Here is a 144179-nt window from a genome sequence, read left to right on the forward strand (position 1 = left end):
GGGAAGACCCTTACAAAAAGTATGTGTTCATTTTGGGCAAATAAAACAAGTTTTTGAGCAAAAAATGTTAACCTTGATCAGAATAATGAGCGGCGACAATTTAGCCATGTCTGCCCGTCCTTCCGTTTGTCCGAGCAAAAATGTATAAAATTCAATTAAATGTGGTACACAAATTACTCTTTGTCCAAAAGTAGTTTTGTGGAATGGAAGAAATCAGTCAATAACCACGCCCCTTCCCATATAACGGTAGTTTTTAAAGAACAAGATTTTTGATGCCAAATTACTCAAATTTCGTACCAATGAAGAACTTCTGGAAGGAAACACGATTAAAGAAAATGTTTCAAGAATGGGCCATGTCACGCCCACTTTTAGTTAAATCCATGTATTTCGATAACGACTTATTAAAATCCGCTTAAACTTTTTACATGTATTGCTCTACATTTAATTTAGATCCTCCGAAGTATCATTAATCTCGACCCAAAAATTAAGACGTAGCTCAAATTGAATTTTATTAAAATGTGCGTCGGTCCGGGTCTAAGTTAGCGCTTTCTTACTTGTTCGTTATAACTTCAACATTTGATGGCCGATTTTTGTAAAAGATCCATTACTCTAAACGGCTCGACTACTGCTACTTTTTCTTACTCGTACGTTTTATTTTCCCGTTTAATTTTCCTTAAATGAATAATTTTCCCAGAAAATTAAAGCTTTCAAAATGGTTAATTTTATAAACAAAAATGGTACAGCTGCACTTAAATTTTTGTTTTATTTAGTTCTAATTTTTAGTACAGTAGTTTTCCGAAGTAGCACATTGGGTGTCATGCTAAGCGTACGATACATAATATCGGGTGTTTTTCTATATGCATGAGACCTATCGATATCGATAACTGTGGTGTGATAACTGAGAAAAACAAACTGTGTTGATATTGCTATTTAGTCAAAGTACGTTCACATAAGCAGTAATTAGCAATAAATCCCCAAATTTAATCTACCCGTTCACATATGGCAGATTGCCTCCAAAATCTACAATCAGCTGTTAATACTGTTTTGAAAGGTTTTTTTTGATAGAAATTGCTTTCGTGGAGTATTTTGGAGTTTTTGGTTTGCTTAATTTAATTGCGCAATTGGCTGCCAGTTGAAGAAAATCCGTAAACGACGTTTACTGAGGTTTCAAAATATTATCGCAGCAATTCGTAGGTGAAATTCGATATTACAATTTATAATAAGTAATAAGAGGACAAAGCGTTTATGGACACACGCTTTATGAATGCATAATTAATAGGTAGGTAGGTAGGTAGGATGGCAAAAGTACCCCAGGTACACTACAAGTACCACTTACGTACCGTTTTGATACCCTAATGTGGACCACTACCTGTGAAAGGATTTAGGGAGGAGAGAAAACCGTCTACAGCCCTCCAGTGCTGTTGATGTAGCGGGGAGAGAAAAGGGATCTAGGCTGGAGAATTTCATCAAGTCATCCCCAAAGAGCGCGCTAAGGAATCTCAAGCGGAGTCTTTCTCTGCAGGATCCCCACAGCTTCTGCAATGGGGGTTGTACGGAATTCCAAGCTTCTCCGCATGAGTGCCGATCACCCAGTGGCCAGTGATCACCGCAATGAGTTTGGAAATTGAATGGCGGGGGGCTCCCATTACCTTAAGGGGGTAGTATGGTATTTTTTTTTTTTTCATTTTTTTTTTTTTTTTTTTTAAATTATTCTATAACATCTTAAGATTATTGTGTGAAAGTTTGAAGTGCATTAGAGTAAAATTGACAAAGACACAAAGGATTAAGTATCTACCTCTCCAACCGGATTTCACGCTGCCGAAAATCTTTAAACGCGTTTTTCTCACACTTGCCTTTTTTACGGTCGGTGTCCACTGTAGATTCATATCTACTGCACCGATTCTTTTCAAATTTGGTTTTTTTGTTTCTTTACTTTATTCACGAGGTAATGACGTCGAGTTTTTTTTTTTTTTTTAATTTTGTCATATTTTAAAACAACAAAGTTTTCAAGTTTTTTTTTTTTTTTTTAATTTTGTCATATTTTAAAACAACAAAGTTTTCAAGTTTTTTTTATGAAAAATCGGTGTTTTGACTTCAAAGCGCTTTAAAAAATTTAAAAAAAAAAAAAAAAAAAAAATTCGACGTTGTTATCTGCGAAACTTTATTAGCTGATGAAATCAATTTGGTTTTTTGATTTTAGTTGATCCAGTAATGAGTTCTGAGGGACACCGCAATAAAACTTTTTTATGAGACGTCCGCGAAGATTCGCTGCCACCAACTCATTTCTTCATAAAAATCAATGAAAATTTCACACAATATTCTTTAAATATGACTTTATAATGAAGTAATTTTAAAATTTTGAATAAATCAACTGTGTCGACAAAAAAAATTTCGAAAAATATGCTTGTTTTACACCGAATTAACCATACTAACCCCTTAAGCGTTCTGTTTATATCGTATTGAGGCTACAGTGCTTTTGAAATGGCACACGATGAGACAGACCTCCATCTGTCTTGCGCTTTCTTTAGAAAGAAGTTGTGTAGTTTCCCTTTAACGACGGCCAAGGGGATACCGATGTCTGAGAAGGGGGCAGCTGGAACCGGTTCTGCCGCCCCCTTCCTGGCAAGCTCATCGGCAAACTCATTTCCCTCTATGTTCCTCTGCCCAGGAACCCAGATGAGGGAAATGTTTCCTGCACGTTCGAGACCTTTGAGTTCCTCCTTACAGGAGTTCACGAGAAGAGAGCTGCAATACGGCGACGACAGTGCCTTGATTGCAGCTTGGCTATCGGAAAAAATATTAATGTCTCCCTCCCAACAGCGATCCCGAAGCATTTTGCATGCCTGCAGGATCGCGAAGACCTCTGCTTGAAAGACGCTGCTTGTCTCCGGCAGTTTAAAGGAGACCGAAATGCTGGCTGATTTAGAGTAGACCTCCGCTCCCTCTCCAGACTCCAGTTTGGATCCGTCATTGAAAACAGATGCATTTATATCCGCACCAACTCTCCACTCTTTCCAGTCTTGCCTGTTCGGAAAGATAGCCCTAGCACAACCCTCAAAGCACAGTTTGCGGAGGGAGAGGTCGGTGCGAATATCAGACAAGGAAGGGGAGATCTGCTTCAAGATGCTACTATGTCCTACAGGAAGTTGTCTCCAAAGGCCAATCTCCTTCAGCCTAATAGCACTTTGATGCACCAGAAATGCCCACACATGCAGTTCTCTGCACTCTCTCTAATTTAGTGGTGTTGTAGCCCTTCTGAAGAGCTACCCACCAGGCAGAACTAGTAAGTTGTACATCCAAAGTACGGCACATGGCTCGAGACCCCATTTTTTGCCGAACATAGATTTACAGGCGTAGAAGGCTATATTGGCCTTCTTAACTCGAATTTTATGTGCAGCTTCCAGTGGAGCTTGGGGTCAAGTAGTACACCAAGATACTTGACTTCCGATGAAAGAGTAAGACACTGGTTGTTAAGTCTAGGAAGCTTAATAGGTGGAGGCTTGTATTTTCTGGTGAATAGCATCAACTCCGTTTCGTCAGAGTTGACTCTGATACCGCTACTGGCGGCCCATCTGCTGAGTGTAGCCAGTGCACCTTACAAAATTTCTAATAATAATTAACACAAATTTTATTAGAATTATGTCTACAAACCTGCTTTCTTCGCCGGCGTTCATTTCATTTAGTTTTTACTTTGACGATTTTCTTTACATTCGTAAAATTAACAAAGAGTTGTATGTAAAAAAGTACGGTAATAATCTAGGATTATTTTAAAATTGCAGATTTCGGGAGAGCAACTTGGTATGAGTAATCTCGCTTTTTAATTACGTATTGGGAGTTTAGCACGAAAAAGTAGACAATCTACTTATATGTGAAGGCTTGGCCAGTCATCATGACTTGTATAACGGCAGAACAAGGCTTCCAAATTGTTGAAAGTTACTTTGAAAAAAAAGAAAACCAAAATAATAATAATAATAAATCTACTCGTAAAGTGCGTAGAGCACTGGCTTCATCGTCGGCCCTTATTTCTTTCGAAATGAGGAAGAACTGCCGTTACGGTGAATGGCAAGCGCTATCGAGCCATGCTGACAGAATTTTTGTTTTCAAAGCCACCAGTGACGGCATACGAGCAGATTTATTAGAAAAAGTACACAAAAATTGAACTGATCGGTTGAACCCTCATATTATATCATATTCCAAAAATAAATGCCATAAAACTATCTACCAGATTAGCTATGAAAGCCTACCATGGGGATTGTTTCGCATTCGGCTTTATCGTACTTTTTCGATTCACTCGACATGACTTTTTCAAAATTTCACAGTGGGCTGCTATTTCCACAAAAATTTGGTCGAATTTTGAAAGCCCTATGACGATTTTTGCTTGTTTCATGATACAAATTCTGAGATGTTTTTGTATTTGATAGTTTATTGAAATTCATTCGGTATTTGGTGAAAAACAAAGTAAAAGTTGCAAGAATTGTATAATTAATAAAAGTTAATTTAAATAAAAATACAAATGCCATTTAGAATTAATTGTTAAATTTTTGCAATATTGTTTTGCCGGATTTGAAAAGTTGCACAGCAAATCTTTGAATCAATAGTCTCTTATAGATCCGACTCTCACCAAAACAATCCACAGAAGAAGTCCGCGGAACTGCTTCATTTCAAAATTTGCTATTGGTACCCATTTTTTATTTTAGATATTCTTGTACACATTTATTTCTTTCTGGTCAATTAAATTATAAAATTCGTTGTCAGCGAATAGAAGAATTGCGTCCATGCAAGAAATATCCATTGGAGTACTTTGCTGCAAGCCTGATCTTCTGGTGAATGTGAAAGACTTTTTGAAAAGTGGAAGAAAATTCAATCCAAACGTCACTCGCTTCTGACAACTCACCTGCATCTGATAAGGTTGTTGTTGCTGGTGCGTCTTTATCTATATTATAATAGTATTCAGTATCGTCAAGAGCCATTATTAATATTAGTAGAGTCAGTATCCGAATCATCAAAAAGTCATCGTTCGAAAAATCATCATCATTCCGATCCAAAAATTGGAATATTTCGCTTTCTTAAAGCTTTTGCTTCGCCATTTTTAACTAAATAAATTCAAATAAAAATAGAAAAAAAAAACAAATTAAAAAAAGCAAAGTGAAAATAAAATCAAAGTAAAACAAATAAACGCAAAGTAAACAAATACTTAAACAAAATAGCAAAAAAAAAAAATTGTACGACGGCGAGTTTTACGATTCTAGTTATTTCCGTCGTACAGTGCCATATCGCACACAACATGCGGTATATAAAAATACAGCCAATCTGTTTTTATACGGTAGACAGGTAATGTGAAAAACAATCGTGTATAGTAAATTTGGGGATAGATTCCACAACTTTAAGAAATCAGGTAAGAAAAAAAATTATAAATATTTATTTTCCCATAAAACCGTGCAAAAGGAGTAATAATGAAATCCATATTTCATAAGTACAAAAGACAAAAACAATTCATTTTTTATTACAAAAAAAAAAATTTTTAAATTGAAATTAGTGAAGAGTAGAAATTCAAATCATAAGTATAAAATATGCAAAAATTCAAATTGAAATGAGGAAAATTATCAGTTCTGCAAATATTCATCGTTACTTGAAAACAAGCGTGCACGTTTATTACGGAGTGGACCAACAATGCTATCACTAGCAGATACTATGTCAGGTATGTCCAGCTCATCTGTCGAGTTTTATTCGAATTATGAACAGCTCCTGTTTTTTGCTTTTGCAACAAGGTGGCGCAAAATTAATCACCCTATCGGACATGTCTGACACTTGTGAATTAGACAGCTGCAGTATACAGACAAGCAATGGAGCGCGTAAATGTCAAATAAAGATTTCCATCCCTCAAACTTATTATTTTATTATTCAGTAAAAAAATAATTTAAGAACCAAGTTGGATGATTAATTTTGTGCCACCCTGTACAATACTTTTTATCCAGCTAGACGCGACTTAAAAATTACGTTGAAATTTTAAAGAGCAGTTGGACTTGGTTAGTTCTAAAATGTACTTATTGTTCTTATAATATACGAAAAAAGTTTACTTATAAGACAACCTTTTAGGAATTATCTTTTATTTAGAAAAACATTTTTTGGTTTGAGACTCGTGCAAGAACGAAAATTTTTGTTAAGTTTTCAGCTCACTAGAGTTGTTTCGAAATCGTGTAAAAACAGGTCATGCAAGAAGAGAGTTGCGTGTATTTACAAACGCCAAACAATTCGGGAATGACTCGGAAATCAACTTTCCGACATTTTTACCCCGCAGTATAACAAAAAAAGGCCTTGGGCTCTATTTTTTTGGCGCACCGTGTGTTAGCGAACCCAAATTTTTTCTACAGAGTGCCTTATACGAGTATATTCGTTATATAAATCGCTATGATGAATACGGGTAACGAGACCTTTGACTCCTTAGCTAAGATGGGCTGTGAGGCCAACTTCTTTGGTCCAGAGCCCGTTTGGCCACTCCCTTCTGCGGCCATCCCAGCCACGGTTAACAAATGGGTAACTACCACCCACAAGCGAGCTTGGCAGGCTGAGAGAGGCTGCTGATGGACTAAACTGATGTTACCTGTCATGTCCGATCGAGTGTCGCAAACGATTCTGTCATTAAGCAGAGAGGAGTGCAGACGGCTGGTTGGACTGATGACTGGCCACATTCTATGGGCGAAGCTCATGGAAAAGGTAAGCATCTCAGACAGTGTACTCTGACCAGCTTGTGAAGACGAGGATGAGACGGCGGACCACTTCATGTGCGTCTGCCCCGCCTTCGCTCGAATCAGGTTTGAGGTCTGTGGCACTGATGTGTTAAGGGGCGACCATCTTGGCTCCTTGGCACTACAAGATCTACTCAGATTTCTTCGAAGATCGAGTAGATTTAAAGAAAATTAAATGAATTCCCATCCAAGTGTAGTACAATGGACTTAGTTAATGTCTGACTGCTGCACTTGTTAGTTGTCCCGACAAAAAAAAAACAAAAGCCTCTACTCGGCTTAACGAGCAACGTACAAACTATCTGTTTTTCAAAGATTAAAAATAATTCTAAACCAAAATAAACAAAATAAATTTAACACCAGCTATAGAATACAGTTATGCCCACAACTAATTTTATTTGCTTTTTATTTCCGACTTCTTAGCGATTAAGTTCCGCGGCTAAAACGATCTGTTCCAGCATCAGGTTAAAGAAGTCACACGATATCAAGCCACCCTGTATGAAACCTCGTTTGGTATCAAATAGTTTGAAATAGTCTCTCCCAATTCTGACGGCGCCGCTGGTATTGCTCAACGTCATCTTGCACAGCCATCATAGTTTAGCAGACACCCCAAATTGAGACATCGCGGCATATAGGCAATTCCTTTTCGTGCTGTCGAGAGCTGCTTTCAAATTGACAAAAAAAATGGTGTGTGTCGATTTACCCTTCATGGGTGTTTTCCAAGGCCTTGGCGAATTGTAAATATCTGACCAATTATGCAGTTAAGGTTCAAATTTGTACAAGAGAATAATACGTGACGACCGCTGTAACCGAGTGGGTTGGTGTGTGACGGCCATTCGGCAGTGCGAAGGCTCGAATCTCCGCGCATGAAACACCAAATGGTATATTATAAAAAGTTGTTACTAATAGCGGTCCCCCTTCGGCAGGCAATGGCAAATCTCCGAGTCTGTGTCAGTCATAAAAAAGATCCTCATAAAAATCATTTGCGAAACAATATCAAGACGCACACCACAAATAGGAGAAGAAGCTGGGCCAAATGCCCACAAAGGGTGTAAGCTTCAACTATTGGGTATGGGAATAAGTTTTCGCCCTCGTAAAAGAGGTACCAATGCTGATACTATTTTTGCGTTCGCTCTAGTAACATACTGGTGATTTGAGGGTGTATAGATCCTTCTTATCTCACCTTAAAAATATTTACGTTCGTTCCGAAAAAACAGCATTTGTGGTAACTCATGCTTCATTATTACCTTTTAAAGAAAAGTGCGGCTGAAACGTGGCGTATATTGATCAATATTTACGGTAAACACGATCCTTGTTAAGAGTGTATCTGGTGTCGACGCTTCCAAAGTGGTAATTTCGACGTGAGTGATAAGATCGGGAAGGGGCAGGGAAAAAATTCGAAGATACTCAACTACAACAATTATTGGATGAAAATGCATGTCGAAGCCTTAATGATATGTCTAAAGATGTCGGTAAACGTTTGCTCGCGATGGGAATGGCCCAGAAAGCAGGTAATTGGGTGTCACATCAATTGAAGGAGAGGGATATCGGGAAACGTTTGGTGACGTGTGAGATGCTTCTTGAACGGCAGAAAAGAAAAGGTTTTCTGCATCGCATCGTCACTGGCAATGACAAATGAATCTGTTATGATAACCCTAAGTGAGGAAAATGTTAGAGCCTGCCAGGTGAACCATGTCCATCGACAGCGAAAAAAAAAAATGCATGCTTCTAATGTTATGTTGTGCATCTGGTGGGATCGGAAGAGTGCCATCTATTATGAACTCCTTAAGCCATCTGCACCCATCATTGGCGATCGTTACTGAATACAGATAATGCGTTTGAATCGACCTCTCATAGAAAAGCGGCCGGAATGGGACGGTAGACATGACAAACTGATTTTGCTGCATCACAACACCAGGCCGCTCGTTGTTAAATCGGTCCAGAAATATTTAGAGCGATTGAATTGTGAAATCTTGCCCCAGCCGCCATATTCCCCAGACATTGCACCATAGGATTGCCATCTATTGTATTTACATTGTAACAACATTAAGTCCATACTACGCGCCCATAATTACATATTGTATTTACTTATCATAATTATTTATCAAATTCAAATTTTCATAATACGCACCGCCGAATAAACAGGTGCAATGAAAACAAATACTAACAGCCTCATGGCCAATGAAAAAATAAATTAAAAGCTTCACGTAATTTTGAGTTCACACAGCTGTCGACAGGCCCATCCCAAAAAAGAAGAAAATGATTACATGTCGCAAAATTATGAGGTGTTAAAAGTGGAGAAATGGCTCTCCTCAGTAGTTTACTCAGCAAACTTGAGCGTTGGGTGCGGAAAGTGAAAGCCTTTCACCGGTAGAACGCTGCAAGGCGAACACAGCGCGTGCGCCCAACAATTAGCGGCAATCAACTTTATGGTTTTAATTAAATAACCAACGGCGATAACGTTACCTCAACATGTTACTTCAAGTTGCAATAAAACGAAAAGCCAAAGAAACGCAGGACATCCCACAAACACATGTGCATCTACATATATTTGTACATAAATTAGAGAATGCATGACTTCTTTATTAGCTGAGTGGTGCGCCTGCGCAACTTGGCTGCTTGTGCTTGCAGGGCGCTTCTGACCGCCTTTCTCGTCTCATTCAATGCGCTTCTGCAACATTTCGTTGCTCTTTCGATTTCGGCTTATCATTGGAGGCGCGACGATGTGCGCAAATAATTTGACAATTTAATGTCAGAAGTGGCATGCCGCAGTGGCGCATTAGCCGCTCGTCTGCACGCTGTCCACACATTCGTCAATTCATCAGCGACGGCGATGGTAGCTCGCATGGAGCGGTGTGGCGTTTTAGTGTGTGTTGTTTTTGTTGCAACATGTCATACACACTATAATTATAATTCCATTATGTGGTGTGTCATTGCGCGGGGGTTGTTGCCACACACAGGTGCTGAGTGCGGTGTGAGAGAGCAGCGCTACCGGCACAGTTCGCAAGAGTAAAAAGCAAGGAAATTAAGTGTGATTTGAAAGGTGCAATGCACCAAAGCCGTTGCTTGTGCCTACATTACTCACTGCCTGCCTGAGTGCTGCTAAGAGAACGGCTCAGCGAACATAGCCGGGAATCAGGATACTCCACCAAGTTAAGGCTCGGAATTGCACGTGCCACAAGTGCAACAATGGCAAACAAATCGACGTACGCGCAAGTAAAATTTCTTAAAGAAAAAACGTAAAATGTGTCTTAGCGGAAATTACATCAAAGACACAAAAACTCTGGTAATTACCACAGCTATTGAAATGGTACTGCTGCATTAGCCGGCTGTATTGTTGCCACTTCAAAACCTTCGTCCTGGCAGCACTTGAGTGATTGGCACTTGTCGTTGCACAGTAGAAAAAGTCTGTAGCGTGTAGAGTGTATTGTTGCGCAGCGAATGCAACTGCGAATGTATTGGAGGAAAGTGGAAGTAAATGAGAGTGGGCACGCGCATCTTCCGAAGCGTGTTGGCACAGACAGGATAATGCGCGTCAATTTCGCTAATATGCAACGGTTGCCGGGTGTGCACTGCAGGTGCGTCGAGGCAACATTTATTTGTATATTCCGCTAATGCGGAAGTATGCGCATTTTGTCCGGTTGCTATTGTGCCAGTTCTTAATGACACTGTTGCATTTGATGAAATCATTAAATTGATTGACGTCAAAAAAAAAAAAAAACAACACCCACAGTTGAGGGATAGGCTTTTATAGGTGTATAAATTCTGTTATATAAAAAATAATGGCATAGAAATAATGCGCTTCAAGATTTTAAATCAGAAATTGGAAAAAATATACTTCACATATGCATTCATTGAGTGCTTCAAGTTCATCTTTGACATTCTAAAAAAATAGCTCATATTCTGAGGTACAAGTCGTGCACGATTCGCAGTGCGTTGGCCAGTAGCGAATAGATGAAGCAACTGGCATAAATAAACAAACGTTTGCGCACAGGAAAAGAGCTGATAAAACTGGGATATGGATGGAAGTTCCTAATGAGTATTAGTACTGAAACTTGCCTAATATTAGAAAAGAGAGTTGCTAGCATTACAGATTGTGTGCTAAATGAGTGTCGCCTTTTATGTTTGGCGCCCAAAAGCACAGTAAAATAACAATAAAAATGGCACTATTGCTTTTCAAAATATTGTCCTTGGAAGTTAATAAACTTCTGCACTCTTCTGCTTCTTCAGGCGTTGAAAAAAGTTGATCTCGCATTTTATTTTTGATGTTCGGGAAAAAAAGAAATTGCTAGGTGTCAAAGCAAGACCCATTAATTCGATCTTTTGAGTGCTCAGATAAGCTATTGTGTTGGTGAAGAATGACTCGTCTTCGGTGGTTGGCTTTTCTTAATTCTGTGGAAACTTCAGGCTAGCAAATGATTGCCGACCACGCAAAATTACCTGTTTTAAGTTTCTCTAATGATGCAGTTGCGACATGATTTTCCGAAAGATTTTCCGAAAAATCAGGCGACCGTATGCGTTGAGGTGTTTCTTCAGCTACAAACTCTGTTGGATTAAACTTGGCTTAGAGCACACATATTGCCAATTGCTACTTTTTTTCCGACTCATATGCGTAGGTTTGTCACCTTCTACGATGTCATAGACGTGATTTGAAACACCACGGCTGAGTTTCTACATTTCTTTATACCAATTGGCACGAGGCCGATTGTCAAATTATGCGATATCCACTTATACCCAAGGATGCCTTTCTCATGTCTCATGACGGTCGTTTGTTTCTGACGGACGATTGTTTCGGGCACAAAAGCTGTTTTTGGACGTCCTTCACGAAATTCATTCTGCAGGAATTGGCGGCTACGTTGCCGTGTGACTTCTTTTTGTTCTCCAAGTTGAAGTTACCACTTCGTGGAAGGAGATTTCAGTCGATAGAGGAGATCAGAGAGAATGCGACGAAGGAGCTGAAGGCCATCCCTTCGTCGGCCTATCAAAGGAGTATGTAGGACTGGGTTAAACGTTGGCACATGTGAGTTGCTTCATAATTTGAAGGAGATAAAATAGTTTTGCCTGAAATTTAACTCTGTTTTGTTTTATTTAAACATTCCCGGTACTTTCTGATCATACTGAATATAAATGTATGCTAAAAAATACCAAACTTTTCGATAAAAATATTGAATTACGGCTCATCACGCGTAGTGTTGCGAATACCATAAATGTAAGAGGCAACCCTCGTACCAGGTTTTTTAGGCATAACCATACCCGCTAGTGGTAAATCTTGTTCGATAACATTGTTGCTGCTTTCACATGTAAATATTTAGTCAAGCGAGCAGAGCCCAATAATAGCGAGCTGAAAAGTGGCGAATCTAAGACGGCTAGCCTGCTATGGTGCAATAATCCACGCCGCACAGTTTACGATTTGATGGACCCAAGGAGATGAAAGTAGTTAAAGAGATAGCAACACAGAATATATTAGGGCGGGTCGATTTAAAAATCGCTCATTGCTCTGTGAAAATCGTATTCTAAGGATCAAAATAAGAAACTTTGCCGAAGGAACCATACCCCTAAAACGAATTCTGATGTCCCCCAATTTGAGTCGAACGAAAAATCCCACTTTGACCCATTTAGCGTACTCCAATCGAGTCCAAATGTATGACCGACCCCCACTAACTTTGGACGGCCGATCCACCCATGCCAGTGGCACACCCCCTGGAGCTCCCCTGGGGGGTTCCCCATACAATCATTTCAAAATATCACCATTTTTGGCCTTTACATGAGAAAAGTAACTAAAAAGTTCGATCCAAATTGGTGGACATCAGAATTCGTTTTAGAGGTATGGTTCCTTTGGCAAAGTTTCTTATTTTGATCCCTAGAATATGATTTTCACAGAGCAAAGGACAGTTTTTTTGCCTCCCCACAAATCGACCCGGCCTAGAAAATATATAGCAGCAACAAAAATTGGTACACATAGCACGTAGCAAAACATTTGCATAGGCGAGGAAAACTTAGTAGCAACGAGTCGAATGTGCCGTTTCGGATACAGTTAGTAAATGCACATGCAGTTCTTTCATGAGCATTATACCGGGTTGGTCATCATACACAAAAAGTTAGAAAAGTTTACTCATCTATTTAAGGCTTATGTTGCCATGATTTCGGCGTCATACAACAATTTTTTTTGGCTGTTTTAAAAACCGTCATTTTTTATTTTTTATTATAATTTGGTTATTTGTTATACGCGTTTCAATTTGTCATTGCTCTATATTGCCGACTAAGCCAACTAAGCTGGTTTTTAAATAAAAAAAGGTGTGTATGGTGCAAAGCAGATTTTTTGACACCTGCCATTTAAAAAAAAATATATTTTTTTGGATAAATTTTTGGTTTTTATTCAAAATTGAATTCTAAATAGTTAAAATATTTACATACATACGAGTATTTATGCAGTATATATTTTCAAAATATTCATTCGAAATAGTCATTGTTACATTCTGAATAGAAATTGTTCTATCGCAACATTATCTGATTGAAACTCAACTCTTTGAACAATAAAAATCGCCTTTCCAGCTAACTTTTCCGCTTGCCATACCAAATTACCAAATGCCCATCATTAATGAAACTATAAAGATTTATTTATCAAATGAGTTCGTTGCTTAAGTCTTTCATTGTGCGGGTAGCACCGACGTTTTATGTGATGCTCAATATGTACATTAATTAAATTAAGTGGAAATCACTTCATTGCACCCTTCAATTTTTTTTAAATAAAAAAATGCATCCTCCACTTGGGACACTTTGCACTTGCGTAATAGCGTTGAAATGTTTCTGGCTTCCGCGCAAGGGTACTCATGGTGCGATGTGGTATGACGTTGTGCGGCCATTGAAGTTGCTGCACATCAGGAGGCGCTTTTAATCACCAAAAAGGCGACTTTAAACCAATAAAATCGGCATTTAATGTGACGCACTGGGGGAAATGTTCTGCTTTAAGAACTACCATGAGCATTTAATACCAACACATTTGAGTACAACCAGTGCGTGTGTGTGTGTGTGTCATGCCATTGTATTCGAGTGCTCTTGTTGTTGCATGCCAAGAGCTTCTTGTTCTTATTTTTGCTTATGTGCAGCATGGTAGAATATCCATTCTCGCCTGCATTACCGTATTGTGAGTTCGGCTACTCAAAACAGCTATTCAATCAATCTGTGGCCAAGCCATCAAGTCATCAAAAGACCAAAGCGACAAAAGCAGTAAAAGCAACAGCGGTAGGAGGCTGTGATTTTGATGTACTTTACCTAACCAGCCGTGGCATGAGCAACACTGCAGGAAGCTTGTTAGGCGCCATTACCGTTGAACTTTAACTGCAACACCAACCGCAGAGGAACATGACCAGCTTGTATTTTAGCCATTAGTGGCCATGCAAATTTATGTTACGGTGAATGAGGTTCACGTCAGCAAATAACGCATCCACTAAGCAGGCGTTTGAGGCGACTGTTGCATGCACCAACAACACCAGCCTGCTCTTTGCTGCTGCTGGCTGATGGATGCTCATGCACGCAACCAAATTGATTTCTCATAGTTAATTGCGCTTTTGTGTTATGACATTCTTATCTTATTGCACCATAAACTGCCGCAACAGACAATAAACGGCAAAAACAAGAAAATCCTAGCAAAAAAGTACCACGCACCGTGTGCCAGATAAGTATATATGTGTGAATAAATGTATAAGTTGAAAACTAATTCCGTATACTGTCATTATTTGTGTCCTCCATGAAAATTCCATTGTTTACCAAAAATTCAAACAAGAGTACAAAAAATAACGCATAATCCTGGTCAAGTTAAAGCAGAGTGTTTAAGCTACCTCCGTTTAAATTCATTTCCACCTGTAAGTATGCAGCAAGTTGCGCTCTGTGTTGTCTAGCAGGTCGATGCAGCTCGCAAAGGGTTTCTGAAATCATACCCTTAAAGCGTACTCTGCGTGCATACTACAAGCATGATGATTGTACATAATGCATCGCATTCCCAAGCTCTTCTCATAAGAGCGACTCCATCATTCACCGAACCATAAGACTCAATAATTTTATCCAAATGTGGTAAACCGTACCACACAGATAGACGCTAACGAACTTAATGAGCTAATCAAGTCGATAAATTAACCCGTAAAAGAGCTCACTTGGTAGCTCCCTCCATCCTTGGTTCTCCCGTTTTTTCTAACGCTAAGCACAGACGCAAGATTAAATTTAAAGATAAGATAAAGCATACTTTATTCAAAGTTGTATCCGCTTTATCTTTATCACAGTCGGGTTGGTGTTGGCGTTGGATTTTTCGCTTAAAGCCAGTTCTAAAGTTAAAAAAACTGTCACTAAAACTGCGGCTATATATATATATAATTGGCGCGTACACCTCTTTGGGTGTTTGGCCGAGCTCCTCCCCCTATTTGTGGCGTGCGTGTTGATGTTGTTCCACAAATGGAGGGACCTATAGTTTCAAGCCGACTCCGATCGACAGATATTTTTATGAGGAGCTTTTTCATGGCAGAAATACACTCGGAGGTTTGCGTTTGCTTGCCGAGGAGCGACCGCTATTAAAAAAAACGTTTTCTTGTTGCAATTTCACCGAGATTCGAACTTACGTTCTCTCTGAATTCCGAATGGCAGTCACGCACCAACCCATAGTGCTACGGCGGCCGCCTGGCAAATTAAACAAAATTTCATTGTTTGTGTTTGTTCGAAGCGTCTAAGTTATTATTTTGCTTTAAAACAGAGTAAATATGTAGTTGCATATATTTATTTTGAAGAAATTGAGAGTTACCGCGATGTTACAAAGTGGAACAAAATCAATCGTGCAATTTCGTTTTTAAAAAATTAAATAAAAAACAATTACTTTGAGTGATGGAAATCTTTATTTGGACATTTGCGTGCCTCAATGCGTTTTTTTTATTTTTATTCTTTGGTGGGTTTAGGTAGGGTTCAAAATTCCGTCGCACTTACAGCGACCGTCGTCTACTGCGTCGTGTGATGTGGCCACTAAAACGATCTCTCCTCTCTTTCTGGGGAGACACCCATCCCGGAACTGCTTTCTATAATACTTCGGGAGGGCCCAGAGCGGCATCCATGAAGGACCAATTCTATTCGCCCGCGTCTGGGTCCACCATAACAACATATTTGTAGCCAGCTTTCATGCTATAGGCTCGTCTTCTTGTGTCTCTATCTGTGCGGCTTCACTTTGTTACACTCGAGTTGTCGAGGTCAATCTTTTTTTTCGTAGTACGTTCTCGATGTATTTCATTACCGCGTTCTAGCTGTCCCCATGTTCGAGCATTTTGCTGTTTATGTTGCTCGGTGCGATGTCGCCAATCTGCTCCCTCAGAGCTTTTCTTCTGCAAGCCATCTGTCAGAACTATAAAACGTGTGTTCAGCGTCATCGCTCAAGGCTTCGCAGTATATGTATGCACTTGGAATCGGTTACTTTGCCCATACGTTATATGTAACTCCGGAAGTATCCGGGGCCCCAGACAAACTGAGTTAAGAAATAGTTCACTTCTCCGACGTTGCTTTGGACCCATTTGCCAATTGATGGAATAAGTTTCGCCTTCTATCTGCCACTCGGTTCAGTGTCCCATCGACTTTGCCACCGCAGCATGGTTTGGCGTCTCCGTTCCGGAAAGCTAGTGATGACGTGTTTCTTCTTGGAGTCCCACGCATCCATTCGTTCCCGGACCATGAGGTCGATGAGTATCTGACCACTGATCACGAAAATTGCAGCGCCTGAGACAGTTCTGTAGACTGAGGCAACTCTGAGTGCCGCTGTTCGTTGCACAGCCTCCAGTGCTTTGAGCTTGGCTTTGTAATTTAGCACAATTCCCCATACTACGCTGCCGTACAGGAAAATTGAGCTTGTGGCTGCCATAATTAGCTTTCTTTTGCTCTGTTTTGGCCCACCGATGGCGAGTTCCCAGCCGTAGTCCTCAAGCCATATTTGCGTCCTTAGCATGACTTGGTTCAGCTTCCTTCTAGCGTCCTCAGTGTCCCTAGCTGGTATAACCGCCACTATATCGTCCGCGTATCCCACTAAATATGAATCTTCTGGTATTTCTATGCTCAATATCTCATCGTAGCTCAGATTCCTGAGATCGGTGCTTGTCTGTTTGTATATAACAGCTCGTACTTCACACTCACATAGGGTGACTAGTTTTGTGCCAATTTGTATAAATGGTTCCCGATTATTAAGAATACCGTAGATATACATATAAGACAATATTTCATCTGATTGACTTAGAGGACTTAGAAGCTAGATAAAATCGCTGAAAAAACATACCAGTCTTATTAGAAATCTGAAAATTACATGTACACCAATTATTATTTTTCAATTTGCAACAACAAAAAGATTCATCTTTATCGTAACAAATCATCGCACGAAAATTTGTACGCTTTGTTTCCACCTTTTAGGCGAGATGAATTTTTCAACCCATTGATAAAAGAACAAATAAGCCTCGTAAGTGAAAACGTTATATCGTCCCCTTAGTATTAAAATAGTCTATAAATTTTTTGGTGTTTTGAGAAAATGAATTTTAAACTTTTTGTCGAAAGTAGCTCTCACTCAAATCTCGTTATGTCTGTAAATATTTATTATTTTTTGACTGACGTTTTGACCCACTTTATGGAACTAGAATTTGACAAAATTTTGACCACATATAAAATCGACGATGGAGAATCCAAAAATTCAATAAAAAAATAATAGCCTATGAGCACATAGGCTATTGTTATACTAAGGGTACGATATGTAAGTTGATGCTAAAAGAACCAAAATATATAATAAAAAATAAATAAAAAATATCGAATTACATCACACGTAGTGCTGCAAGACGCAACATATAAAAATCAACCCTCGTAATAGATTTTTCATAAAGTGATGCAAGTTCGCGTAAAGTAGACTCTTCGTAGATCAAGGCACTAAACTTACTACTATAGGTATACTTAAAAATAAAGCCGAGGCTTCATTGAGATTAATGTAAATGGAATTGGAAAGGTGGGCTTATGCTGGAGCTGCGTTCAAAGTGTCGATATCAATACTATTTTACTTTGAAGATAATGAAAGTTTAAAAAATGAATGACATCGAAAAAAAATGCTACTGCAGTGTTCAAGTATAATTTATCATTTAGCATAACCTAATAACGCAGAAAGGCAGAAATTCGGTGAATTTAATAATCTGTATGTTGTCAAATTTTGTGGAATAATTCCGAACTAATTTTGATCACTTCGATTTATTAAAAATTAAAAGAAAAGTAAACAAAAAAATTACTAGTGTCACAGTGGACCCATTCTGATTAAGGATAACCATAAGGTAAGTTGTGAGTTATTTATTTAAAAATAATTCACATAGATTTGGGGATTTCAAAATTTACAAAATTCAATAGTTCTATAATGATAAAGAAAAGGGGAGGTTCTACTGAAAATTCATTCAGTTTTTTATACTTTTTCATGATTCCATAATACAGCGAGTTACAACTCTATTCATAGAGTAATTTTTAGTATTATTCCAAAGTTGCTTATGCTATATTGTACCATAGATGGCAGTGCGATTTTCTTCATATAGCGCACGCAAAAATTACAAAAATATCTACTGCCATTTTTGGTCACTTTAAATTTGCAATGTATTATGCTAAAATTAAATGGGCTATTAAACTGCACACCTTAAAATTTTCTGAAAATTCTGATTAAAAAACGCTTAGCTTAAGTTTTCCTTAAAAGGCTTTTTTTATTCTGCACAAAGTTTGAAGCTTGGAAAAAAGTTTCATTTTTAAATACTTCATGTCCATATTGGGCAGAGCGACTACATTGGAGATATTAGGTCCACAATTTTCTTCGCTCTTATCGTCAGTCTTCGTTCACAGCTCTGCTTCAATATAATTACGCATGTGGTATGTGAACGTATCACATAATGCGATACCCATTAATAATTTTCTCTGCTATTATTGCAGCTCCAACTTAAACGCAGTTAACTGGGATACATAAACACTAGTTGCATTTTGTTCAAATATTTGCGCAAAAGAAAGTAGAGAATACTATCCAGAGTATTTCCTTTACAGAGCGCTCCTATCTAAATGAAATCCTTAGTCGGTCGAAGTAGCTTTACTCGTAGGTTACTCTTTCTTCGACATTAAAAGATATACGACTTTCATCTTGTGTGCCATTTCTTTCATATTTTGCTTATTTAGGACTACAATCGATGCAAAATTCAACAATAGGTTCAGGATATACATATATGAGCCGTTTTCTTGGAAAGTGGTGTAAGTGTATTTTATTTTATATGGAGATATTGAAGGTTTTGCGTTTGAATAATTTGAAAAATATGGATATATGTTATTACGTTAGTTTTGTATTTTTTCAACATTAAATTGATTTAAATAATGTAATCGTTTTTTTTTCAATGCAATTAACAAAAATTTATACTTTTAATGACAAAGTTCTGTGGTCTTCCCGGTGAGAGCAATAAATTTAGTAATTTAAAATCATCATTTCAACTAAATTTAGAAAATTGTATATGGTTTGCTTTTTATAACCTCTATCCAATATATTTTAACCTATTTACTTCTGCACCACTGATATTTTTTCGCTTTCTTAGAATCGCATTTTCTAAAGGTTTTGCAGAAACGAAATCAGCTTGTTTAATTTCATGAAAAATAAAATCTTTATATTTTCGGCAATGTTTTGTGAGAGTATACTAGTTTTTAAGTGCATACAATAAATTTCTTATAATATCATACTACCAAAATTGGCATCATTTGGTAGATAAGAGTGCCCAGAATATAAAAATTTATGGTCGATAATTTCTACGCCGTTTTTGGGTGACTGAACTACTTTCATCAACATTAAAGCCAATTTCAAATTCCTACATTTTCTGAATGCTTCAAGCAACAAGACGCAATTTCTTGGGCACCCCTGTATGACTCTATGTTCGATAATAAACGGGGCCTTTTTATAAATAGCTTCTTTTGAGGAGTAGTTCTTGTTACTCATATAGGATTGAAGTCCCGTTGCAGCAGCTGAGAACGCACATTCACTCTCTGCTAAAGGTTGGCGACGGAAAGTCTATGCGGAACCCATTTTCCCAGCTTTGAAACCTTTCGCAACTGAACCAGGTACCTGTGAACTGTTCCATTCGATGAATTTAAACTCTGAGCTATCATATCGACTGTGAAATTTGGCTCAGCTTCCACGAGTTCGAGCAAGGTTTTTTTGAAAACCACTTTTGCGCAGTCTTTAAACTCACGGTATCCTCTACGTGATCAGTGTTTATTTTTGCAGCAGCAGTTGTTGCATTTTTACTACTTTTATAAAAAAAAATAAAAAATACAAAATATGCCTCTTATACGCGTTCGAAGATTCCATTTTATTTTTTAACAAAACGTGCTTCTATCCGCGATTAAAATCACTTGTTGAATGCACAATATATCAAACAAAATATAAATATTATAAATATAAATATTCTGCCAATAATTTTTTGGATGCAAAAATTCGTCAAAAGTTAAATTATGGGTAAATTACGCACGAACTTATGGACGGACCTGATAATTATATGTGTAACTGCATTAACTACGAAAATTTGTAATGAAAAAAAACAAAGAAAATTTTAACAGATTCCTTTTGGAAAAGTGTATAAACAGAAATTTCATAGTACGAGTAAATTGTATGCATTTTTATCATTAACTATTTTGGTTTTGCAAATGGACTTACACCACTTTCAAAGAAAACGGCTCATATGTTTCCACTCTGTTTCGATAATAGTCAGCGCTGTAAATCAGTTCTTTACCGACAGGCGGTGCCGCTAGCAAGTGAAAATGCTGATAAGCTATTTTTTTGCATTACAATAGAAAATTATTCAGCTATAAGTATTAAATAACTAGCAAACCCGGCCCCCTTCGCTGGGCACACTAAAATAGAATAGATATGGTTTAGAACAGAAAATATATGGTTTTCATATTATTTATTTCTTTATTCAAGCGCTTTGGCATAAACAATATTTTTTGTTTTTCTATTTGTTTTTGAGTAAATATAAAATATAAATTGAAAATCAGGAAAAAAGAAGATTGTTTTTAAATTTCAAATCAACGCAAATGAATAACTAAGAAACAATCGTCTTTTTTCCTGATCATCCATGAATTTTTCGTTTCAATTTATATGTTTTATTAAGCATTGGAGCACGAACATATAATTTCATTCGGATTTTACATTAAATTCTCAAATTTCGAAAGAAATTATTCACTGTTCCAAAATCCACTCCAAAAAAATGCACAAACAATTTTTACATGTTGCACTTACGTTTTTTCCTTATGGCACCCAAATCAGAAAGAAATATTGACACATTGTAACTCACACTGTCAATTTGACAGTTCAGTTCCGCCCCAAGCGTTAAAAAAGTAAGCGACATTATGGCTGGTTCAAAAGAACGCTGTACCCATTGCCAGTGCTCCGAATTACAACCAAACTTTACGAAACCCATTTTCAATACTTACTTAACAATGTGCGTAAGTTTGGTTCAATTCGGTGCAAAGACAAGGCGGGTCCACGTTTTGGCATATATTTTGAGACCCTAGTCGTCAATAGGTATGAAAATTACCCCGTATTAAAGCACTTTCATTTGATACCCATATTGTACATACACAACCAAAGGTTACCCGGGTCCACGTTTTGACCTATATCTCGAGACCCCAGTCACGGAGCGGCATGAAAAATACTCTGTACCAAAGCATTCACCAACAGCTTTCATTTGATACCCATATTGTACATACACGTCCGAAGGTTACCCGGGTCCACGTTTTGACCTATATCTCGAGACCCTATCTGCCAATAGGTATCCAAACTATACGGAAACCATCTGCAATACCTCCTTAACAATGTGTGTAAGTTTGGTTTAATTCGGTGCAAAGACACGGCGGGTCCACGTTTTGGCATATATTTCCAGACCCTAGTCATCAATAGGTATGAAAATTACCCCGTATTAAAGCATTCACCAACAGCTTCAATTTGATATCCATATTGTACAAACACATTCTAGGGTCCACGTTTTGGTCTCTATCTCGAGACCCTAGTCACGGAGCGGATGGAAATACTCTGAACTAAAGCATTCACCAACAGCTTCCATTTGATACCCATATTGTACATACACATCCGAAGGTTACCCGGGTCCACGTTTTGACCTATATCTCGAGCCCTATCCACCAATAGGTATCCAAACTATACAGAAACCATCTTCAATACCTTCTTAACAATGTGTGTAAGTTTGGTTTAATTCGGTGCAAAGACACGGCCGGTTAGCGAACACACACAAAAAGTTGACTTTATTTTATATTACAATACAATATAAGATTTTTTTCAGTTTGTGTCCGAAAAATCCAATTATCTTACGGAACCCTATTTTTTTCCAAAATAAAATATAATCCATGTTACTTGTGGATAATGTAGCTTTCGAATGGTGAAAGAATTTTTAAAATCGGTCCAGTAGTTTTTGAGCCTATTCATTACAACCAAACAAACAAACAAACAAAGTTTTCCTCTTTATAATATTAGTATAGATTCCTTCTTGCCTTTCTTTGTAATTTTTACATATACTCGTATAAGTATGTGTTTTGAGTTAAAACTAATGCGATTGAGACTAATGGACCATTTTCGCATGTTTATTAGTATATATATCAAATCTTTTAAAAACCATGATAGTTTCTTCCTCGGCTGAAATTGACCGATAATTTCTACACACTACGAATACATTTTGATTGCGTTGCATTTTTTTACACATTTTTATTAAATTTTCTTTTCGTTGCAACACACTGTGAGACGATCAACCCACCACAGCATGTAACATCGCAGCAGTAACCACTCGCTAGTCATAAAGTTCAATGGCTATCCAAATCGGCATCCCTCATCGCGACATTAACGTCAACAGCACACTTTGCATGAAATGAATAAGTTTATTTTAAGTGCAATTAAAATCAAAACCACAACATAACCGGCTTTAACTGTCCACCATTACGCCAAGCACATACAAATGTGCATATGGGTGCACTTATATCGCGGAAATATTATAGTACATACCACAAGCAGGTATAGGAATAAGGCACCTCGCACCACCTCCAGCCGTCGCTAAGCTTCATGCAATCATTAGCACAATGCGTTTTAGTTGGCTTTAAGCTTAGCTTCAGTTCTAGTACGCTTAATACTACATATATTTGTTAGCTATAATGCTGCACGCGACTGAGTTGTGTCTGAAAAGCGCACATTACCATTGAAGTTGGCGTCGAAATACCCATGTTTTTCATCCGACCGGTGTTCTACTGCGCTTTTGTGCTCGCAGATATAATATCTGTAATTTGCATTTTCTTGCCGAAACGTTAAATTTGCAGGCACTTACGCGTGCCATTACCTTTCTCTCTATGGCTAACTTAGGAAATTATTATTTCATTTTACTTTTTGCTGCTAAAATGGCTATATAAGTAAATCAAGTTGCGCTATTCTACTGCCCACTCGATGGGTTATGAAGGAGTTATTCCGAATCTCATGGCTACAGTTAGAATTGCAATAGTATCTGTAATGCAAATGAGCACTCAGCAGCTTTTTTCCTAAATTTTTGTTAATTCTATTTCATTTGTTTTTAAATCTTTCAATACAGTTATTCTCACCAACTACACATAATTCTAAAACTAAATAAAAGTGAAAGTTAAATTAAAGTTTATTAAGGGTCTTTCAAAAGTGACGCCTAGATATCAGTAGAGAATAATTCTAAATCGGTAGGTTTTTTTTAATGTACAAGACTGATGTACATCAAGTATGATAGACAGATATAGAATTTTACATATATAGAATTTATAAAATTTTGAAATTGCTTTCGAATCATTGAAAAATGTAACGAAAATAGTCGATCTTTAAAACAGAAAATCGTAAAATTCGTGATTTTTTGGTGTAGATTATCATTAGAATGAGTTGGCAATTCAGAGTTGGTGAACAACTTTCAAGAAACTCGATCTGTTTAGGATAGAAAAAGGACTAGCACACGTTCCTTTGAGAATGTTGTTGCTATAGCGCAAAGTGTTGCTGAACAACTTTCGACATCGATGCCTCGACCTAGATGCTCTCAACAAGTAGGTATTCATGAATTGACTGTTTGAGAGATTTTACCTGTAAACGTGCTCATGGTGGACATTCAAATTATGTTATTTTTTACATGTAACTCTTAAGAGCCATATTTTGAATAAAAATAGTGAAACCTGAAAGAGTCTAAATTTTTATATGTTTTATTTTGAAACAACATCATTATAATTGCAATAATGTTTTCCTTTAAATAAATTTTAATATTTATAATGATGAAAATAATATATATTCCCTCAAAAGCAAGAAAAAAATAAATATTTATGAAAAAACTAATAAAGGAGTTACCGTGTACCGAATATGGTCCGCGGGCTAGAAACTACAACTTTTCATAAAACGCATGACAGAAAACGTGTTAATGTCGATGGTAAAAGAATTTATGTAATTATTGTAATTGATTTTCCACCTCGCACGAAATCAACACCAAATACCTTAAAAACCGTATTTGGTTCTGGAGGAGCCTATGCTAAAAAATTCAGACTGCCGAGATATCGAGTGCAATTTTAGCTAAAAAGTAAACAAAATTAATCGACCTATTTATTTTATTGACAACAAATAAACACGATAAGGATATTTTCCGGTTTCAAGGGTATCCAAAATAAGTCGGAGACAACGGAAATGATATGAATGATGGTAATGGCATACTAAATTTTAAAGACTGGAAAGCGAAACGAAGCAAAAGATTTTGTACTCTCTCTAAGCGGTAAAAAGACGCTAAATAAAAGCAGCTTACTCATACCCTTGCCCTGACTAACGCATGAAATAGAACCTTATGTGTAATAGTAATGGGAGCTGCCGAACAGCTTCGGTGAATAAATACTAACATTGGGTATGAATGAGAAAGAATATAATTAACATGGCTATTGAATGTTAACTTGGAATCAAATACAACGCAAAAGTAATGCATTTCATTACGGACTGTGATGCTGAGCAAGCGAACCATGGCAACGATGTATGAAAAGTGTTTGTGTGTTTCACGAAAGTTATTATTATTATGAACGGATTTAACACTCAGGATGATCTATAATGCCCCTTTCATGGATTCAGGGTACTTCTCTGAGAAAAACTCTCTCAATATATTTTAGTATTTGTCTTATTTTTTTTACTTTTATTACCTCCTCTGGTCAAATATGTTTACCCAAGTACGAGTACAATTCCACTTGGAAAATAATGGCAAAACTATCCATCGGCACGACCAACCATGTTTTAGGACCATAAATCCCAGCGGCTATGCCTTACAATGTCTTCGAACCTTCTGTATACCGGTACAGGGTACACTCTTGGAGTTTGCTTTCAAAGATGGGTATACTTCATTTTGCCTTAACCCTAGATCACTAAACTTTAATAAGTGGTACTCTTAGTGACACCTCACAAACTACAAATTAAAAATAAGCAAAATTTTATGTTTTTGTATTTATTTCAAGCAAATGAATGTAAATTAAGATAAATATTATATTATTTCTATATAATTATTTACGGATGTTCTGTTAGTGAGGTGGTGTGACGGGATTATGTCGAATTAGACGAATGTTTAGTTATCTAGGTTTGATTCCCAGTTAAATCTGAATTTCTTAACAATTCTATGTTCTTGTATGAGATAAGTTTACCTTTTCAAAACCTAAACACTGGCTTGAGGCTCTCGTTGCTCGTATATGCGAAAGGCTCCTACTCAATAATCCCCGTAATGTAGATAATTTTCTATCTAAAAAAACATAATGAAAATTTGATAGTAGTATCCTACAGATGATAAGTGCGCTCCATTTCAATCATTAACACTGTAATCTCGAATCATTTCCTTTATTTGGCTTGACTAAAAACTGTTCAAAAATTAATTTATGTGTCATGTACAGTTACAATATCAGCTAACTTTAATTTACATAATTTACTATCACGTGAGGTGAGAAAATTCAGTTAAGTAATTTCTCAGAAACGCTTCCGCTCACTCTTCCGTTGGCTAAAAAATAGTGTAAACGAAACTTCACTTGCGGTAATGTGCGTTGAAAACTAATATAAAGCATCTTTCCAACAAAAGGGGCACGAATATTTAATGATCAGCAACAAGATCATTAACATTTCAATCGAGTGGGACACATTTCTACTGAACAGTTTTTTACATTATTTTGTGGCAAGTGTTAGAGTCGCCGCCACGTTTGATTTTAATTATGAGACAGCCACCTAAATAAAGTTAAACCAAAAAAACACACACTCATTCGCGTTATCTGGCAGATGATTGTCGATTTCGTGGGATCTGAATATCTAAGTGGAAGCGATTTAAAATTTTAGCGTTTCCTTTAAAAATCAATAATAAAATTTAATTATGTAAATAAATATCTATCAGTGGAACTTAATGCAAGTACCCGCTGTGTAAATATGGCTACTGTCCAAAGAGTCAATAGGCAATGCGGGGATGATCACGGCAGGAAGGTTGGTTTATTGATTGGATGGTTGAAAGCTAGCGTAGAGCAATCAACTTTTATTTCAATAACGTTTTCATCATCTTTCGCTCGAGTTCATCAGTACAGGAACGCAGCATAATACAGCCAACACACAGCAAAGCTGCTAATGCTTCGATAGCTGTAAAGCGGTCAGCTAAATGGAGACAAAAATCACATTTAATGACCGAAAAAAAGAAGAGCAATGAGGTATAAAATGAATACGAACCGCAAGTGCGGCCTGCTGTGCGCAGAGATCAGGTGGAGCGGAAGGTGATTACGCAGAAGTAGAAGAAGACAGTTTTATTAGTCAACCACTTGCTTAGCTGACTGAATTTGGCTGAGAGGAGGCTAACAAGTAATGACCTGAAAAGCGATTTAAATTAGAACATAACTGCCTTCCAATTAACCTTTCCAAATTGCCACCGCTAGAGTGACATGAATGCCATGAGAGAGGAAAAACAAAGAATTAAATAGTCCAATAGCAAAGGGCTTCTATTGTCACAGTCTCAGTCTTAGCCTTCTGTAAGAATTTGAAATGTGTTGATGGTTTAGTTTTCCGTTTTAATTGCATTGAGAAATCAATCTTGGCGACTGGTTGACTGGTCAAGTAGAGCTAAATTGAGCAAGCGTTGACAAGAGTGGCACACAAACAAATATTAAGGAAATAAGAAAGAGGTACAAGTGCACACACACTTATGCACATATTTACTTATATATGTAGGTATATACAAGTGTACGCGCATTTCTTATGCGCACCCCCTTGTGCTGTTTACGCCGCTGCCCATTGAGGATGGGCAAATCAACGTCAGCGACGGCGCACACGCTTTGGCTGTTTAAGGCAATCCGTTGTGTCTAAATTGACCATAAAAAATTGCTTAATTTACCAACTTGAACAAAACAACCACGAAATGAAAGAGATATGCCGCGTTGCTGAGACAAAAACAACGACTGGCAATAACATTAAAAATAAAAGATAAGAAGAAAAACGGAAAACGAAAAAAAAACGACGTATGGTGGCTTCGAGCAGAGGTAATAATGACTAGAAACAGGTAGAACGAATTGAGTTGTTTAACACGGAGCATCTTCCGGGGTGGAAGACTAAACTTGGACTGACGGTCAAGAGATTACGCCAACGCGGTGAAATTTTTTGAAATTAAAATTTTTTGAAATCAAAATTTCACTTAGCTAAGTTGTGTTAAGGTTCACGCCAAAGTAAGACTGAATGAATATCACGATTCAACCTTTTAATTTGCAAAACTTTTCTGCACTTTGACACTTACACCAACTTTCCAACTAAGTAAAATATGAAAATTTATAGCACAAAAGTGCAGTGACCACAAGCACACAAAAAGTGTAGGCGAAACTGAAAATATTCGAAAAACTGAAACCTTCTACAATTATCATGAATGCCAAAAAGACTTCAACTTTCAACCAAGAAATTTTCGCTTCGTAAAAATCATCCTTTTTTCAATTTCATCCTTTTCTCAATTCCATCCTTTATCGTGTTCATCAGCTCAATGCGTTGTCAATTGTCTTTACACTCATACTGGCATTTTCCATTTTCTAATTCTTATTTTTGTTCCATTTTTTCCTACCACATACTCTTTCCGCCGTGTGACATCGGTACGCAATGTCAAAACATTGGCTTTGCTAATCGCGTAAAACATAACACCATTACCGCCATAAAATAAATTTTCTGCCATGATATCTGTCCACAGCCAAGAATGGACATCTGTATGGAAGCAAAAAAGGTACCTGCAGGCGAAAGTGAGGAATTAAAGACAATGGAGTACACTGAGAGTAGAAGGTGATCGAAGGCAATGAAAAAATACATAAACTTAAGTAAATAAAAATTGTAAGCTTAATTTTGTTTTCTATGCAAATTAGAGAAAATGAGAAAGATAACGATATCCAAGCAATAGGAGAAGACTCTATTATTTTTCTAAAATCAGACAACTAATTACTGATATCGGATATAAATAAAGTTTAGCTATACTAATGCACCATACTAAAAAACTAACAGTATACAAGTACAGTAGGTTCTGTTTTTATGCGGCTTTTTTTTATGCGGTTTTGAAATAGTGCGGTTTTTTTTTAATTAAAAAATGCATGTCGACCTATCGGGAATTGTACATACAAACAAGATTCTAAATCAGCTAAGCAAAAACTCATCACAGATTACATCAGAAATGCTAACCCTACAAGTATGGAACCACCTGCATAACCATCTAGATCAGACATGTACATTTCCTCAAGTGACGAAAGTGATTTAACGCCAAATCCTAAACGAATGCGCAACATGTGGGTATTGTCTGATTCTATTTCTGACGTAAATTTATTTTTCGATTCTGACGTTTCTTAAATAAAGATATCATTTTCAAAAATACAATATTTTGTTTATGCGATTTTATTTAATTATTTCAGATTCATGCGGTCTATGGAACGTATCTATAGTTATAATACGGCACTAGTGCCCTTTTTTATGCGATTTTATTACATTATTTCAGATTTATGCGGTCCTTAGCTCTTTTGAAACGTATCTATAGTTTTTTTTATGCTGTTTCTTGCGGAACGTATCTACCGTATAAAAACAGAATCTACTGTATATTGTAAACTCATTCCTAATCGTCAGACCATTCATTTACTAATCCCCAGACCATTTGAAACAATTTGCCTATCATAAATGTATGAGTTTAGATTAGACAACTGAGAGTTATTATGTTTTGAAGCTAACTTGCATCTCATGAGTTGAAATTAACTACAAAAGACTAATTTTATTGTTCATTACCTTCATCCTTGTTGCCCCCACGAAATCATAAGAGTTCACTTAGATCTTCCACTGTACTATTAGTGAAATGAATCTACGAGATTTAAAGATCGAGAGAACGCAAAGATAACTTAAAACACATTTTCTTGACTTGTAATAGTCGCGATTTGAATCCGTTCATTCTAGGATATAGAAAATATTCTAGTTTCAACACCAATGAGATTACAAAAGCACTCATTTAAACTGGTTTTTGCTATATAAGGTGTAGTAAAAATGGCAGTATCAGCCCATAAACACTACTAACATTTGAAAAAAAAAAACAGTAAAATATGTAGTCACAAACTTATCTCACCCAATCACAAATAATGGATATTTTGGATACTTTTGGACACGAAATTCGATACGATCTGATAGATACCAATATTTTTTACTCGAAATATGTGCAATAAAATTTAAAAATAGAATTTTTTGATTATACAGAAAGCGAATAGAAAAAATCGTCCCAATGCTAGACTGAACGCCTAACCTTCGTATTGGCGTCTTTTCAGATTTACTCAAGGAAGTGCTGCCGTGCGTAATATTTAGAATTTCATCTAATCAATCTTTTGTCTACCGGCCTAAATGAGGCTTTATTGTATTCCCATATCCATATCTGATGCTTTTATTCTCTGTAACTGTGTCACTTTGTTCATTTCTATGCCTTCTGTAATATGCTAACAATACTTCTTTACTTATTTTTAATAATTATTATTGCAAATAGAAATTTTCTATGAGGAACTACAATCGGAACGGTAGGCAATGCTGTGTTTTGCTTGCTAAAATTTTGTTCTTGTAAATTTTTAATTATACTCGCATGTTAGTTGGTATATTTATTTTTATGATATATACAAATTACTTCCATTATTTGCAATTATTCATTGAGAAAAAGAAAAAAAGAGCTTTGCTCAATGGTACTTTGCTCGTGTACTCGATGTTCCTGGAGCGATATTTTATCAATCACATGAATACATTCTGTTCGATATCGTGTCCTTAGCTGTAGGTGTGGAGTGTGGTTTCATGTGACAAAAAAGGTTACGGTTCGGAAGGATGTGCAGTTCTCTGCTGCAATAAAATGTTGTGCACTAAAGTTGTTATAAACTACGCTTGAAAGGTCTATACTTAATTATGCATGTTTTATTTAGTGACCATACATAGTATTGCCTAGTATATACCCCGTTGTAAAATGAACTAAAATTTATTTATCAAATTCGCCCTTCTCTCACCGAACTGTAGTGAACCCATACCACCTGACAAATCTCGTCTTCAACTTTTGGACTTAAAGCCCTTTGCTTTTCGTGGACTTAAATCCCTTTGCTTTGCTTTTTAACTATACTTTATGCATACTTGTCCAGTAGTAATAAAAATATAATTTTCTTAGCGATGTTTCATTTAAATTTAAATGAAGTACCAGAACATTGTTGATTTTAAGTTCTGGTTCGAGCGCATTGGTCCCTTACCGAAATGAACTGGCTCAGGGCATTTCATTGGAAATACAGCTCCATCCTTACTGAAGGTGGAGATGTTTTTCTCTTAAGAAAAAAAATACAAGCAATAGTAGAACGTTTCCCTTCATGTTCCTCTTGAAATTTGGGACTCCGTCACAGCGTAGAGGTGGCGTTTATCGCTACAGATCTGTTGTAAAGCATAGAAGTATTAATAATAGTAGGAGCAGATAGAGATTTTCTTATTTGAGAATAAAATTCAATCGCTGCATGAATGTCTATCATGACTTGAGGCAAATTTAGGTTTGCTTCGTAGATTACGAATCTGTGTTTCGTTTTTCTGGATCAGGCGAGTTTTATACATATTTCGATTCGTCTCTCTAGCATTTGCCTTTCAAGGCATTGTTCATTTTAACACACAAAACCGGCAAAAGGTGGTATTTAACCCTTTCGAACCTCCTGGTACACCATATGTACCAATAAATGTTTATAAAGGTCTAAATCCCAAAAATCGATGCCAAACTCAATATAAAATGTACCAAAGCAGGTTTTTTATCTTATCTAACGGTACATGGAAACATTAATTCATTTTCTCTCTCGTAGCGTGTACAGTTTTGAGTGAAATAGCGAAGATTTCTGACACGTGTTTGATTTTGTGCTAAAAATATTGTAAAAGAAGGTGTGAGGTGCCAAAAAAAATTAATAAAATTGGATATAATCATTCCCTCTTCAAATGTAAGTATAATTAATGAAAATAATATTTTAATTTGTATATTCTTGAGGGGTTTTAAGACCGTGGCACTTATACGTACCAGCAGTGCTTATTTGCAGGCCGTCTTTGCGTTAAGTGGCAAGATACAAAGGAAGTTATAGTGCTAAGCAACTGTCATACGTCAACAATGACAAAAGTTAATAAAACGTTGAAAGATGGAAAAAAATATCAGTATCATGCCCTGAATCTATAAAGTTTTACCGAGAAGCAATGGGAGGAGTAGATCGCGCCGACCAAATGGCAGGAATTTACAAATACGATAGGAAGTCTACAAAATGGTGAAAAAAGGTTTTCTACCGTCTACTAATGTTTTCCGCAGTAGATTCCTGGATAATTTACCTTAAAGGTAGAAACCTTAAAAGAGAAAAACTTCCTTCCATCGAATTTCTAATAACATTAACTGAGTCATTAATAGCAGAAGGTAAGAAAACTGCAGCCGTCCGCAGATCCCTATCATCAGGTCGTTTATCTAAATGTCAGAGACAGCTAGGAAACGTATCTTTGCATTTGCCAGTGCTAATTCAAACTCGCAGTCGTTTTTGTATAACTTGAGTTTTTCACCATTAAATGATATAAATATTTAATTCTATACTTAGTTTTACTACTTGCCGATAGAGGACTGATGGTACACATGTAATATCTCTCAAAGGTACTGATGGTACAATGTTGTACCACCCCGCCCTGCCCCTCCCATGACGAAATTGGGAAATCTTTAAATGCACACTTTTCAGTTATCAGTAATCCAATAAGTTGGATCTAGTCAAATTATTTTCGGTTCGAAAGGGTTAAGGTCATTTCGCTGGAAAGATGATTGGCTCTATGCTTGTAATAAAATTTAGCTCTGTGGATTGCATGTAACCAAAACACAAAAAAGGAGATATAATGATTCTCCGACGCAGCCAACGCTAACATTGTACTAATTAAAGAAAATTTAATACAAAATTTGGTATATGCAAGTAATTCAAAAAGTGGCGAAACAAGAAAAAAATAATTGTAATCGATTGGAAATGGATAGTCTTCCATGCTAGTGTTGAGTTTCGGAAAAAATCCTAATTTCAAAAAAGACTTCATTCGAAAACAAACTTTAAATATACATATTTTGAGAAAATTACCTAATCCGGAAAAACAAAACAAACAGATCCGTATTAAGTGTTTGTTTTTATTCGTCGTTTTAGCTCTGATTTCATAGATTAGAGTTCATAAGCTATTATTTACGTTACGCGTACGCTTCGAGCTGGAATATGCTTGTTTTATCTGGACACCTTATCATGAATGCCGTATTCTTAGACTCGAGCGAGTTCAAAAAATATTTGCACATATTCTCTTTGTTCGTGGAGTCTTGCCATTCCAATTCAGTCATACAGAGCTAGATTTGTGCTAATCAATTTAAAATTTTTCTAAAGCAGAAAACTATTCTTTCGCTCATCTTGCTTTGGCATTATAAAGGGTGTAATTGATTCACCATACCTATTCGGAGATCATATTTCCATATCCTCAACAGTTTCCTACGTAATAGCAATATTTCTTGCACAGAATGTGTCCGAACTTTCTTTGCTTTTAATGATCTTATTTCTAGAGCCTTGAATGAATTCAAGTAGAAAATTATGTAGCCATCGACTTTTCTTTACCTAAGTCTAGATTCAAGTTATTGTTAAATAAAGTGTAATAAAGGGTTTTCCAATAACAGGTGTTATCTATCGCTATCGAGAGATGATTAACGATTTTTTATGGCCAGAGTTGGATGCTATTGATCTGGACAACGTTAATTTTCAAGAAGACGGCGCTACGTGCTACACAGGTAACGAAACCATTGATCTTTTACGGGAAAAGTTTCCGGACCGTGTTATCTCTCGAAGAGGTGATCACAATTGGCCACCGAGATCTTGTGATTTAACACCTTGTGACTTTTTTCTTTGGGGCCAATTAAAGAGAAAGTCTACGACAACAGCCCAGGGTCGATCCAAGACCTCAAAGATGGAATTCGTGAGGCTATCGAATACATATAGCAACCACTTTGCAATTCGGTTATGGAAAATTTCATGAAAATAATATTATCCTGTAAGCGTGGTGGTCATTTGCCTGATGTTATTTTTCACTATTAACGGCATAAAAAATATTATAGCATTTTTCTTTGAATTTCAAAATAACACTTCTTATTGGAATACCCTTTACATATCTCCAAGTAGTCTTTAAGTAGCTTTGTTAATATAGACTACTATCCTATGAATAAATTATTAATATATCTACAATCCAAAATGTAGTTTACGTGTCTAGACATTTTTATATATCGTTCTAGCGTTACTGCACTATAACGATTTGCCGTTTGTAAAATTAGCATGAAAATATTACCTTATCCCCTTCCTTCTAGTACCGATTGCTTTTTAGAATGGATTTTTTTTGTATTTATTTAAATACTAGGTAGGTTAGCGGCTGTCATAGCCGAATGGCTGCTCCTCCGAATGGAAAAGCTCCTCACAAAAATCATCTGCCGTTCGGAGCCAGCTTCAAACTGTGGGTCCCCCTCACTTTGTGGGAGATCATCAAGACACACAGCACAAATAGGAGGAGTTCAGACAGACTACAAATAAAGGGTGGAAACGCCAAATATATGTAAATATATTTATAGGTGAGTTAAAAAGTTGTTGATATTTTCGGTCAAATTTAGTGAGCCATATCTCTCAAACAGGGCCGTAGCATATCCAGGCTCCGGGGGGAAAATTGCAAATGCGGGCCTTTTCCAATTATGTCTAATTCATATAATTTGAAGTACTCTCGAGTCCGGGCCCCTCTGAAAACTTTTTTTATAAAACGAAGAAGAGATAAAATTAAATAATATTGAAATAATTTTCAAAGCACTAGCAGCACAAGTAAATATTAGAAAAAAATATATATACATACATATATAAATAAACAAGTGATAATTGTTTTTTTGCCATGGAACAAATGTAGGGATAGCTCGAGTTATGGATCGAAGAAGCAGCAATATTGATTTGATTTATTTACTTTTCTTAATTGTTTGGTTATCTTTTGAATTACTGCATCTTCCGTAATAATTTTCAGATCACGATGATGTTCAGTATGTACCGTAAAATCAGCGTATGTACACTTGACGACAAAACCACATTATATATAAAAAAATACGTGCATTGTTATATGGAGGAAACGCGCAACACTGTCAAGAAAAGAAGTATAAATAATCAAGAAGATTTTTCAAAAAATTTAATAAGCTATAAAACGGCAGACCAAAAACCTTTCTAGATATCATAAATAAAAAAAGTGGAATTATAGTGAAAAATGTGTGGAATCGCGGTAGTTTTCGTATAAAGTTTGAAGCGTAAACTTAATTGTAGGAGTAAACATTTAAGTCAATAGATGACTAGGACTCAACATGGCTCAACTCCGTTTTTTTAATTTGATATGGCTGCGTGGATAAATGTTATGAGCAGATAAAGGGTGATTTTCAATCAGAACATTTTGAAATTTGCTGTGGACTGTACCAAATTACTGAAAATAGTTCTTTAATCTTCGGGAAAGCTCACTATATGTAATTTACTCGCGCTATTTGGAAATTGTGTAATTTATAATGTTTGTTCTTTGCTTTATAGGGAACTAAATATTTATAGTTCTCAGTGATGTATATAGAGTCTTCAAAACGCATCTCTCAAAAAGAGTTATTCGAAGCACTAAAAGCACGAACTAAATTTATTTTTTTGAAATAGTTACTTTAACGGAAATTTTTTGCACTGTAATCGTACCTCTGATAAGCGCTTAATAAAAGCAAGATGACAAAAAATAAGTACACTTGTGCATACTGATTTGATTTATTTTAGACAACAGGCAATGCAAGCAAATATCAGCTATAATATTGTACATACACATGCCCAGATAAACATATTTATAAGCATCTATAAAACATAAAAGTCGGTCTGATGTATGTATACATGAACATACTCGTATATTGTAAAGGAAGACATAGTAAAAACACCGATCAAAGTTATACAGCGGGACGAAACAATGTTCATCGAAATTGAGAGAAAAAACGGAGATACAATGCGCAATACTACGACAAATATCATCATGAGCTCCATGGAAAAGAAGAGCACTCCGACCGTCTACCGAAAAACACAGCCATCCAGATAAATGTTTGTTCTTATAGCCAGTCTCAAGCGATGCCATTCAACGGCTTTCCGTCCTGCAGGCTGCTGGGCAGAAAAACACGCGGATCGCAACTAAAGTTCCAAATCTAATGTGCAGCAAATGAAGCTGCGTTCCTTGCAAAATACGCGTACAGAAGAAAGTTTTTCTGTCACAGCCACTGCCATGTTGTTGGCACTGTTAAATGCATAAAAAGTATGTTGTTGCAATGCTCATTGATATTTCGATCGCGACCGTATAAAAATATTCTGTTGCTGATATATGTTTGCACGGCGGTTGCGTTTGCTGTAGCGGCGGCAATCTGCGCTTTGGTGAGGCACAGCATGATACGGCACGGTTGCGCTCAGGGCCGCACCGCAACACAACTCGGCGCAAAGGCGCAGTGGAAAAACAGCAATGCAGCGTAGCATATAATATTTAGCGTGTGTGTGTGTGAGCGTGTGTTTGTGCAACAGCCTGGCGTGTTGGGCTAAAAGTGTCGCTTGGCAGCAGAGACGTCGTTATGATCAACGCTATCGCGCGATTGTGAAGATTCACACTGGCGTGGCAGGCAACAGTGACACTAGAGAATCAAGCGGCAGCAGCATGAGCAACAACAAAAACCTCAATATCAATTCGGTATTTGCTTTTAGTGAGTTTTTGCGGGCTTGCGCGTAAAATATCCGCGACACCGTGTTGCGCGATCGCATCACTCTGCAAATCAGTGGCACTGGATCGGAAGAGATCGTTGTAGAACGTCGCTTTTGCTTCGGCCACATCGCTGCATGTACACGCGTATGTCGTTGCGATTGCTCCCTGTCAGTCATGGAATTTTGTTTTCGCAACGCATCACAACGCATCGGATTGCGAATTGCAACGGATGCGTTGCATTCCCTACGCGATCCAAGTACTTGGATCACGACCATTCAACACTCATTCGGTCAGTTGAGAGATGTGCCAATGTTGGACATTGATGATGGTAAACTTTGATGCGGTTGTTCAGTTGGCAGTAGCGGGCGCTGTCAATCCTTCTACAGGCCAGACATACGCTGACATTTAGCAGGGGAAAGGAGGTACAATTGAGTTGCTGCCGAAGTTTATGAACTGCACACAGGATGCGCATGCGTCACAGATACGAAGAGGGCTAAGTAAAACCAAGGGTGTGCAGGTTATAACCCAGTAAAGAAATATGATGCGGAGATGCATAGAATAAGCCCCGCTAATAAAGAATATCCGAATGATACTAATCATATCTTGGTTCCCACGATAGTCGGTTCTATATTACCGAAATGACCAGGAGGTATATCCAGGCTAGGATTGTCTCTCCAGCCGAGTTCCCCGTGCATGTACATATGAGGAATGCTACAACAACAACAACTAATTATGTCTTTACTTAGCCCCTTAAACAAATATTCTCTTCAAAACCGTAGATGATAAACGAAGTTTCGGATAGAACGATATTGTAATTCCTACAAAAGAGATATGTATAGTTCAAGGTAAGCGCAGAAGCTGGTGATATCGACATCATCTTCCTCGACAATGACACTTTATGTTCTTCATGCATTCATGTATTGAATAAACTCGCGCAGCGCACGGATTCTGAGGTGAGTGCGGACCAGAGAAGTACTTTCAGTAGTCAAGAAAAAGTCAGTGCCTCCCGCCACCTCAGGGTCTGCCGAGGTGGCAGGGAGTATTAGGGTCGTTTATTAGGGAATCAGCATTAACATTAACATTAATATTTGCCTTGGAATTCAGGAAAGAAACACTCTTGCCATCAAGTGATACTGTGGACAGTCATAGGCAGTAACGAGTAAGGATCTCACTCGAAGCACAAAAACCTTCCTCCACTGCGGGTTACTCGGTATCTGCGGGTTGGAGTGTTAGAAGGAGGCGATTTAACTCGTGAAATAAAATTTAATTAAATTGAATTTTTTGCTTAATTTTAATAGCCATTCTTGGAAATATAGTTTGTTTTCCTACAAAATTCAAGTATACAAGTTTGTGCTTGGTGCAAAATTAAAAAAAAATCAACGAATTTTCATTCAAAAACTTTTATCAGACTTTATATAGAAAGTTCAAGTCAGCAGTTTTATAGTTCATTAAATTCTGGTATAAAAAAGCCATGCTTCAAGTGGCTTAAAAAATTATTGTATTTAATTTAAAATATTTGTTTTTCGCTTGGGTGCTTCCTTCCATGTAAAGAAAATGTCGAGTATTCAACTGCAAATATGCGGTTCTGTAATTAAACCCAATCTTAGATGATCCTAATGCGTTCTCCAATTTACTTCATTAGAATTCTATAGATGCTTTCCATTTCAATTCAACCGGGCTATTCGGGACATGCTCTTCGATTTCGATGTAACTGAAATATGTTACTCTCTGGGCGAAATAATGAGACACGTATTTTTTTGTTCGCCCTAAAAAATTTTTTTTCAAAAGTTATCGCCAATTTTGTTTTTCTGCTCAAAATAGATTTTTCTTAATTGTATAAGAAAAAATTTTTTTAAATGCCCATAGCTTAGTCAAAAATGAATCGATTTTAATAATTCTGGGTTCAAAATGATCGCCATTACTTACACGAGCGACTTCATGTAGAAACAATTGCAAAAAAGGAGATAAAAATTTTTTATTTAGCAAAAAAGAAGAAAAATTCAAATTTTTTCGAAATTCTATATTTCAAAAAGGGCATTTTTTTTTATAACTTTTTCCAAATCAAGAGGACACCTCAAACTTCAATTGAGCTGAATGCCCAGTAGCCAAAATGAGTTGTTTTTGAGTAATGAATTTTTGAGTAAAAAAACTGTTTCGCACTTTTTGTTTTTTGCTAAATAAAAAATTTTCAACTACTTTTTTGCAATTGTTTCTACATGAAGTTGCTCGAGTAAGTAATGACAATCATTTTGAACCCAGAATTATAAAAATCGGTTCATTTTTGACTAAGCTATGGGCATTTAAAAAAAAAACTTTGCTTATATAATGAAAAAAAATCGATTTTGAGTCGAAAAACAAAATTGCCAATAAATCTTGAAAAAAAAATTTTTTCGGGCGAACAAAAAATACGTATCTCATTATTTTGACTAGAGAGCAACATATTTGACTTACATCGAAATCGAAGAACATGACCCGAATAGCCCGGTTGAATTGAAATGGAAAGCATCTATAATTAAAACGTCGCCACAGTAAGCACTTAACTTAGTCTTCATAATGCTACCTGGGTTATTTCTACGCGCTTATTTCGCATATTTTTTTGCTCTCTACTCACCGTTGTCTTGCACGTGATACAATTATAACAAGTTTTTGTTAATTTCGAATTATTTAAAAAGGAGCTGCTAACCGCTGGTGAAGGCAGTGATCGCTGAGGGTTTTTGCTTGCCACAACTCAACATAAAAATGCAACATCCATGCAACGCTCTGTTTCTGTAGTTGTAGCTGCGAAATATACGAGTTTCGAATATTTAACACGATCGCGTAGAATTTCTTAAAGTAACAATCGCAGCAAATGATTTTTTGTCAATGCAAAAGCAAAAAAAAAAAAACACCGGAGAGAAAAACACACAAGCCAACAAAAATTCGTCCACACATACTTTTCGTTCATTGCGCTAATTTTTGGTCTGCCGTTGATCAGCAATGCGTTGCATGCCTCTATTTTTATTTATCTTTACCACATTTTTTAATTCATTTCGAAAACCAAGTCAAGTTTTGTCAAAAGAAATATTCGACACACACAAAACCAAATCGAATGCTGCTCAATATCTTGCGCTTAGTACGTCAATAAGTCGCTTTGGCTCAATGAGCTATCGAATCGCTTGGCGGCAATCATTGATCAGTCATTGATCGCCGTAGGCCGGTTTGATTTTCTGCTGTTGTACGTTTTTGGCAAACAAATATTTATTCATGTTTACACTTTGGTTGATTGCAATTAAATCGCCACTGGTTGCTACTGCATACTAACACCACAGCCGTTACAACTGCCACCACTTGCACCGCAAATGCCAATTATCACCATAACTCCCTGGTGACGCATTTGTGTGTGCGCTCGCGTTGCCGTTGCTTATCAGTTCCTTTCCTGAAATGGCTGGCAACAATCTGTGGCAGCTACACACTCATGTGATGCGTAGTAAACTAGCGACACTTTGAACCGTAGGTGGCCTACGTGGCCTATAAGGGGAGGTATTCATCAGTAAACAAAGCTATCCGTAGTTATGTATGCAATAGCGTGGGAAATTGGCTTGCTTTGCTTTACTTACAGTTACTCGTATATTATATTTTTAAATATTGGTTCACCACAAGGCTCAAAAAAAAGCAATCGGCTTATAAATACAAAACGCGAACTACATTTTGTGCCAAATTTGTTTCTTAAAGTTTTCAAAGAAATATAGTTCATTATACATAGAAGTAAAACCAAGTTCCAAAAATTGTACGAAATTAAAAAAAAATATATAAAAGAAATATAAACAAATTTCCATTAAAACATTCAACTTTTTAAACCGAATCTCTATAAAAAATGTGAATATTCAGCTTTACAGCCTTTAAATGTTGTTATAATAAAGTGCAAATTTAAAGCCGTTCAAAACCCACTTTGTTTTTGACATATACAAAAGTGGCTCCCGATCATGTGTATGGAAGAAAATAGTCAACATCATGCTTCAAATGCTATGTTGTGCATCTGGTGAGATCAGAAGGGTGTCATCTATTATGAACTCATTAAGCCATCTGAAGCCATCTCTGGCGATCGTTACCGACTGCAGCTAATGCGTTTGAATCGAGCTCTGAAAGAAAAGCGGCCGGAATGGGACGGTAGACATGACAAACTGATTTTGCTGCATGACAACGCCAGGCCGCACGTTGCTAAATCGGTCCAGAAATATTTAGAGGGACTGAATTGTGAAATCTTGCCCCAGCCGCCGTATTGCCCAGACATTGCACCTTCGGATTACCATCTGTTCCGATCAATGCAGTCAGACCTTATTGGAGAGCGGTTAGCTTCTTACAAACTGGCTCAATGAATGGATCAACTCAAAAGAACTCGAATTTTTTATCAGAGAAATCCGTATGCTGCCTGAAATATGGAGTAATGTTGTAGATTCAAATTGCACATACTTCACATAATATCATGTCTTTAATAATTGTTTAACTAATTCGTAACTTTGGCTAAGAAAGGACGGAAAGCAATAGTATATAAAAAGGCTTCTGAGAAGTGTTGTTCGGTTAAAAATGTCTGTCAGTATCTGTAATTATTTGATTATACTTGACCGAACCATTATTAATTTGTACGATTTCTTCTCAAATACACTCCGTTGCAAAGTTATATTTACTCCACTATTTAGAAAAATATAATTCATATTACAAAAAAACTATATAAAACAAAGTGACTTTGTGAACAATTTTTCAAAGTCTCATCAAAACTTTCACTTTTTAACAAGCATTTTTAAAATGTTCAGAATATGCAGTTTTATACTCCAAGTTTAGTTAAACAAAGTGCCTGTTTCAAGTTACTATTTGTGAAGAAATTGAAGAGACATTTTTTCTAATATTAATAATGAAAAAATTAGTATAAAAACGAAAAAATTAAGAAAACGATTTTTTCTAATAGCGATCGCCCTCAGCAGGCAATGGCAAACCTCCGAATGTATTTCTGCCATGAAAAAGCTCCTCATAAAAGAAATATCAGCCGTTCGGAGTCGGCTTAAAACTGTAGGTCCCACCATTTGTGGAACAAAATCAAGACGCTCGTCGCAAATAGGAGGAGGACTTCGGCAAAACGCCAAACAAAGGCGTACGTACCAATTCCAATATATGTATAATCATATATATATATAATATATATTGTATAATACTCAAAATTTAATAATTCTATAATATAATATAAAAATAAAAATCTTTCAGCATTTACGCCGAATAAGCGGTACCGTCCATCATTACAGCGCTTACCTGCAACACTCAACGATTGTTAAAAAAAAAAAACTTAAAAGCAAAGTTTTGACTATTTATGTATTGGTTTTTCAAAAACTTCAAAAACTTTTATAAAACTTCAAAAACTTTTCAAATAAAACTTCAAACATTTTAACCAGAACTTAAACAAAATGGTTACGCAATTTTACATTATATAATATAAGTAGACCGCTAAATTTTTGGGTAATAAATTGCAAGTTTGAAGTTGCTCAAGATTTTTGCTATATTTTTGTAACATTTTTCTTAGCGGTGTTGCACATTTTATCACCTCAAAACAGTGCTTTCATTTTATTTCCCTTCATATGACAATGAAGCATAGCCAAGAATCTTGAAGATTTAGAAGTTATGAGGTCCAAATATCAGAAAGAAAATTAATAATTTAATTTGTTGTTTTATTGTTAAACCGGCCTCGAGCTCACAAAATACTGCCCTCGAGCTCACTAAGTACCTGTACCTAAACTAAATATTTGTATATCATTAAATCATACTAAAATTTAAGGGGGTGCATACCCAAAAGTTTTATTAAGATCCCTAATAAGGAGGGTGAAATTTTTGTGGAAATTGGTTGAGTGTTAAAAGTTTTGTACAAAATTTGGAACTTGTATTTGAAACGAAAAAAAAACTTGTTTAAGAAAATAATTAAAACTAATTAAAAAAAGAACAAATATAGTCCAAATATTTCACTTTAGCCACACCAGATGGCGAGTCAGTTAGATACGCATTTTAAAGCCACATTTTAAATGGAAAATATTGAATTTGATGGCAGGATTGAAAAATATTACAAAACTAAAAAGTTAATATTTTTTAGTGGAAAAAAAAATTTGGCCGGTCTCTAGAAAATGTGATTTCTACAAAAAAGAAAAAACTTATAAGCCGTCCCATGCTTACTATAACTCACCAAAATATCATCGCAATTGCATGAGTTTTATATCTGTAAAAACATACAAACTGCAAACAAGTAATCTCATTTACATATACGAGGGTTGCCATTTATCTTTGTGGCCTAACAATGGAAAAAGATTATTGGTAGTGGTAAACGGCTTTACTGCATTTCAAAATATTCTCTATTCGCTTTTGCATCCGTTTGAACCATTTCTCGAAGCGACCACAAGAAAATTTATTGCATCAGTTTTTCGCAGTGCTAAAGGATGTTGCTTGCTTGCCATATATTAATCTCAATTCATCGATGTATTCTTGTCTTGTTAATTGGTGTCGAAAAATGAGAAAAATTTTCGTACGATAAATATCCTGGATTTAATTTTTTATTTTTTTGCCGATATTAATTTTCAAAGCTACTGAAAACAACAATAATATTGCCCACACATCAAAATCTTCTGAATGCATTTATGATAAAATATGACAAGCTTTCTAATGGAAACCATAGATTGTGCTTGGTAATAATAGGATTGTCAGCGATTAGAAATGTGTTAGGTTGGAGAATAAGTTCGTAGCATTTTTACCAAAGACTTATTTAAATAAAAAAACAATAATTATATCAATAAGTTAATCACGCGGTTTGTGACCGCGTGTTGCTCGATGACGTGTGAGATACTGAGAAGCAATTTGAAGGCAACTTTCTTTGCTTTTTTCATTGGGCTCGCGAGGAACCAAGGCTCTCAATTTTTCGGTAAATCCCATTGAATTAAGGTGATTAAGAATCGAATACAATAAGCCTACATATTTTTATAGCCAATTATTTCTTTATAGATTTGACGAAAGCATTTGACAAAATACGGGTACCAGATGTCCTTAACCAATTAAGAAAATGAAACATTGATAAGAGAATAATACAACTTGTTAATGATATCAACAAAAATAATAGTGCCTTCATAAGTACAAAAAAAAAGTCAGCAAAAATAACAATATCTACAGGCATCAGGCGGTGTGCCAGTTTAAGCCCAGTTCTATTTAATATCGTTATGGATGAGATCATCTCCACTCTAAAATCAGCGCCGGTAAATGGATATAAAATGGGCGCAAATGAAATCAAGATTGTCTGTTATGCAGATGCTGCTGTGATTTTAGCAGATACGAAAGATAATGCGAAAAGACAATTCTATATTTTCGAGCAATCGGCAGCTAAGTTTAAAATGCAAGTCTCCAACACCAAGCCAAAAGCCATCGTGTCGAAACAACCGTTGAGATGTAAACTAGTCATGTACGAGCGAAGCATATAGCAAGTCATGACTTGCCAGTACTTGGGATCGACAATAACATCGCATAGGGATTTGGTGGAGGAGGTCAAAGCGCAAGCAACAAAAGCAGCACGAATTTGCTTGTACTTGAGAGATGTAGTGCGGAGAAATAAGAATATGAGTGTTAGCAGCAAAACACGTATATACAAAACATGTGTCAGCCCTATCATTACATATACAGTCGAGACCCGTGTAGATACGGCCACAACACAGCGTATCCTTATCATTACCTTTGTGGCTGTGCAAGGCTTGATTATATCAAAAACTAAAAGATCCGTTCATTATGTGATGCTCAAGACATCTGCATGTGGAACCGCAGACGTCGGAAAGAGTGGCAAAAACATGTAAAGAGAATGGGACCCTACTTTGTAGCCAGGATCAAACAGAGGAGAACAACCTAAGGAAAACAAACTAATAGCCAATATACCACCTGAAAGACCACCGAAATGATGGCACGAGTACTGAATCGCAAAATGATTGAATTCTGTATATGTATTGTATTAAATTGTTTACTTTAAAATTGTGCGCATAATTAAAAGAATTGCATATTGTAATGTATAAATTTCTAACATTAAAAGAAATTTAGTTGTAAATAACAAAATACAATTAAAAAAAAGTGGAAGAAATACGAGAATCGTTCGTTTCATTTCGCAGTTCATTTTTTTCGCCAATTCACGACTGGCGAAAGTTCTCCTTCAGAAGTGATTTGAGGGTTTCTTAACCGAATTCAGAAGGCCTTCCGCTACGGGACGTGTCATTGACGTCAAAGTCGCCATTTTTGAACTTTACAAATCATTTTCGTACTATATACTCGCCTATGACACCTTCTCCATACAAGTGGCAATGCCCCGGGCTGCTTCGACAGCTTTTTCACCTCGATGAAAAATAAAGAAGAGGAGGTGTCGAAAATGCCTATTTTTGTCTCCTGGGTATTCCATTTCTAAGCGTCAAAACTAATAACAAATTACAATTAACATAGTTTTGTAGAGCAGAAAGAGTTCTATCGAATGAATACTTACCCTTTGCCAAACAGCACACAAATCATTGTAAAATGAAAGAAAATATAAAAACGCTATAAACTTATACCACAACCCAATAAATAGCAATCCTTGTACGAAGTTTGCAATTTGATGTACCGATTTTTTTTCTCTGACAACTAAAATAACATCCATGATGTATCAGAGATTTTATGACTCGACATTTACAAAATGAGTAGGCTTTTCTTTAACCAAATTTTGCTAAATATTAATGTCGAATATTTTAAAAAAAAAAAACATTAAAAAGACGGTGTAGAAATTAAGTGTTATTTGATTTATTTTCAAATGCATCAAATATGTAGTTACTTGTTAAATTGACGAAAATGATAAAAAGTAATCAATAATCTCCTCATGCCGCTTCCATCGATTGAGTTTCTCGTACATCGATTCCACACCTCTGCCTATTCTCCCTTCACACTGTCAAAGTTAGAGTTGTCAAAGTGCAAATTGACTGCAACGCTTCAATATTTTTTCTCATCATCACCACCAACTTTTGTCGCTTACATTTACTCGTGCCTTACCAAGTCCATTTACACGAGTAAGTGCATTTGGCCAGTAAATCTAACTCCACTTCGGAAGCTGATGAACTGCATGCACTGCGTATGGCATAACCAAAGCCAAATGTGAAAAGCGACCACTGGCGTTCGTTATTTCCTTCGCAGATTCACCTGCCAACCATGAGCACCTCCAGTAGCAACTTCGAAGCCCGCCATGGTTGGCCGCCTGGGAAAATTAAGTTTTTGTTAGCTAGCAACCATAAGCAGATATGTATGTCTATATGTATGCATTTTTGTAGGTACGCACACCTATATATGCTTATATGCATGTAAGCATATTGACGTACAGAGCGACTATGTCGCAGGCGTCTGGAATGCAACAAGATTTCACGAGTATTTCGCACCTTCGTTGACAGCTCGCATGAAAATCAACGATACGAGAAAATGACGAGCGATGCATGGCATGTGTGCGGTGGCGATGTGCAATGCATCGATGCGCAAGGCAAGAGGAAGAATTGCAAAATTCAGTGAAGTCCGAAGCGTTCGAATGCGTCGATGTGACGAGACACATTTACGCCTGCGCGGAGTAGTGTCTTTATCGATTATGAATTCCACACACGCGTTCGTGGTCGTCTGCAAAACTTGGCCATAATACCAACAACAAATACAAATACATGCTTCAATTACTTTCTGCTGCTGGCCGGGTGTCAATGTTGTTCTCCAGCTTACCGGCTAACCAATATCGTTGTTGTTGTTGCTTCGGCTGCTGGTTCGGCGTGTAAATTATGTGAGTTGTGGTTGTTATTTGTTATTTGTTGTAGTTGGTTTTATTAATATTACTAAGTTTTTGTGAACACTGCATTGTTGTTGTTTATATGGTTTGTTATTGTAATTCAATACGAGAACCAACAGCAGTCTGGCTAGTGATTTTTTTTTTAACCACCATAGCTGTTGTTACAAGTGAGGTAGCTCTGGTTGTTATTATTGTTGTTGTCGTCATTGCAGTTGTCGTCGTTGGCACTTTCCGTTGACACTTCATTGGCGCGCGAGTTAATTAAACGGCACTGCTGATTGGAACGTTTTCATGGCGTGCACACGCTGACTGCCGCAGCGGCGTACATTCGCGCCCCATCCGCTGCCCTCTCATTCGTTCATCACTTTCTTTTACTGCTTGGTGTGCGCATCGCTACTTGGTTGGTTGGTCGCTTATTTATTCAGTGTGGCAGCTACTGGTGTGAGACCACCAGCCGTGCGCTAGCTTCGCTTACACAGCAACAGCAACAACAACAACAGCAGCAATGAGAGAGCGGCAAAAAATGGTTGCTTAATGCAATGTATGTGCTTGTACGTGTGTATATTTAGCTTCTGGTGCGTTTCGTTGTTTGGCTGTGAAATAAGTTGTGCAGCAAAGTGTTGAATGTAATGCATTTTTTCATTTGCCTCACTTTTTTGCCGAGTTTACACCAGATTTGCACAATTCTCAGGCATTTTAATGATTCGTGTCACTTCCATGGAAAGCAAATAAATTCTACCACGCACACATACATACTTGAGTACTTACTTTTACATATTTACATTGTCTGTTATGGGTGTGGCAGTAGTGTACGACGCTGTGCATTTTTTCCTAGATAAAATTAAAATTCATATTTATTAATTTTTCTATCTGCAAAGAATTCAGTGGTTAATATTAGGGGTATAAATCCCGGGATCCCATAATCCCGTATTACCTGGGTATCTCGAGGGATTGTTTGACAAGAATCCCGAGAAAATTCATTAATATTTTTAAGTAAACTGTATGGAAGATTTGGATTTCCTAAACCCGAAATTTCGGGATTTAATGTATCATATATAAATCCCATATAATATGAAAGTAATTGATGAAAAACGATTTGGAATAAAACCTTATAGAACTGGTATTATTGATATTAATCCAAACTAAAGAATTTTTCATTTCTAATGGGCAAAAAATTGCATAACAACGACGGAAGAAGCCTGGCTGACATGTTGTTCATATACTCGTATCTACAAAGACTTGTAGACTCTTTGTCGCCATTACAAAAGAGTTTGATATGGTTGATAGAGAAACACTTTTAAATAAACAGCATCGAGCTAGGTACTCTGGTTTTATACATAAATGGCTTATATCCTATCTAACTAAGAAACCGCAAAAAGTAAAAGTGGTACAGCAGCTAACAGTTTATTTATCTACGCGTACCTCAAGGCTCACTTCTTGTTGCAATATTATTCCTAGTATACATAAACTCAATTTTTCTTCTTCCATTAAAAGGCAGACTTTTTTTTTTTTGAAGATTTAACATTGTCATTTATGAATGAAAAATAATATCGTTTAAATGACCAAGACTGGCTTTACAGTATGCCACTCGATCAACCAATTTTTAAGCACATTTTCGATTGTTTGGGCTACAGTTTCATGAATGACAACTTCAATTTCGTGTTTTAAAGCATCAATCGTCTCTGGATGGTTCGCATAGCATTTGCCCTTAACGGCTCCCCACAAAAAATAGTCCAACGGGCTATCCGAGGCGGCCAATTGTCATCCTCTTCAATTTTTGGAAACAACTCGTTGAGCATGTCACGGTAACGCTCGCCATTTACTGTAACTGCGGCTCCTCGCTCATTTTCGAAAAAAATGGCCCGATGATGCCGCCAGACCAAAAACCGCACCAAACAGTGACTCGTTGTGGATGATGCATTTGCTTCTCTACAGTAACGTGTGGATTTTCTGAACCCCAAATCCGACAATTTTGCTTATTGACGTGGCCACCGATGTGAAAATCAGAAAAGAAGAAGAAGACTCACCATTTTGGAAGTAGGTTTTCAATATTTCCCAATTTTGTTCAAGCGTAGAGCGTCCCATTTCGTAAATGTCAAACCTTTAAGTAAATTATGAACACATTTGACATGTCATTTGTGTTACCATTCTCAAAAAAATAGGTGGTTCAAAAAGCAAACGCTATATGGCCCACCCTGTAGTACCATACACTCTAAGTTCTCTTTTTATGCGCATTATTTTTATACGTTTTTGAAATTGTGCGGCTTGTATTTCATCCAAAAATTTCCTGGACAAAGATATATACCTATAGACTTGTTTAGGAAGCCCGCATTTGGACAGTACCAAAAAATTGTGGACTGTTCAAAGCGCACAGCATTTGTTCCACTGATATATAACGTTTATTGATGTAAAGGACAGCTAGATCTACCTCAACTCTTCACATCCAGATGTCAGTGATTAGATTTTGAAATTCGGGGATTCCCTTTGTACGTGATACCATCGACAAGTTGCTATTACATCATTCAAATATTCGTATTGATCCTGTAACCTGTAATTGTTTTGAAATAAATTTTATTTTGGCAGTGTTTTGTTTATTGTTATAATAAGTAGCGGCTTAAATTTTCCTGATTTCAAATTGCTGTAATAAGCACTACATTATGATTTCTGGATTCAAACGTTTAAAGTAAGTGTCGTAAAGTTTCACTTTTCATTAGAAGTGGTTTTTGCCTTCTCAATATCGTAAGTCTAATTTTTTCTAATTTCTTTTCTAAGATTTTATTTGACCTAATGGAGAAAAAAAAACATCACAATCAATTTCGTTGGAAACGAAAATTGCAATTTTAGATTGCTTAGCAAACGGAAAATAATCTACGGCAATTGGAAAACAAGGCATGTAGTATTAGAAAGAACAGAAATAGCCCTCACAATTTGGATTGAGGTACTAATTCAAAGAAGAATTCCTGTAAGTGATCGACTCATAAAAACGATGAAACTGTAAGAGTTATCACCTTCCACTTCCCAAGTTGGTGAATTTTCAGCTAGCAAAGGACGGCTAACCGGGGTTTTAAAAAGAACGGCACTTTATGATAACAATATTATAGGGGAGACTGCCGCAGCAGATGAAGGAGCAGCAAAAAAAATCCAGAGGAGCTTTCGAAAATTATTGAAGATAGCGGCTATTGCGCCGATCAAATATTCAATGCTAATGTGGTAGAACTATATTGGAAAAAAATGCCTAGCCGTACTTACATCGAAAAGGATGAGAGAACTGCAAGTGTACATAAAGCAAGTAAAGATCGAGTAACATTATTACTTTCCAACAATGCATTAGGAGATCGGATGTTGAAACCACCCATACCAAATCTGTATCTTAAACCACCTGCTCTAAAAGGCAAAGATTTGCAACAACCAACCGCCAGTGCATTGGATGGCTAACCTGAAAGCCGGATGGCAACGCCTATTTTCATAGAATGGTTGGCCTATATGAAAGAAAAATTTCTCAAAAATCTCTCAAATATTAAAACTGTATTCATTATTGACAATGCACCAGGCCATCCATAGTTAGAATATCCAAATGTTCAGGTAAAATTTCTTCCGTCCAATATAAAAAGCCTTATTCAGTCATTAGATTAAGGCATAATTGGAACTTTTAAAAAATATGATATTAAGCGAACTTACCATTTCATCTTGAGTAAAGTAGAGGAACTCATTTTCTTATTTCTTGCGATGAAATAAGGCCAACTACTTTAACCCTTGCGCTGCCACCCAAAAAAATGTACATACTTTGCCACCCTTATACCCGGGTACCCCGACGACAAGTTTTTGGGTATAAGTCCTTTATATCCCGAAATGGTTGTATACGTTCGACAAATATTGATTTATTTATGTTGTAAGAACATATTTCTAACTGAATACATCAATAATATTATATACAGCAACTTTCGTACTCCTATATCAAGTATAAAACACAGGCAGCTGCACCCTAAATTTCTCGTTTTTGTGAAGGACAGGTGGATTGAACTTGAAAGGTAAGCGAAAAGGTCGGTCTTTCTAATCTTTTATATCTGAGGTATATTCGAGGACACTTTTGAAACCAATCTGGTTAAACATTTTGAAAAGTAGTTTAGTTCCGTTTTCATCGTCGAAGAAGCAAGACGTAGCGGTGCACAGTTATTACTAAGATAGTTTGGATACTTTAGCGTACGTGTGCACCCGTGTGTTAATATTTTATGTGATTGTGTAACTTTATATTGTGTGACGTATTTTCTGAAATTTGTGTATACTTTTTCAAGTTTTTTATCTAAAATAACAAATAAAATTGCAATAAGAGATTGGATTTTTTGAGGTAATGTAAAGAATATATGTATGTAAAGAGGATATCAAAAATATTTATAATACATTTATTTTTTCTTTAGATTGAGTGAAGGTGAACAAGATGCGTATTTGAAACAGCTACCAGGCGAGGACGATGGCGATAGTTCGGATCTTTCGACAATGTGAAGATGACGAGTGGCTTCCAAGCGACCATAGAACGCATAATTCTCCTTATACTGAAGCGTCAGATAATGAAGAAAGTGGAACAACAGCAACAAGAAGAAGAAGGCGCAGAATCTTTTTGCGCCAGCTTTCAGAAGAGTTAGCTATGCCGGTGATTCAAGAGTGAGCTTCCAACCAGCAGGTTATACGAAATCACGCAACGAGGTTTGCAGTCGAAAGTTACTTCGAAAAACCAGAGGTGGTGGTAGTATCTGCTGACAACCAACGTCGAGATGTCACTGGCAGAAACGTTGTACTTGGCTCATGCTACATTTGCAACCAGCAGCTCATTCGTAAGCGAAGAAATTTAAGGAAGTGTTGTGCCGAGTGCGAGCAGCCCGTTTGTGATGAGCACTCAGTAAAGATCAATAAATGTTTACATTGCGATCAGTAATTTTGAATTACGCTTAAGATCAATCATTAACATTTAATTATTTAAATGCATTTCTCTATTTGTTACTTTTATTCTTTAAAAAAAAATAATAAATAAATAATTGGCGCGTACACTTCTGTTAGGTGTTTGGCCGAGCTCCTCCTCCTATTTGTGGTGTGCGTCTTGATGTTGTTCCACAAATGGAGGGACCTACAGTTTCAAGCCGACTCCGAACGGCAGATATTTTTATGAGGAGCTTTTTCATGGCAGAAATACACTGAAAGGTTTGCCATTGCCTGCCGAGGGGCGAACGCTATTAGAAAAATGTTTTTTTTATTAATTTTGCTTTCACCGAGATTCGAACCAACGACCTCTCTGTGAATTCCGAATGGTAATCACGCACCAACCCATTCGGCTACGGCGGCCGCCGTACTAATTATTATTACTTTTATTAATTTTTCATGTATTATTGACTGTGCAAATAGTGCAATCTTAAAGTTTTATTACTGATTAGATTGTCAGAAGAGAAAGCGTTACCCAGAACAAGAACGAAGTTTGTGAAAATCCATCGCCTTTACCGCAAATATCCATTATTGAGACAGTCTCTTCTGATGACGAAGGTGATTTGGAACCACTTCCCAAACAGTGCAAGCCATCATCAGATGGCTATGAAGACTAAAAATTTAAAACTAATTACTTTTCAATAAAATAAAATGAATTAAGTTTGAATCTAAGTTTATTTTAAGCCTTTATACATATGCATTTCTTTCGGACATTCGAAGTAATTTATTGAGCAGCCTGCAAACTTCAACCTCAATTTCTGCAAACTTTTTTATGCGCTTTTAAGTTAATTTTAACTTGTGGTCTTGTTTCGTTTGTTTTTTCACGGCTATTAAAATATTTTTTAATGCGAATTTTTCATATGCGCTTTTTTGTAGAATGTATCCACCGCATAAAACGAGACCTTATAGTACTTCGAACTAATATGTAACGCTAAACATGATGCACACTTGCTGAGAACTTGGTTTGCTTTACACAAACTGCTTGTTGGTAGTAAAAACAAACTTGTGTATTTTACCTATGTTGGCAATGAGTCTCCAAGTATTCATATTATATTTCATTCCTCAGTTTTATTCCCCAACTTTTTGTCCATTCTAATCGTGTTGTTCACCGGGAATCACTGCTTTCTAAGTTGACAGACTCAGCTGTTATAAATCTGTCAGATTACCAGCATAAAGGCGTTTGCCGATTTTCCTCTCGCTAATTCATTGTCGATCTTATTGCCACCGATTCCGCAATGGTCAGGTATGCAGGCCAGCATAATTGTGCTGTTTCCTACCAGAAGCTGAAGGGTATCGGTATTGTAGCACTTCTTCATAAGCTTTGTCTTTTGGAGAAGGCTTTCATGGCTGCTTTGATAGCTAAACAGGAAACTTTCAATGCTCTTTTCGAATGCATCGACACTTTTTCTGGCACAAATAAAGTTTGGTACGATATTCAAAGCACTCCCTTATCCATTTTTTATTTTATGTAACAGGTTGTGATTGAAGATACACAATTTTCGATTTAGATGTCTAACTTTTAACTTCGTGCCGAAGCAGATTTACCTAGTCATAGAGTCAGAAATCCTTTCCAATTCAGAGTTCTTCTCCTAAATTCTTTTTCCATGAAATAAAAAAAACCCCTCCAAATAATCTTAATTACAGCTCATTCGAGTGTGGGAAAAGAAATTAGTTAAATTAAAATATTTTGTACATTATTTAAATTAAATATTTAATAATGGTTCACATATCTACAAATTAAATCGAATGTTAAAAACTTTTCCTAATCCGTTTTTTTAATTTCTCTGCACCAATGTTATAAATATTTTTTTCATATTTACTTTAATAGAAATTCTACTCTATCCTTAAAATGGCCCAACACAAATCTTCCATTATTTGACTGTTGCAAGTCTTCCTTTAAATATCAGCTCCATCTGGCCGCATGCTCTTCGTCTTTCGCAGCTACTTAGAAACTATGTGGCGAGATCCGACGAAAAAGGGAGATGGTATAACAGTGGAATTTTGCACTTGGCTGGAAACCTCTTGACAGACGATGCGGAATGAGTCGACACACCCACGATCGGTAGTGAACTCACGACTTGTCCTTGCCGTAATATTGCCGAATAGTTTGATCTTGAGGAATCCAGTGAAAGAGCGTAATACGGGCAGTGAGTGTAGGACAGTGAGCGCAGCCCTTTGCGCATCTTCGAAGAAATAAGGGTGAATGATACCGCCCAGCCAAAAATTCACACTAAGCAGTAGCTTTTCAGAATGTCGAGGCAATTTTTAAATCCACGGATTTTCATCTCTCCAAAATGTAGATTTTTTTCTTTGTTTACGGGACCTCGAACGACGGTTAAGCCACAAATGCGACGCAGCTCACAGAGCGTTGGGCGAACAAAGTAATCTAATTACGTTTCAGAATTTCAATGGCTGGTTGAATTAATAATATTTGAATAAATAATAATAAATTAAAAATAAAATTAATAATACTAAAATAAGACTATATAAGTAACTAAATATGAGACTATATAAGTATACTCATAAACTACACACTATTGAAGTTCGACCATACCTATTGAAAACCCCATTATCGCAAACGTATACTTACAGACCTTGCAACTAAGCCCTTTGTGAAGAAAAAAATCTAAATAATTTTCAATAAATTTATTTCACATTAATTTAAATTAATTTTATTAGGGAATGCATTCACAAAATTAAGCACAAATGAAGCGCGTAACTACATAATTATTGTTTAAACTATGGAATGCCCATTAATTTCAATACTATCTTAAAGATATACAATTGCCTTCACTTACACTTTTAATCCAATTAATTACAGTGCGACTTTCATATAAATAAATCAATAATCCATTTTAATAAATACTTTTCTCATTGTTCGTATTACATTTTCCAACTTAGTTCACCACTTCCACATTGTCGTTGCAATCGTCGGTGACCAGCGTTTCTGTCTGCTGGCTACGCGTCTCATCACAGCTATCATCGCAGCAGCTACTCCGACTACTGCCACTCGAACTGATGCTACTGCCACTTGATTCGTCCTCTTTGCGCGGACTTTTAGCATGTAAACGCAATCGCTTCTCGGGCTTTTTTAAAAGCTCCTCAATGGAGTAGGGATTGCGTTTGCGACAGTTGGTGACTTTATTGTGAGTCGACTCTCTGCCGCTCAACGAACCCGTGGTAGGTGCGGCATTTAGCGAAGTCGCCGGCGAAGATTTGCCCGAATCACAATCGCTAAGCGCGTCGCCGGCGCTGTGTGCGACCAAATCAATAGTGCCTTCAGTACTCAGCATGCTGCCAATGCCACTGCTGCTACTACCACTACCGCCGGCATGGAAATACGCTGGACACTGAGCTTGCGCATAGGGTAAGAACTGGTTGGCGGTTTGCGCAGAATGCTGCGTCGAATAATACAGGAGCGAGGGATGCCAGAGCCAATGTTTGTGCAATGCCGTGTAGCTGAGATCCTGTGCGCTTAGATGGCCCGACACCGCTGAGGAAACGGTAGCCGAGAGTTGCGCCAGTGCTGAGTTGTTACCACCAGTGGCGGTCAGGGCTGCCATATGCGCCACGGTGGGATGTTTCGGTGCGGGTTTGATGGGCATATCGCCGACGGTGCACGCAGAAGTGGCGGATGTCGACAAGAGACGCAGTTCATGCGATGCTGCAGTGGCATTCACCTTGGCGTTCTCATTGGCTGCAACAGCCGCAGCGGCGGCGGCAGCGGCAGCTGCTGCAGAGTTGTAGCGGAATTGTGCGGACAAGCTGAGGGCATGCGGTGCAGCAACATGTGGATGTGTGACGGCGAGATGTGTGGAAGCATGGGCATGGTGTGCTGACGTCAGCGGCGGCAGAGATGTGCGGTGCATGAGTGTTGTTGTGGCAATGCCGGCACCCTCAGGGCCTGGTTGACAGCCGGCGGTGGTGTTACTGCTGCCAGCAGTAGCGGCGGCGGCGGCGCTGTTCGCATAAATGTGCGCCTGCGTGGCGTACGCGGCAGTTGACATTTGCTGTGCGGCTGCAGCGGCGGCAGCAGCATTTTGCTGACTCGACGTCATCTCATCAGTCCACAGACCACTGTTGCGCAGAATGCGGTTGATGGAGCTGATCGAGGGCACCGAAGATGGGTCGCAGATGCGTTGCTGTTGGAGCTGTTCCCGAATTTCCCAAGCAAACATGCCGCTGTTCTCCTCTTTCAGGCGAATGATCTTCTTGACAACGGTGGGTGTGGCCACTTGCTGAAAATAGATTAAGAACAAAGAGATGATATGTAGAAGTTGTGTGTGAAGATTGCAAGAAGTAGGATGAGGTTATGCGAAGGGGAGCCGCCTGTGTTTTGTTATACAAAAAATGTGCAATTAAATACCGTGAAATTTAATTGTGTCTACGGCACTTGTAAATTGTTAAATGCATGTGCAACACGCAGTGCGCTGCATGCAACTCACGCTAAATTATGTAGAATTGCTTTTGAAATCCACCGCCGACATAGGATTTCCGTATCGAGCGCGCAACAAAAGTCAAGCGCCGGGTCAGGCCCGCCTCAAACGAGTTTATGAAGAATAGCAACGGAAGTGGCGCAAATATTTGCAAATCAACGTTATTTCGCACACTAAACACATCACACATACGCATGGTAGAGCTTATTATAGAATATGAAATACTGCAAAATTGCACTGGAGTTTTATTTTAGTTTGCTACCCCAACAGTCAGCACCCTGGCTACTTGTCCATTACGTGTCACAAGGCAATTCATTAAAAATTCATCAACGCGCTTACCTCAGTGTAACTCCACGCCAGTACAAAACCACAACCGCCCCTGAACGCCTCCTGACACTTGCACTATCGCCATTACTGGCTATATCTCACCAGGCTGACTGTTATAGTTCCCCATTGAAATTATAGCCAACACTGTCCGCATTGTTGGCGATGCTTATCTGCACCTGAACACGCTAGCCGAGTACCCTTTTTTTGGTGGTAGTTATGCACGTGTGCTTACTTGTATTATGACCCAATACGATGCAACAACAATGCATTCATCATCAACATTCAATTGAGGTGTTAAACGCGCATTTTGTTCAATTATTATTTCGAGGGCGGAGTGGAATAGCGGCGCAAAGCAAATAAGAAATCGGCGGGTAAATATTGAATGTGCTACTGTGGCGGTGATTTCTCTACAAATTTGACTACTCAACTGCGTATGCACAAATATACATAGGTATATGTGAGTAAAGGTGTAATTAATGGGGCTACGAAACCAAAGTTTACCAAAGCGTTTTCTTTATTGAATTCTAATAGCTTTTGTGTGAATCCCAGTTGTACACTGTAATACTCATGGCTATGTGTAAATTCCTTTCGTTGCGCTTTTAATTAGGGTAGCACACACATTTTATGATTGATCAGATTCCCTTAATTCATGATTTACCAAACATGCAGGTCGGCAATAAAAATATGCGGGCGCCGTAGACGAATGGGTTGGTGCGTGACTACCATTCAGAAGTCCGTCTAATCTCCATGCATGAAACACCAAAATGATAGAAAATATTTGTCTAACAGCGGTCGCCCCTCGACAGGCAATGACAAACCTCCGAGTGTATTTCTGCCATAAAAATGCTCCTCATAAAGAATATCTGTCATTCGGAGGCGGCGTAAAACTGTAAGTTCCTCCATTCGTCCATTTGTGGAACAAAATCAAGACGCACACCAGTCAATATAGTATATGAATGCATGAGGAATACAACTTAACTGGGCGAACATGGAAGGTAACTGTCAAGGAAAGGTTTCTTATCTGATGAATTTTACGCGTATGCTTTTTTCCATTGCAGGTTGTGTAAAAAGAGCATGAAAAAGCAGGGTATATGGGTATAACGCATCATTTGGGGTCTCTTGTCAGACTTCTTTCTTTATAGACCCCTATGTCTTATTAATCTTATTATTAATGTTATTAAGAGGGGATTTAGCACTGCGACCTAGGAGATCTATGGTACCCTCTTCATACATTCAGTCCAATTTCCCTTTAATTCTTTTTCTGTTAAAATATGTTTATCCAGGTGTTAGTCCCGCTTATGAACCAGTGCTGATCATTGATAAATTACCGCAATTGGATCTTCACTGTCTTTACCTTACTTCCCGAACAAGAGAGGAGAAATCACCATTTTCTAAGCCACAAAATGGCTCTGGTCCTATAATTGGAGAAGTCGCCTCATTTCTGGCTTATTTTTAAGCCATTTCATAGTAAAATTTCCCATAATAATTTTTTTTTACTTCAAAGATGTTTTCATATCTCGAAACATAAATACTCAAATTATTAGGGTGGCAAAATGTCCAAATATTTATATTTTGAATTTTAGCGCAACCCTGTTCGATGCGTATTGCGGCAAAAATTTTAAGTATAACACATTTTACTGAAACTACATATAACACGGCCTCATTTATAACTCTTACAATTCTGGAACGATTTACGTGCAGTTTTAACTGTATGTTACCAGCTACATTTTGTATGGAAGTAAAGATACGTACATTCAGTTTTAAGTATTTGGTTATTCTTTTTTTAATTTTTGGATGATTATATTTTCTGTAAATTTAAATTTAGCTTTCAAAGCGCCGTTTTATATACAAAACTTCTTCATACTTGTATATAATTAAAAAAAAAAAATTTCTTCCTCGTGAATTTAAAATTGCTGGTGCATTTGGTCCAGAAGCGCGTACTTAAAAAAGGCTTCGTCGATGGTAAACTGTTTTCGCAGCCGCTATTTTTGTATTGTAATTGGAATAAAAAAAATACATATTCAATTTATGGGCCGTCTAATAACCGACCCTTCATAGAATTTTGATTCATTTCTCTCACGATTTCAACCAATTCGTTATAAGGTGGCTGACTGGTGGATATTCAGCATAATTTGTAAAGAGCTAATTGGACTAACATGAGGGCTATAACTAAATTTCAAATGCTAAATTTCGAACATTTTTAGTTAACACTATGGATCTCGTCTCTCACATCCTCAGGCGATATAACTGGAATATTCTTAATTATTTTATGTTACAATGTTAAAAACGATTTTTATTACCGCCTACTCAGTTATCTAAAAAATTTCGCTTGCATTTACTATACGGACATTTGGCGATATACAAGTTTATGACAAAATCCGCGAATTACCTCATCAACACTACGTAATCAGTTAATAATCCACTGCATAATTAAGCGAGGGTAAATCTTTGACAAAGTCACTCACAACTGCATACATACATTGTTGCCATTATAGGTCGCGGTTGCACCGTTCTCATTGTATGTTATGTAGTAGTTCACTGCGGCTTTTGGCGTTGCCAAGTACATATAATTATTAGTTTATCAGAGCGTTGTCAGATTACAGGTAGCAAAACACTAGCTAAGTGCGACTGACACGATCATAAATGGTGCGCTTCGTGGAGATTACGCCTGTCATAATTTACACACTCGCCGAGCACAAGTGTGTGTGCGTGTGCAGTGGTGCAGTGGTGTATTATTTGTTTATTGTTGTTTGAACCGCGTAAGCGTACTTGAAGCGGGCGTGTGAACTGAAACGCTCAAGCGCAGCTGGTGAACAGGATTCGCCAGCTAATTGCAGAACGTTATCGCGTTTAATAAACGAGATTGATTTGTAACAGTTATGGAGTACATGAAAAACAAAACAAAACAAAAAAAAAACAGTTTATGATGGTAGTAGTGGTTATACGCTTCGCTGGCGGTGGTCGAGGATGGAGGCGACACTATTTTGGTAGGATGGGTGTAGGTGTGCCTATGACGTGCGCAACTAACACTTGAGCGCTCACGGCGTAGAATCTCCGCGCTTTATGGCAGCTACTAAATGTTCGACATTCTAAATACATGCGTTTGAATATCGATATATGTGTGTGGGTGTGTGTGGTATGCCATGTCAATGCGTTCAAATGTAAATAAATATAAAATACTTTGCACATTAACTTGTCCGTGGAGTGATTTGTAAGTGTTGACATCGCAGTCAGGTAACAACATTTATCAGCACTCGACAGGCAGCCATTAAAATTTCGAATCAATATTTGCGTCGGGCTAATGAAAATGCAGGTGGGTCAAATATACATGAATGTATGTTTCAATGAATGCGTGAGTGTGTGCTTGTGCGTGATGATATGCAATGAATGAATTTTCCATGAAATTTTTCAACAATTTGGTGCTTACCTTGGTTTTGCTGCCACCAATCGATCCCGGTCGTATAGAACCAGTCTCATAGAAGCGCGTCAATATTTTCGAAACACAACCTGTTCACCGAGGTTAAGTAATGAAAAGAAAGTAAGAATAAGTATTTTTTAAAATATTCGGTATTCTTTTTTTAAATATTATAATTTTAATTGAAATCGCTTAGCTAATAACACTAGGAAGTATTAATTTTTAACCTGAACTTGATTATTCCTTTCTTGTTTAGTTCGATCCCAACACCATTAAAATCATTAAAAAAATTGTATTTCATTGTGCTAAATGCCCAATTTCTCAGTTAAGCGATCTACAATTTGGCTTTGGCTTCTAACACAAGTAAATCGGGACTGGTTAAGGGGGTAGTATGGTATTTTTTTTTTTTTTCATTTTTTTTTTTTTTTTTTTTTTTAAATTATTCTATAACATCTTAAGATTATTGTGTGAAAGTTTGAAGTGCATTAGAGTAAAATTGACAAAGACACAAAGGATTAAGTATCTACCTCTCCAACCGGATTTCACGCTGCCGAAAATCTTTAAACGCGTTTTTCTCACACTTGCCTTTTTTACGGTCGGTGTCCACTGTAGATTCATATCTACTGCACCGATTCTTTTCAAATTTGGTTTTTTTGTTTCTTTACTTTATTCACGAGGTAATGACGTCGAGTTTTTTTTTTTTTTAAATTTTGTCATATTTTAAAACAACAAAGTTTTCAAGTTTTTCTTATGAAAAATCGGTGTTTTGACTTCAAAGCGCTTTAAAAAAAAAACAAAAAAAAAAAAAAAAAAAAAAAATCGACGTTGTTACCTGCGAAACTTTATTAGCTGATGAAATCAATTTGGTTTTTTGATTTTAGTTGATCCAGTAATGAGTTCTGAGGGACACCGCAATAAAACTTTTTTATGAGACGTCCGCGAAGATTCGCTGCCACCAACTCATTTCTTCATAAAAATCAATGAACATTTCACACAATATTCTTTAAATATGACTTTATAATGAAGTAATTTTAAAATTTTGAATAAATCAACTGTGTCAACAAAAAAAATTTCGAAAAATATGCTTTTTTTACACCGAATTAACCATACTACCCCCTTAAGCAATCCAGAATTGCATTGCATGGTGTTTGCAACCAGTTCTCGATAGACCTAATTTGGTTCTTAATCCGCCAAGGAAGTGAAAAAACAAAGCTGTCAATGAGATAGAAGAGAGGGTGCCCTCATTACCCCACACGAGGAAAACAACACATTCTCATTAAGTGTGATAAGCAATAGTATTTACCTCTAGCATCTTCAACTGTAAAGTCATTAATTTTTCAACAACCTTTGAATTGTAGACTCAGTTATATGATGATTTCCACACAAAATATCACGAGTTTTTAGATACATTGTTCTTAAAGATCGACCATTTTCATAATAAATTCCAATAATGTCAACGCTATCGTGTGATATTCTACATCTGTCAACTTGACAGGGGTTATATAAAAAAAGCACCGTCTACGAATTATTGACTACTGACACCTTAAGCGTCCTTTTGAAAGACTTTTTACAAGCAATCACTGAGCTAACACAATCCACACCACCTAAGGTCGCGTAGCTGGGCTCGAATAGAATGACTATTGAAAAGTTGGAGGGATAAAAAAGAAGATGTGACAGTCCTGCATGTGTTATTTATTTATTTACTCTTGGTAAATCTGGAAAGAAGAAGAAGAATCTACATGATTTCTTACTGACTATACAACATAAATACTTAGCCAATAAGAGTTCATATTTTTTTATAATAATTCATTCAGTGCCAATTCGAAAATTTGCTTAGAAAATGAAAAGCAAAAGCAAAAGAATTGGAAATTTTATTAAATTCTTGAGTCTTCTATCTTTCGGAGTATAGATCGTTCCAACCCACACCAGAAAGAATAAATCATTGCTCAGCAGGTTTTTTTGTGAAATGTAAAAATAAATGCGCTCTAAAAAAGGAGGTCAGTGAATTAAACCACTTATGATATCAAAGACAAAGCAGTGTGAATGAATGTTCCTTCTATTGCATGAGGATTTCAAATTGAGTACATCTTGCATCTAACGAAGGAATCGGATTAACAAAATTAAGCGAAACAAAGAAAATGCTCTTGAATTTGTTCAAGTCGATTAATGTGGCGAAAGGTGATGCCATATAGATTGTACAAGTGAGGTAAATATTATAGTAACTTTAGCGAATACGGATCCGCAAAGTCTGAACCAAAGCACCAGATGAAGGCAAGTACAGACTATGATTTGGAAATTATTTACTATCAATGACTCAGAAATAAGAAGTTTTAAAAAAAAGTTACACCCAAAACAGACTTAGACCCTGCTGCAACTTTATTGAAATCTGATTAGAGTCAGAAAGTCTTGAAATTGATTTAAAAAGCTTCAAAACGCCCGCATATAAAAGAAGTTTCAAAAAATGTTAAGCATTCAGATACATCATCATTATAGATGATGATGAGCAATGGACCGAGAATATTGCCTGAGGGATACCAGAAGAGTCATCGAAAGCATCGGGTGTTTTTTTGAAAGGCTGAAAACTTAACATATATTGTTGGACTGAATTTTTTTTATAAGGTGGTCGATAATTTCATTTCATTATTATTTTGAATATGATATCAGGCACATATTCGCTGCGTCTACGAGTTATCTACTGTGGGCAAAAAGTAAGGTGAATTTATTTGTCAAACGTCGCGGGATTAAAATTTCGCTCTAGTTATTTTTTTCATGAGTTGGCAGCACTGTTAATAACATCTGGGCCAACTTTCATGTGAATGCCATTATCAGTAATATATTTACGCTTGTGTTTACCAAACGACCAAGAGTGCATTTTTCGATTTTTACAATGTCTGATTTGATTGAGCAGAGAAGTGCCATCAAATTTTGTTTGCGGAATGAAATTTCGGCTTCGGAAACGTTTAGCATGTTGCAGAAGGCATTTGGTGATTCGACAATGTCGCAGCAAAATGTTTATAAGTGGTACAAAGAGTTCAAAGAGGGTCGAGAACGTGTTGATGACTTGGAGCGCTCCGGACGACCATCGACGTCAACAGATGACCAACACGTCAATAAAGTGAAGGAGTTAGTGCTCAAAAATCGTCGGTTGACTGTTAAAGACCTTTCTGATATGATCGGAATGTAAGAAGGATCTGTGAAAACCATTTTGAAAGACCATTTGGGCCTACGAAAAGTCAAATCTCGTTTGGTACCGAAAACTCTCAATTTCTTGGAAAAAAGTCGTCGCGTTGATGTGTGTGAAACAATGCTTTCAGACTATCAGGACAAGCTCAAATGCATCACTATGGGAGATGAGACTTGGATTTATGCTTAAGACCCTGAAACAACCGACCAATCAAGCGAATATCGTGCTAAAGGCGAGGCCAGACCGAAAAGAGCACGTCAAAGTCGTTCAAAAATAAAGGTCTTGTTGACAGTTTTTTTCGATTTTCGTGGTGTCGTGCACTATGAATTCCTTCCACCTGGCCAAACTGTTAATAAGGAATATTATTTGAGCGTTATGCGTCGTTTACGTGAAGCAATTCGTCTAAAAAGACCAGAATTATAGGCCAACAACTCTTGGTTTTTGCATCACGATAATGCACCGTCTCACACTGCACTCGTTTTTCGTGACCATTTCGCCAAAAATTCCACGCATATCGTTCCGCAACCACCAACTTTTTGCCCACAGTACTAGGACCACTTATTTTTTTCAAAATAAATTTCCACAATTTGGAAGCGTTGTTCTGGCGTTTAACGATTCATGATGACTTGCCAAACCTTAGTGAACAGAAATGTCAGCACAGTTAGCCATTCTCAACCGTCCACCTATAGTTACTGATATCATAGTTCTCATGCAGCTAAAAAAACGCCCGATATATATTGCTACACCCTTTCCATTGCTACATTAATATATGTTAATATCCTTATACACTTAAATATAATTAGACCAGAATTTAAACAATCCCATCTACTTACCATGCGAGACCAGTAATTGCCGCGATATGTCGCACGGACGAACACCGCAAAGTGCCAACTCGACAATGCGGCGGCGCACACAGTCAGGCAATGGCCGGCCATTGACAAAAACGCCACCCAGTTGGTTAACGCCAGCCTGACCTGTGAAGATAAAATAAAATAACAAAGAGATGAAAGTTAGAAAATACCAACAAATCTACACACAGTATACACATTTACATATACCTACATATACTTGTGCATACTAGTTTTAAAATATTACTTAAAATCTATCCATCGAAAAACGAAAAACTAATTTTGTTAAAAAAACTTTGAAAGTGTTGAATTGCCCATTTAATTTTTTTATTCTGAATATTGCGACGCACAGCATTTTGACTAAATGAAGAACGGTGGGGAAAAGTCACAATCAATCAAAACCCGCTTTGCTTTTCCTGTAGTAGCGAATACATTGAAATGAAGTTTGGATATTTCAAACAGTTTTGGCGTATGAATATCTTCATTGGCTATGGTTGGATAAAAAACCTAATATTACTTTTTGGTGTCCGCTTTCTACTAACATATATACTCCGATAGAACGAAGCGTAGGAGTTGGACAAATACTTTGTTGTATAGGGTGGTTTTTTTAGAGGTAAGGTTTTCAAGTTGGCACTACTTTTTTCGTAGATGGTCTTTTTGACAGCTGTCACTTGATTTATGCTCAGTTTGGTTTGCCATTTCATAATGAATAGACTTACACCTGAACAACGTTTGCAAATCGTGCAAATTTATTACGAAAATAATGGTTCGGTTCGCGCGACGCATCGAAGAAAATTTTGTTCAGCGATGAAGCTCACTTTTGGTTGAATGGGTATCATTTTTAAAACATAATGGCAAACCCTTATCTTTATAATAAAGCTAAATTCTTGGCCATAACATTAACTTATATACGTTTTATTTCATCTTGAAAACCTAACCTCTAAAAAAAACACCCTATATTTATAGAATATCAAATAATACTTCAAAGAAAACAGTCGTTTACGAGTGGCCTGAACGATTCAGAAGAGATCGTGAGTCCACCAAACATCACCAAAAACCATTGAAAACATCAGTAAAGTGAAAGAAAAGTTAATCAATAACCGCAAATTAACCATCAGAGAGCTGGCAGAGGACTTGAGTTTGCTTGTGGATCTATTCAGAACGTTGTAGTTAATGATTTGGGCTTGCGGCGTGTTGGTGCAAAGTTTATTCCAGAGGATCTGAAACCAAAAAAGGAACGCGTTGATATCCCGGAAGACATGATTTCCAAGGCTGAATCCTACCCAACATTCATCAAACGCATCCTTACTGCAGACAAAACGTGGGTGTACGAGTGCGACACGTAATCCAGACATGCGCGAGTGAGTGAAGAACCAAGACCCAAAAACCACGTCGTTTTCAATCAAAAACTTTGAAAACGATGCTCACGGTTTTTATGCATTACAACGGCATTGTACAACTCGAATTTTCGCTAGAACATCAGACAGTTAATACGGATTATTATATTGGCTCTAAGACACTTTTACGTGAAGCAATTCGCGAAAAAAGAGAGAATTTGTGGGAAACCGTCGCACAGGGCCATCGCGATCTGAGAATTTTTGAATAAGAACCAAACGAATAATATTCAACAGCCTTTGAATTCACCTGATTTGGCTCCCTGCTTGATCGAGTCAAAAACAGACCACTATAGGAACGCGTTTTAACAGCCGAAAGGAAGTAATGAAAGAATAGAAGACGGCTCGGATATAGTTCCAGAAATGTTTGCAATGCTGTATCAAACGTTGACATGAGTGCCTTGCAGTTGATAAGGAATACATTGAAGGCGATAATATCACATTTGCGGAATCAACTTGTATTTTCAATTTTCTGAATATATTCCGGAAACTTTTTGATATAGGCGGTATATGTGAATTGCATCTAGTTTCTGACAAACCGATACTCACGTTTCTTTCAACAAATAATATAATATACAGCATGTACATTTCCAACTAAATTTTTTGATGAAACCAAGAAAAAATGCTACATAAATTATAAATACCTTCACGTAAAAATCCATCACACTCAAAGAATTAATTAGAGTTAAAAAAATATTACTTGGTATTGAATCCTCACTGCCAACCGCAGCTAAACTGACTATCGAAATAGCGAAATAGATTATTTGGAAATGTATCGTTCGTCCAGAGAGGGTGGCTAGTAAATGATGTGCAAACGACTTTTACTCTCTCTCCCCAAGGTAAACAGGTTAATCCTATCCACTGTTAACATAACTTTTTACACCTACCCTCTCATAGTCGAGCCGAAACACTGTGCGACGTACCGAAAATTGTAATTGATTATGGGTAATTTTTCACAAATTCACGTACCTGTGCGATTGCTTTGCGGTAGCGAACGAACGTCAGAGATAAGCTAATTTTTTTCATGCCAGATTAAGGAAGTGATTGCGCAAGCGATAAGCAATAAAAAAATTGTATACGAACGATAGTAAATTTGTAGGTATATAAAAAAAAATGAGAAAAATAAATTACAGATTGTTTACGTAGATAAAACACGCACTGGCAATAATGCCCCGAGAGCAGCTAATAACGCATTATGTTGATAACCTCTTAAATACCAACTAATTTTTAAATAATTACCCACTGATTTGGAAACTGATAAATCAATTAACGATATTGTCGCCGTGACAATAATAATATTTTTGGTTCTCTTGCTGTTTACAACAATGCTTTTGATGTGTTGGAGTATTGTAATTTTGTTGTAACAAAAACCAGTACAAAAGGTGCTGTGATCCGTAGGACGATAATCGTTCTAACCGTAATTTAAATGAATATCAAATATGGCAATAGTCTTAAATGTGTTGCGATAAAAATCTGACATTTCGACTCTGACACAGTAGCGGTAGCACGAGCTCACAATGCTGGGGCAGTTATAGTAAAACTTGGAGCAATGGCATGTCGCTTGAAAAAACTGGGAAAGCGCGTTAATTGCGAACGATTCATGACTCGTGTCATATGTCACGTCATACTTATCAGCGAATTATCAAAATTTCATTGCCAGCAGAAACTTTCAACTTTAAATTGTACTGGCTTATATTTTTTATGTTTATTACCAAGTTATTTTATAAATACTACTAGGAATCAAGAAATTTTATTTCGAATTCATACTATTTTTTGCTTATGCAATTTGAGTTTTAAACTAAAAAGTCAATGAAAAAAATTTCATTGATAAGATTTTTTCCTTGAAACTTTTGACTTTTTTGGATAAGAAAACTAAATAATACAAATACAATACTTACATTTTAGGGTGTCCTTAACTGTTTAATCTACAGGAATAATAATATCCTTTAATCCCTTCTTGAAACACTTCTCTCCCCAGGGCTTTTTCAAAGGGCGATTCGTAGAAGCTTGACAGATTTTGTTTTAAGTTTTTCTTAAAAAACTATTTTTTTTTGTTTTGCAATTGAAGTAGGCCAAAAACGCACGTTTTTCTTTTTCTTCACATAAAGTAAGTATTATGTGGAGTTTTTAAGCATGAAGCACGAAACAAATTTTTTTTTTGGAAATGTTCAAATTTATTTTCTTATGAATTTCATGAAATTATGCGGTATCTGACATGGACACCGTTTTTGGACATATGCCACATAACACTATTTCAGTATCAACTGTGTATGAAGCATTAATTTTTTTTTCACAATAATCGATTTTAGACACCTTTCATGAAATTCACCGAGTCGCGCAATACGAGTACGATAGAATTTGGAAAACGAACGAAACGCGATTGTTCAAAATTATTCTGTATCCCCAATAGTCGAAGCAAGGGGTCGCCACAGTGCTGTTAATTAAGTCCTCATCTAAAGTGGTAGAAAATTACAATATTGTATGAGAATGTTCATGCACTTGCAAGCATTTTTTACCTAAGCACCTGTAACATTCTCACAGACTTAAAACTGAGAAATCTGTGCGTCTCCCTAATACCAGCAGTGTCTTCCAGGCGGAAGTACTGGCAATTGAGGAGGCCTGTAGGCTACTAATCACAGATTTCTCTTTGAAGGGCAATATCTACTACTGCAACCTCTAAAGTGGTGGAACAAAGTAGGAATAGCCTCACCATCTTGAGTGAAAACCATAAAGTTACCTTAATCTGGGTCCCGGCACATCGGAACATTGAAGGTAACGAAAAAGCAGATGAACTGGCAAGATCTCCCATCTGCCATGAATAACGCTCTCACAGAATCGATATTCACCCCATTAGGTGCAGTCAATGGTACAATTTCCCAAAAATACCTCCGAATCGCGGATTGTAGGTGGAAAGACCAGACGAAATGCAAAATTAGCAGAACGTTATGGCCCACCTACAACCGCAAGCAATCGTCGGTATTAATAAGCATGAAACGACGGGACCCCTGGATACTAACGGCAGTCATAACTGGCTTTTGCTCTATCGGCGAACAAGCAGCCAAAATGGGTATCCTTCACAATACATACTGTCACAGTTGTAAACAACCATTTCCTCTGTGAATACCCTGCCCTATACAAGGACAGAATGTTAACCCTGAGCCAACCGCTGTTCGAGAATCTCGAACAACTGTCTGGTTTAGACGCCAACAACCTAATAAGGTTCTTAAACCGCACAGACTGGATATAGTCATGCCGTAAATAACTGGTAAATAAGTTGGTAACGAGGATGTGGCAATAAAATGATGCGGAAGCGCTAGTTGGATTCTGGAAGAATCACCACTTTAACCAACCATCCCAACCTGTAGTACCTCAATATAAATAGCATTCGTATGATAAAACGTTCTAAATAAAATTAACATCAAAATTATATTTACATACATACTTGAATAACTCGAAACTCTAACAAAGATGTTATATGCCATGGCAAGAGCAATGGGACTGCGCATCTAGCGGTCGTTGGACAATCGTCTGATTCCTTCGATAAAGACGTGGGTAGGCAGAACACATGGGGAAGTGAATTTCTAACTGACCAAAGTACTGACAGAATTTATGCATGAGGACGATTCTTAATGCACCTTCTGTGCCGACGATTTTGCAGAAGACACCGAACATTATTTCTTTCGCTGTCCGAAGTTTGAAAAGGACGACTCAAACTTTGAGATGAAAAAACCACAAAAGGAAGAAAACCTGCTAGAATCAATAGAAAAATTGGCCGTTGCTTACTGCACCACAAAGTGTGGCGCGTGGAACAGCTCCGCAAGTTTTCGTTGAAATGCAATACGTCGCGCCCCCTCCGCGAATTAATACGGTACAGTACGGCACGGTAGTTTCCCGGAAGGAGGGAAACGGGGCAAGGGTGGGCTTTTAGTGTGGAAAGGGAAGTCCCACACTATACAGCTTTCAATACTTTGTACCACTATTTTGTAGGTGTACAAAGAAGCTTTAAACTCAGTTATTTCCTTGAAGCGTAATAACTTCTACTGTACTTGCACAAAACTTCTACTCAATCGTTCAAAGGTGCGTGCCTGTGTAGTTTTTCAATATATTTTTACGATCACTCACCTGAAATGACCCCAGTTGTGAGTTCGTTAAATTTTACGTCTGCTGTATCGGCTGGCAAGCCTAAGGCAGCGTATTACATACAGTAGCATTGCAAAATGCGTTCAACCCCCCAATGCGTCAAGTTGTAAAAGTTCAACTATTTATTTACGGATGTCTGTAACACTCTAGAGGTTAATTCCAAGCGACAGCGATCAGGCGCAACGAACGAGTAGCTGGTGAAACGAAAGACGCGAAACACGAAGGGGGTTACTTGAAGTGAGCAGAAGAGGAGTGCTCGCTTGGTGTGAAGTCACTTAAATACTTCCTGTCGCAATTTGGCGTTGTACGGTACTATTTACTCTTTTTAGTTTTAACTTTTTTTCTGCTCCGCTACTTGTGTATTCATCATTACGAATTGTTTTTATGCATCATTTTGTTGTTTCATACAGTTTGTTCGCGGGAGCTATTTTTTAAGATCTTCCCTCGTTCTCTGTTGTACGTACCAGTATTATAATATTGTTTTTGTGTATTTCGTTAAGTGCGAAGATACTCACAAACTATCGTTAAACAAAAAATGCAACAACAATAAGCGCAATGCATCAACACTAACACTACCACATCGTGCACAGTTCAAGTTTTCAGTTCGTGCAATTTTTATTACAGTAGCAATATATGGCTGACGGCCGACTGGACATTGATCATTGGGCACAGGGGTACCCGGCATATTCACTTTTGTTGGCGTTTATGTGAGCGGTCAGTTTTATTACTCGCACAGCTCACAACCAACTAACCGATCTATGATCCGTGTAGCTCTCTGCTGCTGTATATTGACTAACTACAAGCTGCTCGCAATAACAACAAAAAATGCGGCAAACAAAAATTACAAAATACAATAAAAAAATTATTGGAATTTGGGAGAAACAAAACTACTCGTATACCTCAGTTGGCGTAGTAATGACAAGAAGAATGCGCTTCGCATCAATAAAACTAATAACCGTGAAAGCAAATTTCAAGGGGGTTCATGTTTTTGCGTCTTCCGTTTGATCTTAAAGGGCACAAACAATAAATTCGAATTTTATTTTGCAAACGTAAGGGAAACATAAAGTTAACACCTTGCCGTAAGCTGGTGAGGGTGAAGCTGATTGGTATGCAGTAACCGGTGGAGGCGTGAGCAAATTGAGGAAGAAAATGTTTGCAAACTATTTAAACTCTTGGATATTAATAAGAAATCATTTGAGAGAATATAAATGCAGATGTTTTAGAGAAGTCAGGCATTGTTAAATCTACTGTTATGAAAAAGCGTCTCATAAAAACTCATTTTCAACTTTATTCTCGCATTTAAGTGTCTGAAAAAGCAATTTTAGAAGTTATCTAGCAGATCATTTTATTGGCTTTCGAATATTTTTGTCAGTATTGGACTCATGCCGAAAAGAATATAGTATTTTTAGGCACACATTCATAGTGAAGTGAGCAAGATGAAAATAAAAACGGCTGCCACTCTTAGAGAGTTCAAGTAGGATACCGGCTTTAAGGTCTCTTTCATTACACCGCGTTACACACATTCTGTCCTATGAACCAAATATACTTTTTCGGAAAGGGGATACAAAATAAAAATAACATGTATCGTCGATTTTCATGTACACGTCACAATTTTGTTTTTTTTTGTATTTTATAACCAACTAATAACACGATCTCAGGATTAGCTTAACGGATTTGAATGAAATTGGGCACACAGATAGTGTATCACATTTCTAGACTTTTCACCTAGGTGTTGCCACTGACAATGTTTCACAGGGTTGCCACCTGTTCGAAAAAAAAAATTGCATGAGATATGCCGATGTGGGTATCAAAAGAAAGGTATTTCACTCCGCATACAATAGAGATATAACTTTTTTATTACAATAATTTTATTATATTAAAATTAAAAATTGTTACATTAAAATTTATAATGCTTTTAAAGAAACTTAGGCCTTTTATTTTTGCGTTTGTAAGCATTTGTGTCAGTATCGCGACAAATAGACCAACAGTATTCGCCAAGCATATGCGTAATGTCTTGTCCTTTAAAGCGCTTTTCAATAGCCGCAATGTCCTGATGGAACCTTTCGCCATGTTCATCGCTACAAGCTCCTAAATCACCAGGGAAACAATCTAAATGATTGTGAAGGAAATGGATCTTTAGCGACATTAATATGCCCATTTCGCCATATGCCGAAATCATTTCTGCAACAATATTTTTATAATTGTCAGCTCGTTTGTTGCCAAGAAACTGCTCAATAACGGCAACTGTGCCTTTCTATGCACGTTGTTCGATAGCATTCAATTTTGATGAAAATTCTTAACTTGCAACTATTTTTTTTATCTGCGGACCACTGAAAACACCTTAAATTATACACATCATTATACAAAATAAATTATCAAATTATACAAAATAAAGTTACTAAAAGTCTTCGTAAAAACATACCTGCATGAATCTTTGCGTCGCTCAGTTATGCCGAAAATTTAGAAAAACATTTTTTTTTAGAAAAGAAAAATTCAAGAAAATCTGAGAATTGATAAACTTTTTTTTTAATTTTATATCTATCTATTCTATCTATATATATAAAAATGAAATGATGTTCGTTTGTACGCATTTTTTTGGGCCGATACGAGGCCAATTTTATTCGTTCTTTTTTCATATTATAGGGATCCACTAGGGGAAGGTTTTTAGCAAAAAAAAATTTCTTTTAAATATTTTCTTCATATAAAAAAAAGAAAAAATCAAAATATTGTACAAAACAAAACTTGCTCGATTCTTAGATTAAAGTAAGTTTCGAATCGACATTCATTTTATGTGCACAACTTTTTTTGAATTTTTCGTTATTGTATACAGAAATTTCAAATGATTCGAATGAAAGTTTTTTTTTTTTTTTTTATTTCTTCCATAAAATATTACACCTGTCGTTAGACAATAAGTAATTTGATTTACAAAAAGATGGAATGAGAGTGATATTGAAGGGACAATGCCCCCAAGCTCATTTAGAAGAAATATATACATATTATTTAAAAACAAGTGGTTAACAAACAATGACATATACGATTAGTTGACAATTGATTACAAGGATTTTGCAAGATCTGTTGGTGTTTGATGGTTAAGCCGACTTTGGGTAGATTTTTCTTTAATTGGTAGTCTTCTCATCATAGGATTTGTATGCGTTAATAGTCTATTTATGTGTCTTCTGCTAGCGCTTGTATTGTTTCATCAATAGTATCGATGTCAAGGTCGCGATGAATATCTGCGTTAGGTATGTACCAAGGTGCATTAGTTAAGGTCCTAAGTATTTATGAAAATAATGTTTCAATTCAATTGAGCAATGCTTTCCTTGACCAATTCTATATGGAAATGAATGCGTTTGCAAACGATGGTTTCGGCTATGAACAAATGTTGGAATCGAATGAAAAAGGAAAGAAACGCGAAATGATAAAAAAAATTCTTGGAAAATTTAAAATGAATGGTGCTTCATTGGAAAAATTCAAAGGTAATAAGAACATGCACAAGATAAAGTTAGAATTCGAATTTTTAGATTTATTTTGTTTATTTCTCATTTTTTCAGAAGTACACCACACAACAACTCATTCCAACTCTGATTTTGAAATCCTGTTGGAATTGGTGATCGATAATTTTGTCACTATAATGGTCAAAGGAAATTTGCGTGTATCAGACCCTGCATATTATTTACCATATCAACTTTTTATGGAACATATGGACCAAATGAACACAAAAAAATAATTTAGTTTTGTTTTGATTTTTTGCAACATTTTGGTTTTCAGTTAATACAATAAAAACAATACTGTTTTTTCGTGAACACAAAATTCTAAATTTATTACGTTGTTTGTTTAGAATTTTTTGGTTTTGAGGAAATTTGTTTATTGTTGCTATTTGTGAAAGCGTAGATATTTGTAAGTATTTGACTATAATCCTAAGAGTTAATGGAATACCACTATGACACATAGAAAACATTTTTTCAAAGGGGTGTTTTCCGAAAATTATAAAAAAATTGTTTTCAAAAATTTTGAAGAAATAAAGTAAAATAAAAAAAATTCGAAAGCATGAAATTTTTTCAAAACCAAATTTTCCTCAAAAAGATAAAAGAAATTTCTTCGAGGAGGTGTTTTTCTAAAATTACAAAAAAAAATTTCAAACATTTTAAACAAATAAAATAAAATAAAACTTTTTCAAGGGTATGAAATTTTTTCAAAACAAAATTTTCTGAAAACCAAACAAAATTTAAAAAAAAGTGGTGTTTTCAAAGCATTTCATATTCCACTATTAATAGAGAATACATTTTTTCGAGGGGGTGTTTTTCAAAGCGGAAAAAAATCTTTTTTAACAAATCAATTTAAACTTTTACAAAAGTATGAAATTTTTTCAAGAACAAAATTTTCTCAAAAACGTTAAATTAAAAAAAAAATAGTTTTTTCAAAATATTTAATTTTCAGCAATTAACTGAGAAGAAATTTGTTAGAGCGAAGTGTTTTTCAAAACTTCAAAAAACACTTTTTAACCAAAAAAATAAACCTTTTTTCAAAAACAACAGGAATGATAACATTGCCTAACAATTTCTGCACTTTTGCACAGTCTAAAGAGGCATTGATACAGAGTGTATTTCCAAACATAGTTCAACATTACAAAAACCATGATTGACACAGCGAAAGAGCAATTTTAGCTGGGAAAAATAAGGACGTCAATGATATAAATTCAGCTATTGTATTTTAGATCAAATACCTGGTGACATAGTTGCGTATAAGTCAATGGACACTATTACTGATCAAGATGAGGTCGTAAATTATCCAACTGAATTCTTAAACTCACTCGATTTGCCAGGCTTACCACCTCATAATTTAGATTAAAAATTGGAGCACCGATTATTATGCTGCGCAATAGTAATGTGCCCCGACTTTGCAACGGTACCAGACTCGCTGTGAAGAAGCTAATGGGTAACGTTATCGAAGCAACAATTTTGAAAGGGAAGTTCAAAGGAGAAGACATTTTGATACCCTGAATTCCACTGATTCCAGCGGATTTACCATTCGATTTCAAACGTTTGCAGTTCCCTATTCGCCTTGCCTTCGCTATGAGAATTAATAAGGCGCAAGGACAGTCTCTACAAATGTGCGGTATTAATTTAGAATACCCAATTTTTTCTCATGGACAATTGTATGTAGCTTGCTCACGAGCTGGCAAACCATCGTCATTATTCACGCGAAAGATGAAAAAACCAAAAACGTTGTCTACCAAAAAGTGTTACAATAAAGTTCGAATGAAATTGTATCAAAGAATTTGCTTTGTTTCGTATTAATTTTATTCCCTTTCAGCAAATCATTGAATTTATCGTCTAGCGAAGCGGGCGAGGGTACGCTAGTATTGTAATAAAAACATTTCCACGAGTCTGCCTGCAGAAGTTCAGCGCGATTGGATCACGGAAAAAGGGTTAAAAGTTGATCCAAAGTTTTTCACACAGGCGGACTACGAGCTCTTTATTTTATACATAAAAAAAAAATTCTGACGTGTATATGAAAATCGCCGATACACGTGATTTTAATTTTTCTCCCCTTTCTGAAAAAGTATATTTGGTTCATAGGACAGAAAAAAAGTTCGTTTTTGTAACGCAGTGTTATGGAATCAATCACAGAATATGACTGAAAAGTCTTCTTAGTCGTTAAAATGGTACCCCCTGTATACCCAAACATATATAAGTATATTTACAGTTGGTTACTGTATGACTACATGGCTTTCTTTGATACCCAAAAACTGGAGTACTGCATAATTTTATATACATAGTTTTTTTCCGATTTTATGAGAAGCGATAGCTAATATATCATTTTTTTTTTTAAACCCTTTGTAATTTTTACCTTTTGTAATTTTTCCACGAAAGTTTTCATGTTGGCTAATTTTTGTAATATTTTTGCCGTAGGCGTCATAAAGTTCGAAAATCTAAAAAATATGTGTTGAGAAAAAAGAATGGTGTCGAATCGAAATGCAGGTATAAAAGTGATTAACCTTTTACACAAAAAAGTATTTTCTCCAGACATCAAGAATCTGGTTAATTGAGATTTTTTACTTGCGATACAGATACACATTGTGACCCTGTTGTTGTTGCTGCTGGCATTATTGCTATTATTCTTATCATTATATTTGTTGTTGCTGTTATTGTTGTTATAAAATCATAAAAAAATAATTATTTTAAAGAATACTGCTGAAGTGACAGTCTTTGGCCGGATATAAGTAAATCCGGTTCGTCAACCCTCGAACTATTTTAATGTCAATTAAATGAAGTCAAATTTACTGAACTATATTACTACTTTGTTAAGCAAAACTGATTAGCATAAACTCCTCTATTCTATATAATATATATGTATATATATATATATATTTATATATATAATTGGCGCTTACTCCCTTTTTGCATGTTTGGTCGAGCTCTTCCTTCAATTTGTGGCGTGCGTCGAGATGTTGTTCCTCAAATGGACAAATGGAGGGACCTAGGGCTTTTAAGTAATCTCCGAAAGGCAGATACACTCGTTGGCTTATTATTGCTTGCCGAGGGGCGGCCACTGTTAGAAAAAACTTTGTTGGTCATTGTGGTATTTTATGCGTGAGGATTCAAACCTACGTACTTTCGAATGGTAGTCTGGCAGCAATGCATTCGGTCGCCATTTGCTATATTTAAAAAGTCTAAATTTATTGGCCTATGTCACTAATAATTTAACAATTTCTTCACAGTCAAAAGGTAAAAAAATAAGACATAGTCATGAAAACACCCTGCGATATGTCGTTGATGAAAAAAAATCAGAAGTTTACTCCTTTCTACTTACTTTGCAAGCAAATGAACTCACAAAGTACCCATGTTGCCAAAGATTTTGTAAAAAATTAATCAAATATTTTAAGTCACCAGTAATACGTTTTGAAACAAAATTCTAACAAAAATTTCGTAAGAGAGGATATTGAATCTGTAACCTCTCCTCAGACGTTTCAGAATGTGTGAGAAGTTTTGGAGTGGATGCCACGTATGGAAATGTTGACATGCGACGGCTTCTCTTTCTTTTGCCAGTAGTTGTAATAACTACACTCAGCCTATGGGCTGATCACTGCAGTACTAATATACATAAATACGTAACCAGTTTTTAAACGAGCAGAGTCACGCGTGCAGCTTGCTGGTATTTTATTTCGGCTAATAGTCAGGCTGCATTAATACTAGTTATAATTAAACAGAAGATTGAAAAGTTTACGTAACATACAATAAAATTAAATTAGTCACGCTACTTGGAAAAATTAAAACAGAGAGCTTTCATCATTCCTTTTAGCTATCATAAAGCGATAATACTAATGTTTTAAAACACGTTGCTCGAGGAAATATTGCAAATAAATAAATAAACTGTAAACTAGCAGGCAAAAGCTGGACTAAAATTATATACAAATTTGGCCGTGAATAAATAAAAAGTGATTGATCTGAAGGAAATGTGTATTATTGTGTAGATTGTTAGTTACTTATGCGTGTATTAATTAAACCCCAAGGATAAGATGGGTATCTTGCAACCGGGGAAAAGGCGCATTTGTTAGTTTAATGTTGAGAAATTTGATTTTATAATTTCAAAAGCTTTGGAATAAGGATAAAGCAGCAAAGCGAATTGGTCTGGTGGTGAACGAGGACAAAATTAAGTGATTCCTGTCATCACATCAAACAAACAGTCGGCGTACTCGGGTATCGATACCCACGTCACTGCTGAGAGCCTTGATTTCGAGGTTGTAAAAGACTTAATTTAATTAAGAGCTAGCATTAACACCGATAATAATGTCAGCCTTGCAAACCAACGAAGAATCTCTCTTGCAAGTTGCAGCGACCTGCGCATTTAGGTTATCACTCATCTTTGTGCCTCTCAAATCGGTTATTGGGCATTAAATCAAAAGTGTTCACTGTTCATATACTGCAATCATGCTTTGCATTTCGCTGTCCCCTATAAAAGTCCTCCCAGCTGCAAAGCTCAATAAATTTTGAGACACTGATATCCAAATTTATAAGTTGGTGTTACTTATCGACGCATTGAATGCAGGTAACTAAATTATATCGAGAATGTAAACAGGTTTACTAATAAAGTAAGTAAATAAATTCCCGATGCAGTTCTAAAACTAGCATCATTTGAAGGCAAGAAATATAATATGATACCTATGTGTGTTAATTTATTTTATTTTAAAACTTTTATGTTTCAAACACAACCGATCAATCAATCCATCAAGCCATCAACTAAATTCTTCGACTCAACACAAAATAACTTTGTATATTACTTTCTCCCTTCTTCCTGAAAGTGATAACTAACAAATTAGAACCATGTCAAGTAATATACTTGGATGCCTAACTACGCTGGTGGCCCCAAAGCGCGATGCCTTAAATAAAGCAAAGTCTCCCTCCCTCTAAACACTTTGTATACCAGAAAAATATATCAAAGAAAGCAAAGAAAAAGAGTTAAAATGTTTAATTTTTAATTTAGTCGATTTTAATTATCATTAAATCAACCAGAAAACGGCGCAAGTTTCAAATTTCAATTCTAATTTTGTGCGCCTCACAAATTCAAATCACAGATCAACGCAACAACGAGAGCACCTGTTCAAATGCAACAACAACAAATGGTAGCATAAAACACAACAAGTTTTGTATTTCATGCTTATTTGTGTTTCTCTTTGGAAGCTGCTGGCAATTATCGAATTGATGGTTGTTTCATACTCCACTATGATGCGTAGCAAATGAAAGACTTAAGACACAAACTTGTTGAATTATTTGTTGAAATGCGATTTTGCATGGTGGATTTTGCTTACAAAATATCTGAATAATTTAACTTTTATTAATTGAAATTTAAATGATTTTGTTAACATTTAATTGGAAAGCTGAAAGCGGCCACTTATTATTTTTTTTAAATCAGGTAATTTAACAGGGTTTTAGGTACGGACCAAACGATTTGGGGTTTAAATGCACACACACACTTAATTTTTATTAAAGATCTGACCTTGTCGAGTTTTGCCATCGTGAGGACCGTGAACGAGCTACGATGGGAAATTAGTAAAAATCACTACCGAAGTCCGGAGTTGATGCTCGCGACTTTGAATGATAATACCACTCTGGAATTTTTCAGAAACCGCTTTTGAGGATTTAGCCGCAGCAATAGTTTATATATATATATATAAATATATACATATATAATTGGCGCGTACACCTTTTTTGGGTGTTTCGCCGGGCTCCTCCTGCTATTTGTGGCGTGCGTCTTGATGTTGTTCCACAAAATGGAGAAACCTACAGTTTCAAGCCGACTCCGAACGGCAGATATTTTTTGTGAGGAGCTTTTCCATGGCAGAAATACATTCGGAGGTTTGCTATTGGTGTTTCACCGAAATTCGAACCTACGATCTCTCTGATAACTCCGAATGGTAGTCACGCACTAACCCCATTCGCCTACGGCGGAGCAATAATTTAGGATCTTAAAAATTTCACTCAGTAACTCCTATGGTGCAAGTTTTTAATCGATTAAATTGTCGATATTTCCGTAGCACCTTGAAGTTTCTAGTGAAAATTTGCAAATAGAAATTAATAATTAAATTAAATTAAAAATAATTAGTAAATGCAAAATTTTAATTTTTAATTCATGGGGGCCATTTTCAAAAAATTTGAACATCATCGCTTCGATTTTCGTGGAATTATGTGCAGATACCATACCGTGAAGCATGCAAAAGAGGAAAGGGGAAATTTTGAATGTTTGTCGAGATAAGGGGGCTAAAATTTTTTATTTGTTTTCTTTTTGTTCACGTGTTTTTTGTTTGAATTGTAAGCCAATTTTTGTCGGTCTAATAGAAAAAAAAAAGAAATTGTTCTGTAAAGAACTCTGTACTTTCGATAAAAATACACAAAAAAATATATTTTTTTCAAAGTAATTAAATTAAATTAAATAATTTAGTTTTTAAATTTTTAGATTTTTTTTATTCTTAATTTTTTTTTTTAATTTGAACATGTTTGAGTCTTTAAATATATGCAAATGAAACGCTTATAGCTTTTACCTAAATTTTTATGGAGGAAATCTCAAGTCTAAATATTGATTTCGACCGCACTTTTCCAGCAAGGAGCAGTGTAATTGATCACGAAGATGAAGACGGGCACAATGACATATTTTGTCCCATGGTGTCATAAAGTTATAAGTCAGAAAAGAAGTAATAAAGGATTAAAAAGAATATATAATTTTGATCTGGATATTAGGAGGTATAAAAGTAAATATGTTTTGCTGCTTATTTCATTTCATTTATTAGGATAGTTAATCCTGAGTAAAAATCTCAAAAAAAAGTAAGATTTATTTTGTATTAAAAGTTACAAAATAAAATAAAAATATTCTTGGAAAATTCTTACAGAAGTCGGCCGAACAGTTACAACCAAGGCGATATTATTCAAGCTGATATCGGTAGAAGATCTGATTTAATTTTTTTTATTTGCCATGGCTTTGAGAGTGTTCAAAATGAGAGTTTCATTTACACTTTATATGTTTTTACTTTGTAATTTGAGAATTGTGTACAACTTTGTTGGTATATTTTCTTGAGAGTGTAACTCGGTCCATCACAAATATAATAGAAGAAGCGCCTCTTGTCAATTTTGTGGATATTTTTCCAACCAAGCTTGCAAATTATATCTGGTAATGTGTTCCGTATGTGTGAACTCATCGAATTCCTCAGTCATTTTGCAAATAACCGCAGTATACTCCATTAGCTGCGGCATTTCTTTAGATATTTTACCTTTACATCCAAATGCATTTATAAAATAAATTACATTAGAGCAATTAAAGCATAGTCACAATTTTGTGTTTATTTTCGAACAATTAACAATACTCAGAAAATAATTTATTTCTGGCAAAGCGATTCTTCCGCATTAGAAACAATCAGTTTGCTTTCATAATCTGAAAGCCGAGAGCAAACATAAAATACAAGTAATTTTTTTTTTACATTTCTACTATCACCTAGAATAGTTGCGTCTTGGTTACAATGAATCAAACTTATGACATTCAAAATAGATATTTTAGATTTTTTTTTCTGTGCTATTTATTTGTGGTTTTATGATTTAAAACATGTTATGGCTCACAAACTGCCACTAATAGTTGATAAAAATTTTTGTTTATTTTTCTTGATCTGAAACTTTGCGGAAAATGTATGTGCCTATAAGCAAATTTTAAAATGGGTTATTCTGAATATTTGCAAACTTCAAATAGACTAAACAAGCCTTCTAAAAATAATTCACAGTCTTTTTTCTATACTCTTAAATATATCATACAATATAAGTTAGATATTTTTCGGATCACTAGCGAGGGGATTTTCCCTATCTCAGAATCATCCGAATAGACAGTGACAATAGACATACTTTGGTGGGTAAATTCGAGTCAAAATATTAATAATATTAAATTTTTTTTACACCTTAGTTGAAGTACAAAAAATATCTCTGTTGTAAGTGTTTCATTTCAAAGACAGCTAAACCAGTTGCTCCATACAAATTCATAAAAAAAAATAAATAATTGGCGCGTACACTTCTGTTAGGTGCTTGGCCGAGCTCCTCCTCCTATTTGTGGTGTGCGTGTTGGTGTTGTTCCACAAATGGAGGGACCTACAGTTTCAAGCCGACTCCGAACGCCAGATATTTTTATGAGGAGCTTTTTCATGGCAGAAATACACTCGGAGGTTTGCCATTGCCTGCCGAGGGGCGACCGCTATTAGAAAAATGTTTTTTATTAATTTTGCTTTCACCGAGATTCGAACCGACGTCTCTCTGTGAATTCCGAATGGTAATCACGCACCAACCCATTCGGCTACGGCGGCCGCCTATACAAATTCATAGGAATGGGAAATCTCTCTACCCACATTACGGCGAATTTTCCATACAGATATTTGCCATACAATATCAACCTAATAAAATAAATGAAGTTTCTTGATTATTTGAAGTGCCTAACCTTCTTTGCATCAGTAAAAAGTGTTTCCAACAAGTTGACATCGCATGTGTGTGTATGGCTGGTCAAATAATGAATTTATGGAAGAGATAGTTCGGCAATTGTATAATTTCGATAAACGATCCAATGAAATATCTTCTTCATTAATGCGATTTCAAGCCTTTAGATTTGTTTCAAGACGGTGACCGAAAACTGAGGAAAAATTTAAATGAGTAATTTCCAACGCTACGCTGCTATGTAAGGAAGAGCAGAGGAAATTATACTCCAGAAAATATTATTATATTTCATAACTGAATGTAGTATACGAACTACTACACTACTGCGGGAAGTCGCTTCAGCTCGACTACTACTTATTCTGTGGCTTTTTTTTAATACAAAGTTCTTGCATTTTTAATGGGAATAAAGGATTTGCTGGTAGAAGTGCATGCCTCATACCAATAACTATCTAGTATTGAATTTATGTATGTATTTTACTTCTTTTTATTTTAAAATATAAAAAAAAATTGTTATTTTACAAAGCTTACCTAATAATAAATTATCAAGTAACCTCAAGCAAATTCAGCGCTAGCAACAGAGGCTTTCGGCTGAGGCCGTTGTAAATTATTGAAAAGGTTTGGTGTGTGAGGCATAAGTTCGATAAATAAAACTTGTAAATTTACAGTTTTGCACAAGTCACAATGTTATCTTACATTATACTCGTTTGTAAGCACTACTCTAATTTGGCATACTCTTTCCAATGTTTCGGCCAGTATCTCACATATAAATGCTTTGACGTTGTCTTCCAATGCGTTAAATGAAGCAGGCTTGTCTGAATAGACATGAGCTTTAACATAGCCTCACAATCTAAAGGTATTATATCGCACGATCTGGGTGGCCAATTGACAGGTCCCGAACATGAAATAAAATGTTCCCCGAACTCGCCTCTCAACAAGTCCATTGTTACGCGTGCTGTGTGCCATGTGGCACCGTCTTGCTGAAACCACATGTCATGCAAGTCAAGCTCTTGCATTTTGGCCAAAAAATAGATGGATATCATTTCACGGCAGCGCTCACCAATCACAGTTACGTTACGATTTGCAGCATCTTTGAAGAAGTACGGTCCAATGATACCTCCGGTCCACAAGCCGCACCAAACTGTGACCTTTTCTGGATACATTGGTAGCTCTTGCAATTCTCCTGCCTGATCTTTACTCCAAAATCGACAATTCTGCTTATTTACGTACCCGTTGATCCAAAAATGACTTTCGTCACTGAACATAATTTTTCGATAAAAAAGTGGATCTTAAACTTTCTTAACAGAACACGCATTTTTATAATAAAATTCAATGATTTGCAAGCGTTGTCCGTTTTAAGATGTTATATGGTTAAATTATAGACCAAACTGAAGATGTTTGACAGTGAAACAAAACACGAAACGTGCGTCAGCTGTTTAAGCCAACTGTTTAAAAAGATAATAGCTAAAAAATCACCCTTTATTTATATATGTCTGTATGTTAGGATGGCAAAAAACAAAAAACAAAAATTGTTTACGCTGATACTATCCCTAAAGCTTATTTTATGGCCAAAAATTGAGATATCTTTTTTGCAATTTTCAATTTTTACGCATGGGGTCAACGCTTGGAAATTTGCTACTGAGCTCCTATGAAACAATGCACATTTCCGAAGATTTCTTATACAATTTTTACAGATAGATGTTAATTAGTCGCCTCTTTTAATTTTCCTTCTCAATGGTCCACAAAATGATACCCTGTACTTTAGTAACAAAAATATACTGTAAAATAAATTTTATAGAGGCCCTGAAATATATGAAAAATATACAACTTTCTAAGTAAGATAAACAAGTGACTGAATATAAACAACAAATTGTTTAAATTTAGGGGATAGCATAAAAAAAACAGTTTTTGTTTTTGACCATCCTAATGCGTGTGCAAGTACCTATATACGAGTTTCCATTTACCTGTGTGTGGCATATTTCGCGTGTTTATGCCCAATGGTATTTCGGTCCAGCGACTAATGCTGCCTCTGCCTGCAACTCCACCTGCACCAACTGCAGCGGCGCTACCACCTCCGCCTCCACGTCCACGCCTTTGCACTGTCGCCTGCGTCAATGCGTCGGTGCGGCTGATTGACAGCAACGTGTCCAGCGTTTGAATTATTCACTCACTTTAGATACAGTCTCTAAGCAATACTGGCTTGTGCTTTCGGGCCACGGCTACACCGGTCAGTAGTTATGCTTTTAATGGCCGCTTATCGCTACGCTTTAATCACACGCACAATAAAATTTGAGCTGAACCTTTTTCGTATTCTCTCCTTTTATGCTTTTATTTTTCACCTCTGCTCTTTTGTTTTGTAAAATTCTGAATCTTTATTATAGTATGGCGTCGTTGTGATATTTTACATGAATATACATAAACTAGTGAGCGTTGAAAATAACGACGGCGTCTAACGATCAACTGGAAAACTGACTATGCGTCAAATGGCTTATCAGTCAATTTGCTCACTGGTATTTACTCTCGGCTGTTATGGTGACTTTCTGCTTCCACAATCCTGCTCACAACTCTTTTTTCGTCTGTACTGATTTTTCTTCTGTGGCAGTTAACAGATTTTACGCGTTCCACGAATTCATTTAATGAGCTATAATTAGAAATTGGAGCGTTAGTTGGGTATTTGTAAGATTACATAAAAGATACTTTGTACTCTATTGTTGCGTAACAGTTTAAAATAATAGTGAGCATGAAAATTGCTGGCTTTAAAAATACTTTTCTACTACATATTTTATTTTATTTGCTTCTTAGTTTGCTTATATAAAATTTCTGTGTGCTGATTAGTCATGAGTATTTGGTGTCATTGGTTAAATGGACGACAGGTTTGCTCTATCATAGCCGAGTAAATGAATTTTGTACCATCTAAATGGGTTGTTATTGTATATATTGCACATAAGCTGATACTAATAATATTGAAGAGTGCTAGCATTTTTCGAGCTTGTAGTGGCAAGGATCCAATTATTTACGGGTTTGCAAAGTTAAAACGGCCAATGCATTTGAGCGGTAATAACATAACATTTTTGCATAAAAAAGTTCAGTGATTAGTAATAAGCGAATTACTTTGAAGGGGCTAAAGTTAATAGTCAATCTCAGAAATGCGATCATTTCATATTTGCAAAGAATCTTCCAAAGGGCTGGTTGATGGTAAAATGAAATAAAACAAGCTGTGTGCGAGGTGTTAACGAAATTATTGTATTTAATATTTTCGTTTTTACGCAATTATGAGCAGTTTCATAGAAAAAGGAGGTGGTGGAACACATATTTTTCTTAGATTGTAGTTTTGTGGTACTTGAAAAGATTTCAAACTACGTTATGAAATTCTAGATTTGTTTTTAGTTCTGCAAGATATCCTCAGTTGAAAATTTGAAATAAATGCCATTTGTAGGGCCCACGTGTGCCCACTGAGTAGTAAAGTACTTTCTATTGTATAGCACAACATCCGATAAGGCTTGGGCTGTTTGAGAGTATCGTAGGCGATGGAACAAAGAGCTAAATGAGTTCTACCGCAACATATTAGAATGTGATAGCAGTAGAAGAAGACGAAAGATTTTTCCTGTGCGTTAGAAAGATCAGGTGGAGAAGACCTTGGCTTCATTTGGAGTGTCCAACTAGCGCCGGTTAGCATTTTATTAATCTCAGCCGAATTCTCTCAAATCAAGAAGAAGAAGGTTTTTGTCACTTCGCACAAAAATGTCGACTCGTGCGCTCGAGTTAAAAAAAAAACAGAGTAAAGCACCTAAAGTACAAACTGATAATGACCGAGTGAAGTTCAGTTTAAAAGTTTCCTTCGACTGCCCCGTCATTGGGAATTCGGCAACAGGATTCTACTCCCGCATTGTCTGTACGTCGTGGAGTACACTAATGCAGGTGTGAAAGTACCGCAGAACGTGTGAAAGCAGAAGAAAAAAATTTTGCGTATGAAATAAACAGCTTTGGTTTAAGCATAATTAAACTCTTAATTTGGACGGTCATATGGCGTTCATAATTTTCGAGGGGTAGTAAAACTTACACATTTTACTAAAACTTGCGCAAAAGTTCACTTTCTCAATGAAAACCAAAAACAAAAAACACTACTTCTCTGTCAAATTAAAGTGTAATGTAATAAAGGGTGATCAGTTAAGAGGTATCGCATTTTAAATTGAAATAAAACAACGAAAATTCAAACTGAGCAGATTGGGCAATCTTTATTATTTTTGTTTGGAACCATTCATGACATTTATTTTTTACAGATAATCTCTTTCAAGTGTTGGCCACAACTGCATCGCAATTTGGCCATCCCTAAACACCAATTTTGAATGACTCGCTGGAGGACTACGCTCGGTATCTCGTTGGCTTCCAATGCTTCAAACGAAGCTGGTTTATCCACAAAACATTTAGACTTTACATACCGCCACAAATAAAAGTCAAAAGGTGTGACATAACACGATCTTGGTGAAAAATCCACTGGTCCGAGGCGAGAGATAAACGATGACACGGTAAATCCATTGTTTCACGGGCTGTATGCAAAGTAGCGCCGTCTTGTTGGAACCAAATGTTATAGAGATCACTGGCTTCAATTTCCAACATCCGGCATCAAAAAGTCGTTTATCATGGCGCGATAGCGTTCACCATTCAATTGGAGTCAGCTTCGTATTCGAAAAAATATGGGCCAATGATTTCTCCAGCCATAGGCCGCACCAACGTTGTTTTCGATAAATATAATTGGTGTTCTTGAACGGCTTTGAGTTGCTCTTAAACCCAAATATGGAAATTTTGCTTATTAACATAGCCATTAACCCGAAAATAGATCTCATCTATGACCAAGTTAAGTTTTCCTGAGCGCGCGATGAACACTTTTCACAGAACGTCGAATTTCGTAATACAATTTTATGATTTGTAAACGTTGCTGAGGCGTAAGTCTTTCCATGATGAAATGTCAATAAATACTGGAAAAATTGTATTGAAATGTATTTAGCTTGACAGTAGTCACGCGAGATCTGTAAAAAACTCTCTAAGAAAACACTTAATTAATACAAATTTAAATTTAGAGCGGATAATTTAGAGAGGACATATGCATTTATATTTATTTCAAAAAAATCAAGAAAAAGAGGTTGTCTGTAAAGTCGGTTTACTGACGATAGTTTAACGTGATAACGTCATAAGAAAATACTGATTGAATGGTTGCATTTTTCAAAAGAAAATTTTAATTTTATTTGTTTGATAGATATTTTGTATGGATATAGAGAATGCGTTAACATTAACATAACATAATATAACATAACATAACATAACACAACACAACACAACACAACACAACACAACACAACTCAACGCAACACAACACAACACAACATAACATAACATAACATAACATAACATAACATAACATAACATAACATAACATAACATAACATAACATAACATAACATAACATAACATAACATAACATAACATAACATAACATAACATAACATAACATAACATAACATAACATAACATAACATAACATAACATAACATAACATAACATAACATAACATAACATAACATAACATAACATAACATAACATAACATAACATAACATAACATAACATAACATAACATAACATAACATAACATAACATAACATAACATAACATAACATAACATAGCATAACATAACATAACATAACATAACATAACATAACATAACATAACATAACATAACATAACATAACATAACATAACATAACATAACATAACATAACATAACATAACATAACATAACATAACACAACATAACATAACACAACATAACATAATATGACATAACATAACATAACATAACATAACATAACATAACATAACATAACATAACATAACATAACATAACATAACATAACATAACATAACATAACATAACATAACATAACATAACATAACATAACATAACATAACATATCATAAAGCATTCACCAACAGCTTTCATTTGATACCCATATTGTACATACACGTCCGAAGGTTACCCGGGTCCACGTTTTGACCTATATCTCGAGACCCTATCTACCAATAGGTATTCAAACTATACGGAAATCATCTTCAATACCTACTTAACAATGTGTGTAAGTTTGGTTCAATTCGGTTCAAAGACACGGCGGGTCCACGTTTTGGCATATATTTCGAGACCCTAGTCATCAATAGGTATGAAAATTACCCCGTATTAAAGCACTTATCAACAGCTTTCATTTGATACCCATATTGTACATACACAACCAAAGGTTACCCGGGTCCACGTTTTGTTCTATATCTCGAGACCCCAGTCACGGAGCTGCATGAAAAATACTCTGTACTAAAGCATTCTCCAACAGCTTCCATTTGATACCCATATTGTACATACACATCCGAAGGTTACCCGGGTCCACGTTTTGACCTATATCTCGAGCCCTATTTCCAAAATAAAATATAATCCATGTTACTCGTGGATGATGTAGCTTTCGAATGGTGAAAGAATTTTTAAAATCGGTCCAGTAGTTTTGAGCCTATTCATTACAAACAAACAAAGTTTTCCTCTTTATAATATTAGTATAGACAACATATCTTATAAGGTATATGGTAAATATTAAAATACATTTTTTCCTTCATATATAATAAAAAAATTAAAAATATATAATTATTAACATTAAAACAACAGGTATTATTAACAAACTTGGTTTTATTTTAAATTCTTCAAGTGAATCAAATTAATAATAATCAATAAGAAGGCATATGCAAATACAAACACGTGAACTTATATATGTACATATGCGCATATACATACATATATACGCTCACTTAAGTAGGAGAGAGCAAGATGTCGAACGTTGCCGTTCGTTTGCTTTGTTTGCTTTGTCGTTCGTTCCGCGCTTTCGCTTGCAGTTCATGCAATGCAATGAGCAAGGTAACGGCAATGAGCAAGGTAACTACATATGAGCAAGGTAACACTAATGAGCAAGGTAACACTAAAGAGCAAGGTAACACTAAAGAGCAAGGTAACACTAATGAGCAAGTAACACTAATGAGCAAGGTAACGACACATTTTTTCGTGCGTGCAGCCTGTTAAATCGAATTATAAGACGTTATCACGTCAAAACATGATTTCACACTGATTACTAAAACTAAATAATATTACTTACTTACTACTGTGGGCAAAAAGTAAGGTGAATTTGGTTTTAAATTAAAAAACTTTATTTATTCTTGTAAATCAATTTCATCCCCTTCAAAATAATCCCCTCTCGATGAAATACACTTATGCCAACGATTTTTCCAATCCCCAAAACACGCCAAATAATCCTTTTCCGGTATAGCCATCAGCACCTTCTTCGATTCAGCTTTTATCTCCTCAATCGACTCGAAACGCGTTGCCCGGAGTGGTCTCTTGAGTTTTGGGAATAGCCAGAAGCCACACGGAGCCAAATCAGGCGAATACGGTGGTCACGAAGAACGAGTGCAGTGTGAGACGGTGCATTATCGTGATGCAAAAACCAAGAGTTGGTGGGCCATAATTCTGGTCTTTTTAGACGAATTGCTTCACGTAAACGACGCATAACGCTCAAATAATATTCCTTATTAACAGTTTGGCCAGGTGGAAGGAATTCATAATGCACCACAGCACGAAAATCCAAAAAAACTGTCATCATGACCATTATTTTTGAACGACTTTGACGTGCTCTTTTCGGTCTGGCCTCGCCTTTAGCACAATATTCGCTTGATTGGTCGGTTGTTTCAGGGTCGTAAGCATAAATCCAAGCCTCATCTCCCGTAATGATGCATTTGAGCTTGTCCTGATAGTCAGAAAGCATTGTTTCACACACATTAACGCGACCCCACTTTTTTCCAAGAAATTGAGCGTTTTCGGTACCAAACGAGATTTGTCTTTTCATAGGCCCAAATGGTCTTCCAAAATGGTTTTCACAGATCCTTCTGATATTCCGATCATATCAGTGAGGTCTTTAACAGTCAACCGACGATTTTTGAGCACTAACTCCTTCACTTTATTGACGTGTTGGTCATCTGTTGACGTCTATGGTCGTCCGGAGCGCTCCAAGTCATCAACACATTCTCGACCCTCTTTGAAGTCTTTGGTCGAGTCACCAAATGCCTTCTGCAACATGCTAAACGTTTCCGCAGCCGAAATTTCATTCCGCAAACAAAATTTGATGGCACTTCTCTGCTCAATCAAATCAGACATTGTAAAAATCGAAAAATGCACTCTTGGTCGTTTGGTAAACACAAACGTAAATATATTACTGATAATGACATTCACATGAAAGTTTTCCCCGAATGTTACTAACAGTGCTGCCAACTCATGAAAAAAATAACTAGAGCGAAATTTTAATCTCGCGAAGTTTGACAAATAAATTCACCCTACTTTTTGCCCACAGTAGTACATAGATCAGAGGCGGAGAGAGAAATACCTGTGTAGATTTTTCCGATATAAGTTTTTTTATTTTTAATTACATATTTTTTTTGGAAGAGTCTTTTTGAGTTGCACTTAAGAAGAATCCATAAAAATCCCTTTTAAAATTTCAATCTGAAAATCAAATTAGTTGATATCATAAAGAAAAGCAAGCACTTTGATAGCCATATGAAATTAATAATTGGCATGTAAATCCTTCAAACAACGAGTAAATGAATTTTCGGGAAAAATTTTCACTTATTTGTTAGTGAAAGCAAGAAATATTTTCTTACTTAGCAGTAGGAGGCACATAACTCACTTAGCTTATTTGCAGAAAACATTCGTCAAGCTGGAAACTTCATTAAAGTTTTAATTAAAATTTCAGAGCCGCGCAGAAATTTCGATGCATGATTTTTTTGAACTTTGCTTTGCTTCATTGTGATTTTTATTTCAATGAATTTGCAATTCATGAACTATCACCAAAAAATAAAAACGAAAACTAAAGAAAAAATATATATCGCAACTGTCGAAAATGATAATAATATCTGCTGAAAGGCCATAATTAATTTGCACCATCACTCAGTGAGCTAATTGTCGATTTGAATAATGTATTAAGTTGGACGCCTTGTTTCTGTTTTTATAATATACATTTTTGAATATTCGATTTATTCGGTATTTAAAAATGCACGCAAAAGTAATAAATGAAAGATTTACATACACACACGAAAGGCATGGCAACCTGAGCGAAGATAACTATAATTATGTTAGATTTCATAAATATGAGTATGTATGCATGTGCACACATACACACAAATCGTGAACTTCCCTTTTCTCGCTATCCCCCCGCACCGTGACGGCCCTGTCATGCTAACCCACAAAAAAGCAAAACAAAAAATATATTGTAATTTAACCAAAATATTTTCTGCTTCTCTTCAAAGTAGTTGCTGTTATTGTGCTTCTGGTACTGCTCGCCCTGATAAATGGCCGCTTCCCAAGTAGTGCGCAGTTAAAAAATTAACTTTTAATCTAAAATATTATGATTAAGCAGTTAATTTGTTTGTATGCCCGATTGAAGAGGCTCCATAGCCCCTGTGTTGTGTGAGAAAGGCGCTAGACTCACTCGCCAGTAGCTTCGTTACGGTAATAAGCTCATAAGCGTTTGTGCGTTGTGGTGCCCAGCGTGGCGTATTAAACGCAGCAGAATAAACCAAAAGCGGAATACAAAATTATATACCCATTATACACATATTATTCATTCATAAAAACCAAAATCTGACTAAATAACAGAAACAACAACAACATCTGAAGCATTCACTTTTGTATGCGTAGATACCTGCTGTTTCGCTTTAGTTCTTTTTTTTTGTTTGTTTATTTTGGAACAGTTGACCTCAAATTGGTGCTAAGCTGTGGCATAAACTGTGAACCTTCATCAATGGAGTTTCTGTATGTGTATGTGTTGCTTTGGTAGATGTCCATATCTTAATATGCTTCACCAAATGACAAATCAATTAACTGCCACAGAGATTTCGAAATTAAAGCGTTGTTGTTCGTGTTGATTGCATTGCCGGATTAACGGAAATTAGTCAAAGTCTATAATAATTTAGTTGGAATAAGAAGCAACGCTTTTAATTTAACCATTCATGCTTTGGTGTTCGTGAGACTTGTTTCCCAGCTTCTTTTTCCACTTTTGCTGTCAGCCAATGCAGATATCGCCGGCGTAACGGGTAATTTTTCTAAATCAAGTTTTTTTTTTCAATTATAATAATATACATTATTATCAGCCGCTAATTATGGAAAATTATATTATTACCGTGATGTCTTCTTTTGAAGATATAAGACAGAGAGAGTTATGGGAAAAAGATACAAAAAAGAGCATATCATAACTAGCTTTATCGGGGTGAATTGCTACGGTTGAATTTTGTTTTTATTGGTTTGCACCGATTCTACTAAAAATAGAAACAGCGCAGCTATCGCATTGTAAATGTCAGATATTATCACTTTGTTCTGAACAAATGGAATAAACCTGCGAAAATATTAAAATTTCATAAACTTTTTGACCACCTTTGCAAGATCTATCATATCCTTTTATTGCACAATTTCTATTCTTGCGACTTATGACGCCTATAAGTCGATATGAAGGAAATAGTTATTCCCCTGTATAGGCGTATTCAAATTTTACTTATTTCAGCCAAAGCTTAGCCCCAGTGCTTGTCACCACCAAATAAGTGTCACTCAGTACTGCTCTGAGCTAAAAGAACTATAAATACTACATATTTTTCAAAATATGTCGATGCGAGCATCCACCCAGCAGGTCAATTATATCAAGCTATGTTTATCCATGTAAGAAATAAAACTGGTCAAGTACTCGAGCCGAGCGCCATCTAGGTGTCATCAGAAAATATTGTTATGAAAATATGTATGAGCTTAGTCGGACCATACGTGAGATTTTATATAAAATATTTCGCCGTCAGTGCCATTTTGAGAGTAATATTTTCTAGGTAAGAAGTAACCTGTAACTTGCTCGGAAAATTCCATCATCTATCAGTGGAAACGGAGTGGTCTTATCAACTGTATGTGTATTCCCTTACCCTCCCTACATCATTCACAATGACTTTTATAAGTAATATTTTCAATGCGATTAGTGTAATTGCTGCCATTTAAGTAGCTAGAGTTATATTAGTTATAATAATGTAAATGTAAAGAAAAGCACTCACACAATAATTTCACATAATTTTTGTTTTTTGAAAAAGCAGCTGAAGTAACGCCCATTGACCAGATATAAATCTTAGTTTCTCCGTTAACGTAGATCCGCTTATCGTGAGAACAATCTTGTCGGGGTCACATCTTTTGATTAATATTAGATATGTTCATCTGAAACGCAAGTTCATTCTTGTTGCGAGTAGCACAGACAGGCTAGTACGAGCAAGTGTCTGGATTTCGGGTCCTTCCTGTAGTTCAGCAGAACTCCTCACACGTGGGGCTAGTGCCGAAAAGTCCACTTACTAGAAATCAACACGCGTACCAGAGTGGAAAATCATGTGAATCAGCCTTACACGATCTTGTTAGCAAGATTAATGCCGGGCTGGAAGCTGACGAATACACAAAGGGCGTGTTGGTGGACATTGAGGAGGCTTTTGATAATGCCACTTTCGGCTCGATATGTTCTTCTGCCGAACAACACGGAGTTAATCAAACCATTGTAAAATGGATATATTCCATGCTCTCTGAGAGGTTGTTAACCGCCGGTGAGAACAGTGACGAACTAATCACCATCAGTGCCAAGCAAGGATGTCCCCAAGGGGACCACCGCTCCTGTGGTGCTTGGTCGTAGACTCTCTACTAGAGGAGATGCAGGAACTCGGTTTTCATGTCGAAGATTATGCGAACGATGTCTGAGCGCTAACATCGGTTAAGTCCCTAAGGAAGCTTTGCACGAAAGTGCAGAGGATTTAGGACAAAATCGATGACTGGTGCACAAGGTCTTCCCGTTAATCCGAACCAAACAAACATAGTCTTGTTTCCGAGAAAACGGAAATTGGATGGACTCAGTCTTCCAACACTGAAAGGTGTGACACTTGATCTCTCCGATGAAGTTAAATATTTAGGACTAATCTTGGATAAGAAACTGACTTGGCAGACACACGTTTCACTGAAGGTGAATCGCGCATTAAAGATTTTTCAGCAATGCCACAGAGCCTTTGGTAAAACCTGAGGTCTGAAACCTGGTGTGGTCCTATGGGTCTTAAGATATAACAGGAAGACTCCATAAATATGGTTTCTGACACGAATACACAACTTCCACTGTTTTTGGCACCTAAAGACGACCTGATACCCACATTTTCATTGGGAAGGAAATTTGATGTCAGATTTCTGTTGCGAGAGTAATGGAGCAATCCAGAATGCATTCAGGGAGGTCTGAAGGATATTTTCCTTACCGATGGGTACAAGAATGAAATAGGGTTTGGAGCCGGATGGTACTTAAACGATAGTAATAAGTATCACTATGCTATGGGGAAATGACAACTGTTTTCGAAACGGATGTTTTTGCCATCCTTATATGGGTTCCAGGACACTCCGGTGTTCAAGGAAACGAAATCGCCGATGAATTGGTCAACTGTGGATCAGCGGCTCCCCCACAAGCGCCAGAACCAATAATCTGAATCAGTTCCGCAGGAATCATGAATTGGATCAGCGATTATGTATGCAATCTACATAAAGAGCGATGATCCGGTCTAGAACGCTGCAGAACTGCAAAGTGTTTAGTGACAAGTCCGAACAGAAAACTGTCAAACTTTCTACTAAAACTTGGAAGGAACGACGTTCGGTTGATGGTCGGTATTATTACAGGACACAGCACATGGGGTAGGCATATGACCACCATTGGAATCATTGAGGACCCAGAGTCTGTGCCTGTCGTGCTTGGAGGAGGCTGATAGCACTGAGCACTTTCTCTGTGAGTGTCCTGCCTTTGCTAGAGCACGGTCTGAGTGTTTTGGGAGCCACCAAACCTTGGCTCAACCTTTTCAAATTTTAATTTTGAACTTTTTCTGTATTCATTTAGAAATACTGGCTGAATATAAGAGAGAAACTGCAGTATGTATGTGTGCCATGAGATAGAAGGCGCCTTCCATTCACTGCTTCTCTGCTCGCTATGTTTGAGCTCTGATCGCTTGACAAAAAAATTGCATGTGAAAGCAACAACGAAGTTATCGAGTAAGATTCGCCGTTAGTGAGTTTGTTTATACCTTATAAAACTAGAATAACTCTTAAACAATATTCTTTGTAGAGAGTTTCATTAGACTGCGTTCATACAGGGATACTGTTGTTGCTTTAACTTTCCGAATTCGCTTTTGATGTTCCCGACGTGCTCACACATCTTACAAGTGTTCGTTTTTAGTCTACAGCCAACAGCAGAATTGAGAAGAACGAGAGCACAAAGGGTTTTGACAGAGCACGACCATCACAAATAACGAGTTGATGCAACAAATGTTTCGCTGTGTAAGCGTGGACTTACTCATTACAGCTCCTTTACACCGCTACCAACCTGATGGCTTCATTGAATTATTATTTTTTTATTCTCTGAATTACTTAAGCATGTCGGTTTCAGTGTATCTAACAGATTCTTGTGCTTCTATCGCCGCTTAATTGTACTTAGGCTGAAGCTATTTTTTCTGGTCAAGCTCCATTACAAGAGCCCTCACTAAATATATAAAATCCCAAAAAAGTGGAATATTGAATTTTCTAATAATGTTCTATGTATTCATAGTGTAATTTTTTTCTTTTAACCATATTAACTTTATTCTAGTTTGTATTTTTTTTCTTATAAACTCAACAAACACTGAATTAAATGGAATTGAATTTAGTCATCCAGTATATCCGCAAACTTTTGTACTCTAGTACCGATTGTAAGATTGTAAAAAATTTAAATTAAAGTATGAATTTTCATGCGATTGCTTTGAATTGCTAGTCATATGGATGAAAAAATGTGTGCAAAGGTTAATGGATTAAAATTATGGCTCACGGTAGATTAGGTGAAGATGGTTGCCAAACAGAGTGAACACGAAGAAATTGAATTCATCCTTTGTAATACAATTGCATCCCTTGCAAGGTTTAGTTCAAATTCAAGTGTAGAATTAAGGAAATGTTAATGGTCAATGTTAATGGTCAATGTGCAATTATGTCAAGAACGCATTAAGCAGAAATCAACAGTTTTTTATTTCGAGCTCTATTAAAGAAGGCACTAAAATACATTTGAATAAGATGTTTCCCAGATATATAAGAATTTGGCCAAACTTTAACATTTCACACCAATATAAGAATTTGTAACACCTTCCTCGGCAGCTAATAGCATTAGCAATACAAAGACTAATCGGGCATATAAATCAGATGACCGCCTACATCAAGCCATCAAATCTACAGTAATAAAACGCTTTAAAGCGCTGGATAATGTCCCAAATGACTTGAATAATAAAATTATAATAATCATAAAAGTATAAAGGAATAGAATACAAGTGAAGAATAAAGGTAAATCCGTTGAAATGACTTGTTGACGAAACAAAGCCACAATTAACACAATTTTCGAAAACTTCAAAAGACCAAATTCGTATGTTGCTGAACATATTTTCTTGAAAGAAACCACCATCATAATTACTATGCTATACTATGAATGTTATGTGCTATTACTGATTGTTTGGCGTTGTCGTAGAGCGTCAAAAGATGTTATTTGCATAAATTAAACGCTGTCGCATTTATACGATCATTCGATCGGTAGACGGAACGAAGAAGAGCACTGCAGAGCGGATGGATTGACCCAAAACTTTGATGTGTTTTTCGGTTGGTGGCAGAGAGGCCAGCACAATAGATCGCACGGTCGATCGATTATGATGCACGGCCCGTGGGAAAAAGTTGTCACAAGCACGCGAAGCGACAGGTTGGAGACGCTACTGCTGCTTTCCTGGTAGAGCTGCTATCGTCATGGCCTCCTTTTGAGCGATGAGCAGATATTCGATATTCATAAAATATTACAAACGATTTGGTCAATGGCCGGCCGGGTTTGGTTGACACAAAGCAGCAGAAGGTAGCAAATCGAAACGATGTAGGTATAATAAATGTTTGTTGTTTTTTTTTGTTTATTGGTGCTGCTCGTGTAGCAAGTAGTTAATTAATTAGCGATTTGGTATTCATAAACACTTTATTATTATTACTCTGTTTCTCATTTGCCTCTTTGCTCTCTTCGTCCTCTTTAGCTAATGCAAATCAAATTGAATGCAAATCGTCTTTTAAAGTTTCTTTCATACTGCAAACAAATCGTATTGTTAACAAAGACAAGCACACAGTAATAATATTGTAGTAACAACGAACATGACAGCAGAAATGGTAAATAAATGCAAATTGTTGAGATTTATGAAATGTCCGGTGATTTAATTACAGGGTGCGCAAAATAGTTTTCAGCCATTGAAACTTCTTAGACTCAATGTGACGCGAGCTTTATTTTAATTTGCTTAATTTATCATAATTTTAATTAGTTTTATTTTATTTTGCCTTTTTATTTCATTTCACTCTACTATACTTATTTGTACTTTAATTTGTTACATTTTATTTTAATTTGTTTTTGTTTGTATGGCGTAATTTAATTGCATTTTATTTTATTATTTTTATTTAATTTGGTTTATTTTGATTCATTTCATATTATTTTTGATATTTAAATTTTTTATTTTGATTATTATAATAGGACTATGAATAAGTTCGTGCGGTTTTTTTTTCGAAATTTGAAACTTTATTGACGTAAAATGGTTACAAATTTAATATTCAAAATATTGTCCATCGCTTACTACTACTTTTTCCCATCTTTCTGGCAATTCACGGATTCCCTTTGTGAAAAATTCGGTCGGTTTTGCCGCAATCCACGAATCGATCCATTTTTTGACTTCATCGTAATTACGGAAGTGCTGGTCAGCCAGGCCATGTTGCATCGATCGGAAGAGATAGTAATCGGATGGCGCAAGGTCTGGACTATACGGCGGGTGGGGTAGGACATCCCATTTGAGCGTTTCTAAGTATGTTTTGACCACTTGTGCAACATGTGGCCGAGCATTGTCATGTTGCAAAATAACTTTGTCGTGTCTATCGGCGTATTGCGGCCGTTTTTCTCGCAGTGCTCGGCTCAAACGCATCAATTGTCGTCGGTAGACATCCCCCGTAATCGTTTCATTCGGTTTCAGTAGCTCATAATACACAACACCCAGCTGGTCCCACCAGATACACAGCATAACCTTCAGGCCATGAATATTCTGCGCCGACGTCGATGTTGAAGCATGGCCAGGGTATCCATACGTTGCCCGACGTTTTGGATTGTCGTAATGGACCCACTTTTCATCGCCAGTCACAATTCGATGCAAAAAACCCTTTCTTTTGTGCCGTTGAAGCAGTTGTTCGCATGCCATAAAACGGCGTTCAACGTCTCTTGGCTTCAATTCATACGGCACCCAATGGCCTACCTTTCGGATCATTCCCATGGCTTTTAAACGTTTGGAAATGGTTGATTGATCAACTCCCAAAGTTTTTGCAACCTCTTCTTGCGTTTGAGCCGGATCTTGATCGAGCAATTCCTCCAATTCGGTATCCATGAACTTTGGCGGCGCACCCTCGCGTTCTTCGTCTTCCAAGCCAAAATCACCACTTTTAAAGCGTGCAAACCACTTCTGGCACGTTCGCTCAGATAGAGCATGCTCACCATAAACTTCCACCAAGATACGATGACTTTCGGCTGCTTTTTTCTTCATATTAAAATAATGAAGAAGAATTCCCCGCAAAAACACATTATTTGGCACGAAATTCGACATTTTCAAGTGTGGTAAAAATATTGTTGTTTACGCTTCAAATAAAAAACTTATACTGACGTTTGTGCCTTACGACAGTAGCTCTCCAATGAATGTTTGGAAATGTGGATCGATGGAATAATAATCAAGTTACGCCATCTGTTGTAAAACCGTAACGAACTTATTCATAGTCCTACAATAATTTTATATATTTGAATTGCATTCTGTATAATGCAACTAATTGTGTTTTATTTTATTTTACTTTTATTTTTTATTTTTTTTATAGCATCCCAAAAAGGGAGTGTTTTACATTAATTGGCGGCAGCTTAGCGGCAAGCCAATAATTTATAACAGGTACAAAATATTACAATTAAATATATATAATATACAAATATTATACAAAATAGTTAACAAATTTACTAACAAGAAAAACGTTTACTGTAAAAAGTTTCGGACTATATGGCAAGAATTGAGTAAAGCTGCTTTCTGCATGTCGAAAATTAAATATTCTGGGAGTTGAAGAGTTTTGACATTGTCTGCTAAGTTTTTATTCACTATTCCGTGGGCTGAGATGATAATTGGTAGTATGTGCACCTTCCTTAGCTTCCACTGGCGTTTGACATCAATGCCTAAGTCAGAATATTTGGATATTTTTTCTGCGTATGTTTTTTGCATGTTTCTGCAATATCAACTATATAACCAGTCACTTGAGATTTATCAATAAGGAAAATATCTGGCCTATTGTGGTATCTTGTGGCATTTGTTAAAATTGTTCGGTCGTAATATAGAAGGTAGTTGGAGTCTTCTTGAACAGGTTCTGGGGTGTATCTGAAGTCCGGTATTTTGCTTGGATTGAAGTTGTACATCTGCGTCAGTTTTAGATGGATTATTTTCGCGATATCATTATGTCGCTTCAGGTACATAGAGTTTGCCAGTGTGGTACATCCCGCTAGCACGTGGTCTAATGTCTCACTTCGACTATTGCATCTTCGACATCTGTCTGCAGCGGCATTTGGATCTCGCATTACGTATTTAATGTAATTTCTCGTTGGAATCACACCATCTTGTATGGCGAAAATGGTACCTTCCGTTTCGGCAAATATCGACCTGTTGGTAAGCCATAAGTGCGACAATTTTTGGTCGACATGTGGGCTCAGCAAGTCTTTTCGATATACGCCGTGGACAGCCATTTCAGACCATCTTTGGATTTTTTCATCTATTGTGGTTGCGTTCCTGATTTCGTAAGGTTGATTCATCCGAAGTGGGGTATAATTATCATCCGCAGCACTTGCAGCCTTGTGCAGATCGGATTGGGAGCATTTATGTTGGAAATATGCTCTTATGTTCAAGATAAGTTTGTCATGCAGTGCTCCAACATCAATCTGTCCTCTGCCTCCCACTTTTCTAGGTAGCATCATTCGAACGACAGAGCTTTTTGGGTGACGTGACTTGTATTTAGTCATAATTTTACGTATTATTCGTTGTAGATTTTCTATTTCAGTAGATGACCATTTTACAATTCCGAAGCTATACGATACCACCGGGACGACAAATGAATTAATAGCGTGGATTTGGTTTTTCCCATTAAGTTGGGTTTTACAGACAGCGTGAAGGCGCCTTTTAAATTCTGCTATCAGATTTTTGCTCATTTTCATCGTATTTATGCTGCTGCTTTGCATAACTCCAAGATACTTGTATACCTCTCCCGACTCCATTTCTGTTATGTCGAGTCCGCTACTTTCCGCAGTTACATGTCGAGTAACCACTTTACCTTTAACTATTGTGATCTTTCGGCATTTATCAAGTCCAATAGGCATTTTCATGTCATTGGAGAAGGTTTCGACACATCTCAAAAGCTTATCTAGATGTTTGGAATTGCTGGCGAAGAGTTTAAAATCATCTACGTAAAAAAGATGGCTCAGTCGGAATCTTCCAGACTGTCCGTGTTTTAATACAAACCCATGTTCCGTCTCATTCAGGATGTGACTTAATTTTATTTTATTTTATTTTATTTTATTTTAATTTACTTTATACAATTTTTTTTATTTTAAATATTTTACCTTTATTTGATTCAAATCTATTATATTTTAACTTACATAATTTGTTTCATTTATTTTTTGTTTCATTTTAATTTACTTTTTTATACTATTTCACACAACATGGAATATTTTCAGAATTCCTATTTTCCTATTCAAAATGAGGAAGCACGAACATCCCAAATGACGCAGCCAAAGATGACGCTGAACACATTTTCTACCAATGCTCGCATTGTGGACTAGAACGGTGAAAACTGGTGGACGCAATCGGCTACATAGTCCCCGAAATTATCATTGACAGCATGAAAAGCAGTGAGTAAATGTGGAATAGCGTCAGCAGATTTGCGGAAGATAGTCTTCAGATAGATAGTCTTGTAATGCGAAATATGAAACGCCACTCTGAAGTAATGCGAATGAGATTCTTATGTGGGCAACGGGCACTTAACTCAAGCAAGCTGGCCATGCTATGACATTGACGGCGGCTTTGATGATTTCAAACCCCTTACCGTAAAAAAAAAAAATTTAATAAAATAAGAAATGCCATTTAATCTTATATCCCTACTTTATTTTATTTATTTTTTTTTTTGCTATTTAATTTAATTTCATTTTCATAGTTTAAGGAAAACGAAATCCATTATTTTCTCGGTAGATGGCAGTAGTGATCGATTCACGTAAAGCATCGATCAAAGAATTTAAAGTTTATGCTGGTTGCCTAGGTGATATTTGACACTAAAAAAAATTCGTTTGCTACTTTTTCTTTGTTTCACAAAAAAAAAATGTACGCAAAAATAATGGATTTATTTTTCCGCAACTAATATTTTATTTTTTCATAACTGAGGAACTGTGCTCTAAAGACACGAGGGGATCTGTGCGCATTTTCTTTTACTTCATTATTTTTTAATTATTTTAACAATAATTTAATTGTATTATATTTTATATAATTTTATTTCTTTTTTATTTTTAACTTACTTTACTTTCCTTTATTCTATTTCTTTTTTTCCTCGAACTTAATTAATTTTTTTTTTGCCGAGGTTAGTGAAATGTTCGACGCTTTTGGTACAGGGTGTGGAAGTCATTTTGAAGAATGTACCTTTTAGCTCAATTATATCCGAGTGTTATTTTAATCTATGTTATTAATTTGATTTAATTTTGTTTCATTTTAATTTATTTTTAACTTATTTTTGTTTTATTTCGACTTATATTTATGAATTTGATTTTAACCTGTTTTTTTTTTATTTTAGTTAAATTTATTTTTATTGTATTTTATTTTGGTTTATTTTAAGATAAGATTATTTTAGATAATATATTTTATTTTATTTTATTAAATTTTTTAAATATTCTTTGTTTGCATTTTATGCATTAAAATTCTTCTTCTTCTTAAATGGCGCTATAACCGCTTACGCGATTTTGGCCTAGTCGTTTCTTTCTCGTGCTAACCGGCGCCAATTGGTCACATCAAGTGAAGTCAAGTCCTTCTCCACCTGATGTTTCCAACGCAGAGGAGGCCTTCCTCTTCTTCTGCTACCACCAGCTGGTACCGCATCAAATACTTTCAGAGCCGGAGCGTTTGTATCCATTCGGACGACATGGATTAAAATTAATGGGTTGATTTTCGTTAATTTTATGCACTTTCGGAGAGCCTTACGGTGGCACCCAAAATTAATATACAACCATCCATTGCATTAGAAAATTGAACTTTGCATACTTTTCAGCAGCCTTTTGACATTAAAGTAAAGTTTGTTCCTAGCTTCTTTTTCATTAACCAACTCCTTCTACTAGAGTATATCGCATATAATAATTAAGTCTTATAACTGCCAAAATTGGCTTCAACAATTCGACTTTCTCGTTTAACAACAGACATCGCCGAACTTAGGAGGTGTTTCGTTTTTCTTTCGTTCTTTTTTAACCGAGCTCGAGGTAATATCCACTTACAAATATTTTAAAAGTTTGTATGTGCGACTGAGGCCTCAACGTTTCGCTCGTTCTGTCGCCACTGGAGAGGAACAACTTAATTTGCGGTCTGTCGCAGCCAATTCATAAAAATGTTTCCGTGTTCACATTTACATTTCTTTTATGACCCTTAAATCTCTCCACTGGACTTGACTTATCGCTCACTACTTTTATATGTTTTGATACACTGAAAAAAAAAAATGCACGCATTAACAATATAGTTAATAGTGGTCACGATCCAGCCAATTTCTCCAGCTGTATTGCAGTCACTTTTCGGTGATGGCCCCACTCAGCGTTGCTACGTTTGGTTTTTATTCATAGGGGAATTAAATTAAATTCAAAGCACTAAATGGACCACCCTGAATATGATACATGTAACATTTTTGAGGACTATTTGGCTTATTGGAGCCTGAGTTTCATGGACCTTTTCGTAAGTAATGCAGTTGACCACTCAAGTTAACAATTTTCACAAATTCGCCAGAATTTTTTTTCGGAGCGACTTCAGGCTACTGAGAAAAACAAATTACTCGCTCAAAGTGGCTCTCAACAGCCAGAAAATCACCAAAATTAACTGTTTCGAGCATCAGCTGGCGATCTCGGGCGAATAATGAAGCACACAGAATAATTTTGTTTTCGGAAAGTACTCACCATAATAAACAAATAACTTTTTACAATTGTTTAGCTTAAATTTTAGCTTCCAAAATATAAGATATTAAAAACCACACCTATAAGCTTTTCACGTACCCAGCGATAAGTTCACTTTTCATAGTTATGAAACACTTCCAAACTTTTGATATCCACCCTCTTTTGTCGGTTCCGGTTTATTTGGACGCCGTGGGACGTAACTACCATATTGAATTCGGAGACAGTGACACTAACTTTTTAAATTTTGATCTTTGATGCACCCACAATGTGTCTTTGTAAAGCTTTTACTCATCTTAGTAGTGGATTTCAGCAATTTTTATTTTCTCCACCACCTCAACTTGCACAAAAATTGGCACTAAATTCCAAATAGACGGTCTAAAATTACGTTTATTTTTCCCAGTGCAACCCTAATATAACCCCCACAAAGAGTGCATAAAGGCGCTTACTTGTTTCAGATTGTTTATGAAGAGCATTTAAAAACATACTTAAGCAATCTAATTATAGACGCCAACAGCCAATGCCTCTTTGCCTCTGAATAACGACTTGCTTAGCTTCAAATTAGGATTTAATTTATACGGTTCGGGTTTTTTCATGCCTACTGATAGGCGATTTAGCACCGTTAGTCACTACCCGCCAACTATGCCGTACGAATATAGATACATACAGACATTTATAGCTTTGACTGCCAAACGAAACAGTTAACACATTTCAGTGGCAGGAAGTGGTGCTAGCAAAAGTCCTAGCAAGGTTTGTAGTGTTGACGTAAATGAAATATTCATGCATGTGTGTGTGATCTACCTATTTGCATATTTCGGGCATGCAGAACAATTCCAAGGGTCAGTATTTGATTCGAGCCTAAATGAACGATTGGCCAATTCGTTTAATTGTTACTGTGGCTGCGCAACCATTGAGCTTTAGTGCCGCTTAAAATGTATACGACCAGCAACATTCACACATATTTGTCTACGCAGGGCACACCACCCCCCATTTGTACAAGTGTTTTATTTTTCTTTTTTTTATTATCGTTTTGTGCGATAAGCGATCACAATGACCCATTGTCATTTGCATATTTAGCAGCGCGTTGGCAGCTAAATTTCTCAGTTGTCGAAAAATATTTTTCGCTGACATGCAACTAAAAGAGTTGCACGACATTCAAGTAAGAATAGGCAAATAATGGAGGCATGGGAATGAATGTGAGTGTGTGCTTCGAGGAAGTAAAAGCACGAGTAATACCGATTTTATTAAACTACTCAGCAATTTAGCCAATCTGTCAAAGAGTTAAGGAAATTTCGTCAGGTAATGGAATTTAGTATTTCATGTGTCGACGCAGCGCCAATTGTGCCGCCAATGAATTTGACCCAGATATGTACTGATAAGCCAAGTAAAAATAAAAGAGTTTGACAAGCGCGGAATACCTTTCTTTTTTCGCATGTTTTCTTTTTCTGTTTTTTCTTCAAGATTACATAAACGAAAAATTCTTTAAGCTAATAAAGCTATAATTAATTCAAATAAGCATACACTTAAATACTTAGTGAAAACTATGAGATTAACAAATTGTATACTGTTGGTCGTAATTCATAGATATCTGGTGATATTTATAAATTTACAAACCTCATAATTTTTGTGTTACATATCATATTTAAATGGCTCTTTTGCATAATTTCGACGGTATTTGGGTGGAGATATGTGATTTGGAAGAGAGAGTGGGTAGTATTAGTTCGACTTCCAACAAAAGCTGCTTTCTTATCGCCAACCACTTAGAAACTTGCGAATGAAGCAATAAATCTGCAGTAAAAAGCAGAACTACTAAGCAAAGATTCTAGTTTCATCACACCAATTTGATGGAAGCATACCACGCTACCGTTGGCTGGGTGATGTCGTCAGGCTCTGAAAGTGTTGCGTTGGAAATATCAAGTGGAGAAGAGCTTTGCTTCACTTGGTGTGTCCAACCGGTGCCGGTTAGCACGAGAAAGCAATGACTTGCGCACTTTGTTAAACTCGGCCAAATTCGCATAAGCGATTATTGTGACAATCAAGAAGAAGAAGAGGGCATATTACCAGTCATCTCTCCCCCGTAAGATTTATAATTTTTGCTTATGCCGTCGAGCGGCAGTATACAAACATAAAAGCAATGGGCGCATAACGGCCAAAATAAAAATTTCCAGTAATCAAAATAATTTTTTTATTTAGTAAAAATGTTATTCCAAAACAAATTTAGATGATTAATTTTGCGAGTAATTGGTTTGAGAGTAACTAAAATTGTGTCAGCTGAAAAATTACCAATTAGAACTCAAATATTATTCTATGACTATAGGTAATAATGCTTGAAATAATAAGAATGGATGAAATGAAAATCACATAAATGTTGATGGGGTCAATCATCGGGGGCTCAGCTTACTAGTTCGTTAAGCGGAATAAAGAAAATGCAGAGGTTTTCCATTGAGATTTCGTAAGACATTTTTATAATATGTTAAAAATACAACTTGTGAGCATTGAGAAAAGCTGCTACTTCAGCTGCAAGAAAACTTTAAGTGAAATGGTAGTATTATCCTGCACTCTGTTAAATAACTATTGCTCTAGGACTTATTCCCTTATTCCTACATAATTTTGAAAATAATATAGGTCATTCTCGTACAAATACGAATATAAATACAAGTTTCAAACTGTGTGGAAATTGACGAAAAACGTTCAAAAAATTTCCATCAAAATTTTACACTTTTTTAATCAGAATTTTTAGAAGCATTTCGAGTATGCAGTGTTATAACCCATTGAATTTTAGTCCAACAAAGTTCAAGTTTGAACGCTCCGCGTGTGAAAGCTGTTTTAAAAGTGTGTTAGGATTTTGCCATGCTGATCATCTTTTTCGTCTCTCGAGGCATCGTCCACAAGGAGTTTGTACCTCCAGGAAGGACTGTAAACGCGGCATTTTACAAAGAAGTGCTCCTTCGGCTGAAAAACCGCGACCCCCGGGTTCGGCGCGACCTCGTCAACAATTGGACCCTTCATCATGACAATGCACCGGCGCACATCGCCTTCCTCTGCACCTCTGCATTGGCCAAGATGGGGGTTCCGGCGCTTTCCACCCCTCCCTACAGCCCAGACCTGTCCCCTCCGGACTTCTTCTTGTTCCCGCGCCTGAAAAGAAACCTGAAGGAGAGGCGTTTCGACTCCATCGAGGTGATCCAAGAAACTGTGACAGCCGAATTTAACGCGATTCCGGCGGATGAGTTTAAAAAATGTTTCCTGCAGTAGAAGGACCGCTACCAGCGGTGTATTGATGCTCATGGATGCTGAGGGTCCTATTTTGAAGAATATTAGTTGTATAGACCAAAAGGTTTAATAAAACTGCTGAAAAAAAATAAGGCTCATTACTTTTCAATCAAACCTGTACTTATATTTCGAGTCTTCAATGTACGTAGAGAACCATTAGACACAAAAAGGGTTTCGGAAAATTTAATTTGGGCATTGATTTCATGGTTTTTTGTGAAATTTGGGGTAGAGCCCACAGATAATTTGGTCTACGATCACTTAGTACAACTCGAGGTATGGCTCAGAAAGAGCTAACAAGATCAAATGTTCTATATAAAATGTGACAAAACTATTCAACTAATATTTTCTATAAGTTAAAAAAAAACATCAAAAATGTAAAACCTAAGTCAAAAAATGCTAAACAATTCCTAAATAAAAAGCGCAGTGTAGGACCAATAGTGCGTGTAAACGATCAAATGAGCAAATTTTTGTATTTGGATACACACCAGCATATAATGGAGTCCTTTTTGTATGAGCCTAAGCCACTTAATTGGACATCTATTCAGGGCAATGACCCGAGGCACACCCAAACTGCAGTGAAGCAATAGTACCATAGAAATCAAATTAAGGTACTGGAATAGCCTGGGCAGAGTCCCGACTTGGCTCCCTTAGAAGACTTATGGAATGTTATTAAAATAAAATTCGAAAGTAAAAACTAAAAAAAATTATGATAATTTCCGGGGCAAAATCCAGAAAGCAAGATGCTCAATCTTAATATCTTTTGGAGGGAATGGAACGAAGATGTGAATAAGTGATAAAAACCAGTTGATAGAGCACAAAATACTAACATGGTTCTTACTATATGTACCAGTTGTATACCTATGAAGTGAGACTTTCAGCTATTAGTCCATAGATGTCGCTAGAAGTATTTTTAAACCTTCCCAAATATCTTGTTTTTTTCCTCTGTCATCTGTCAACAATATTCTGTTCATTGTTTGTTACGTTTCATACAACAATGCATTTTTGAACTCTTAAAACTGTCGAATTTCGTGCCTTCAAACTACGATTTGCCGACATCGTTGATTTTCTGTTATCAATTGAAGAAACGCTTCTCCCGGTTCAAAAGGAAGCCTTTTTTGCATCGAATCGTTACGGGTGATGAAAAATGGGTGTATTTCTCCAATCCCAAGCGTAAATGATCGTATGGTCTGCCCGGCCACAAGCCAAAAACAACAAGCCAAAAACAACGGCCAAACCAAATCGCTTCGGCCGCAAGGCAATGCTGTGTGTTTTCTGGGATCAGCGTGGTATGATTTGGGACGAGCTATTGAAACCAGGTGCAACAGTTGTCAGTGCACGCTACCAACGACAATTGGCCGATTTGAACAGCGCTATACCCCGAAAACGCCCAGAATATGCCGTTCGACGTCTCAAAGTAATTTTTCTTGATGACAATGCACCGCCACATGCACCGCCATCTCGAACAAGAGCGACCCGGGAATTGATGGAGACGTACGATTGGGAACCGATGGTGCATGCGGCTTACTCAGCTGACTTGGCGTCTTCCGATTATCATTTGTTTGCATCGATGGGCCACGCACTTTCCGAGCAGCGCTACAATTCTCGCGAAGAAGCCAAAAAATGACTCGATGATTGGTTTGCGGCCAAAGACGGCCAATTTTTTCGGCGTGGCATCCACAAATTGCCTGAGAGATGGGTAAATTGTGTCGCTAGCGATGGCTGTTATTTTGAAGATTAAATTTGTCACCATTTTTTGTTAATAAACGTTTGAAATCGAAAGAAAAATTCTCATTTCATAGGTATACACCTTGTATGTATCTAAAAACCACCTGCATAATGTTGTATCTGACCTAAATGAAAATTAGAAAGAAATTAGACCAAGATTACAATCATTTCTAATGCAACCCAGAATCTGGAAAATTCTCACAGGACTAACTATCTCTATCTCTGTCTCTATTCTTTTCTATCTCTTTCTCTGATACTTTTCTCCCTCCCTCCTTGACTATCTACCCCCTTTCCAGAGCTTCAAATACAATGGGCTCTTTAGCCTGAGTGTTTTAGGAGCCACCGAATCTCCTGGTGCTCCTTGGCTCGACGTTTTCAAATTAAAATTCAACTTCAATGCAACCCAAACTAATTATTTTTTTTTAATTTTCGCTTTTGTTTATTATTATTTCAATTGCCGAGCTGATTGATAAATCTCTCAAATACATTTCATCAGGAGCTTATTCCCTAGCTCAAATAAAGTCCCATGCAATTCACCAACGCGTCGCATCGCGCTCTACTCCTACGACCAAGGCTAATTACAGAGTCCCCTGAGCCACGAAGTTCAAGAAATTTATAAAAAGTTCTTTACCCGCACCTCACTGGTATGCGCTAACAAATCTTACGAGCCATCAAGTCTGAATAAATCAACCGTAAACGAGCTCATCCAGAAACTCGGGTTATACTCCCCCAATCCCCGGCCATCCCACTCTGCCCAAGCTAATCACAACCATTAATTTGTGCTACTAGAAGGTCAAACATTAAATTCCCATTACTAAATTACTGATAATCCCTATTATCCCAAAGGGTTTATCTCAATGCAGCCCTGATTTTGTTTGCCTTTCACGCGTTGTTTTACTTGGCTTTACTTTGAAAGCTTCTATGGCCCAATGATAACTTTGAATTATGTCAGAATAAAAGGAAAAAACGAAGTGGCGGGTGCAATTAAAATATCAAAGATTGACAGGTGCCGGAGGGTATCAGAAATTTGAAGATGTTCTCGTAGAAAGATATTGATGGATTTTTTGTTACTCTGCTAAAAATCTGTCCATCATTAATCAAGCCATTGAAAGTAATTTTCAACAAATCTCTGTTATCCGACGTAGTAATTAATGATTAGAAGCAAACTCTAATCGCTCATCGTTCAAAAATCGTAATAAAATAATTATTAGAAATTATGGGTTCGTATTAAAGCTATATTCTGGATCTAAGGTTCTAGACTGCATCATCAAATAACTGTTTTTTAACTCTAAGCAATTCATTTGAACTCATTGGACGATCTGCTATAACTAATCTGGAGTTATTTTTGATGTTTGTTTTTCTGCTTTTCAAATGGGTTATCAGATTGATATTATCTGTATGGATTTCTCAAAAGCCTTTGACAGGATCTCTCACACAATTTTTTTGATTAAACTTTTTAACCTGGGATTCTATTCGGTTTAAACCGGTGTATTAAATCATATATGAGGTGTGTTCGAAAAGTATCGCGAATTTAGTGTTTTTTCAAGTTATTTATTTATTCATTAATATCTATTTTGTCCCGTTCTAAGTATTCCCCCTAAGCTATTATGCACTTGTGCCAACGTTTTTTCCAATCTTCGAAGCACTTCAAACAATCATTTTTTTCATCTTGTTCAGCTCCTCCGGCATCGGCACCACAGTCTTTATCTCGTCAATCCTAGCGTAGCGTCGTCCTTTCATGGGCCTCTTCAGTTTCGGGAACAAGAAAAAGCCACAGGGGGCCAGATCTGGGCAATACGGTGGCTGTAGCATCATTAGTGTGTTGTTTTTGGCCAAAAAATCGCGCACAAGCAACGATGTGTGAGCAGGGGCGTTATCGTGATGCAAGAGCCAATTTTTGTTCTTCCACAAATCTGGGCGTTTCAGCTAATATTCCTTATTGACCGTTTTACCCTGTGGCAAAAACTCATGATGCATAACGCCCTTGCAATCGAAGAAAACGGTAAGCAAAACTTTTGCATTCGACCGAACTTGGCGCGCTTTTTTCGGTCTTGGTTCGTGCGGCAGCTTCCATTGAGATGATTGAGCTTTGGTTTCCATGTCATAACCATAAACCCACGATTCCTCACCCTCTAGACCAAATTTGGGTCGTCGCGGACAGAGTCCAACATCTCATTAGCAATGTTCATGCGATACTGCTTTTGGTCGAAAATGACCAGTTTTGGTACGAATTTTGCGGCCCATGCCCAAATCATTGAAAATAATCGAATGGTACGAGCACGAACCAATCGATATGTCTAGGTTCTCAGCAACTTCTCTAACGGTGATTCGACGATTGGCCAATACCATTTTCTTCACTTCATCAATTTTTTCGTCTGTTGTCGAAGTGCTCGGGCGTCCGACATGCTTTTCGTCGTTCACATCTTTTCGGCCTTCTGAGAACATTTTGTACCACCGATAAACTTTGCTTTGGTCCAAAGTAGTCAACATTCGGAATGCATCCGCGCACTTAATTTCGTTTTTCATACAAAATTTGATACAGGTTCTTTGATCCGCCTTTTTGAATAGGTACAAATCGAAGACGAGCCGAAACATGTGCAAGCAAAGCAGCTGTCAACAATTAACTGAACATTCAAAATGGCCGAACTCGTCGGCATGAGTGAGAGACATGAGTACCAAAAAATCGTATATTTGGTAGGTACAGTTTTGTTGTTATTGATAGAATTTTGGTATTCCCCATGGAAGCATATGAGATTCGCTTTTCATTTTATTTGTTAATTATGTAAGCTCTCCCTTTTCATGTCACCAAATCATTTTTCTAGACCTCATTATCCAAGCTGTGCCTCATATCGAGTTTGGCTTACATGTTTAGATGTGGTAAATGAAATCAAATATTATATTTAGGGATATATTCTGATTCAAAATATTGTTTTGTTCCACACATTAATTATGCTAGTTCTAAATATTGATCCATGGTAGGTAGGTAGAAGTGTCAGTCGGTCTCTCGACCAGCTCGCATAGACCGTTGCCGATTCATTGTGACACCATAGTAGCAGTTTATCTGCTACTCCTCGCTAAATCATATTTTTATAAGTGCAAACCCACTGATCTGACTGGCACTTGTATTCCTCAGGTCATCAATACAATTTAAAAGCGATGGGACAAAGTAGCTAAACCAAGTGGCATGCCACGCGGGACAATAACAGAAAAGCGTCTAAGGGACTCCTCCACCTCTACATTCTTGCAGTTTTTGCAATAGTCGCAATGAGGTACATTCATTCTTCAAGACATAGGAGGCAGTAGCCTGTGATCAGAGCAATTAACATAGAAACGTTTTTCCTTGACCGATTAAGTAGCGCCATGAAGCGTCTAGTGTCCAAATTTTTTCTGTAGCATTACATGCCAGACTATCAACCCATCTCTCTGTTGGCTGAAGTGGCAATGACATGAATTAGTGACGCCCCAAGAGATTTAATAGACGCTTGTCTATAGATTTCTCACATTTTTGGCTAAGCAGATATCTAGCCCATTAATGGCTAGAATTTCAGCCTGAAATACGCTCAGAGCCATACACGCTAAAATACTTGTCCATCCGATATTGGAGTTGTTGTTTTTATTTGGAGGCCTTATCCCCGAATTTATATAAATCGATTAGAATCTGTACAAGATGTGTTTATCCGATTTGTGTTGCGCTTCCTATATTTCTCAGAACCTTTACGTGCTTATAATTCTCAATGTCAATTGATTCATTTAATGGCACTGCATAATATAAGAATTTTTTGTCAGCCTCTTTCCTATTAGATATAGCTACCGGCTCCGTTGATTGTTCCTATCTTTTGGGTAGAATACATTTTAATGTGCCGTGGGTTTTGCGGCATTTTGGATTGTTTCAGATTGCCTCCAGCAAGTTTGGGTATAGCTTAAATACACCGTTTATTAGAACACTCTTCGAGTTACTTACTTAATTTTACTTGTAACCTGACTTTACTGGATTCTGAATAAAATCACAGATATCAAAGAATAATACACTCAATGTAGGGTAACAGAAGAAGCACATAGGAAAAGTAAGTTTGTTTATTGCAAAAAAATATTATGGTAAGGAAGGCTCTACTTATTTTCTCCTTCATATACTTTTCGGAACCTCTCATTTTTCTTAGCCCATTTTGTGATCATAGAAAGTGATTAAATGCCTCTCTGAAGCAAATAAATTGAGCTAACTTATAAGCATTCTTTGAGACGACAAAAATTAATACCTTACCATCAGATGCCAACACTCCAAACGAATCCCTCATGTAAAGTATTTTAAATTATTCACGTAAAGTTACAGTCAATATTTCAATCTTAAAACAATCTCCAACATTTGTTGCCACTTTGAAATATTCCATTAAGCATCGTTTCTATTCCAATTGCAAATAATCTCCAGCGTAATTAATTTCGAGTGTACGTTTGACAGCAGCACTTTTTTTATAAACTTATTCACAATAATATCACGTCACTCACAATCAATCCTTTAAATAAATTTATTTTCTGAGCGAAGCTACATTCACATAATCACAAGAAGGAAGAAAAAGGAATAAAAAAGCGAGCTCTGACGGATTGGCGCAATGAGCAGAAAAAAACTGTTGCCGTTCCGAAACGCACCCTGTCACTCGACCGTCAAAATATCAACTAATGACTCGGCATCGCTCATTCGGATAAACAGAGCCACCAACCGCACCACCAGCAAAATGCAAAAACAAAACAAATATCTTCCACGCGCTGTGACTCGCTTCAACTGCGGCAACAACAATATACATAAACACTGACCGATACCACCAACACCAACAGCTTACCGTGCCTTCTATGGAGCCAAAAACCATTGTCACCCAACAGCACCAACCACATCAGATACAAATGCGCTCACACTCACTTTGGGAGAACGAGTGAGTATGTGTGTGTGTGAACTCACGCGAGTGTAACCGCCGACCGTTGCGAATGCCAAGCAACGTAAAATGCCGTAACGAGAAGCAAAAGAAGAAGCAGCACACATCAATAGCACGATCACTCACATACACACATACAGCTCAGCGCGCGCAAGGAGGAGGCGTAACAATACCGCAACGAAAAGGCTACGCTATGAGTCAAGTCCGGGCGGTGCGGCAAGAGGCTGCCAACCGGTTCCACGAGATTGCTGCACGACCAGGTAACATTTCAAAACGGGTTTGCGGCCAACCAGCAACGCTCTGGCCACGGCGTCCCATCATTTGTCATACCACTAAGTGATGAAGTGCGCGCTGATTGGCTGCAACGCTAGACCGATGGGCGTAGCAACGCAGCACTTCGTTATGGTGGTACTATATTCCAACTCAGCAGCAAACAAGTATGAGTGTAGTGAACACACACTTACACGCATTGTTGTGCTCTTCTTCATACAAAGGCGGAGAGTGAGTCTGGTCGCATGCAGTGGTATGTGTGGATATGTGGGTTGGTGGTGTTTTCGACATTTTGAGGAGAAATATTAACAGCTTGGAACAGTGTGACAGTAAAACAATATCGTGATTTTTTAATGGAGTATACACGGTACAATACGATGGGAACATTTTTTTGTTAGAATGTGTAACTATTATTTTTTTTTGTCTTACCTCAGCTTTAACTTCGATTGTTTCATGAAAATTCAAAGCGTATGTTAGATAAAAAATTGGTATATGTATAAAAATTACCCTATGCATAGCGCTCTTACTTCTAGCAGATTCGGCTGTAATTCATGTAATACCATACCTTCCCTTGTTTTTCTTCTAATGGCCTCTGGACGATCAGCAATCGAATTCTATTGGAGGCTATGTATGTACTTATGTGTAGGTAATAGTAAAGAAATCAAGTGGCATATAATACTAATAACAAATAATTGGAATAATAGAAATGAGCAAATAATTGCCATTATCTTATTTTTACAAAAAATATTTGCTCTAATAATTTGGAATTGAAGTAGAATTGAATACAAATCATAAAGTGACGCACAGCTTCTGGACTATTTTTTTAATATTTTATATACATATGTATGTTTTTTATATCTGTGGACTTTCGAAAAAATAACTTTAGTCAACTTAACACTTTTAATATATGTATCAAATTATTTGGTTCTAAGTTCTATTAATCTTTGATAGAGTTAAATAAAAACATTAAATTTTTCTATGTAGCAAAACCAGTGGCAGTGAAGTGAGGACTTTGGTTAAAAGTGAAAAGTGATACACAGATATGTATTTCTTAAAAACCGTTTCTAGAGTTTCTTTTAATATCAACGAACATAAGCGTCGATTAAATTCACGCACATTAAAAATACCAAATAAAATATTGATAAAAATTAAATTTTGAAAATTGAACTCTCCACCAACAATTGTCTTGCTTTTGTACATTGATGAATGAATTTTTTTATGGACCGGCATTTTTTGTCTGCCGAAGTATGTGAGAAAACAAAAACTATGTTTTAGATGAATTTAGCCTGCAAATAGTTGGTTTAAATAAGAAATCATCGACTATCGTTCAAAATATTGGTTCAGAGCTTTTCTTTTTAGAGTTCCAGCTAACAAATGATTTTCATCGACTCTCTGAATTACACGATACTGTACGCTAGTCTTGAAACCTTTTCTTTAAAAATAGTCTCCGAAGAGAATGCCCAACCTCTGATTGATTAATTCAATTACCCAAAGCTTAACATTAGCAATATTTTACACCTGTTGGTGCGTAACTACCATTCGGAATTCGGAGTACGTAGGTTCAAATTTCCGAGAAACACCAAATTAAAAAAAAAAGTGTTTTTATAATAGCGGTGCATTCATGCATTTCTGCCCTGAAAAAGCTTCTCGTAAAAAATATCTGTCCTTCGAAGTCGGCGTAAAACTGCAGGTTCCTCCATTTGTCCATTTGTGGAGCAACATCAAGACGTACACCACAAATAGGAAGAGGAGCTCGGCCAAACACCCAAAAAGAGTGTAAGCGCCAATTATATATAAATATGTACCATAGTTTTTTGAAATATATGTATAATGATGTCGAATTTATCCCGCCCTTTACCAGAGTTGTCAAATTTTCGTTTACTTTTCTCAGCATATTCATAGGGGGTAACGTTTTATTTTCTCAAACTAATTTGCTCGCACTAGGCGCAGGTGTGGCATTTTCTACACTGTGATGACCGTTCTTCAGTTGAGTTTTGCTTATTTATGTGCACATATTTATTTAAATAATTATACGAAAATTTTAATTGTTACAAAAGAATTGAAGTAATTCGTTATATTTAATTATATTGTATATAGTTTTGTGGGAGTGTTGAATTTTTCTTGTTCTTTTCTCCAATAAAATACGCACCGTTTTCACAGGGAGTATGCCAATATTTTCGGAATGTCGGCATATATTGAGGGAACATTTATTTTGAGAAAAGAAAGCACTATAAGTTTATAATGTAGGCTCATATATTACATATACATTTGCAGGCCCGACGAGAGGGGGGGGGGGGATCGGGTACTTTTCCCCCGGGCACGGAGTTTTCAGAGGGGCCCGGACTCGAGGGTAATTCCAAGAAATTTCCTGTTTGACAAAAAATATAGTAAATAATACTTTTACCGGAGTTCCGTCATAGACTTTTTTTGGTGTCACCATATCGAATGTTATGATCACGATTACGAAGAATAAATATAATATGGTGATACAAAAGTATATATTATTGAACTCTTATTAAAATTGAACATTTTATGCTACTGATTTATAAGGTAATTAATAATTATAGTGATGATTAGATTAAATTTAGATAGTTGTATTTTAAATGAAGACCAATTTTGAAACGTAGCTATTCTTTAAAGCAATTTGTCCTTACGTTGATAAAGAATTAAATTAAAGAATAAAAGTCTGGTGAAGAGTTTTCTAAAATTCATTTTAATCAATATTTCATAATTAATTCAATCAAAAATTTTATCAATGAGTTTTTCAATGTTTAAATGTTATATCACTATAACATAATACGCATTTTGATAAATAAAAAAAATTTGGAGGGGCCCGCATCTCAAGTTTCCCCCGGGGGCCGAATACTCTCTCCACGGCCCTGTACATTTCTATATGTATTTTTATGCATACTTGTGTTCCTGTATTTGTAATCATGCGTGCGCATGTATATTCTACAAAAACCTATGAAATTTATTCATTTGGTATTTTTCTGTTTTTTTTTTACAATTTTTTTGTCTTCTTGTTCTACTGTGCCATACAACCACACTTCAGTTGAATAGAACGGGATCAATAAATGTGCTATGTCGTCATCACATTTCCCTTAGAATAAAATATAATAAGCAAAACTTTTCAAACAGTATGACTGGAAATAAATACTCTCTCCAAAGAGTGGAATGAGCAGTCAAACGGCAAATGGGCACAATAATACTAAGAAGGTCAGAGAGGGCAACAGTATTACGTAGTGAGGGTAAAACGACAATGCGTTGCTGGAGCATAACTTTTTGCGTAACTGTTTCACCCACGTTACGGCCAATCGGCAAAGCCAGAACAGAAGAGAACGATGCTACACAACTACATGCATACCTAAAGCACCAGCCACAGTTACATTTTCTATCCGAGTCGAACCGGAGCAGAAGCTAGAGTCAGAGCCGAAGCCATGGAATGCTATGCCATGCCAAGCCACGGCAAGGCCACAAGCCGTGGCATGAAACGCCCCTCTCAACGCTACACGCTCCTTTCTCACACAATCTTTCACATAAGGTTGATGGTATAAGTGACATCGCGCCATTTTGTTACTGGCAGGAAAATTGAAAATGTAGCGTGAGTGGGTGTGGGATGTGGCAGTGGGCGTAAAGTGAATGCTATACGGAACAAACTGTGGCAGCGGCTCAACACAAAACGTTAATTGAAAACGACACAATTGTTTCTCGCTTCTTGTATTCTGTATGTGTTTGTTCGTGCTTTTGTGCGGCATTTCAGTGAAATCCAAATGAAAGCCTTCAACGAGTGCCGCTGTCAGATAAAAGGCAGTTTGAGGATGGCGTAATACTTTCTGAGAATTGTCGGGCACGGAAAGGCGAGGTAGTTGGTAGGTTTTGTATTAATTGAATGTTGAATTCGTTAAATCGTGATAAGCCAATACTCAATGGATTTGAGTGCGTTGCGATGAAAGGCCTTAAGTTGAGTAGGGATAATTTTTTATTAAATAAAAATCGATTGAATGGTGTAATTAAAAAGGGTGTGCATTACTTTCTACGGAGAGAAATGCCAAATAAATATATTTATGTACGAGTGGGTTAAACCAGTTTTCCCTAAATACTTCTTTTCGTCGCGCAAAGTTAACTTCTTGCGCTGGAAGTTAATTTTAAAAAACCCGTGACAATTTAAAATGGTTTCTTGCTTGTATCAGTTTTTATAAAAGCTTTTGGTATTTTTTAAGAGTTTTACTGTATTAACAATTGAGCAGCGTGTGATATACTTGAAAATAAAAAGAAATCTGTTGTGCAATAAAACAGATAAAATTATTTTAGAACACTTTTAAATACAGCGCGATTTACAAAACCTATTTCGGGGACTCTATGGACTCGGGGAACTAAAATGCAACAATTTGGCACTTAATCGGTGGATATTGCGGGTTTCGAGCAGCTTACATTTGAAAAATGTATTACTTTCATTACAAATATTCAAAAATAGTTTGCAATAGGTGCGATTTTACGGGTTGCATAACATGCCTGATAATCTGCTAATCTGATAATGTGTATTTTAAGGCAAAAAATGTCAAAAAATAATTTTTGTCACTTACACGCATAGTGGCAATATGCAAATCCACTTCATGCTTCACTTAAACGTGTAAGAACATAACCGTTTTATCATGTAAGGATATGTAAATATGCGCCTCCGTACTTTGCGTGTCCTTTTAACCAGAAACACTTGCAAAACATCAAAAATATCACATCAACTAAAGTTCCAACAAAGTCCGTTCATACATATCGCATAACCCTAATCATGATACCAACGAGCAAGCTGCATACAGATACACATACATATGCATATATATGTATATTTATTTTTATAACCGTATGTTTGGTTTCATTGTAGTCGATTTTTTATTTTGAAATGAAATATTAAAAAAAAATTGTACAGAGAGCGAAATTCTTGGGTAAAAATTATTAGTTTAAGTTACTAATCAGGTGTAGACGCGAAATAAAATTTTAAGAACAGGTTAACAACTTTATGTTAAGATATAAAACTAAAAGGATCTCCGTAATAATATAAATCGCTCATTGATTTGTCACAAGTTAGTTGAATTTTATTTCCGAATTTACATTTCAATTAGCAGATTTTAGTTCCTAGTGTCAGCCGCAAGTCAGACCAGAGTTAAAAAAATGTTTAATCCAAACTTATTCTCGAGTAACAAAGATCTTGGCTATACTCGTACCTTCTATATGCTTTTATCCAATGCCTATTTTGCAATAGAAAAATATTTCTTAAATTTCGATTAAATAAAGTGGTGCCGAAGTATCTTTGAAAAAGTACTTCCAGTGTGATTATTGAACGAAAATGGTGAACTCGAAGTATATCATTGGTTTTATTTTATTATTTAAAAACATCCTTTACAACAATTTTACAACAAAATTTTCTTAAAAGAACTAAGCTTAAACTTTTCTTTTTTAATTCTAATTTATTTACATTTGACCATCACAGATAAATGTACATATAAGGAAATTAACTAAAAAATGTCCACTCAGTTTGACTGGGGCATTGGAGAGCTGAAAGCAAACGTGGCGAAAATGAGCTCGAAATGGTCCAGAAGTGCATTTCCTCTGAGAAGAGATGATATGCCTACTGTCGTCAGAGCTCTAGCAAAACAATTCTCATAGGATGATATGTGGAAAAGCTAGGCGTGTCTTTCCAAAGCTGCAAGAACGCTAAGCACGTGAATATTATTTCTCACCTACTCTGTATCTGTACTGCACTCTGATTAGGTAGAGGTCGACAGCTTCAGACAAATACTTTAACTACCGAACGCTGGTTCAAGTAATGCGGTGTAACATTGAACCTGCCTATATTTTTGAACTTAACTATGTCTGATTCGTTACGTAAAAAAATTGCATACAACTTTTTTTTGAAATTAAATTTCCACTGCGCAATCTTTCGAAATCGTGGAGAAGATCTTCGGTTATATCATGGAAGGCAGAAAAAACATTGAAGAGGAAGCTCGTCCAGGACGACCGTCGACATCAACTCATGAGATAAACGTCAAGGAAATGAGATAAACGTCAAAAAAATTAAAAAAACGGCCGACTGATAATCAGAAATCTCGCTAATGCTGTTAAAATTTCATTCCAAATTCATGCCCAACTATTTTGAGAGATATTATGTGCCTGAAAACAAAACACGAAATCTCGTTTGGCTTCAAAAATTCTTTTTTCCAAATTTTTGGAAAATTCAAATTCATATTGTTCAAAAAACTTCGCTAAAACACAACCGTATTCGCCTGACTTACAATCGTATGACTTTGGCTATTCTCTAAGCTCAAAGAGCCTGCACAACACGTTTGAGAATAATACAACCAAGCAGCTGCTCGAATGCTTGAATGTCGAAAATCTATTTTATTAATTGCTACGAGAACTAAAAGAAAGCGTTAGCATAAACATTTTGCATCAAGGAGAAGTATTTGTACTTCCTGGCATGAGGAGAACATTTCCAACCGCACACAAAAAGCCGTTAGTATAATAAACAAATTGTGCACCGGCACTGGATCTATTAACCCATCGAAAACTGCGCTAGTGCCGTTCACTAGCAAGCAGAACATCCACATCAAATGTCCGGCCCTAAACGAATCGACTCTTCAACTCTCCACAGAAGCGAACTATCTCGGCATCAACCTTGACCGACCGCTCACTCGGAACTCTCATCTTGAGAAAGTTACTGCAAAAGCCACAAGAGCATTCTTTGCCTGCATAAGGCTTTTTGGAAAAATATGGGGGCTTAGCCCCAAAATGACTTACTGGCCATTTACTACAGTTGTTAAACCTATAGTCACTTACGCTTTCCTAGCATGGTGGCCTTAAGTTAAGCAACAAAAGGCGGTAAATGAACTCAACAAATAGTAGCGCCTCACCTGAGTCGGTATAACAGCAGCAAAAACACATGCCCAAGGTACGCATTAGCTGTGTTCTGATGCATTCTTCTTAATTAAAAAAAGCCCGTTTGAGCGCTTTAAGATTAAAAGGCATCTCCGATCTAAAAATTGGAGATATGAAAGGACTTTTAAAAATCTTAGAAGACTCCCGATACACTCCTGTTCTTTATAGGGTTGATACATTACCTCCCAAACCCATTCTCTTTAATTCTTATTAATAAACTTAAGGTCTGGAAACATAATTCTAACACCTTCAAGCCTGGACCCCACAAATGGTTCATTGATGGGTCGAAATAAGAGGCGGAAATCAATAGGTCTAAATTCAAAAAATCGATTTCAATGGGTTTTTATCCAAGAATCTTCTAGGCAGAAACACACTCCAATGAAATATAAGTGAGGCATGGAGTCCGTTGGAAATTCAGATGAACCCATATGTACATACTTTCAGATAGTCAGGCGGCCTCGAAAAGCCCGCTATCAACAAAATATATACATAAATATATGGCGCTTACACCCTTTTTGGCTGCTTGGCCTACTCTGAATTCCGAATGGTAGTCACGCACAAATCAATTCGGCTACGACGTCAACGGCCTATCAACTATAATCACCTCAAAAATGGTGTATCACTGCCTGAACCTCTTCATTAGGTTCGTATTATTAAGTTGGCTTCCTGGACACGAGGGATATGAGGGAAGTAATAAAAATAGCGGACTACCTACCTAAAAAGGGCAAACATTACTCTAATTGTTCATAAGCTTTTCTGTGGACTTTAAAGGGTCACATTAACGAATTTCTCAGGAAGTGGAAGGAGAAGAAATTCATTGAAAACTAACAAAATTCCATCGGTCAGCTATAAGCGAAAAAATTCCTAACGCCGGATAGAGGAATTTCTGATAAGCTACTTTGATTTTACCTACTCACCTCATGGTTGTTCTGGGAATGTTTTAAAATTATCGAACCTCTAGCATGAAGAAACTTTGTTACTCTGATGTGGGTACAAGGACATGAGGGGCACGAAGGTGCCCAAACGGGCATGCGGTAATCGAAAAGACTAATTGATCCAGAACATATAAAGGTAGAGGCAATCCTTTATCTCAACAAAAAAGACATACAACTCTACACTGGACTACTAACGGGACTTGGTAAACTCAATTACAACATGAAAAAAATTGTTGTGGCAGAAAATGATTCTTGTAGACTCTGTAAAGAGGCCTCCTGGTAGAAATTAAGTTTACAGCAATTTTAGGACTTATTAATAGGTCGCAGTGCAAAAATAGCCATTTTACACTAATACTACTCCGTTCCATTATCCTATTCCCTAGCATTTATGCCGAGTGTTTTTTAAGTGTATCACCCAGAAACTGTACATTTGTGTGTGAAGGATGCGAGGCTTTCGTTTGAAAGTGGGATGTAAGAAGCAAAGATCTGCAACTGAGCTGATAACACACCAAACAAAATATCCCACAATGCCGCTAAGCGTCATTATCTCGTCTACAGTACTTGTCCTTGTATTGCTCGGCAACCACATGCACACACGTACACGTATAAATATTCACAGTCGTGTGCGAAACCTAAGCAACCAGATATAGAAATAAATTTTATATGAAATTCATAAGTTTGTTATACATCTTCTTAACATGTAATGGAATTGTGGATAGATGGAAATTTTTACAAGTACTCGGCCAATTTTGACTAAAGTACTCAGAGCTTAGAGAAAGGATTTAAAGGTTATGTAGAGACAGGTGGAGTAGGAGTTTATTAGTTCTCTGAAAACTTTTCAAACTTTTCAAACATTTCTACGAGTCCCAACAGTTTGTCGAAGGAAAAAGAATCGCTCTCCTATTCTCAATGCATATGACTCAAAAATGTATCATCTAAGTGTGGCGAAAGTCAAACAGCAGCGAAGAAAAGACTCTGTACTACTCTCATCATCAAACCAAGGTGCAAATAGTGCATTGATCGTCCCTATCAGGGTTCACAGTCACTTCTTCTCGGTATGTCCATTGATTTCAGATAAGGGAGTAATCTCTGGTTTCTAACTAGTTACGCAAATGATAATACTGCAATAAAAAGTGTATTGAAGAAAGTTTTGGCGTTATTTTTAAAAAGAAGAAAATTGCCTAATAAAATATAAAATATTAAAAAGTAAAAATTCGGGAAAATCTCGAAATACTACATTCTTAAATTGCTCCGTTCCAATTAGACTCTGCAAAGAACCGCAGTTCGCTAACTCTTCAGACATTTCGTTACTTTGAACACCACAGTGTCTCAGCGACAACATGGGTTCCAGTCCATTCCTCCTTGCAGTCTCAACTTACATTCCTGGACTATTTCTGCAGAAGTGTCTTTATCCAGCCTACTAGATAGTTACTGCAAGCATGAGAAAGGCTTCCGATTGAGAAACCGTTGTCACCATATTGAATGTGAAGTTACTGTCTAAATCCCATCCACGTCCAGCAACATTTTTATACTTAGAGTCGTGGAAAGTTTTTATCAAGATTTTCAACAGATTGTCTATATTTCTCCATTGCTCCCGTGTAGGAAAACTATAAATGCACTTATTTCCGAAAGAGACTCTAGGGGTTAGTTTGTCATGAGATACAAAAACAATAAGAACTCTAGGAGGAACTTTTACACAACTCTCTGTGGCGGAACTCTGATAGTCGAACTACAATCGATTATAATTCAGTCCATATATCGTTCATATTACCACCTCTTAAATTACTAAGTCCGGAGATAACAAATCCTGTAACGCATTAAGCCCTTTCCTGTACATACACTTTTCTTCGTAGCCTGTTTAACGTAGATACCATGATTTTGGCCCTGGTTATGTAAAGAATATTCAATATTTTGCTGTGAAATGGCTTAAACTAAAGTCAGTAGAACCAGAGCCCATGCAAACCCCAAGAGTAGATAATAAATTTACCGAACAAATTCACTATTCCTACTTGGAGTAGAAAGTCTTAGTCTAGCTAGAGTACTGGCACAACAAATTGACAAATGGTAGATAGCGATTGGCACCTTCCCACTAATATCTCCTCTAATTGGCGCGTATACCTTTTTTTGGGGTTTGGCCGAGCTTCTCCTCCTATTTGTGGTGTGCGTGTTGATGTTGTTCCAGAAATGGAGGGACCTAAAGTTTCAAGCCGATTCTGAACGGCAGATATTTTTATGAGGAGCTTTTTCATGGCAGAAATACACTCGGAGGTTTGCCTGCCGAGGGGCGACCGCTATTAGAAAAAACTTTTCCTGCATTTTGGACTTTCACAGAGATTCGAACCAACGACCTCTCTCTGAAATCTTAATGGTAGTCACCCACCAACCCATTCGGCTACGGCGGCCGCCTAAACTTAGTGCATAGTAACCCTAAAAAGCCTAATATTCGTTTAATAATAAATGCCAGTACCGGGCTTTGCTTCATAGAAAGAAATGCCGGCTAGAAGTTGTGATAATTTCAGACATAAATAGTTTCGAATAGTGCTAGTTTGCAAGCTTTTATTTCATAAAATATGTAGCAGGAACAGAGTTTGATGCCAAGTAGTGCAATTTCTGCCTGCGATGTATACTACATACAGGTATATGGTACTCGTATTAGGGCGAAATGACTCAACCATCGCGTTAGATGGTATTTCATGGCTAACGCAGAGGTCTATCGTCTAGCTATTAGTGAAAAATCACATTTCCCCAAAAATGTATAGTTGCTAAGATTATAGGCAATACTGTGATCAAATATGTAAATAAATATGTAAGCACGTAGGTAATCCGCCCATTTAGCAACCCGAATGCTTGGTCTTCACTTCAGCGACGTTCAATGCCATGCAGAACTTTTCTCATTCAACGAAGCGCAGCATAATAAGATTAACTTATGTCACTGTCAACTATGGCGACCTCCGAGCACTCGAACTCAGCGGCAGCTGTCCGCCCACTTTGTCAACGCGCCTACGGAACACACTCGCCGAAGATAACACTGGATTTGTGTGGGTATCACTGACAACAACATATTTAAGCCACTTTAACTTTGGCGTTGCTCGCTGACTTTACAACCCCTCAACCGTAAAGTCCTTTCAAAGTCTGCACGGTGTTTCAAATATCTAATACTTTGCATTGCCTTGTTGAGCCCTCACCCCTCAAACTCTTGACACCTTTCTTCTGCAGACACCTATACATATATGCATGTAAAGTGAACATTTGCCTTCCCACATCGCTCTGCAACTCTGCAGGATAATTGACGCCCAACGCGTCCGCTTAACAAGCAATTACCGCATAAATCTGTGTGGGAAGCCCTTTTGACGAGCGATCTCGATATGCACACCAATGCGTCCGCTGACTGGTCAGACTGGTAGAGCTTTGCAAGTTGGTACAAACCTAAACGGCTTGGCGGCTGGTAATCCGATGGCGTAATCAACGCATTAACTTTGTAATAATTTTCATAGATGCTGCTGTTGTTGTTGCTATTTATCATGTGATACTTTTTCTCTTTTTATGCGTATTTCAACAAAGCAGCCACTTGAACGTTGTGCCATACGTTTGGAAGTGGCCGGAAATCAATTTCGCTCGCACTGAGGGTTGCTCTTTTTGTCAGTTGCTGATTTTTGTCGGTTGCGCTGCATTGCTTTGTGGTCGCGTGCCGTCGCTTCATGACTTTTCCCACTGTGCGCTCCTCCCTCTTCAACCATCCGTATGTTATCGCGATTAATTTTACAATAGAATTGTTTTCCTATTTAATTTAACTTATAATTCCGTTGAACAATATTTTCGCTTTCATGCCATGCGACCCATATTTAGCTCACACTTTTTGACGCACTTCGCACCTATGGATATTAATCAGATTTACATAATACTATGCAGGCATAGTTTTGAGTGTGAAGGGTTGACTTTAAATTGGAATAAAAAATATCGATAAAATACCGAATGTTTACAACTCTAATTAGAGTTACAAATAGCTCACTTTAATACCAAAACTTATAGTCTAGCCTGAAAATGAAAACAGTAGTAAAAGCATTATTGAAGTTGCGCCAACCAAAGTCCATGATTTCCTTTAAATTAATCATTATGCAAGTTTAAAATCTAAAAGATGTACAGTGAATTTACTTAGCCCAGATCAAATATCTCATCGAAAGAGATTTGCCCAGAAATCCGATTCCACAAGTAGTCCTACACAATGACGAAGAGCTCCTGAGGTTTAACCTCACAGCTTCTTCCGGCCTGATCCATAGCCTGATTCATATTAAAATTTTTAAAATGAGAGTGTAGAAAGAGCAAACTATCTACAGATTTTGGACCAAAACGGTTTCTCTTTTCGGTTATAATATTGCCAGCAAGTGAAAAACTTCGTTCAGCGGTTGCACTACGAGCAGGAATTGAATGAACTTGCAGTGCAAGTTTAGATAATTGTGGATAGCTTTTTTCATTCATTTTCCACCATTTAAGTATGTCAAAGTTATGGGTTATTTCTACTTTTTCCTTGCAATATCTATCTACCTCTTCTGTAGGTGTTTTTGCAGTAGTAAATGTTGAGTCTTTAATTAATTCAGGGGGAAAAAAATTAACATCTTTGAATGCTGATTGATTTGCAGGTATTTCATCGACGTCTATTGAAACACTGCCATCAGGAAATGAGAATTGCGAAACGGAACCAGAATAAGGTGTACATGGACTAGGTGGAGTTGAATTGACTGATGAAGATGTCGAAGAAATTAAATGTTATTTGTCAATTTGGGAAATGCAAAAATTCTTAACATCCCTTATATCGGCTTGTTGTATATTCAAAGTTGGTGGATATAAGAAGAACGCAGTTTTTTGCCATAAGCTCAGAGATGCTATCCAAATTTTGTCGATGTTATTGATGATATTTTCTTTTAATGTTATTATGGAAGATACATCTGTATCTTTAGGCACACAAAGGCACTTAATTTTTTTAATTGACGGTAGTACATAGCACAAAGAGGGATAGTTAGAAAGTTGCATTTTCTTAAAAATAATTTCAAAGTCACTACACAGGTCAACCAGCTGTTTAAGCGTAGAAATACTTATTAGTAATAATCTTTGACTTTCTTCCTTCTCTTTGAGTATCTCGCTTATGTGGAACCAATAGTCTACGATTGACTTAAACATTGTGAAATTGGAATTCCGGCGAGTGGGGCATTCGTTTTTTTAACGAAGTTTGTAAATGGTGCTGCAAGTTTGCTTTTTTGAAATATTTCACTATTTTTTTGCACACCTCTACAAGTTCTGTCAGCTCTGTGGTTTCCTTAAACGATAGTTCCAAGACGTTTGCAAACAAATGGCTGCTGCAGTTTATACGAATATTATTTTCCAAGGCTTTTACAACGTTTGACCCTCTGTCTGTTACAAACTTAATTTTCTCTATATTGGTTATGCCAAATTCACAGAACAAAGTACTCAATTTATTTAAAATGTTAGCACCAGTTGAACGCTGAGAATCCATAGATTTCATTCCCAAAACGATGTCGTATAGCTTCAACACTTTTTCGTAGTGCAATGTAACTCCCAAAAAATTTCTGCGCACATAATTATCCGTACATAAATCAATAGCAGCAGCAGCTCCTCCGCTGTGCACAACCCTGGCAATCTCATCCTTGACTTTTTTTTCTTCTCGCCTGCTAACTTCTGCGTTGTTCGTGAAAGTGTTGTTGCATCCGGAAGGAAGTCTTTCATGTCAATGTTTTCCCCATACTTTGCTCCAATATTTACGAAAAACTTTGCGAGCTTCTGAAAACCAGGACCGTTAATGGCTGAAAACGGTTGGCAATCTTCAGTTATCCATGCCTCACAGGAGTCAATTACGGTCCTTTTGTCTTCTGCTGTAACGGTTTTCAGACACTTCGGCTCCTTAAGCGATTGACAGCACTTAATTGAAGTGTTTTTTGGTGAAAATTTGACAAGGTTTTTGCAATTGCGACAGTACAAATATCCAACTAAAATAACTCCATCGTCCTTTATTATATCGCATAATATGTTCCACACTACACTCCTACCCTTGCGTCGCGGTGACAACGTATACAAATTTTTAAGAATTTTGCCTAAGACAATAGCTTGATCGTTTGACATTATTTTACAACGGCTGAAACCAACTAATCCTTTCAAATACGAAACGCAATTTACAGCGTACATTGTACGCCAACGCTCGTTTGCTCGAACATGTGCTATTTACAATAATGACAATTACTTCTTTGAACAAGTTTGATCGTTTGAACGCAAAGGCCGATGCTAATTTCATTCAATGCTGCTTTTTGTTCAATGATTAGATTTGAGCCGAAGACATTAGATCATACGTGTTGACTGAGATGAACTACGCGTTCGCCTGCATGAGCTGACTGCACTTGACCAAATATTTTGGTTCAATTGACAGAATGTGAGCAAGAAATTTAGCGTATGAACAACTCAAGAAAACAGTGAGTCATGCAGGTCTCTGGAGAGCACATAGTACCTGGGTTCCTATGAAAATAGCAATGGTATCGTATATATCCGTCATGTCTATTTTATCGTTTGGTGTAGTAGTAGCATCACAAATGCAGATTTGTTTAGATGAGAAGCAAAGTCACAAGAAGCTCATCTGTCGCTAAAATGTACTATACAAGGTCGAAGTGATCTGGATCCATTCTTTGGATATTTCGTTGCCGTGAGTGCGCCTAGAGGCAAAGGTTATTTCATAGCCCTCTAAATGTCAAATATTTCCAACTTTCTGTACCTACTTCATAGCCAGTTGCAAGAAACATAGTCTTAAAATTTGAGCCGCATCAAGGCTTGATTTCCTGCAAATTTACGCGTTATTGAAGGAATACTGAATGGATCTTTAGTTGCGGCACTGAAATCTGTACACTCAAAAGTCCAAACTCGTAATATACGTCGAAATAAATTTTAAGAATAGATATATTCAAATGCCTCAGCGTTTTAATATGGTAAACATAGCTTTTCTAGGTGTGTGCCAATCGTCAATGACCGGTAAACAGAGCTACGAGTTTGAAAATTAAGTGGCGTGGAGTCCTCAGGATTTTCTAAGTTCTGCGTCTATTGTACCGGAGCACCAAAGGGTTTTCGAGATAGCACATGAAAAAATGAAGCTCTATCTCTTCTGCGCTATCCTAAGAAATACGTTGTGCAATTCCCCTTTATAACAGTCAGGGCGATGCCAATAACCGAGTGAGAGACCTCTAAGACCAATTAAGTCTACCTATTCCAGGCAAGCTCATCAGTAATTCATTTCTCTCTATGTTTTTATGTCCTGGAACGCAGATCAGAGAAATGTTACCTGCACGCCCAAGAGATTTGATCTCCTCCTTACATGAGTTGACCAGTTTGGATCTGAACCATAGCGCCGTGAGAGCCTTAATCGCAGCATGACTATCAGGAAAAATGCTAATATCTCCCACGCTCCCGTATTACCTAAGCATTGCAAAGACTTATACATGAAAAACATTATCAGTATTCGGCAGTTTTAAGTAAATAGATAAATTTGCTCATATAGAGAAACCCCCTACTTCGCCTTCTGATTCCATTTTTAAGCCATCAGTGAAGGCACATGTACCAGCACCGGTACAGATTCTCCCTCGTTCCAATTCTGCCTACTTGGAAACCCTCTTAATATAAAACTCCAAAAACATATAAAACGTTTAGTGGAAATTGTAATATATTTATTAGATAAGTTTTTCTAGTTTTGAATAGCCTTTAACTTAATTGCTTTTAAGGTAATATTTTTGCATTGCTACTTTTTGTACGGTTCAGCGTTTTTACACCTTTTTCACTATCAATCAAACACCCAAATAATGACAAAAAGGTATGTGAACTAAGTGACAGATAAAAATCTTTGTCTACTAGATTCAGTCAAAGCTCAACCGTGTCCGGATTTCAGTGTCCGTTACTCTATAGTATATCCTTATGTCTGCTATTGCATGTAGTCATTATTGTAGAAAAGTAGTTTATCTCATTGTAAAACGTTATTATATACTTCCCGAGCAGTTTTTTTACAAGAACGGATAGACAGGGGTGACCCAAAGTTAAGCACCACTCGAACTTAGATGTTGGTATAACCCCCAAATTATTAAGCTAGCAACCGAGCAATTTTCTGTATTGAACTGAATCAATTAATTTCGACAGGGTTAATTTCGACACATACTGTGGGCAAAAAGTAAGGTGAATTTGGTTGTAAAATGAAAAATCTTTATTTATTCTTGTAAATCAATTTCATCCCCTTCAAAATAATCCCCTCTCGATGAAATACACTTGTGCCAACGTTTTTTCCAATCCCCGAAACATGCCAAATAGTCCATTCCCGGTATAACCATCAGCACCTTCTTCGATTCAGTTTTTATCTCCTCAATCGACTCGAAACGCGTTCCCCGGAGTGGTCTCTTGAGCTTTGGAAATAGCCAGAAGTCACACGGAGTCAAATCAGGCGAATACGGTGGTTGCGGAACGATATGCGTGGAATTTTTAGCGAAATGGTTACGAAAAACGAGTGCAGTGTGAGGCGGTGCATTATCGTGATGTAAAAACCAAGAGTTGTTGGCCCATAATTCTGGTCTTTTTAGACGAATTGCTTCACGTAAACGACGCATAACGCTCAAATAATATTCCTTATTAACAGTTTGGCCAGGTGGAAGGAATTCATAGTGCACCACTCCACGAAAATCGAAAAAAACTGTCATCATGACCTTTATTTTTGAACGATTTTGACGTGCTCTTTTCGGTCTGGCCTCGCCTTTAGCTCGATATTCTCTTGATTGGTCGGTTGTTTCAGGGCCGTAAGCATAAATTCAAGATTCATCTCCCGTAATGATGCATTTGAGCTTGTCCTGATAGTCTGAAAGCATTTTTTCATACACATCAACGCGACGACTTTTTTTCAAGAAATTGAGAGATTTCGGTACCAAACCAGATTTGACTTTTCGTAAGCCCAAATGGTCTTTCAAAATGGTTTTCACAGATCCTTCTGATATTCCGATCATATCAGTAAGGTCTTTAACAGTCAACCGACGATTTTTGAGCACTAACTCCTTCACTTTATTGACGGCGATGGTCATCTGTTGACGTCGATGGTCGTCCGGAGCGCTCCAAGTCACGTCAACACGTTCTCGACCCTCTTTGAACTCTTTGTACCACTTATAAACATTTTTCTGCGACATGGTCGAATCACCAAATGCCTTCTGCAACATGCCAAACGTTTCCGCAGCCGAAATTTCATTCCGCAAACAAAGTTTGATGGCACTTCTCTGCTCAATCAAATCAGACATTGTAAAAATCGAAAAATGCACTCTTGGTCGTTTGGTAAACACAAGCGTATATATAATACTGATAATGACATTCACATGAAAGTTGGCCCAGATGTTATTAACAGTGCTGCCAACTCATGAAAAAAATAACTAGAGCGAAATTTTAATCCCGCGAAGTTTGACAAATCAATTCACCTTACTTTTTGCCCACAGCTATAAGTTAGAGTACACACTTTTCGTTTTGACTTATTTGTAGCATTTACTTTAACTAAATGTTGAAAAAAATACTTATAATAGAATTTAATGAAAAATATTTTAGTAATCTTTTTGATATTTTCCACAAAATAGACAAAATATAACCATATTTGAGAAGCTAGAGGATTGAAATGTTCCACAAAAACGTGCACCGTTACATTTACCACAGAATTGCTAAATATCAAGGGATCGTTTAATTTCTGTAGATCAACAAGGGTTAATGAAAGGTAGACCAACTGTTTCAAATGCTGCAGTAACCAATTAAAAAGGCCATACATTTAGTTTGGTAAATTAATTTTATTAAATTCAATGTAAAAAATGTGTAAAAATAACACCAAATTAAGAATCAATTTACTTTTACTCGAAGTGAGCACCTTTTGCCTTGACTATGACCTTGATACGGTCCATAAATGAATCGCAAGCTGCTCGAATGTGACTAGCAGGTATTTTGACCCACACCGCCTCAAAACTGGTGAATCTTTTAGTTCGGACCTTGCTCTATAAATTGGCCCAAAGAGAATAATACATCGGATTCGCGTCTGGCGATTTTGAGAGCCATTGTGTGGACGTTATGAAGTTCGGAACATTGTTTTTTAGCCATTCTTGGTTAACTCGAGCGCTGTGAGACGGTGCCGAGTCGTCTGCCACCGAATTGTGTGTCTGTCCACGGCTTCAAAGCAACCTCTAGAATACTTTCCCGATAATGTTTCGCACTTACTTTGACGCCAGGCTCGATGAAAACGATTGGAGAGCGCCCGTATGCTTTCACAGTGACCCAAATCATTACCTATGGCAGGAGCTCTCTTCTGGTGGCCAATCGATGACTCAAATTCTCATATAAACGGTCGGTCGAATAAACCCTATCGTTTTGGAAGTTTACGAATGGCTCAATTTGAGAAATTTTTCAGAAAACACAATGTTCGGAAATTGACCGCTTTCGGCCAAGCGAAGCAACTGGTACATCAGCTGCGCGAGCGGCCTGAAGTTGGTTACACTTCGAGTGTACCGAACCCTGTATATGCAGCTAGAATGATTTTAACATGAAAATTTCTTAATCTAAATTTTTACAAATTCATTAACAAATCAATACAATATAACTTTACAATATTAATAAAATGCGGCCTTTGATAGTAGGAAAATAAAAGGTAGTTTAAGAAAGAAAAAGTAGTTATTAGGTAATAGAGAGAAAAATGTAATGCCCTAATTCTGTGCAATGAAACACTCTTAACGTAATCATACACTTTCGCCTTGTAGTTAAATCTGTTAATTCTACTTTTCACAGTGTCGGGTTATGAATTCCACACTCTAACAATGTTGATGAAAAATAATCTAGATGATGTTAGGTAATTAAATTCTGGAACAATGAATCTGTTGTGTTTCCGAGGCCTTGAGGCAAGTAACAACTTCTCTAACAGAAAGGCAGGTAACTTGAATATAATAAGCTTGCTTGACAGATAATTTTCAAGAGTGCAAGTCACCAGACAGAGATAAACTCATATCTACCAATCTCATATACATAACGCGTAGAATTATTAAATGCCGCATTAAGTTTCTAGCAAGATATGAAATCCACATTGCAGTATACCGCCTCAGATTAAGTAATAAGAGGCATAATTAGTTGGAGAACTAATTTGCGCCTCGCTTCCGCAGGCGTGAATGTAGCAGAGAGTCTGGACTTACGCAGTGCAGGATATACACTTCTCTCAACCCTATTTTTATGGTCAGTACATGTAAGTTTTGTTATTTATTTATTTACTTAATCCTAAATTCCTTACCTTATCTGTACACCTAGGGGAGCCGGTACCTATCCACTATTTAGGGATATTTTCAGCATACGCCACACTGTTACTTATAGGAGAGACATACGATTTTGATCACACATGGAGAGTTATCATTAGCTCAAACAGAAATAGCAGATAAATCACCGTTTATTTTGAAACATAAATCTTCAACGAGACCAATACGACTGGACAAGCACAATTGCATATCATCAGTAAAACATCACTGACAAAAATACTGAATAGAAGTCGACGAAGGTAGACCTTTGTGGAACACCGATGTATTGAGGTATTAGTTCTGCTTTCTACCCTCGAGGTAGCTGGCCATAAGGTTAACTGCCTTCGAGACCGAAATAACGTTTAAGCTTCGAACACAACAAGTTGTGATCCAGTGATCCAAATTCTTTTCTAAAGTCAAGTGAACAAAGAAGTGTCAAGTCACCGCTGTCGAAGCTAATTCCAATATCGTCCAGTATTTTTACCATTGTTGTCGAGCAGCAAGAAATTTAGGGAGCAAGGACCACCGACTAGCTGGGCTTGGCACCAGGATACAAAGTTCATGAGGGCACAAGCAGACACACTGTCTAGCGGAAATTAGCTATTTCAAAATTTCATTGACCAAAATTTCAAAGACCCAGTTTGAAAAAGAAAAAAATTCTTTTTCATCACTTTTTCAATTTGAAAATGGCTAAAATCCATAAATTAAAGTTCGAATTGTTGGACGGTTACGGTAGGTATTTACCTGATTTGGCCTCTACCGTCTTCTATCTGTTTCCAAACCTAAACAAACATGAGCGGAAAGCTTTTTCATCAAACGATGAGGTCGTAACAGCTGTGGCAGCGTATTTTGCTGCTCTAACAGATTTTCACTTCAGGGATGGAATTTATAAATTGGAATCTCGTTGGAACGAATATATTGATGTTAAGTTAGATTATACTGAATAATAAAGTGTATTTGAAACCATGATTCAATGATAAAAGGTTTGCTCAGTAAGCAGCTTTCTCGTTCTCTCTTGACAAATCGGCTCCCTTAGCAAGACACTGGGTTGCTGGCTCTAAAAATTTTGAGTAAAAGTGGAGGAAAAGTAAAATTTGTAGAAATGGTTTACTTACGAGCAACAAATCGCTAAAGAGTTTTCAACGGTATATTCAGGGCTATGGTAGTCGTAGTATGACACGAAATACATACCGCTCAAGTCAGGACATGATAGAGTAATTGAGGCAATCCGAGATCGATGAGTGGAGAATTTACAAAGCTTTATTTCTTATGATGTGGTAATTTAAACGGAATTCATATTTTGCATTTCCCAAAGAGTTACAACAGCAAGAATAATTGGATAGTCTCGACGCAATCGATAACATTTCAGACCTCATTATAAAACAGTTGGGATTGACGGAACTTGTTTCCAATGATCCCACCTTCCCATGGATGGATGAAGTGTGTAGAGGTGGCTTAGCAAAGCACAGTACCAGCATGAAAAAGCTCCACATAAAACTGTAGGTCCTTCCATTTATGGAATAACATCAAAAAACGCGTTACAAATAGGAGGAGGATCTCGGCCAAACACTTAACAGAATTGTACGTGCCAATTATTTATTTATTTTTAACAAAAAAGTTTCATATTGGCGAAATTTCGCTACTTCGCGATCGGTTTTAAATTTAAAAACTAGTTCAAAAAATAAAATATTGTAAAAGTGAAATAAAAAGGGATTTAATATTTTCCACTTTATTCACCTTCTTAAATACAACCTTTTGTAAGGGAGTGTCAAAAATCGAATGTCACTAGTGAGCAAACCTTTAATAATTAAATCATGTTTGAAACCATCAAATTGAGATTTTCTTATCGAACCGCAAAACTTATTGAACAACATCGCAATTTGTTATATATTTTTCCAATAGACGACTACAAAGTCATTGTCGAAAATTCTTTTCCATTATTCGTTTATTTAAATAATTTTTAGTGTCAAAACAAGAGAAAATAAAGAGTACAAGAAGCGTATTAAGAAGAATAACTCTGTTCACTTCTTTAACCCAAATAATCAACAGCAAATTAAGGCACTTCAACTTCGTATGCTTATATTTCCACTTGATCTACTATTATTTCGGCCCCCAATCCAGCAGAAGTAGAATTTTTACCAGAGTTCTTTCCGCTTCTATACAAGTCATTAAGAAGCTTCCAATTTGTTTCGGCACCCATTTTCCTCAAGCTTCATTCACTTACCACTTACTAATTGGCCATCAACGTTGGACACCAATACAATTGCGTATGGACGCAACTACATAATGTCATGTGGACACCAAAGTGCAACTGATTTGCATAAAATTGAAATTGTAGAAGGATGAACAAATTATAGGTAGACTTACAACTTTTTTACGAGTTGCTCTTTTACTCTCAGTTTCCGAAACCTAATTAAAAGCCCACGAAGTGCTGCAGGCGTTTAAAACGCATTCGTGATTTTTGGCAATTACCGTGAAGCAGCAGCTCGGGGGCTGATAGCAGAGACTTAGTGCAGATAGCAGAAACTGTAGTGTGTTGGAGAGTCAGAAGAATGGTAGGATAAAAAAAAATGTTGCAAAGTGTGCCTCCGTGTAGACAGTGACGTTGATGATGGTCGCGTGGTAACGACTGCAGCGCCAATCAGCGCCTGAGTGGCAGCAAAAATTTCAACGCTACTGGCTGTACATGTCTGCAAATTCGATCCTCAGGCTGAAAACCACAAAATTTCATGGTCATTAACTAAATTTTGCCAACAAAAGATGTGCAGCGCAGTTAGCTTTGGGTGACTTGCCGCTGGTTAACAGATCCGCAGCCGCACTACCATGGCATTAAAATCGATTGGTGCGGCTACTGTGGACGCGCCCTTGGCGAACATTTACCTGGCGTGGAATGCGTAAATTACGGGATATTTTGGCGAAATTGGAGTTTCTTAACCCGTGATTGTGAGGGTGCTACAATAATGCGTCGGTGGCATATATTACTGCGTGCACATACTCAGTGAAGTATGAGTATTAAAACAACAAAATTATTGTTTTGAATTTTAGAAAATTAGATGCACAAACCGTAATTCTGCAGGAATTTCGTGGTATTAACCAAAAGTTGCGCATCTCCTTTCGACTAATAAAAAACAAACAGAGAGTTTTTTGTGTCGTGTTTTTTTTTGCATTCGACACACAAGAGTCCGGCATAATTGAAGAGGCGGGCTAATTACGGGTTCGACGACGGCGTGCACGCTAGGCAGATGCAAGTGCAACTTAGTGCGCCATCAAAGAAATTTGTTGCGTCTTTGACCGTTGATGGCGGTTTGATTGACTGATGCATTGACAAAGTGGCTGAAATCGAGGAAGCATTGAAAATCATTGAGTGAAAAAACGTTGAAATTTGGCGCGCGTTGCAGTAACGCTCGTGCACGCATTGACTGCACACTAATACCCTATCGAATATTAATGCCGAAATTTATACAGTTGAACAGTTTATGCACTGAAATGTTTGCCACGCGGCCGCCGGATCACTGCAAATGAAGTAGCACTATACGTATTGTAAAATTTTTCTTTCCAGACTTTACAGTACCTTAGAGGCATACCACGGTCACACAGATGAACAGCCGTACCTTTGGGTAATCGAAAAGAAGTAGGTGCTTGCACTGAGACAATGGCAAAGCGAAATTGCCTAAAAAATCACCTGCAAATATAGTTACACCTCGTCACCTGTCCATTGAATGCACCGACATTGCAATACTTAAATGAGAGAGAGAGAGAGCTAACGCAATGTTATCTGTCGTTTACGGAATCGTAATTGCGGGCAATAAAACTGCACACGATCGCACACAATTGCATTGGAAGAGAGATATCTAAGTTGCTAATGGTGACACTTGATTTAGAGGACTGCAAATTGGAGTGATAAAGAAATATGTCAGTACACACACATGCATGCCTATTTTATTAGGGATTAGATAAGCCATAGCCGAATGGTTTGTTGCGTGACTACTATTCGGAATTCGGAGAACGTATGTAGGTTCGTAGAAAAAGTGTCTTCTAATTGCCGTTGCCCCTTGGCTGACAATAGCAAACCTCCGAGTGTATTTCTACCATGAAAAAGCTCCTCATAAAAACTATCTGCCGTTCGGAGTCGGCTTAAAACTGTAGGTTCCTCCATTTGTGGAACAACATCAAGACGCACACCACAAATAGGAGGAGCTCGGCCAAACTCCCGAAAAGGGTGTACGGGCCATTTATATATCGTCCCCTTAGTATAACAATAGCCTATGTGCTCATCTGCTATTATTTTTTTATTGAATTTTTGGATTCTCCATCGTCGATTTTATGTGTGGTCAAAATTTGGTCAAATTCTAGTTCCACAAAGTGGGTTAAAACGTCAGTCAAAAATAATAAATATTTACAGATATAACGAGATTTGAGTGAGAGCTACTTTCGACAAAAAGTTTGAAATTCATTTTCTCAAAACATCAAAAAATTTATAGGCTATTTTAATACTAAGGGGACGATATATTATATATATAGGTAAGCATATACGTAGTCCAAAACGTTTCCGGAATATACTCAGAAAATTCAAAATAAAAGTTTATTCCTCAAAAGCTAGATAGTACTCTCCTCAAAGTACTCTCCTTCAACTGCAACGTACTTGTGCCAGCGCTTGATCCAGCAGACGAAACAATCATCGAACTATATTTTGGACGCGGTGCGAGTGTGCGTTGTTATGGTACAAATTCCACAAAGCCTTTTTTTTGGCGAATTGGTTCGCGTAAACGTCTCATTGCATCCAAATAATAGTTCTTATTAGCCTAAATAGTCCAGAAATTCGAGGTGTATAGTACCGCTGTAATGCATAAAAATGTGAGTATCGCATTACTTTGCGACTGGAACCACGACGTGGTATTTTTGGTCGCTCCCATGATGTCTGGATTGCATGCTGTACTCATAAGCCTACGTATAGTTCCCAGTAATGATGTGTTTGACGAATTTTGTGTCAGATTCATCTTTGGAAATCATGTCTTTGACGACATTAACGCGGTCTATTTTTTGCATGAAATGCAGTTCCTTTGGGACCAACTTTACAACAACATAGCGCAAACCAAAATCATTAACTACAATGCCCTGAAGGGATATATAAGCAATGTTCAAATCCTCTGCCAGCTCTTTAAAGGTTAGTTTACGGTTATTGATCAACATTCCTTTCACTTTATTGATGTTCAGTTCTTGATGTTGACGACCTACCACTACGTTCGTCGTCCTCGTTGGACTCACGATCTCTTCTGAAGCGTTCATGCTGTCGCGGTTTTTTATTTAGAGTGTCATTACCGAAATAGTTTTCCAAAATTTCTCAGATTTTTGACCTTGAATCCATTTTGAACGCAAAATTTAATACAAACTCGTTGTAGCAAATTCATTTTTAAGACTATAAAAAATCAAAAACACATGCAGAGGTAGATTTACTCAAAGCGGCTTATATATATACATATATATGTATATAATTGGGCGTAAACCCTTTTTGGATGTTTGGCCGAGCTCCTCCTCCTATTTGTGGTGTGCGTCTTGATGTTGTTCCACAAATGGAAAAAATGCTCAAAGCGGCTGAACTCCAAAAAATATCAATTAATGGCGGCAAAATTTTGGGAGGAATGTTAATCACAGGTTTTGCAATCTAACATAAAAAATTATAACTTAGATCAGTTAACTCAGAACGTCACCTGGCGGGTCTTTCGTGAACTTTTTGATCAAGGCGGTATTCCACATATTTACTACTGGGATTTCAATGCATGGATCCGTTTTTAGGCTATTTCGCTTCTCCAATTAAATTTTGGGGAAATTAAGTAAGAAATAAATAAAATATTGAAATATATCGCTAGTTTAGAGTGAAAAGCTGCTAAGTCCACTTTTTCTAAAAACTCTAATTTAATGCAGGATGTAAGAAAATTAAAACACGCATTTCTGACGGTTTTATTCAGTGATAAGCAACTTTTCTAACGGAAAATGTGATAAGTCCCAAATAATACAAAAACTTTTTCTCAACGTTGTGAAAATAATTTCAATTGGAGTTGGTGTAGCTTTGCATATTTTTGCTTCTAGGAAGCCGATTTAGGTAATTAGAAATGAATTATAAGAGCGAAGTACTCTGTTAGAAACATTGAAATTTATTTCGTCGAGTAGATCCCAACAGTCCACCTTGATCAAAAAGTTCACGGAACTACCGCCAGGTGACGCTCTAAACAAACTATTTCACTTTTGTTCTTTGTTACGTTGGCACATCTGTGAGTAACATTCCCACCAAAATTTTATCCCCATTACTTGGCATTTGTAAAAGTTGCGCCGCCTTGACTAAATCTACCTCTAAATAAAACAAACGTTTACGAGTGGCATGATCGCTTTAGAGTCCATCGAGAATGACGAACGTAGTGGCAGGCTATCGAAACTGAAAACTGACGAATACATCAATAAAGTGAAAGAAAAGTTGATCAATAATCGCAAATTAATCATCACAGAGCTGACAGACGACTTGAACATTGTTCAAGGATCCACTCAGGACAATGTAGTTAATGATTTGGGTTTGCGCCGTGTTGCTGCGAAGTTGGTCCCAAAGAACCTGAACTTCATGTAAAAAAAGGACCCCATTTATATTTTCAAAGATATGATTTCTAATGCTGAATCCGACCCAACATTACTGGTTTATGAGTACGACACGTAATCCGGACATCAGACAAGTGAATGGAGAGTTTCGAATGAACCAAGTCCAAAAAAAATCACTTCGTATTCAGTCAAAAATGAAAGCTGGAATACAACGGTATTGTATCGGATCACTAGAACGAAAGTTACAGACCGTGAAAGCGCGCGAACTTTCTTGGAACCAGAAGTGCACGCAAAACTTTAGACGCGATTATCTCGAAGTCGTGTGTTTTGAAAATTACCGTGGCTGTGATCATTATTTATTAAAAACAATTTGACCGATTTGCATATACTTTTTTTTAATTATTCGAAGTTACAACCTTGTGAATCTGAACGGTTCACTTTTTGTAAATATTTGCATAGCTCGCTGGAATTAAATTTTTTTAATTTTTCAACCCCTCAAAAATCGTTTTTTTTGGTGCAAAGCGGTTTTCATATCGAGAAATATTTTTTTGGGTGAATAAACCGTTCAGACTCACCAAAAATCATTCTTCTAATTACAATAATCATTTAATTTTTTTGATTTCAGTTGAGCTGCTCATGCGCTACCGTGATCACCGCAAGCGTCTTCTACAAAACGGCGTTTCGGGGGAGGGGCGATATCAAAAAAAAATAATAACATTTTTTAAAATGAAAACACTAAAATGTATTCTTTGAGAGTAACCCTTCAGTATGATTTATGCCTCATTTGAATAAAAGTTCTAAAACATATTTAAAAAAAATTATGACTATCGTCCATGTTTTCGGGCTCACAAGGTATATAACTCCTTAATAAGTGCTATTATCTGGGCGTTATAAGACGTTAACGTGTGCCCAGAAAAGAAAAGATTTTTGGAAAAACAGTTCTTGAATTTTGCACCATGATAACGACCGTCGCACAGTGCCATCATTTTCCGAGAATTTTCGACAAAGAACGAAACGAATACCATCCAACCGCCAACGAATTCTCCTGCTATGGCTCGCTGCAATTTTTTTCTGTTTGATCGAGTCAAAAAACCACTATGAAGACGGCTATGATGGCTACACCGAAAGTAGAGTTCCACAAATGTTTCGAGAACTGGATCAAACGCTAGCATAAGTGCGTTGCACTTGATGGGGAGTACTCTGAAGACGATAAAATCACTTTTGTGGTATAAACTTGTATTTTAAATTTTCTGAATACATATATTCCGGCAACTTTTTTTATCAAGGTAGTATATCGTATATAAATATTAAGTTTTGAACAAGTCGTCGGATCTCAAGGGATGAAATATCGAAAAGCATGCACTTAGCACTGTAGGATGGCAAGGGACTTTCGAAGTGTAAAGTTTGAAGAGCAAAACGTACAAACTTGTGTTGAACTCTTTCAATTCTAAGAGAATACTCCAACTCCGAACGAACTAAAGCATTATATAAGATTTTCCATATGCGTTCGGAGTAATAGATTTACTATGGATAATGAACGTAAAAGTCGAATCAAAAATAACACCAAGGTCACGAATTTCATTGACTGAGACAAGAGTTATATTTGAAACATATTAAGTTGGGGAAAGAGAGTTCATGGACTTGGAATGTGTCATATAAATATAATATATTTAAATATGAAATACTTATCCATAGAGGTAGACAAGCAAATCCCTGCACACAAAAAAAGTCAATTTAGAATTGTGATGGAATTCGTGGAATCGAATCCAAATTACTGCATATCTCACTTTACATATGTAGCTGCGAATAGCTCGGAAGCTATGTTTCTCAACACATAATTCACGACCTCCCTGGAAAGCAGAACATTTTATGAACATTGGGGCACTTTAGCTTCAACAATATGCTGCATCATGCCACAAACTCCATCAAATATTCGATATCTTCTGCGCTAAACTCAGTGATTGGGCTATCAATGACCTGCTTTGGAGTATCCATTTTGGTCCTCTAAATATTTTCCTTTGTAGTCAACTTTTATGTGGGCATTATAAAAACCATCCAGATCCTTAAGGCGATTATTATTCAAGCAAGAACTAGAAATGCACAAATGGCTATTGTAGATATTGTATTGTAATTAAAGTTAATTTCCACAATGAACAATATATATCTACTCGTTCTAATAAATCAAAGATGGTCCGCCCTTTATCATTATTACTCTGAATTTTCAAACACTCAGAACTTTATTTACAAACAACCACAGGCAAGAGAGAGCCATTATTATTATTATTAGAAGACCATTACGCACTGCGACCAGAGCTGATCTATTGTGAAAGGCCTATTTTGTAACCCTAGAGTTTTAGGCTTTTTAAAAATTTTAGCACATTTTTGGGTTTGTTGTTCCAAAGATTGCATGGATATACCACGATACCACCGAGGTGGTGAAGTCTTTCTCTGCCCAACGCAGGACATTCACAAAGCACATGTTCTGAGTTTTCTATGTCCATTTCGCAAAAGCGGCAGACATTGGTCTCAGATAGACCAATATTATTTAGATGGTACCTCAGGCTGCAGTGACCTGTAAGGTATCCTGTTAAAAGACGCAGATCTACTCTGTTTAGTGAGAGAAGTTTGTCAGATATTCCTTTGTTGGGACTTAGGAATAGTTTGGCTTGACGCTGACCGGCACAGTTTAGCCAGTGCGCGGCAAGTTTTCTTTCTTCCCATTTCCTAAGGAATTCATTAATGTGGCCTTTTGTCAGTCCACAGAAAGGCTCAGGACCAGTAAGTTGCATATTTGCTCCTTGTTTTGCAAGGTCATCAGCCATTTCATTTCCCTCATGTCCTTCATGTCCCGGAATCCAGCATAGTGTTACTATGTTGAGGTTTCCTAACGTGTTGAGAAGGTTTAGGCAATCATTTACCAATTTAGAGGTGATAGTTGTTGATAGAAGGGCTTTTAGAGCCGCTTGGCTATCTGAAAGTATGTAGATGTGAGTACCTCTCATTTTCCTGCTAAGGCATTCTCTCACACATATTTCAATGGCATGTATTTCTGCCTGGAATATGTTGGGTAGGATCCCATCGGAATCTATTTTTTGAATTTGAGCCCATTGACTCCTGCCCCTGTTCTACCATTTTCCAATTTGGACCCTTCAGTAAACCAAAGCTGGGATCCAGGTTTGAAAGTGATAGAGTTAGTTCTCCAGTCTGTGCGTTCATTAATTATAACTTGGAAGTTCCTGAAGAGTATTGGTTTGGGTGATAGTATATCATCCCTATGAAGAATGGGACTATGTAGGAAGTCTTCCAAGATCTTTAAATGTCCTTTCATATCCCCACTTTTAAGTTCAGATATACCTTTTAATCATAAGGCACTCGAGCGAGCTTCCCTTTCAATTAGAATTGGAAGCGGTGGTATGTTCAGGAGCACACTCAATGCATCCGTGGGACATGTTTTCATAGCCCCTGTAATACCAACACATATCAGGCGATGCAGTTTGCTTAATTCGTTTGCTGCCTTTCTTTGCTTGACCTTGGGCCACCATGCTAAGCATGCTCAAGTGACTATGGGTTTCACAACTGTGGTGAATGTCCAGAAGGTCATTCTAGGGTTTAGTCCCCATGTCTTACCAAAAAGCCTTGTACAGGCAAAGAATGCCCTTGTGGCTTTTGAAGTAACTCTCTCAATATGGGAATTCCACGTAAGCGTTTTGTCAAGACTGACGCCAAGATAGTTCGCTTCTGTCGAGAGTTGAAGTGTTGTTCCATTAAGGGTCGGGCATTTGAGATTTATGTTCCTTCTCCTAGTTCAACATAAACGGTATAAGTGTTGTTTTGGATGGGTTGATGGAGAGCCCGTTTTCCGTGCACCATTTGTTTATTATTGTATGGGCTTGCTGCATGCGATCCGAAATGGTTTCCTCATGCCAGCCTAATACATAAACTACTAGGTCATCAGCGTAACCCTGAGTGTGAAATCCTAGGTTATTCAGTTTGTGGAGAAGTTCATCTATGACTAGAGTCCACAAAAGAGGAGAAAGTACGCCACCTTGAGGGCAACCTCTTGTGGCTTTAATAGATTTGATTGTTCCTCCTAGTTCAGTGCTGATCGTCCTAGATTTCAGCATGAATATTATCCATCTAGTGATGGGTTCAGGTACCTCCTTTAGATATAGAGGGAGCCATACAAAGGTTATATTATATATTATTCATACAGTAGCAAATCTTTTCAGTTGAAAGTCTTGACAGAAAGTCAATATCATATCTACGTGGAATGAAATGAATCGTTTTACGCATTTAGGAAATATTGAAAACTTCTTTCCAAAGTCAATGTTATGTTGCAAATAGTGCGTTTTTCAAAATAAGTCAAAATCTTCTTTTTGGGATTTTGGAGCGGTGTGTTCATTGGTTAATTGGTCTACTGGAAACGTCATTTCGGTTAACGAAGAGCGATACAGGGGCATGATACGAGTAAATGATATTTTCCGCCGGAAGTTGAAGGAATGGACTTGGACGCTTTTTCGGCTTCAACAGGCCCTTAAGGCAAATATCGAGCTATCCATTTGTGAGATAGAGCCAAAATCCCTCATCAAAGTCTTGAAAAACTGGGTTAACAGGGTCCGCTATGCGGAAGCCAACCGAGGTAACCAGATGAATAAAATTTGTTTCCTCATCGTCTATTGAGGATTTGTTCCTGTTTACAATAACCGTTAGGGGCTATATTATATTACTTTACATTCATATATTTTTATTATATTGTGTAATTAGTTTAGCATATCAGCAGATCCAGACGTCTAGCATTCATGCCAACATTTGGCGGTTGTCCAGGTGGCCTGCGTCAATTAACTTTCCGTCTAAATCTATTTTTGCCAAACGTCCATTCGCTATTCATAGGACGTGGTGTCTCCATGTCTTTCTTCGAATTCGGACCTATCTAGTTATTTCAATTTAATTGGGAGAGAAGGTTTCGCACTACAATTGAAGAGGAGGGATGGCACAAAGGCATGAAGCCTGGCCATAGAATTTTTCACATCTATACAGACGGTTCGAAGACTCCAGACGGAGTGGGAGCGGGCATTTACTGCTCAAAACTAGGAATAAGGCAGCCTATCAAGCTGCCAGACCACAGCAGTATTTTCCAAGCGGAAGTTTTTGCTGTGGGGAAGGCCGCGGAGCTAGCCTACACTAGAACAAGAAACAACTCAACAATTAATATATACGTGGATATATATACAATATAAGAGCAATAAGCTCATATTGTATTAAGTCCCTAAATGTTCGACGGAGCAGGGAGGCCATAGAAAGGCTAGCCGCAAACAGGAGGCTGCATATCTACTGGGCACCTGGTCACAAAGGCATTATGGGGAACGAAATAGTGGATGAGATAGCAAAAAGTGCTGTTAGACCACCTTTTGAACAAGATAACGACATACCAAAACCACTAAACACAATATACAATGAAATGGACGACCACATGAAAAGGCAAGTGGAAGCTAGGTGGACTAACCTGACCACATGCAAAACAGCAAAAGTCATGTGTAGAACTAACGACAAAAAACTGACTCAATTTGTACTTATGCTCTCGCGAAAGGAATGCAGAACTATCATAGGTATGCTAACAGGTCACAATCTATTGGCTGCACATGCGTACAAGATAGGGATTGCTAACACGGACAGATGCAGAAAATGCAGAGGGGATGTTGAGGAGAAGGTGTTCTAACCTTCTGTGCGTTTGTCCGGCATTATTAAAAACGCGACTAAGATGCCTGGGAGCCCCACTGTTTGAGGGTCTGGAAGACATCTCAAAAGCGGAGCTCCCAGCCCTACTTAGACTCGCCAAAAGCGCTGACATCCGACATGATGTCTACTTTAGGTATTCATAGAGGTCGGTCTCCATCTGGTATCGCTAGGGACCAAAAGGTCTATACGTGGCTTATTGCCAACCAGGCTAACCTAACCTAACCTAGTTATTTTAGCAACATTGCTAATGTTTCTTATTTCTTCGTTTGTCTCTCGGTGTATTGCGCGCAGAGCTTTGGTTACAATCGTTACCATGTCTTTTTGCATTACAGCCGTTTCCGCCCTTGTTTCACAACATACTTGAGAGTTGGTCGAATTTATGTATTATAGATTCTTACTTTGCTTTCGGTTCTCATGTGCTTGTTTCTCCATAGAGAAGTTCTCAGACAGCCAAATAGCGATGCTACTTTGTTTGCCACTTAATTTACATATATTC

General features: G+C 36.9%; 1 protein-coding gene across 1 annotated transcript; it reads right to left on the reverse strand.

The window, feature by feature from the left end:
• Positions 1–53691: 53691 nt before the first annotated feature.
• Positions 53692–111477, reverse strand: LOC128868042 (paired box pox-neuro protein-like). The gene is given in 7 exon segments (XM_054109763.1): positions 53692–54511; positions 54766–54858; positions 54860–55134; positions 59087–59166; positions 63092–63232; positions 82559–83235; positions 111240–111477. Coding segments are annotated over 6 exon segments (1320 nt in total). The 5' UTR covers positions 82572–83235; positions 111240–111477; the 3' UTR covers positions 53692–53793.
• Between the last annotated feature and the right edge of the window lie 32702 nt (positions 111478–144179).

The sequence above is a fragment of the Anastrepha ludens genome, chromosome 6 (assembly GCF_028408465.1).
Source record: "Anastrepha ludens isolate Willacy chromosome 6, idAnaLude1.1, whole genome shotgun sequence".
Classification (NCBI taxonomy): Eukaryota; Metazoa; Arthropoda; class Insecta; order Diptera; family Tephritidae; genus Anastrepha; species Anastrepha ludens.